A 144,179-nucleotide genomic window follows, 5' to 3' on the forward strand; every position below is an offset into this window, starting at 1 on the left:
TTTCTTGTATGCTATAGGCTTTTACACGCACGCTCCTAATTACACATTAAACACGTAGTCAGTCTAGCTCGTTAAAAATCTTGGAATTTTGCCGTAGGGGAAAAATAGACGGGCGTTCAAAGGTTTTGTTTAATTAAAGTAAATTCACATTCGATTAATATCGGGAACAAAATTACCCTCTGCCTTTATACTGAAAGCTCCAGCGCAAGCAGAAGGAGGGGGACTTGTACTTTTTTCCCCGCGTAAACAAAATATTTAATCATTGTGCTGTCTTTCTTGTCTCCCTTAGCTCTCCGGATAATTAGGATTCTTAAGCTGTATTCGTTTTACCAAGAAATTGGTTAAACTATAGTTTGAAGAGATATTATCATCATGATGTGGGTTTGTGTGTGTGTATACGGGCCTTTTCTTCTTCGTTTTTCTTCTTCCTTTTTTTTGTGTCGTGGGGGGGGGGGGGTCATTTATGTTACTGTTACTATTGTTGTTGTTGCTTGTGTTTCTTTTGTTTCTATCGTCAAACGGGGATTTAGAAAGGACTGGATATACATACACTGATTATCTCTCAATGTTCTAATCATTTCAGATGGAAGGATTTCTTGGACAGAGTCGTACCGGAACGTGCATTTTACACCAAGTAAGCTTTAATAGCACACACATTTTAACTTTTTGTAATATAATTAACTCGAATGTGCGTTACAGTACGTCGTGGCTAATTGTGGACGAGCAGTAATTATACAAAGCACCGTATTCACGCTCTGGTGTTTCTGATCGGCCGAGAGTGGGTTCGAGTCCCAGTCGTGTTTTTTAAGCAAGATACTTTAACATGTGATTGTTTGGTCCATCGGATGTGACATTGGCCCTTTGTGCCATGTTCAATGATTGGTAGTGCCACGTAAATGAGCACAGAACACTTTTGTCACATTAAATGTAAAGCAAAACAACTTATGTGTGTACTTGCGTTTCTCAAAATCTGACATGAAAAGGCCGAGCTGTGCAATTAGAACTGTTTGTAGTTTTCCACGGTGTTTAATTTTAAATGTTATGTTCGCGCTTGAGTCAGGTTTTGTTTTATGGTCGCCGACTTATTGGATTTTTAAAACCTCATACAATAACATATTTGGACACAGGCCTTAACATGTTTTTGTTCTTGCGTTTCAACCATCACAGATTACTCGCCATACAATGTGGAGACAGATGGTCTTACTGCCAGCTCGGTCTACACGCAGCTGGATCAACCAGCCGATCGCAGGTTCCCCAACGTGCGCACCAGTCGGGTCTCGTCTCAACTTGCCATGCGCACTAAGTCAGTTCATTGCGACTATGATGAGCCCCAACCGGTGGTTGTAAACCAAGTCAGGTCACGGCCTCACACGAACCGGCTTTCGGACTACGATGAACCCGACTTTAGTCTGGTTAACGGTGCCGCCTCGGGGGTCATGGTGAGCGGCACGTCTATTGGGGCGTTAGGAGTGACGCAACCAGACGAAGCTTACTACTCCTCTCTACAGGAAGTGGGCGGCCGCGTGTCCAATGAGGCGGCGGCGACCAGACAGAATGACGTATATTACAGCTCTATCAAATCAAATGAGAAAGTAGAGCAACCGACGACTGTTATAGGTGAAGAAGTGAAAGGCAGTGATGAGAGTACGACACGCGCTGTGGAGCAACGACCTTTTTACTTCACTTTAGAGCGGTCAGGAAAGAATCGTCCGATAAGATCGTCAGAAGATGGAGACGAAGAGGCAGTTGATGACCACGTGGGTTCAGATGACGATGAAGACACTGCGATCAAGTACGACTATTTGCAGCTGACAACCACCGAGGCAAACGCGTCGGATGCTCCGGTGTATTCGACGTGCCGCAACGCTCGGACATCAACCAAGGACTATCTAAAACTAGCCGATTCTCACAGCGGTTTACCAGATGCGACGACGACGACGACAGCGCCCACAACCGGCGATTCCGGGCCAGTTGAAGGATGCGCGGGAAAGGATGGCGGCAGTCAAGGCGAAATCGCTGATGCTGAAAACGTATACAATACGTTACAACGCCGTAAACGATCATCTACAGCCACAAACACTGAAGAGATATATAATGTGCTTATTCTGGAATAAGATTTCAGTATTCTGTTGGTAGAGTTTCAAACGTCAGGGCACAATACTTGTATAGCGATCTGGGTTTTAAAAACCTGTTTGATAGCTGCAAATATTCGAGATTGTGTGTGGTTCGTTTGAAAGGGTACGGACCAAACCAGTGCATGATTTTAAAAGTAACATTATACACATAATAAGTTATTTCAAAGGTTGAAATGATGTGAGTTCTTTATCTAAGAAAGATGAACAGTGGAGTGTTTGTTTATGAGACCAAGCAATTGTTGTCATTCCAGCCATCTTAAGTTTGATTTTAAAGTAAAATCACGTGATCAAATCTTGCGGCATCTATTAGATTGTAGCCAGACGTGTGACAAGAACAAGTGACTAAAAAATGCATCCTGTGGACAATTATTGAGTTCTTTCCTTTGACACTGCACTTAAAAGTTTCTCCACAGACTTGGTGTACAGAATTCACTGTGGAGCATTCGGGTCTTTTTGAATTAACGTGTGGAGACCTTTTATTTTCCGGTATTTGTTTTGTTCTTGGTCTCCATAATGTATCTAGTACATAGAGTTATATATAAGAACTAGAGGGCGCACGAGTGATGCTTCGTGCACAAACGCCACGGGACCGCAAGATGACAAGCGCCATTCAGTACGCACATAGAATATGAAATACACGTTTGAGGTTTTTTGTATTGAACGCTCACGCGATGCTGTTTGTACAACTTACAAAATGGCCGCACAAACACTAGAGAACTAGTGAGATAGCTGTTTTGTCAACTTAGAAAATGGCCGCCTGCTCGCATACCGGGGCGCGTATATAGGTCAGTGCGCGCTCTAGTTCTTATATATAACTCTATGATCTAGTATGAGTAGCCCTGGCGGCCTTACACTTTCGTATTATACTACTGTGTACAGAGGAAGAGTCCTATATATGGATACTAGTAAGAGCACAGTGTGAGCTGACTCGAGATAGACGGTACCCTCATTGGGAATAGTTCGTTTTAAAGCCATTGGATGCTTTCGGTAAACAGTATTGTCCAAAGGCCCACACTTCGTGGATCACAACTTATATATAAAATAACAACCTGTGCAAATTTAGGCTCAATCGGTTATCGGAGTTGGGAGAAAATAACGGGAAAACCCACCCTTGTTTCCGCACGTTTCGCCCTGTCATGACATGTGCTTAAATTAAATCCGTAACTCTCAATATCGAGAATTGATAATTATGTTTGAATGTTTTTTTTTTCAAAAAGTAAAGCATTTCATGAAATAATCTTTCAACAGAGGTCTTTCACCATTATACCTTCTGTAAACCCTGTAAGTTTATTTGTAAATCTGTGAACTTTTTGTTTTCTGTTCCGAAAGTGTCCAATGGCTTTAAAAGGCAGTGGACACTATTGGTAATTATTCAAAATAATTATTAGCATAAAACCTTACTTGGTAACAAGTAATGGGGAGAAGTGTTGATAGTATAACACATGGGAGAAACAGCTCCCTCTGAAGTAACGTAGTTTTCAAGAAAGAAGTAATTTATCACGAATTTGATTTCGAGACCTCCTGAATGTACACAACCGCGTGTGACGGGTGTTTTTTCTTTCATTGTTATCTCGCAACTTCGACGGCCAATTGAGCTCAAATTTTCACAGGATTGTTATTTTATGCATATGTTGAGAAACACCAAATGGTCTTTGACATATTCCAAAGGTGTCCAGTGTTTTTAAGTTACATTGGCAATGGTTAATTGATTGGTTCACACCCATGACGGCTTGGTATAACGTATAAACTGTAATTACTTGAATGGAAACTGTATAAACGAGTTAGTTATTGCAACATGGCTTTACATATCTGTTTGCTTTGAGAGCCAAATTACATCCCAACTCGGTGGGTGCAGTAGTTTGTCTGGTTAATTTTTACATACGAAGTGTGGAAAGTTGTTCTTGGATTTGTGCGCATGTTCAAAACCAGGCCTACGTAAATTAACGTATCTGCTGCCACCAAGCGTCACACCGTCACCACTAATAATAGTAGACTTAGCGAAGAGTGTGTTTTTTCAAGGATGGTGGCTTCGAAACACAAAAATTAAAACATCTGTTCATCAAAATGTTAATCGCCGAGCCTTTATTTAGATAGTGAAGTGGTGTAAATACAACAGTGCCCCATAACTTACAATTGGTGTATGGTTTTAAGTACAAACATAAATTAAACAGATGAAGAAAACTCTATAGAATTAAGTTTTTCAAAATGTTTACGCTTGGTGCCCAATTTACATGTTCTCTCACGGTCAGTTTATCTTGGAATGAGCTGTTTTTAACCTGAGAACAGTTTACATAACTGCCGTCGATTTCACCGTTCCTTACCACCAGCCAATCCGCTGCCAGCCGGGCCCCGTCGAGTTGTCCCCCTTTTGCCATCACTTTGCCGGCAACGTTTGGTGATTTTCACGTTCCCCACCTTCTGTTCGGTCTTTGCCGCTACTTTTAGGTGAGCCAGCTTTTAGGATTAATCTAACGACTTGTGACAAGTAACGTATCCATAGACGTTATGACGCACTGAACCCATCCTAAGTTAGGACGAGTTACTCGTCCTAACTCGATGTAGGATTAATCCTAGCGTTTCGTGAAATCGGCTGCTAAAAACTCAAAGAGTATAGACTAAAAGGTTCCACACACTCCCAACCTCGACTATCGATGGAGCTCTTTGCGAAATTCCCTTATTATACTATGTGCATTCACATTGTAAATGTGAGTCGGGACACCCTACCACCCCTGTCCCGACTGCAATTTCTTTTTTTGACATCAACATTGCCACTGTCGTAATGCTGTTCACTGTTTTTCCCCCAAAGTCGATTCAGTTAAGGAGAATGGAAAAGAAAGTGTAGATTCGTGGATAAAATGTACAGTTAAGTGTAGATTCGTAACGAAACCAGTGTTGATTCCTAAAACCTATATATACACTTTCAACAATAGAGTGGCGTCACGGAAATAGTTTTGAAAAAGGGATCCCCTTAAACAAGATCAGGACAATTTTTGAAGGTGGCAATTCCATACTAGAGCCCCGACGGTATTGCATGCAATTATGCCCTCTATGCAATACTATGTCCTCTATGCAGGACATTATTGCATATGCAATAATGTCCGCCGGACGGTTTTGCATATGCAGTTGTGTCCGCCCCGTGCAAAACCGCCCTTACAGTAAATTAAATGTTCGCCATTTTTTTTACAAGCTAACTACATGTCACGAATAACAAGGGAAATGTTCGGCCGTTGGGTATTCGCTGCAATCATAAAATACGTGAATATTCATGCTGCATATACGTAGGTTCAGTGCATGCACGCTCTCTTACGCGCGCACATACATGTACAGTCATGTACATGCCCACCGGACGGTTTTTGCATAGCCCCGGACACGATTGCATATGCAAAAGTGTCCGGAGCGGACAGTATTGCTTGGCGGACACAATTGCATCTGACACCGGTCATGTTCCACTGGAATTCATCCCCACATCTGCGGCAGGAAACTGGGTCAGGTGATCGAAGTGCAATGAAGACGGCACCCATGCTTTGGCAAATACACGGAGAGCCATTTAAAATTCATGTGTTCTGGGTTATTCCCTTGGGATGTGAACGGGGGGGGGGGTGCTGGGGGAGGGAGAACAATTTTGTGGTATTGATTGAACGGGGAGAGTGAAGAATGCATTATGCTCGGGCATCAGTTCAGGTTTTTTCATAATTCTCATCAGGAGTGCTTGTGTTTGTGTGTGTGAGAGTTCTTCCAAGGCATGATGGGGTCTTTGAAAAAAATGCCAATGAAACCGGATATAAACACCGGCCTGACGAGCCCCCTTGTCTCGGTAAGACTTTACTTCACTTCTCATCCTTGTATTGCCAAGGAAACTGGATATAATATTGTCTTGGGACAGACTTTACTCCTACTATTTGTTTTAAAAATCATCTTCCTCCCTCAACTCAAATTAAAGGCTTATCTGGAAGTCTTTGGACTTTACGCCTACCTGTTAAAAAGAAAGGAGCGTTTGGACTTCATTTCAGAAAAAACACACGATTAGTCTAATAATGGAGGAAGGGCAATTATATGTCTAAGCGCCTACAGTGTTTGGTCACCTGGAAAACATCAAAGGAACCAACAATCACAACGCACATATTAATGGTACCTCTTCCTCGTTTAATATAAATTACCCCGGTTAAGCTCAAATACAAGCCTTCTTTTTTTATCTTGTTTGATTAATTGCCAAGAGAATATCTGTCGTTCTATTTCATCCCGTCAACTGGGTCATTAGGTAACAAATTGATATTGCAAACAATTTGATCACTGAGTTGTCACTTTTCACACTGCAGCTGCCACAATTAGGCAGATGACACGGCGTAAAAAAAAATGAGCATGGACGGTTTGGTAATATATTAACAAGCTGATTTTTTTGGACAGTTTAATGAAGTCGGGTGTCACAATTGGGTCCAATAGGTCTATCAGAGATACAAGTGACGCGTCAGTTGTCAGGGGAAATAATTATTCCAAGCAAGTTGCGTTATTTTCTTCTTAACAATTAATAGGGTGATTTTTGACTGCGTATTTTTTTTTTAAATTGTTGGTTATTTTTTGAGATCGAACGTACATGTTAGAATTTTCATTTTAGTCCGTAAATTGATATCGACGTCGGATTCTATAGCAACACATTTGAGTCCTAAATCTTTTTCTCTTGCTCTAGATTAACTTAAAAAAAAAAAGGATAAGTTCAAATTATTTTGTTTAGCAATAGCGTTAACATTAATTTTGTCACGTTTAAGTTTTAAGGGTTAAAGCCATTGGACCCTTTCGGTACAGAAAAAAAAAAAAAAAAATCACAGATTTACAAATAATTTACAATATAAATTCTCGTTAACGAGAATTACGGATTTGTTATAAACACATGTCATGACACGGCGAAACGCGCGAAAACAGGAATGGGTTTTCCCGTTATTTTCTCCCGACTCCGATGTCCGATTGAGCCTAAATTTTCACAGGTTTGTTATTTTATATGTAAGTTGTGATACAAGAAGTGTGGGACTTGGACAATACTGTTTACCGAAAGTGTATAATGGCTTTAACACAACCTATATCTCCTCATCTTGCTTGGTTTAAGTTTCACATGATAACAACAAGCTTTAACCTCATCTTTTCGGCTGGGTAAATGTTTACCTTGTTATCCAAAACAATATTGTATGCATAAAACGGCACAGTTCTAACATTTCAGCGCCCAGTTTTAACATTTCAGCGCCCAGTTAGAAAAGAGGACAATTCTTTTCAGAACTGAGAAGTCTCCCAAATTTCCCCCAAATCTACTCAGCTGAAGTAGTAGGATAGATATTCAGCAAAACAAGTTCTCAAAGGAACATAATCTACCCAGAAAGTAGATTAATATTATACACACTGGTGTTACCGCAAACCAAACATACACTACCATTCGTCTTGTTTGCATTACATTTTAAGTCCTTTAATGTTTTTGAACATCCTGCTCTTCCTTTGGGCAAGGTTGGCATTTCTTTAGAGAAGCACTCAACAAATGTTGCCATGGAAACTGAATTCTCCTCGTAGATCACATTTCTTTGTCGTGCAATTGACAGTGATCGCTCGGCCTTCATTATTACCGAGGTTTTTGAAGAAAAACAAAACAAGATTGCCCATTATGGGGGAGGTTTATAAAGTCCTTACCGGCTGATCCCGCGGGCTTTTCTGATGAGTTGACAAATAAAACCCCTAAACAATAACCCCATTAAAATTTCCAAGTAAGGAGCTAGGTAAAGTTTCCGGTAAAAAAAAACCCGTAGAAGCATACATAGGTGAAACCATTACTTCTTCCCTGATTGAAACGGACATCTGTAGGAACGGGATCGGGTAATGTGAGATGGGTTCCGTCAACACGTATTTCTTCTAATAGCAGGTCCGGTTTGGGGGATGGCGAGTGGGTTGGTCCCGGCGGGAGCAGAGCTCGATTTCCACGGTAGGCTCTGAGCGTGTGGAGACCGCTGCTCTCAGTAAAACCCAGTGGTGGATATAACCCGAATACAAGCCTTCGCGAGTGTTCATGAGCGTCCCGAAAGAGATTGTATCTGATCTTACTTGGATGTTTTTGTTACTCTTTCAGAATCCTTTCATCACGTCGCAGGAACACACAAACATAAAACAGGAAGACAAAAAACTAAAACATAAGACAGACGAACAAATAATGTCAAATGCAACAAAAACCCGCCATTTTCTTGAGGGAATTTAAATCGCTCGACACGCAGGAGCGAAGTTAGCAACAATCGATTGCGCTAAAGTGATTATCAACCGCCCCATGTTCTGGAATTTTAGAAACAGTTGTTTTATTTCTATCGTAAGTCGATCGTAAAAAGAAGACAGAAGATCATAGAGGCCATTACCATCCTCGCGCCGTGTGGTGTACTGTGCGCAATTACACGATCGGAAAATACTGGTAACAGACTACTTTCAAAATGAGTCTTAACACAGGGCTTCAAGCGTACGGTCTCACTATTGTGGTTGTTGTTTGTTTGTTGTTCATAGAAACAGCTTATTTCCACTGTGGTTCTCTAAAAAAAAAAAAAAATTACATGGAATAATTAAAACAAATGTTGTGTTCATTAGAGGTACGACCCCACTAAATAGGAGAAAACAGAGCATGGACCTCATTGAAATGTGTAGGCTCTCAAACTATCCAATTCTAGACAGATTTGAGAGCCCATGAAAAAGGGAATTTTGCCACATTATAACATGGGAGTTGTTGAATTCTAGCTTGAGGTATTTTGGGTGATATAGGCATTGAACTAAATAGTCATACATGCTGAGAGGTGAGGGAACCCTTTTTTCAAGATTGAAGCTTGGACGTTTGGGACAATTACACTGCTGATAGGGCGAGTTTTCCCTTAAGGGAGAATGCCTCGCCGGGCACGGGGACTCCCCAATCAACTTGAGCAGAGGATCAAATTAAAAAGTCAATGAACAACTTCCCCTTTACTGTAAAACGATGTAAGACTAATTCATTTCGAATATTAAGCATTCTGCAATGTATGCTATGGGAGTTTGTTCTTTTTAGTTGTTTAACTTAATACACCGATGTGAGTTAGTACTGCAGTACAGTATACGCAGTACTTTCCCGATTCATTATGAACGGGTGGGATTCGAGCCCACAACATTTTCAATTCCAGAGCACTGTCTTTAACCAACTAGACCACCGAGATTATCGGTAGCTAGAGGCAGTTCACTTCCTACGTTCTTAAACACGGGAGTTAACACTTGGTGGGGTGCACCCTAAGAGAGAGGGTCACTCCTTTAACTCCATGTCAACCATGTTCGTGATCACGCTGGCGGCCTATACTGTGTCAGGTTCCCAACACTCGTAAAGTGTTCTACATTACTGTATTCGCTTATCCCCATAGGAGCCAGCCTATTCTCCTTACATGCTATGCCACTTTGTAAGGGAGCGGTGGTAGGTGTGTATTTGTTCCATCTACATGTGCACACATACTGGTGCATTACCATTCTTCGTCGAGTTCATGGCTATATGCAGCTACGGCTAAACTTTAGCAATGTCCACATTAAGTAGGATTTGAAACAATTTGCATAGTGGAAATACGATATGGAAATGTTTTGCGGTAACACCATGTAACGACTATTTCTAATGAGCTGGGGTGGTTCTGAAAAGAACCGTTGGTTTCAACTCGACATTTCGATCAGTATGTTCTGATCGCCTTTCAGAAGACGATCAGAGCATATCACTGATCAAAACGTCGAGTTGAAACCAACGGTTCTTTTCAGAAGATGATCAGAGCATACTGATCGAAACGTCGAGTTGAAACCAACGGTTCTTGTCAGAACCACCCAAACTCATTTGAGATAGTCATTACATGGAGTTACCGCAAAACCTTTTTCAATGATAACACGGTATCTCTTATCCCCGTGGAATACAGCCCCGGGGTTCCCCGGGGACTTTTTTTTACCCAACGGTGACCCTGACGCACACTTACACTGTGTCCTCTTACTCAAGAGCAGTGGTGGCTATTCTATTCCCCGGGCTTTGCCCATTTCCCCTGGAAAAACGGGGGAAGACCAGGGGTAAAGCGATCATCGTGTAGTGTGAAAAGACCGGCCGTTATACCCCGGGCAACTCCGGGTAATAGAGTAGTGTGGATCAATGGCTTAACCGCGTCTTTTTACAGTATAACCAATGATTCTTATAAAACACCCTGTTTGAAAGCACGGTTTTGGCCTCGGTTCTAACGTATAGGACCTGTTTCCCCGTTTGAAACGCCGTTTCTTACTAATTTATTTGTATATAAAGCCACGTCTGTACGGCATTACTTGAATACATTGCTCCCATTGGCTGGTGGCGTCTGTATTACAATATCATTTTAGCACCATTCATCACACATGATTTCTCGCAAGGCCAGTAAGGGGGAAAATTAAATAAGAAAAAGAAAATTGCAAAAATGGTACACAACATAAATTGTTTCCTTTTAAGGCACTGGGCAGTATATTGGTATTTACTCAAAATAAGAGTGTAAAACCTTACTTGATAACGAGCAATGGAGAGCTGGAGAATTACCGCTTTTTTAGAAAGCGGTAATTTCTCACACAAGTATTAAAAGACTTCAGGTCTGAAACCCTTTTCAGGCATCTGAAAGCACACAAATGTGTGCAACAATGGTGTTTTTCTTTCAGTATTTTCTTGCAACTTCAATTACCAATTTAGTCCAGATTTTTTACAGATTTTTTGTGTATGCATAAGTTTGGATACACAAAGTGAGAATACTAGTCTTTGACAATTACCAAAGGTGTCCAGTGCCTAGTCGGACCAACCAATAACACACAAACACAAACAACAATGCAATAATCACACACAGGTAAACCGTTTTAAATGCTGAGGTGAAAGCAAGTGACACGTTTAATATCTCAAAAAATAGTTGTGACACCACTTATTTAGGAGTCCGTTTTTTACATTCCATTTCAAATTAAGCCTAAACGTCCACACATTACAACACTTTTTAGAGATAGCGATGACAAATGACATCATTAATAATTATAATATTAGTACTCGATTAGGACTTGAGTTGAGCATGTATGCAAATTCGGCAACAATATGCTTTTTGGTGGTATAATTTTGAAGCGATCACTGCATAATTGTCATTATGATTCCGTTGTGTGCACCAGACTCAAAAATGAATCAAAAGTCAGAACAAAATGTTAACATAACATATTCCCGCCACAATTTATACCTTGTTTTAAGGAAATAACATATATTTTGACTCTATTATTAAGGTGCAAGCTATACTAATTAGAAATTGAAAAATACAACGAAGAAAATTCGACAATTATTATTTTGAGACAAAACAGTGTGTTTTTTTTTAAAGAAGAAAAATTACCTTCTTATCCCATAAATATTTAATCAAAGATACTTTTTAAAATAAAGTATGAGTTTCATCAATAACCGTGAGAACCCTTTGAATTTCTTGCAGCCATTCGTAGTGGGGTTTATTTTCCCCAGTATTTTCGCTAGTAAGGACAGCGTTTAAGAACCAAGTGAAGTTTAGAGTTCTGGCGGTTTGTTATAATCTTTACTTTGTTTTTCAAAAACGGTTTAATTAATTGTAACTTACAATGACATGTAGTAGTCCCGGCCAATTTTATATACCTTCCGTCCGGGTAGTAGTTAAAAAGCAGGACAGTTGTTTTCAGAACTGAGAAGTCTCCCGAACATCCGATAAATCTACTCCGCGGTAGTAGAATAAAGAAAGACAATTCTCTAAAAACAAACTCTACCTAGCAAGTAGATACACACATGGTGTTGCTGCAAAACAATATATTTTTTTTTTATATTGATACCGTACCATGCAATGCCCCAAGTCCTTAAAAACATTTTCAGTTTTGGATCGTCCATGTTGTTTATGTGTGACTCAGGGTGGAACCAACCTCAACTTCTGAACCCTCACATCTTCTTTTGATTTCTTTTGCGACCAGACGATACCTACAACATTCAAAGCTAATGATTTTGTAACCGTCGTTGTTGTTGTTTGTTATCAATGCAGATGCTATTATCGTTGCTTTTGTTTTTTGTTGTTGTTGTCGTCGCTGTTTAATTTGTGTTGTTGTGTTTGCTGTTGTTGTTGCAGTTGTTGTTGTTGTTACTGTCGCTGTTGTTGTTGTTGGTGTTGTTGTTATGTGGATTGATGCTGTTTTGGTGTTAATGTTGTTGTTGTCGCTTTTGTTGTTGCTGTTTTTTATTTCATTTTGTAAGTTATTGTTCCTGTTGTTGCTGCTGATGTCGATGGTGTTGTCGCTGTTGTCGTTGTTGTTTTGGTGTTGTTGGTGTTGGTGTTGTTGCTGTTGTTGGTGGTGTTGTTGTTGTTGTTCGTTTTGCTGTTGTCGTAATTGTTGTTGTTGTTGTTGTTGTTCATTTACTTATATCAGTTGGGTACTGAACTATTACCGAACTTGCAGATAGAAAAAGCAAAACATTCCCAACTACAAATTTGAAACTTGCGAATTTTGTCGGATCTTTTCTTTTTCGATGTGAGTTTGCACGCGGCCTTTACTGGGTGCTCACTAAATATTGAGGCAACATGGCCAGAGCTAAGATTTGGTTTTGGTCGCCTAAGTGTTTTTAAAATAATATGGTCTTAAATTTGTTTAAAGGTTTAGGTTGTCAAACGCCTTTTAAGTGCTTTTGAGGAAACTGACTTAACATAGGTTTTAAATTAACAACTAAGTAAATAATTTGAACAAACAGGGTGGTGTGGTTTTTTGGCACAGTGACAAAATGCAATTTCGGAGATAACAATAATAAGGTACACAATTTTTAAGCGATAATCTATACAGTGCGATTACATGTTAGGTTACATGGCATTTTATGCTAGTATTGAATGGCACCAAAAGCTTAGGCAATAATGCACATCTAAGCACATCTTATTATGCACGAGTGCGCTGGCTTCCTTTTAGTACACGTTAAATTTAAATATTAAATATAATTACATTTATAGCAACTTATTGGGATCATAAAGCGAAACATGGTTCCGCTTTTTTTCCGCGAACGCATTTTATTCCTCTTTTCACAAAATGAAATATTCTTGTATTAAGAATGTTTCGTTAGCAAAACAAAAACCACGACAATCAGTTTAATTACAACCATACGTAATATAACTATAACCTATTACGTGATCAGTGTCAAATAGTTTAACCACAAGTGCGGATAACAATCTCTAAGCGTGCACGTTTACATTAAGACCCTTTTTCAACAACTTGTATAATTTAGAGTAATGGTTAAAATTAATATATTATTATTTGTTTTAATATAGTGTCGTATTTTTAAGGCACAAGCTTTCTAGACGATGCAGCCTCCATTGCCTCTGTGAGGTCTCGGCCATGCTCGTCATACATACGCTTCATCGTCGTCAAGAGAGGACACAACACATAGGTTTGGGCGTTTTTGGGCGACATTAAGCGCTTGGTGGCGCTCAGGCACCCCCAAAAGAAAAGAAAGAAAAAAAAAAAATTAAGGACCGGAAAACTGCGTTAAAAATAGTTGACTGTTGTACAAACCCTGATTGACGAGAGGTTTTAAAAGCACCGGCCACCTTTATTTTCAAAGACCAGTTTTGTCGAATAATAAACATGTATAAATTTTGGACTCATTTGGTCATTGACTGTGCAAGAGAACAGTGAACGAGCGCAATACAAGGCTTCAGCTGAGGTCTTCAATTATTGAAGTGCGAAATTACCTCTTTCTCAAAAACTACGTTATTTTAAAGGGAGACGTTTCTCACAATGTTTTACAAAGTAAGTTTTTATGCTAATAATTATTTTTAGTAATTACCGATAGTGTTCAGTGCCTTTAAGTTTGCGTCAAGTTCAATTCATCAACATAAATTGTATAGACCATGATTGAATGTGTCCATTTCGTTTCATTTTAAAAAGAAATATCGCAAATTTAGCTAAACCAGTTGCTGTAATTTCTGAGCGCCCAGACGCCCAAAATCGCCCAATCGCACCCAATTATTTATAACTATAACACATTGACCAGTGTACTGTTTCATTAACCAGTTTAACTTGAACAATACCGCATTTTAAAGACAAATTTTCTGTTCTACATCTTATAATGACAATAAATACGGAATAGTTTGATTTGATCGAGATATTTTTTTTTACCAAAAGTCACACGATAAAAGAAAATATATGAATAATGGCTACAATGAAGTATTTGTTTTTGTTTTAATTTCATGTATCAATTGGCTCCTTATAGAGGCAAAGAGTTTGGGTAATTTTTTTTTAAACTCATTGCTGTGTGGTTTTTGCTTTTTCTATAAAACTTGATGACTTACGAAGCTCAAACTTCTACGGGTAATTACAAAACGAATTTCAAAACGGTCTTGATCTAAGGACGCAACATGCCGTGACTGGGAATCGAACATGGGTTTGATTTCACATAGAGTGAAAGGCCAAGTCACACTTCACGAGAACGCATTATATTGGTTGAATTGTTCCACGCAGAATACGCACACGCTCATTCAACCAATAGAATGCGTCCTCTTTGCGTCGTTATATCGTTATTGTTCTCGTTTTCTCTGCAGTGGGACCGGGCATTAAGACTAGTCTTATCTCGAGTAAAAACCTCTTTAATCCAAAGTTCGGACGAGTTACACATAAGGACAAGCCTTAAGCTGTTATACCCAAAACACGAGATTGGTATAGGCCCTTTTCCAAAGGCTTCGGCTTTGGATTCGGCTTGAGGCTCCGTCCTCTCGTCTGAAGCCCTAAGTGCGTATACACAAAGCACGCGTAAAATGTCAAATCAACCAGCGGGGCCAAGCTAGCCTGAGCCGAATCCAAACCCGAAGCCGTCGTTTCGAAGAGGGCCTATGTTAGGACTAACCCTTGAACTCACTTTTTCTTCCGTTATCCCCTGATAAGTTAATTATGCCTGACGCGTAAACGATACACGTGTTCATACATTTTCAGAACAACGGAGATGAATGTTCAAGGAGGGAAACTGTCATCTCACAGGTGATCTTGTTGGGTATCAGGTTACCCTCCAGGATCAGAAAATTAAAGTGTCTGGTGTCAAGTACGATATTATACCAATATTATTTAATATTTCAAGATCCATCAGGTCGACAATTCGTCAGGCATACACGATTGAAGTGGGCCTGCTTCACGGATGCGACATGATTTATTTATTATTTGCTCGTGGCGGAACTAAAACCCCGATGCGTTGGCGCTGGTTGGGTTGTTATAATTTCCCTTAAAAGCATTCTATGGTACACACTTAGAAAAAAAGAGAGGTAATTACGTGCGTGCATTATTAAAGGGTCTATGTAACTTGTAGGACAAAAAACACAATGTCCACAGATTTACACTAAACTTATACAGTTTGCAGATAATGATAGTAGAAAGCTTCCCTGAAAATATTACGTGCTGAGGTGCTGTAGTTTTTGGGAAATGAGTGTAACAATGTCATAAAAATAATTTTCGTCTCATGAGACGAACATTATTTTAATCATTAACAAACGTATTTTCATGACATTGTTTTACTCATTTCTCAAAAACTACAGCACCTCAGTAAGTAAGATTTGAAGGGAAGCTTTCCACTATCATTATCTTCAAACCCTGTAAGTTTAATGTAAATCTATGGACATTTTGAAAAAGTACCCAAATCCTTTAAGCGAAAGGGGATGTGGTAAAGTGCATGTATTTATCAGTTTGACCTAAGCACGATTATGTGGGGCTTTTTTGGTTTGTTTAAATATTCTCTATTGCGAAATATTGGTGTACATGGGGCAGGTGGAAAAAAAGTAAAACAGTTCAAGGAGATCTGGGTCATATGGAAATGTGTGTCCATACTTTCCCGTGAAAATGGTATCTTAAAATCTCGAATTAACATTTTTTGGCACCTCAATTTTATGTTTTGACACATCGAAATAACATTTTGTTACCTCAAAATACTATTTGAGACGGAACGAAATCAAGTTTTGAGGGAACGAAATCAAGTTTTGAGGGACCGAAATGAAATGGGAGACAATATTTTGTTTTTACCTTGTCCATTTTGTTTTTGTTGACCTGACCCTTTAAGGGCGAGTCCGTACAAAAAACTTTGTTATGAAATTTCAGCTCACTAATATACAGCACTTTTTTACTATATGTGCAATTGTTATAACTCACTACAAATGCATCAACGTATTGGCCGATAAATACTGCCACCTTTATAGCCGGTCGCGGTATCGACTTTTCCGGGACAAAGCCAGTGCAATTAAAATGGTGGGAAGGAATAAACGCGTTGAGCGAAGGGCGTATACCAGATTCGTATATTTTGATAACTTCTACCTATGTCTACCCTTCTAAACGACAATGGAAAGAAGTTAATATTGATATTCAAAATATTATTATCATTTGAAATTGGGGAAAAGTAGCCGATAATTAAAAAAAAAGCCAATGTGACGATTAGATTAACAAATTGTGTTCCTTTTCAGCACCAGTAACCCTAGCCGCCAATTCAGGCTCTTTGGAGGTGTGACGTCAGACATTCAGACTATTTGAATAAGGGCATGTCCCTGACTATGCATTCCATTAAGTGGCACTGTGGCGCCTTCCAATTTGAATTGTTTGGCAAACTTGTTCATACCTGTATTCGCATATTATTAATATACATATTATTATTTATAATTATATTGATTATCAATCAAACCTGATCGATAGGAGACAATATCCTATCAAAAGGAGGTCAGAAATAATTCACATTTGAAACAACTTACTTGCGTTTGATTTAGTAAAGAAGAAGTAAATTTACAGATTCTGACAGATATGCTATACTTTAAAATCGTTGTCATCACCCTTTTATTTGTCAGTGTCCACGTGTGGTGTTGTATAACAGTACACCGATATGGTAAAAATACATTATCCAGAGTTATACACAAAGTACACAGGTCTTGAAAAGAAAAGGGTTTCATTTAACTGAGATCACATTTGATGATAAAATCAAAGAATTAATAAGTTGATTAAAAAGCCAGATTGTAGTTCCGAGACAAACAACATTTAACTAGTTCTTAATTATAGAAATGATAAAAGATGTATTGAAATAATAAGCGGTTTTTACAATAAAAACCATCGCCACGTGTCGTCCCGGTTTGTTCGATTTGTTGCCTTCGTTTTTTGTATGGCGCTCCATACAAACAGAGCTCTCTTGGGAAAGGTCACGTGTTTACATGGTTGAATCTGCGACCGCCTCCTTCAGTAACTGTTGAGAGAAAAACAACACGAGAAATCGAAGAGATTGTTAGACTATTTGTTGATATTTAAAGGACAAGGCTATCAGATCTAGGCTATGACCTCATTTTTTTTCTTCTCGGTACACGAAGTGGGGACTTGAGGAGAGAAAAAAAGAGGTCCACAAGGTGTAGGGACTTAATGCACTATGTGGACCTACACGCTTATACACAATTCTCTGCTGCATGTAAATGAACATTCCTTTGTTTATGTTCTTTTTAAGACAATAACAAAAATATTACACAAAGATCAAGGCTAGATATATAGGCTTTGACCTCCTTTTCAAACTTTTGTTGTACGAAGTGTGGACCCGAGGAAAAAATGAGGTCCACATGTTGTCAGGACTTGAAATGTGGACTCACACACCTCAAAAATAACAATTAATAATGGATCTCTGTGTTGCAAACTGGTACACCCTGTGGACATTATTTTGTTCCGTCGACTTAAGAAAAGCAAAGTCTTCAGCATTGTTTTAGTATATTATTCTATGTATGTTTTAATACTGAAGCAGATGATATTTTAGCAGGTAGCCTAGTCTAGTGGCTACTTTTGCGCTTTTGTAAATTTATATTTTAGGCCTGATCTTATTACTGACATGGGTTCACTCTCGATCCTTCACGGGCTCGTCGGGTCATGCATAGAATCGAAGCTGTGAACGTGGAAGATAACACATGTACACGGCCAGACTTTGCCTGTACTATACCCTACTCCAAGACGTGGCATTGCCACTCAAAACAGTGATAAGTTGGGTATTCATCATGTTACGGCCATTTTATGGTCAGTTTCCCATTCCAATCAATACACCTTTAAACCAAGGCGGTAAGCAACAACAACAAAATGGCCCAGTTTTGTTCGTAAGCAACAACAAAAATGACCCAGTTTTTCGGTTTATTAGATCGCTTTACAAAGACGAGGGCAGGCCAATACTGTTCCTGTAGATTCATGTCCCCATAAATCATACTTTCGAGTTTGTGAAGTATCCGTAATAATATTGCTGTACCGCAAACCAAAACCCTGTATCGATCCATCATGCACGCACCTAATCAACCATTTTGATATAACTATATACGTGTCTACAGAGAGTACTGAACCTGGATCTTTTACAGCTTAGTCTTACACTCAGGACAGAATGACAAAATCTTGGGTTTTACAATTGACATCATGGGTGTTGTCATTATATAGATACCGATAGCAGAGAATCAAAACTAACATCATAGGGTGTTAACATAACATCAATGTATAATTTGTTTAATGAAATAAGTGTTTTAAGATTTTTAACAACCCATGGTGTACAATCCTCTTGATTCTTATGTTGTTATCTGCATGTGACAACACCCATGGTGTTAATTTAAAGGCAGTTGACACTATTGGTAATTACTCAAAATAATTATTAGCATCAAACCTTACTTGGTAACGAGTACTGGAGAGCTGTTGATAGTATACAACATTGTTAGAAACGGCTCCCTCTGAAGTGAAGAAGATTTCGAGAAAGAAGTAATTTTTCCACGAATTTGATCTCGAAACCTAAGAATTAGATTTTGAGGTCTCGAAATTAAACATCTGAAAGCACACAACTTCGTGTGACAATGGAGTTTTTTTTCTTATATAGTTATCTCGCAACTTCGAAAGTATTCACAGGTCTGTTATTTTATGCATTATGTTGAGATACGCCAAGTGAGAAGACTTGACTTTGACCATTACCAATAGTGTCCAGTGTCTTAACACCCCGGTTTTTGCATTGAAGGTGATGACAAACGCCTGTTAGTTGTGTAACTTCGGTTTGGCCAAAAGTAAAGTCTGAGAAAGCTTTGATTCAGATCAAACAGTGTCACATCCATACATAGATAGATCCGAACCCGAAGTTGTGGGTTCGAATCCTACCAAGCTAACCGCTGAATTCTTAGTGGCTATATTCAAAGAAACTATAGTCTTTGTGCTTTGAAAAAACACAAAAAAAAAAACAAAAAACCAAAACCCGGCAGTGTATTTTGTTTTATAGAGCCATCACTTCTTCAAGGAATTCATTCGTCATAAATGACCCGGATGTTATGTGTCAATAAACCTGACCCATTTGAAATTGCAACTCTTTGTATAGCACCTTTTACAAGGTGCTGCGGCCGAGACACATGGAGCGTAAAACACATCCACCGCCAAATCAAGACACTGTCCACTACTTGAGAATTATTTGAATCCTAATATTTCGAGGTAATCATCCAAAATGGAACACTGTGGCCGTTTCCTTTTAGCGTGGCTGGCCTACCCACGCATGCCCGACCGGCAAAACCCAGTCATGTGAACCAGTTCCTCGAAATTTAGATGTTTTTGGTCTGCGTGGTTGAGTCTGACTGCGCAGACGTCGTGAGAGTAACAAGTTGTAATCGGGTTTTTCGCCCAGACCTCGGCTACGACTCCGGGCTTAGGCTTAGGGCAACGGCTTTTGGCTTCGGAGACGTAAAGAGTAAACAAGCTGTCGGTTTTTTCCCAAGATTTCGGCTTAAGCTTCGGGTTTCTGGCTACGGCTACGAGCTATTGATCCAGTTCCGGGGCTCCGTTTGATGTTGGTAACTGTGTAAAATGTACACTGTTGCAAAATGGACAACGGAGTCCAAAAGACGCTCAAATGGAGCCCAAACGGAGCCTGAGCCCATGCCGGGGTTTAGACAAAATTGTAAATGAATACAATATAAAGATGGCTCATTATTATTAGATTGCCCCAATCGCTGTGTTGAATGACAATACACAATGTCGAGAATTGTATTGGAACAATTTTGGAACATGAGAATAACCTTGATAGAACGGGGTGTAATTCGAGCTTTCAGCGTTAAAAGCTCGAGGTATGAAACGGGATAATTGAGGTGGTTAATGGGCTTTAGAACAAAAACAACATTCACAAAATGAAAATGCTCTTTGCATGTTTTCTGCTTCGGGTATATGGACGCTACCAAACAAAATTTAAAAACTCTCATTTTATCACTATCTGATTGTTGTCTTGGACATGAAGTATATACAATTTATATTGCATAGGAATGGTTTAGTGACTTTTCTGGTCGCAACGCACCCATGGTACGTTGTACACGTTTTGTTTTTGATGATGAGTTGTTTTCCTTTTGTATTCACGCTAAATGGATGAATTGTTGTCTATCTAGTGTGTTGTTGCCTTGTTCATGTGTTGTCTGTATTTAATATAACCTAGTTTGTCCGCTGAACTAATAAATTTGGTTTCATCTACCATAGACAATTGAGATACTGATTTTGTACACAAAGGATTCTGAAATGTCAACAATATCAACATTTACGAGTCACGGGAGTTAACCCAAGACGAGAACTTCAAACACTCAAGGAAAATCAATTTGTGCAATAACCCCTCGGAAATATTATACTTGATTCCATTTAAGCCTCTGGAAACAGCGATAAATCTACCGGTGTCTGTTGACTCTGCTTGCGCGATTTATATTGACTCGTCAGCCATTTTGTAAAAACAAAACAGACGCAGCCGTTAATGTTTCATAGGAAATGAACTTCAGCTACGCCACGCATCTGGTACTCTCTACCACTTAATCTTAGATCTTGTCTGTGTCCACAAAATTCAAATCTCTCTCAAAACTTATCTCACAGATTTACAATGATTAGTTTTGCTGTGTATGTTTTTCTTTCGTTTTGTTTTGGGATTTTTATCGCTCCCTGAACACCCAGCAGGGTACAGGTATGTGCGCAATGCAAGTCTGTTTAATAAGTATTAGTTTGTGTTGTATGTGATGCAGTGTTGCTATGACTTCATTGTATACAAACGCTTTCAGTACAAGACCAAAGCTCTTAATTTGACAGATAGATACACAGATAGCTCTCATATTGTACGGATTGTGTGATATGACCCACGCGCAATCGTCCGAACCAGGAAGCTAATCAGCGACGTCACAGGAACTCGCGCGACATTGTTTTCGCTCCAATTAATTCGCGGCTATGGCGGGGGAGAAAAGCAAAACCTTGGGTTATAATTTCTTCCATATCTTCTCGCTGGATTAACATGAAATCTATGCCGGAGTTGACTGAACTTGGTGTCAAGGAACATGTCTATGTTTGTTTAGCTGAGGATATGACGACACCAACGTGTTGTGTGCTGTAAATTAATTTGTGGCAATGAGTTTTGATTATAATCTCTTGATCGTGTATCATTGCCAACAACCATATTTGTCAACATCGTTTCGTAAAATGTTCCGTGAATCAAGTCCTAACTGACCAAAAAGGGTTTATCTATGTCTCCTTTTATGTGTGTATTTCTGTTTACATTTTCGATCACTAAGGCGATTTTGGCTTAATTGGTCATCGAAGTTGCAGTAGAATAATGAAAAAAAAACAACCAACATTGTAAACACAAAGCTTAAGTATGCGTCATTACAAGATATAAAACAATACAGTTAAAACAGCTAAAAACTATCTGATGTATATTGCCTTTTTAGAGGAATCAAAGGGAAGGCCTTGTACGCGTAGTATAGACAAAGCAGACTAATAAAGATCGAGTGTGATCTAACACTACAGTAGTGACTTGAAATGCACTAGACACTTTTTGGTAGTATTGGTAACAGTTGGTTCTATAATTAGTTTTGCTTCCCACAATAATGTTTTTTATTTCTCGTTCGCCTTGAGCCCTGGCATAAGACGCTATAATACCCTTACTGTCATAGTATTATGGTGAAATAACATGGTGAGAATCGATTACCTCTAGAGTATCGTATTTCTGTTTTTAGAAAGAGGTAATTTCTCGCTGAAATTATTTGATTTTTAAAAAAGACTTCAGGCTTGAAGCCTTTTTCGGACATCTGAAAGCACGTTTGTGAAACAAAACTGTTTTTCTTTCATTATTCTCCTGCAACTTCGATGACCAAATTAAGCCCAAATGTTCACATAATCATTTGATATTTTATGCATTTATGTTGGGTTACACAAAGTGGGAATCCCAGTCGTTGAACATTACCGAAACGTGCCCAGTGCCTTTAAAATGTCACATGGGGAAAATAAACAGACGCTCCAACAGTCAATATTCTGACGCTCTCTTTGTACATAGCTCCCAATAAAGTCCCTTTGTGTCTTTTTTTGACGTTGAACCCCAGGGACTCTCCGATGGCACAATCCTGTCACGCTCGATTAAAAAATGCGTTATTCTTCAATCATCCATCGTGGCACTAATTAGGTTAATATCACATCCAATGGGCCGCAAATTCTCAGCCCTCTGCGAACCAAAAGAGAGAGACAGAAACCACATCTATTTTACATATCAATTGGTGCTAAATTGCACCTTGTGGCCCATTGAATCCCTTGACATTGATGGAGTGTTGTGTCTGTTATCCCTCTACATGAAGCTTCATCATTCAAAGACGAGTGTTTCGCTGAATTATTTTTTTCATTTTCTATACAACATGACTTAATAACGAAAAAGTGATGAATTTATTGCCTCTCGCACAAAAGGAGTAAACGCGTATAATGATGGGGAGCAATATACTTCTGACAATGTGTATAAAAGTTGTTCATCTATATGAATAAATAACACAAACGTGATGCATTTCATTGTCTTAAACAAAAAAGAGTAAACGAATATAATGAGGAGCAATTTACTTCTGAAAATGCATACGCTATTTGTTCATCTATACATGAATTAATAACAAAAAAGTGAAGCTTTTGTTGACTCGCCCAGCAATATACTTCAGTTAATGTGTACGAGAACAAAGGACGAGCATTTGAACTCCCGTCTTTTGAAAAAGAGCTTCTCAAATTTATTTTTAACTTTCATTTCAATCAACATTTATTTCCATTTTTGTGAAAGAAAAAAAGAAAGAAATGATAAACCAGTTAAGTTACAATTAGTTAGGCCTATAACACAGTCAAGGACAGGTACATGGACACATTAATGAAAAAGAAAGGATTAAATACAATGTAATGAACACGGAGCAACATTGGGCATTTTCAGAAGCCAGAAAATCTTGTTTTGAAATGCAAGGAACGGGTGACGGATATGCGCGCCATAATTATAAAGAAGCCACTTTCATTTTTTAAAACTATTTCTGTGACGTCACTGTTTTGTTGAAAGTGGATATTATTTTTACAAATCTACACTTTCGTTACAGATTCGTAATATTAGCTACAGTTTGGTGTAGATTCATTTTAAGTAAATAGCTAAACTTGAAAATTACTGTCTTTCCAAATTGAAAGATAGCATGAAGTGCAACATAACACAACTGGAAATATGTTGTTCCAGTTTACAATAACATTTCCCAGCTTAGAAAAATCACTTTATAGGAACACAATTTACTTTTAGCTGAGCAAACTGACGTTGTACTCGATAAAGTTGCAAGCACTAAGGTATGCCTACATATTTTGTTAAGTAATTATAAAATCATTGTGACCAACCGTCGTTTGGAAATACAAACGAAATAAGATTGAGACATCCAAATCATTTGTAACTGCTACATATAAACCATGGGGGAAATAATTTAAGTCAGAGAATAGACTCTAAAGTGTAGATTCGTGAATACAATGTACTCGCCTTCGGCTCGTATATTCTATTCACGAATCTACACTTTCTCGTCCATTCTCCTTAAAATAAAGTAATCTATTCATAACTAACCTTGATGATTCTTTCTTGCCAGACAGGCGTGAAGGTACGGTAGACGTCGTCAAATAAACACTGGGAATCTCCACTTTGTAACTCGGTTACGTCACTCCACGGCTGGTATAAATGAACAACAACAACAAGCAATATCTCAATTAAAAAACCTCAATTAAAATAACACAGCCCAAGGATTAACAAACTGTGAAAAATAGCGGTAGTTGGGCTTCTGTTCACTAATGGTTTTTCAAAAACCCGAGATTACGTTCATCAAAGTGCTTTAAATGGTGACTGTTATTTTGACACCCTGTGTTGTAAAATCCCCTGACGAGTCACGCTACGGTTAGAGTTTGGCTTAGGAATAGGGTCAGGAAACTGCACTATAGGGGTGTCGAAATATAGTGGGTGTAATCCTTTCATTTTGATGACCATGTGTGTTTTAATTTTTCCTTCAATCAAAATAACTTGTAAAAATCACCTCCTTAACTGAATAATCTGTTTCAAGAATCAAATTGGACAACTTGGATGACTTGTTACTTTCCATTTATAAGTTTAATACAACATTTTTGTTTAAGGATGTGCATGAGGATTTTTTTCTTTTTCATTTCTGGTAAATGGTTGGGTTTATTTGGGGGTTTCTTTGGCGCAGCCTTCCGTGCTTTTTGCCAACTGAAACGTTGCGAAAGCTTAACCATTAAGCAGGTTGTGCTGTTGCAAAGAAAAATTAAAAGTTTTGATTATTACTTTTTTTTTATTCAAGAACCGTTTAAACCTGCGTCAGTGGCAATCGGTTATTCTAGTTTCAACCAAACGTGTTGAGGTGTTCGCTTTGAAATCCTAGGTGGGTGAAAAATTGTTATGTTTATAAGTTTCCAAGAAAACAATTTCACACTAATTTTGTCGTATATGGGATGAGGTAACAATACTATATTATTTGGTTTGTGTTAACACCATGTGTGTATCTTTACTTGCTAGGTAAAATACAGGGCACTTTTCGAATCCACGGCTTCGGCTCCAGACTCGGCTCAGGCTAGCTAGCTTGGCCCCGCGGTTGTTTTAAACAATTTCGCGTTGGTTTGCGTATACGCGCTCAGGGCTTCAGACGAGAAGACGGAACCTGAAGCCGAATCAAAAGCCGAATCCGTGGTTTCGAAAGGGGCCTATGTTCTTTTGAGAACTTGTCTTTCGTGATATTCAACCAACCTTGTCTTCTTTTCTTGTGGACGATTGTTGCCAATTAGGTTGGTTTTCTGCTGGATCCGTGCGTTTACCTGCGAAGAGAATAAAACATAATGTTACTAACATAACATAACATTTAAAATGTATAAGGCACGTATTCCATCAAGATCATAGCGCACTAGAAAGAAGTACGGAAGTATACAGAAGCCAGTAAATTTGTAAGATCAAATGATTTTTTTAAAATCAAAATCACAAAACTTGCAGTGACAAAATGATGAAGACATAGATGCTTGAATTTTGTGACAACACCCATGGTTTTATATTTAACACCACAGTTTCGCAGCAAGGTGCTGTATAAATCGGGCCAGTAATACAAACAAACTTTAAAAACCTGTCTTTAAAAAAAATTGTTTTTTCTTCAGCGCCTTGAACCAATTAGTGGTGGATTTATGCGCTACAAGGCCCTTGTCACACGAGACAATCTTTTACAAGCAACCATGTCGCACAGGCAATACGCCATTTGCGTGTTAGATTTGAATAATGATGTGCTCGATCACAAGTTACCACTTCAATTTGAATTCCTCAGACTATCGATACAGTTGCTATGTCACATGACTAGGGGCAAGCTTTTGCTTAGTTACTGTCTCTATGGACGATGTGACCTATGGTTACATTCAAACCGCCCTCTGTTGACAAAATACTATATACGTCATGTTTCGCCGGGCACTGAGTTGCGTAGTCATAGTAAGGCCGGGTCCGAAACGGCGACTTCGGCTACAGCTACGGCTAGATCGCACGCGTCTGCCTATTCTTCAACACTGGTAGACGCGCTGAGCTAGACGTAGCTGTAGCCGAAGTCGTCGTTTCGGACACGGCCTGAGATTGCGTACACTTTCTAGCTGGCTGCCAAAACACAAAGGTTTAGCCCGGCGGTATGCGCGCGAATCATGTTATGGTTTTCGTGTGACGTCAGAGGTCACATCGTCTATAGTCTGTGGTACATAGATTTGAATAATGTCACAATGTACCACTTACATTCAAATGTAAGTGGTACATTGTGACATTATTCAAATCTTACCCGCAGATTGCCTTATTTACAGGCACTTTAGTTCTAGGCATCTCCACGAAGAAAAGGCATTCACATTTTGAATGTTCACATTTTATTTTTCTTTGGCATTTGTAAGACACTATTTAAGAAGTTACTCATGTGCCAAAGTGTTCTTGTAGCATAGGGTGCGTTCGTTTAGCTTCCCTGGGTCGACCCCGGTGTGTGGCGTTTTTTTTTCCCCAGGATGAGTGTGTGCAGATAATTACCCACGTTCGTCCTGGTAAAAAAAAAAAAACGCCACGCACCGGGGTCGACCCAGGGGAGCTAAACGAACGCACCCATACATTGCAGTTGGATGTCTAAAGAAACACAGTTGCTGGTAAAAGTAGCTTTTTGTGACAAAGGCTTAAGACTACAATGCTACAAATATTGTTTTTACTTCACTTACATCTTAGAAGGCATCTTTCTTGAGCTTGTTGTACCAATGGGCGTGTACATTGACCTAGGGTGATTGAGAAAGAATTCATTAGAAAAGCATAAGCTGGTATTATTTTCCTCTTTGAAGGATTTTGGTACTTTTTGTAACAAAAAGCACAAAATGTCCACAAATTTACATTAAACTTACACAGTTTAAAGATAATGATATATTAAACAAGGCTTTCCTTAAAATATTGCTGGCTGAGGGGCTGTAGTTTTTGAGAATTTAATTAGTAAAACAATGTTACGAAAATGCGTTTTACATGCTAAAATAATGTTCGTCTTTGGAGACGGAATTTTTTTCTGTGTGACCTTGTTTTACATATTTCTCAAAAACTGCAGCACCTCAATACGTATTATTTTAAGGTAAGCTTTCTACCACCATTGTAATCAAACCCTAATGTGAATCTGTGGACATTGTGTTTTGTGTCAAACAAAAAGTACCCCGCCCTTTAATGTTAAAAAACAATGAACATCAGGTTCATTTTAAAGGCAGTGGAAACTATTGGTAATTACTCAAAATATTTATTAGCATAAACCTTTCTTGGTGACGAATAATGGGGAGAGGTTGATGGTATAAAACATTGTGAGAAACGGCTCCCTCTGAAGTGCCATAGTGTTTTTCTACGAATTTGATTTCAAAACCTCAGATTTAGAACTTGAGGTCTCGAAATCAACCTTTTAAACGCACACAAATTCGTGTGACATGGGTGTTTTTTTCTTTCATTATTATCTCGCAAGTTCGTTGACCGATTGAGCTCAAATTTTCACAGGTTTGTTATTGTATGCATATGTTGAGATACACCAACTGTGAAGGCTAGTCTTTGACGATTACCAATAGTGTCCACTGCCTTTAAAAGGCACTGTGCACGTTTGGTAATTGTCAAAAAACAGTATTCTTGGCGTATCCAAACATATGCATAAAATACCAACCCTTGTGACTATTTGGGCTCATTTGGTCACCGAATTTGCAAGAGAACAGTAAAAGAAAAAACAAAAACAAAAACACCCTTGTTGTATTACCGTGTGTGCTTTCAGATGCATAATAAAGGACTTCAGTTCAAGTCTTCTTTTATTTTAGTGAGAATTTACCTCCTCCTCAAAAACTACGTTCTTCAGAGGGAGCCGTTCGTCACTATATTTTATCAACAGCTCTCCATTGCTCGTTACCAAATAAGTTTTTAATGATATTACAATTATGTTTGGTAGTTACCAATACTGTCTAGTGTCTTTAAGGAAAGGTTTGTTGCATTGAATGTGCAAATATCACTTATAGGAAATCATATTATTGTTTTTTCTTTTTTTGGGGGGGGGGGGTAAAAAACATTCTTTGTCCCCAATGCAAATATAACATCTATTGCAACAAATTAATGTTAATATAGGTATTATTATTTAGCATTTCTCTATATATAAAGGTACAAATAAGATAGCTCGTCCTCGCATTGGGCAAGGATGGGATGTGAACCACCTGTCGCGTAGAGTGCAATGGTTTAAGGATAATAAGCAAGGGATTACAAAGCTGTCTGGCTGGCGCTCTGCATTGTATGACCATAAATGTTGCATTCCATTTGCAAGCCTTTTGGGTTTTGTTTGTGTGTTTCTTTAAAGACATTCGTTTCGCTTCTTTTGTGGAGCACTAGAAAAAAAGTACATTCCGCACTTCTATTTACAATACCATTACTTGAATAGAGGTGAATGATTTGAAACCACAATTGGTAGGATGCAAGGGCAACCTAAGGGAAAGGCCCTGCTACAAAAAGGAATGTGCTTTCCATGTTGCATTGACGTGCAGTATTTACAACAAAATACATCAATTTATTGCTGCCATCTCCGTGTGAACAGCTCGAAAAATACAGTACACAAATAGGCGCCATAAACCATTCGGCTGCGAGGGATATAACTGCATGACGCTGTACGGTCGGCTTTTTTTTTTTTATTTTTTTTTTACAAACTTGCCCAAAAACTACTGAAGCTGCTATTTCATTTGGAGAAGTTATATGACTTGCAGCCAAGCCAGACAGCCCGACCGAGGCGCACCCCTCCTATGGAATATGGACTTGATATACAACTCTAGCCGACTGGAGTCACATTTGAAGAGATGGATTATCGAGGAGGGGTGAGTCGAATCTTAGTTCAAAAGCAATAATATAAACTTTTTGGTAATTGTTAAAGACCAGTATTCTCACATGGTGTATCGTAAACTATGTTCAAGACTTCAAATTGTTTAGCAAACATTTCTGATTAAGTAGCTCTATATGAAATTTTGCCCAGATTTTCCTGTACGCCCGTATAAATACTCCTAACGTTGTAAAGTGGTAAGAAAATAAATTCAACCTTCACTGACCAGATCCATTGACAGATCTCGGTCGATGCCGACTGTATAAGTTTTTTCCCTCACATCCCATGGTGCTAAAGAAAAGACAAACCACACTTCTAAAAATGTGATCTTGCTTTCTTGGACTTGTGTGCTTAGTTCTCGACAGTAGGTGGTGCGCAATATCGTTACCCTTTAATTATAGAACAGGGATAAACTGCCTTCAATTCGTACACCAGAGGGCCATAAGGCAAACTGTGGCAAGAAATAAGTGATTTCTACTTTCTTTCTGAAAGTGAATCAAGTATGTCGATATCATGTATTGTAATTGTGTTAACCATTCAACCACCGATGTGTACACACTTTATACTCGGTTGAGGTCCCAATTTCTTAAGTTGTGTGTAAATGAATCCACTCGGGTGGGATTCGAACACATGACTACATTGCATTGCTTCAGCAAACGTCTTACTTTATTTTAAAATCTTCGATTAAACCTGTCCTTCAATAAAACTCACTCAGACATAAATATAGTCAAAGGATTTGGCCGAATCGGGATAAATGGGGCATGCTCGACAACGAACAATTGTATGGGATCGATTTGGGATTATATACTAGACCAAACTCATATCGTTGGATTTTGAAGGATTTAGACTGTATCCTTCATTGGATAAGGTTTAATAACATCAAAATATGCAATTACATCCTCTTTGATTATCAATCTGTATATACATTCTTAGAATTATTTTTCTCTCCTGTGGTGGAGATTGGGTTGTCTCGCGTGATCTAGTCAATGGGCCGTATTCATAAAAAAAATAGCAATTGCTTTTTCTAGGCTTTTGCTTACATCTTTAAACATAATGTGTGTATAAAGATGGCCCATTGTGTGTCCGACGGTTGTACGGCACCATAATGTAGCCCGAGCCCTAAATGTAGCCTGACATGTTTGGGGCTACATTTAGGTCCGGCTACATTTAGGGCTCGGGCTACATTATGGTGCCGCACAGACGGTACTACTGCTACAGGTGGGCGGCGAGGGGGGGGGGGAAATTAAAACAATCATGAAGCTAATTTGAAGTTAAGCCCGCAGGTTATTCCCTTAATTAAAAAATACGCTTTAGAATAGTTAGAGAGCTCACCGTTACCCAATGAACACAAGTACTTTCTGACGCTTTTAGTTGAACAGTCACACCCTGTATTCAAGAAAGAAAGAAAGAAAGATAAATGTAAATTAATCAACTACTGAATCTTCATTACAATATTCAAATGTTGGATGCAAAATTATGAGTACAACATTATTGTGGAATATAATCACTCCTTAGAGACGAGCAAGCTGTGTTCTTCGTATACAAACATGTTCTTCGTTTACAAACATGCTCTTCGAAAAGAAGGTAGGCCTATATATAGTTGAAACACTTTTCAACCCAACATTTTCAAATATTGCATCACTTTATAGACATATCCCCCGGTGGTCTTTGGTACTTCCCCGGGGTCCTTTTGATTCCCCATTTTTTGTTGTGTCATCGGCCTCCAGAATGTAGAATAAGAGCATTTCCTCCCCCATTGTTTGATAATTGAATTTTTTTGTATTATTTTATGAATCGGAGAATAAGTCATCAAAATACTCCTCTAAGATGTTGTCTCATGTTTGACATTCTAAACAAAGAGTCCAGCATTTATTTGTATGATAGGTCTCTATAGATGAAGGACAGCCGTATTGATATCACGATACTATAGGTCGTGGTCTAACCTTCCGCTGTGCCTTTTATCCCCTGCTCTTTTCACTTTCCTTGAAATTACAAACCCACACTCAAAATACATCATTATTAAAGCATGATAAGTTTGTGTCCGTCGTCAATTGAGGTCGTGCCCTTCTGACAAAAAAAAAACCCACACAAACATAAATAATGCTAGCGGCTAAATCGTTATGTGTCCCAAATCCTAAACAGAAGAGACCTGCCCCAACATATTTTGCGCTGATATCTAATAACAAAGCTCCGCACCTCAGTGTCTCCGCACGCACACACGCACACTCTACTACAAAACACGGTGTCAAGAAACCATCCCATCGGAAGGCTATACGAACTCTGGCTCGGCTGTCAGACAAAATTATGACAGAGGAAGGAGTCAAAGATGTTTCATTGAAACAGATTAACTCTGGAGATAATACCGTTATTCCCTGGCCGCTTCCTCGCCCTTTTGTAACAGTCTTGAGGATTTGGCGGGGCCGCTTTATTAAGAAATCCCAACGCGCTTTAAAGGCGCTTTAAAGGCACTGAACACTATTGGAAATTACTGAAAATAATTGTTAGCATAAAAACTACTACTTGGTAAACGAGCAATGGAGAGCCATTGATTATAAAACATTGTGAGAAACAGTTCCATCTGAAGTAACGTATAGCTTTTGAGAAAGAGGTAAATTCCATCAGCTAAAAGACATCAGCTGAAGCCTTTTAATATATGCATCTGAAAGCACCCACAAAGTAATGCAACAGGGGTGTTTTTCATTATTCAAGTGCAACTTCGACGACCAATAATTGAGCCAAAATTTTCTACAGGTTCGTTATTTTATGCATTATTATGTTAGTGATAACACTGGTTTCTGACAATTATTACCAAAGGTGTCCAGTGCCTCTAAAATGAAGCTGTACATAATACGTCCTCGATTGCCCATCGTTATTTGTAGTACAACAAACAACAATAAGTAAGAAAAGCTTTATTATAAAAACGTGCTGCAAAGACGATACACAGGAAGATGTGGTCAGATTCTCAGGAGTCATGAAATATTATAGTATTATGATTTCCCCGCTGCAGCTCTTTATGTTTTTTTGTAGTCATGTTTCACGGCTGCGGGGGTACCGGTTTAAAGTGTAGTAATTTTTTTTAACTGAATATTTGAAGTCAACAAAATAACACGTCTGGTACTTTTGGTCCTGAGAGAGCTGGAAGAGAAATAGAGAGATTTGGGATTTTTTATCTTTTACATTTTCGCAATTCCTAGACCTGTATACCCGTAAGGTTTTACGTGAATTCAATGGAGAGAAAATAATAATAATAATATGTGAGATAAAGCCCAGTTTTAGACCAATGAAGAAAACATTCCGATCAAATACAAGCAAAATATCTCGGCAGACAAATAAGGTAAACAAAACAAAGTCTAACCCAAAACCTCGTTCAACAAAAACAAACTGAGGAAGTTTTAACAGCGGAATGTCACGTATAGACAGTTTTGGATGATCTTAAATATGGATTTCAAAGACGATAGATTCCCCAGATGGCCTCGGTGTTTGCTTGATCTAAATCAATTAATTATTGACCTAAGGTTCCTGTAATCATGGAGCTACAAAAAAGTTATGTTTTAATATAACCTGTACTTCAATACTGCATCAGCGATGCATCGTTCACCGCCATTACTTTCCGCCGGCAATGAGCGCACATGACCCTTTAAGTTTGCCGCAATTTAGTAGAGATTTCAAATTCGATTCTTGTAAAAACAGTTAGCCCGCAATCGTATACCCCCGGGCATTGCGTTTGTATCAAGTTAGCGATCGGGAAATGATGCAAAAACTTGAGTTAATTTGTGTGAATATTTTGGAATAACCTGTAATTTTTTTAGGGGGAATGTTTTTAAGCTATCTGGGTATTGATACGATTCACTCACTGTGAACGAAGATGTATTTTATTTTAATTCACCTGAGGAGTTTCGGCTTTATTATTCGTAAAGAACTTGTTTGATGAGGAACAGTGGTTTTTTCCGCAAATCTTTCTGAAAAGCACCTGAGAAGTATATTCAAAATGACCACTTGTTGCCATTTTCGTTCAAGTAGGTCATCAAGATCCTTTGAGATGTGGTATAATGATTGAACTTCCCAAATGATATCGAGTTGAAACGACCAGAGTTCGGTTACATAGCGGTTCAGTCGTTTCCTGCCTGACAACAAGAGAAATGTCACGACGAACCATTTGATTTGTATTGCTTAATTCCAAACAACAGCTGCATGGATGATACCCAAGCGTACACCAGTATTAGGACTGTAAAATGGGGGGGGGGGGGGGGGGGGGGTAACCCCTTTATATTTAAAAAAGCCCGAAATGTGATGTTTTAAAAATCTGCATTTCATAGAAGGCATCCATCAAAAGCCCTAAAAGGTCACTTCAAATTAGTTGGTGTGGGAGGGGGAAACAGTGATGCAAAACAACCACACTCAAGATAGAAAGAGGACCAATGATGTTCCGGTGTAAGTTAGAGCAGTTGCGGTTAAGCTGGCAACGTATTCTTTGAAGTATAGTAGTTTTAGTAGTGCGTAGGAAGGTATAATTCCTTATTTACGGTTGTATCCATATGGAGAAACAGGTATACACAGATTTTCAGTGAATTTTCCAACTAATTTATAGGTTATTGTAAAAAAAATTAATGGGTCAAAACTATGAGGGGATGGAAATCAGTCTTCAAGTTTCAGGTCAACGGACATGTTTTCCTCATCAACAGTTTCTGTGGTGCTGAGACTGAACAATATTTCCCAATGTGTTTCTTTAAAGGCACTGGGGTGGATTTCACAAAGGTAGTCCTAACTTAGGACTAGTCCTAGGCAATGCTAAGAGATAGGACTAGTCCTAAGTTAGGGCCAGTAACTCATCCTAACTTAGGACTGGTCCTATCTCTTAGCATTGCCTAGGACTAGTCCACAAAGGTAGTCCTAACTTAGGACTAGTCCTAAGAGATAGGACTAGTCCTAAGTTAGGACCAGTAACTCATCCTAACTTAGGACTGGTCCTATCTCTTAGCATTGCCTAGGACTAGTCCTAAGTTAGGACTACCTTTGTGAAATCCATCCCTGAACACCTTTGGTGATTGTCAAAGACCTGTGATAGTTTGGGCTCAAGCGGTTATGGAATTTGCAAGAGAATAAAACAAGAGTGCCCGTGTTACATTAATTCGTATGCTTTAAGATGCATAATAGTTAAAGGCAGTGGACACTATTGGTAATTACTCAAATGATTTTGTTAGCATAAAACCTTTCTTGGTGACGAGTAATGAGAAGAGGTTGATGGTATAACCCGTTGTGAGAAACGGCTCCCTCTGAAGTGCCATAATTTTCGAGAAATAAGTAAGTTCAGATTTAGAACTTGAGGTCTCGAAATCAACCATCTAAACGCACACAACTTCGTGTGACAAGGGTGTTTTTTTCTTTCATTATTATCTCGCAACTTCGATGACCGATTGAGCTCAAATTTTCATAGGTTTGCTATGTTATGCATATGATGAGATACACCAACTGTGAAGGCTAGTCTTTGACAATTACCATTAGTGTCCACTGCCTTTAAAGGCTTCAGCTGAAGTCTGAGTGAAAAATATACCCCTTTCTCAAACTGTTTCATACTATCAAGAGCTCTCCATTGCTCGTTACAAAGTAAGTTTCTATGATATCAATCGTTGGAAGTAATTACCAATAAGCGTCCGTTGCCTTAAAGACCGATTACCAAACGCATACCTTCCCTTAAAGACACCGTGGACACTATAAGCCTTTTTGAGGGTTGGCGAACGTGATAGGAGTCTACTGTTTCGTTTGGGTGCAGACAGATTTGCCCAAACCTTATAGTGTTGTAGTATTGTGTTTAAAAAAGGGCTGAATGGCAATTGTCAAAGTCTAGCCTTCACAGTTGGTGTATCTCAACATATGCATATCGAATAACAAATCTGTGAAAACTTGAGCTCAATCGGTCGTCGGAGTTGCGAGATAATAGTGAAAGAAAAAACACCCTTTTCACACTAAGTTTGGTGCTTTCAGACGCTTGATTTCGAGACCTCAAATTCTAAATCTGAGGTATCGAAACCAAATTCGTGGAAAATTACTTCTTTCTCGAAAACCACATTTCTTCAGAGGGAGCCGTTTCTCAAAATGTTTTATACCAACAACATCTTCCATTATTCGTTACCAAGAAAAGTTTTATGCTAATAATTATTTTGAGTAATTACCAATAGTGTCCACTGCCTTTAAGTCCAGCTATTATACACTTACGCTGTACAATCTCCCGTGTCAGAATTAACCCTTAAATGTTGGTTTCCGGGGGTCTGACCTTTTTTCCGGGTCAAGTGGCTTGACACAACGGTGTTTTTACTCAGATTTTCGTTGTTTTGACCTGTCCTACCTATGGGTCATTCTGATTAATGTTGGATTCTGATAGACGTTGGATATGTTTTCTGCATCGTGTCCCTTCATTGCAAAGGGTTTAAAACTTTTCAGAATACCCCCAAAAATATATAAAGGTTTTCGGCTTTTGAAAAACGCCAAACCCTGAGCGGACCCTGGCTTATTGTATTTGAAAACAAGGTTTTTTTTGTACTATACGTCATGTTTGATGTCAAAAAGTAAAACAACGTCAAAAAGTAAAACAACAAATCCACAAGCTACCTTTTGACGTGTCAGACAGACATATGGTGAAGGACCTGTTTGCCTGTGACGAATCATTGACGTGGAAATCCACACTTAAACACAGCCCAGTAAAACTCTCAAGGGGGTTGGGAGGAATTTCCAGATTCACACCTACTGCCATCTCAAGGAAGGTGTGAGCGTGTTCTATCGGGGGGGGGGGGTCCCCCATCTCTTTCTTAGACCAACCTAAAATCTGTTTAGATCATGATAAAGAATTGCGTCCACGCCTCCCCCAAGAGATAACAGCAAAAAGAACAAACAAAACAACAACAAAAACACGAACAACAACAACAGCACCAAGCAAACGTCCGGACGCGTCGCCCCCCCCCCCCAAAAAAAAAAAAAAAAAAAAAAAAAAAAAATCACCGTTCAGATTTTGACACATAGTGCTGTTTCTAAACAAACTTACAAAACCTTGCAAACACCACCCACAAACAATTCGCACCATGATGTCATGGACAATGAACAAAATACATGTAGCATGCACTGATGGGCATGCTGGCTGATAGGAGATAATATCTTGATCCAGACAATTTCTTAAATAATGTATCATCGGAAAACATTGTTCGTTATTATACCTTATATTGTTGGGTACTTTTTGTATAGACACAAAACACAATGCCCACAGATTTACATTAAACACACACGGTTTGAAAAAAAGAAGTATAGAAAAATCTCCGTTAAAATGTTGCCTGCTGAAGTGCTGTACTTTTTTAAGAAAAGAGTAAAACAATGCCACGAAAATGATTTTCGTCTCAGGAGACGAACAATATGTCGGCAAAACAGCGTATTTATCGGACTCCTCTGAAAACATTGCTTTGTGAGGCACTGTGTAGTCGACCATTGGGTGATTTTGCCTGGTACCCGGGATTTTTTTAATGCATCTATTAATGGTAGCCATGAAAAATTTACAAGTGATTGACAATTGTTCGCTGGCCGTGATTTGCCCGTGTTGATCACGGGGTAGTCAACCAAAGGTCTTTCATCATAAAACCTTTCTTGATTACGAGTATTAGGGAAATGTTGGTAGTATAAAACATTGTGAGAAACGGCTCCCTCTGAAGTGCCATAGTTTTCGAGAAAGAAGTACTTTTCCACGAATTTGATTTCGAGACCCCAGATTTAGAACTTGAGGTCTCGAAATCAACCATCTAAACGCACACAACTTCGTGTGACAAGAATGTTTTTTTTTCTTTCATTATTATCTCGCAAGTTTGGTTTGTTATTCTATGCATGTTGAGATACACCAACTGTGAAGGATAGTCTTTGACAATAACCAATCGTGTCCACTGCCTTCAAACAAAGTCAACCTTTTTTATAGCCTTGTTCAAGGCTCTTTACGCAACCACAGGCCCGCTCTGAATTCACGAACTGCATAGATATTATACTACACGGTACATGACAGTACTTGATTATGTGGGATCGAAGCATGCTTCTAGAGGTTTCAACCTCTTACATCGAGGCCGATTGCGGCTTCGGTTGTACGAGGTTCAAAACCTCGAAAAACAATGCTTCGACCCCACGGTATCAACTAAGTATGCGTGTACCGTGTCGTATAATATATATGCAGTTCGTGAATTCAGAGCCGTCATGTGCTTGCATAAAGAGCCCTGGACAAGGCTACCTTTTTTAAGCGCATTTGAACTTGCTCTCGAGCTCAAGCAGAGCCGTGGACAACCGCGGGGCCAACGGATTGCAGGATATTGACTCTGAGTTTGAACTAATGAGCAATAAAATAAAAACAAATCCTTTTGAGACCAAAGATAGCATCGCAAAATGCATTTTACATTGTAGATAAAATCCAAAACGAAGGAGACATTGAACATTACCAAGCCATCAGGTATGAGCAAAAGGATTAAAGGCAAAATATTAGCTACGGAATGTTAACCTTACCTCGACTTTTTGAACTGCAAAAGCTATTTTTTCTTTAAAAAAGAAAAAAGCTTACGTTGGTCATGGTATTTACTCTTTTAATGTGTATGACTGTTTTGTTTTTGTACAAATGCTACTCTTGTTTTTATTGTGGGAACAGTGAAAGTTAAATTCATTTGGCTGACCTAGAGAACGTAAACAGCCTCTTGAACAGTACCCTTTCAGCTTAAACTGTTTTTGTTTTTGTTTTTTGTTGCTGAGTTCTCGAGTTCATACAACTTGTGCGACAATCGTGTTTTTTTTCTCATCATTTTCTCGCAACTTCGACGACCATTTGGGTTCAAATTTTCACAGGTTTATGCATTTGTTGAGATACACCGGAAGTCGGAAGACTGTGGTCATTGACAATTATTATTGCCAAAGGTGTCCAGTGCCTTTAATCAGCTCTATTAAATTGGGCTTCAGACCCCCAAGGCCAACATGCGAGGATTGCATTTCAGTAGCAATCATCTTACCAGGGATTGCCGTTAGATTAACTGGTGTTTGCCCCTCGCATTTACAACAAAATATTATCATTTACTTGAATGTTTTCATCTGCCTCGTAGATCTATCCATGTTTTCGATGGTGATGCCTTTGAATTAAAGAAATTGCACTAGTAACATTTTATTCACAAAAAGGGAGCGGTGTGTCTTTTGAAACCGTTGGGTTGTTTTAATTATATCACAATAAGGGTGTTGCAACACAGTGGGCGGTATTTTTCCAACCTAAATTGTAACTTTTCTGTATACATTTATTTCTTTCATTTTTATTTTTTTTAAATTTTGCTTTCACATCCTCGTTCAATCATCTCGCCGAAATGTCAATTGTTTAGGTTGTTTTTCTTAGAATTCCTTAGCAATGCGTTGTAATTCAGCGGGGGCGTTATTAATACCCACGATGTAATTTGGCAGAATTTAATCACCCCAATAAACCCGATAACAATTTGAGGGCAATTACGGTTTATGTGGGTATGTGGGATGAGAGAAGGCTGCGAGGGGAGCGCCGATCCCAGTCCATAAGGCTAAGATGAGAAAAAAATCAATTTCGCCCCCGCGGTCTGCTATGGACTGAGACTAAGACATTACAAATTTCTATCTTACATATAAATAACTTAAAGGCACCGGACACCATTGGTAATTGTCAAAGACCAGTTTTTTCTCACTTGGTGTATCTCAACATATGCATGAAATAACACATCTGTGAAAATTTGGATTCAATTGGGAATTGAAATAATAGAATCTCTGCGAACTTATAAAAAAGTGGAAGCTTATATGTTTGTTAGAAGCTATTCTTCCAGCCAACATGTAGATTTATTCAACAAATCTACAATGACAAAGAACAAACTACCAGTAGCCGAGACACTTTGTGCTGTCACTGCGATCATGCCTCGTGTTAACGAAAGGTACTTTTTAGCTAAGTCATTTCGTCAAGCGAAGCCCTGCTGTGAAAATTTAGCAGCGAAGCTTCAGTGAAGTTAGCTCGCGTGTGAACAGTTCCTAAATTATATTAACTTTATTTTCAATAACGAAACAAGATACAATGCACATCAAGAACAAAAATCATATATAGAAACACTTATATTTCATTTATCTCACATAGGGGGATTTCTTTTCACTTCCCAAGTAGTAAATATAAATGAGTAGTTGATGATTTTAATCACCAGGTGTAATATATATACGCTTCAGATTAAAAGGTTGATATTGATTTATTTATTTCTCATTTATGAAAATCTCTTTATTTTGCTTTTGTTTTATTGTTCAATTCTAAGTTTCATTAATATCACTGAGAGTGGGGGAAAACGATATTTTGTTGTTGTTGAAGAAATTTGAGAAGAACTTATTCGTAAACAAAAATGAAATATTGATTTTCTTCAACAGGTGTGATTTATTTTACAATTCAGATATAAATTCATTCATTTATTCTGCCTAGTTTCTGTGTTTGAGTTTCTCGGTCCTTTTTTATACTACATTATGCGTATATCAACCGCACTGACTTAATATTTTTTTAGATAAACCTCGTATCTGGCATATGGGCATTGGATATTGCATCACTTGACGGGTATTTATGTATTTATTGACTAATTGGTTTATTGATTTATATACTAAGCCCCGTGTTTGGCGATGGTTGGCAAAGTCAACGGAGGGGCATAGGCCTAAAATGTTTCTAACATGTCCTTTTTATGTGTATAACAATTCTACTCACATGGTTCTTTGGAATAGAGATATACCCAACGGTCCGTTGTCTTATAGACATTCCCACATTGATTCGTACACAAACGCCCTAGTCTGTCAATAAGGTTGTTTGACACACCTGACCCCACTCGTGCAAACATCAATGGGTCACCTCTTGAAAGTTGACAAATAATATCGATACCATTTGAGGGAATGTGAGATTGCTATCAGTTAGGATTGGACGTAAAGCCGTTGGTCCCGTATGCTGTGTAACGCCTTAAAAGGGGTCCCCGATGTTCCCGGTTTGCTTGGCGGCAAAATTTTGCCTCGTATACCTTGCAGTTAAATACCATGTTAAAGCGCCTCGAGCGTCACTGGGTGACGCCTTGAGCGTCACTGAGTGACGGATTGCGCTACATATCAAAGTAGCCACTACTACTAAAAACTGAACTATTTGGGGTGATCGTTGTTCAATTTAATCATTCGAATCCCACAACTCAGACCAGCTCAACGATCGACGAGTTCAAATAACAACACAGTGCCACGAACCCAATGCACCAATCGACGTCACAAACACAAAACGGAGTTGATTGGCGTAAGTGCAATAATAGACCTTCAACTTTTCACCTACGCTTCCCCTTGTTATGACGTCACGATCCCCATTTCGCTTAACTGCTCTCACTTGCTAGAGGAGGGACAGCTTACTAAAATAAACAAACACAAATCGCGCCAAAATGTTCACGCCCAACCCGGCTGAAAAGGCGATACAAATCTAACGCAAAGGACACCCTGATAATATTGATGTGATATTGCGAATGAGGCCAGCCACGTCCACCTTGAGTCAAACACACACACACACACACAACACCCCAACCATCACCAGTAGGTCGTCATAACCCGTACTCTCCATTTCAAACCAAACCGGAGAAGGACTATTCGATTTTTCAATTATTTTTCATCATTACTTCCATATTTATGCAGAGGCGGTTCCTAATTCGTATAAATTGTCACGATGGCAACGGGTTTTACCGGTTCGCCGTTTATACTCATCTCTTCGTTCCCTGCCACCGCATACCCATTATCTGTTCATTAGCTTCGGACAGTTTCCTGCGTGTTATTAGCGCAAATATGTTTGTTTTTAACGAGCGGTGCTGTCCCTCTCGTTGAAGAGACAAAACAAATTCTGTTAATTTTGAAAGAGCAAATTTCACATGAAACTTGATACGTTGCTGCGTTGAGTAGTTAGAGGGAATGTACGCGTTTGGTAATTGTCAAAGACAAGTCTTCTCACTTGGTGCATCCCAACATAATGCATAAAATAACAAGCCTGTGAACATTGGAGCTAAATTGGTCATCGAAGTTGCGAGAAAATGATGAGAGAAAAGCACCCTTGTTGGACGAATGTGTGCGCTTTCAGATAGGAATAAAATACTTCTAGCTAGAAGTCTTTTATTATTTTAGTGGGAATTTACCCCTTTCTCAAAATCTAAGCGACTTCAGAGGGAGCCGTTTCTCACAATGTTTTATACTACCAACAGCTTTCCAATGCTACCAAGTCAGTTTTTAAGTTACTATTTGTTTGGAGTAATTTACCAAATGGTACCCTCCCTTTAAATATGCTTGTTCGATACCCATCATTGTCTCAACCTCGGGTTGTTCTCAAGATTTCTCCTCCTCGAAGAAACTTGAAGTTCTATTCAATTCCAAATTATTTTCAAATCATGTAAAGCTTAAAATCTTATCTTCTAGCTTGTTGAGGAATCGTTAATACTGCATTCTACTCCCACAGCGCGATGAACAAAATATGACAATTTATCTTGTGTTAATACATCCAAATACTGTTGTGATACTCAATGTGTGTATTAGTGATTACCAAACCCTCCAATGTCTCTCTGTAGCGTGTTGCGGCATATCATGCCATGTTTTCTCAGAAATGGAAGACAATTTCAAACCTCTTTTTGTCAAAGTATCGGTTCTTAGGCCCTTTACGAAACTGCGGCTTCGGCTCCAGATTCGGCTCAGGCTAGCTTGGCCCCGTGGTCGTCTTAACAATGAGCGCGCGCTTTGCGTACGCGTTCAGGGCTTCAGACAAGAGGACGGAGCCTGAAGCCGAATCAAAAGCCGAATCCTTTTTTTTTCTCAAGGGCCTTAAACTCATCCACGTTTTAAGTTACAGCGAATATTTGCAGCAGACTTTATCTTGAGTACCACTTGATCAACAGTCTTAGAATCGAATTTGTAAGCGATACCTCCATTTTTAAGGAACATCAGTTTTGTAGCAAAACCGTAGGAAAGACTAAATCTCATGTATTTCCGGGTACGGATTTTGTCCTAACCGTAAAAGCAGCTGATTTTGGTTGTGTATGTATAATAGTCGGCTGCCGACATTATTGTGTTTTTAATTAAGTTTGTTAGGGTGGAAGGTCTTTGGGCATGCCATAGAATCAATCCAAACCACATCAGAATAACATTTAGTGCTATAGCCAGGTATCTCCCGATGCTCAGTGGGCAGTCAAATTACAAATGTACGGGGTTAAACAAAAAGAGGAATACATGGTAATATGATCGTCGATGTGTGTTTCGTATGGACTCTCCTGTACTTATAGGGGATGTGGAAATAGCAATAATTAGACTGAATACCTTTCAGAACCTGGGAATGTTTCTACCTGCGTTGCTTGAACGAGCGAAGGTCAAGCCATGAACTTCAGGGGAGCCAAGAGTTCGAATACGAGCTAGACTTGCACTGGCTATTAAAAAACCGCTGATGGGTGGTAATTCGTATCTCTTTTGTACAGAAGATAGCAATAAGCTTGGGTTTTTCATGTATCAGTTGCTTGAACGAGCGAAGGAAAGATAGCTGTAAACCTCAGATGAGCCACAATTTCGAATATGCTGTTATGAGGCAGAACATACGGCAATTAAAAACACGATCTTTGATTAATTGCCTAAATGATTCCCAGATTAATTATTACGTTTTAATTGAGCTGTGCAGAGCTAGTGTGTGGGTGGAAGTCTGTGTAAATCATGTTTGTAAACTATACAATGAAGAGAAAAAGGCGAGGCTACAATCTTCGGTAGCAAATTTAGGTATGTGGAGTACAAATAAGAAGTATACCTTTCAATTGCAACGTCAATGTCAAAGTTTTACCAACCAATGTTGGAAATAATGGGAAGCCGAGATGCAAACCAAAAATAGTTAGCCACAAGTTTTTGTAACACAGATATATTACGTAAGACTGGGGTGCTCCGCAAGGACAGAGGTACAATGCTATCTTTTGTTTTAAAACAACATGTATACTCCGCCTTCGCCGTGCTGTGCTGCAAACGAACCTTGATACATTAAGGGACATGTCTTTGTTTTCTTCTTTTATATCAACACCCACTTAGCTACTCCATAAAACAATAATAATTTCACAAATTCATACATAATACCACAAGCTTGCGTCCGGAGTTAAACCTGAGAGATCGAAAACATTAGGGTTGGGTAATTTAGTTGGCAGAGCATTGAATGTCGTAGGTTCAAATCCCACCCTTATCATTATTACTCTTATAAATATATAAAGCTAAAAAAAACAAAAAACTTTCTACTATCATTCTCTTTAAACTGTGTCAGTTTAATGTAAATATGTTGACATAGTGTTTTTTGGTCTACAAAAAGTATATAGACCCTTTAAATATATGTAGTCAAACTGTTTGTACATTTCTGCAAGGCTTTTTGTTTTTGTGATTTTATTTTCACTTTGTTATAGAAAAACAAAGCTGCACAGGAAAGATATGGGGCAACTCGCGCCGATGGGCCATAATCGGCTGTATTTTCGACTAAAAACGAAGACCTATTAATAAAGTTGAATGTTGTGCTGTTGATTTAAATCACTTTTGCTGTTTGATATTTCAAGTATTCTTCTACAAAACGGGTTATTTTGAGAGTATTGTTAGATAACGTAAATTACTGAGGTTAGAGCGAGCTCACGCGCCGTGGATTTTGTGCTGTGCACGGCGTGAAGTTGGGCTGGACCAATGGCCGAGACCGCAATTTTTAAGGCGTCCGACTCTAGCTACCCCTTCCAATTTAAAATAACTTGAGGGTGAAAATAAATGAATTTGCAGCTTCTTCAGGAGATTTGTATTTACAATATTAGCAACAAAATCATTACAACGAGGGCAATGAAACCACACTTTCCGTGCAATAAACACATGACATTCTCGTGGAATTTCCTAGTTAGGCGACTGTTGGTTTTACCTGTTACTGGCATTGTTCAGCCATCCGTAAGGTCTCATATGACAAAATCCGGAATACTCTTCGAATTGAGTCTTTATTGAGCCAGAAATTGTAACAGTAATTGTGTCTTCTTGTAGCACGTTTATATGCAGTACGCCGTGTTTGTTTACATTTTACCCACTATGTCACGTGAGGCACGGAGCTCAATCGGTCAATTGATTATGACCATGAAAACACCAGTTTGGTGGCTAGGGTTCGAGGCGGGGGGGATGTGCTCTGGGTCGGATGCAAATCCTGAAGGGTTCTATATGGCAAAGGGGAGGGGCCAGTGTGTGCCATTAACTGAACCGGCGCCTGAATGCCTGACACTTCCGGAGCGTAACCTTTTATATTTTTCCACCAGATTAAATTTGCATTCTTCAATTTCTATATTGTTCATTTTGTCTTACCCGCTGCCAAAACATTAGGACTCAAACTTCCTCTAGTTATCGGGCAACCTCGGTAGCCTAGTTGACAATACACTGCTCTTGAACTTCAGGGGTCCCGGGTTCGAATCCCACCCGAGGAACATGATATTTTGTTTACGGGATATTTTTGTTCACGGGACTCGGGAAAGTAACCCGAGTTTACAGTGCTAACACACATCGGTGTATAGGTCAAAATACTCTATAATATGTATTTTTATAAAAAATTGTGTTATTATTGTTGTTATTATTTATCACGCATACTGGTATAACTGGTATGTATCTGGTAATTGTTTTAAACAGTGTTTACATAAATTAACTAGGTCAGACTTGTTCTCTCTAATACGAAGGCGGGTTCACTTTTGTTTGAAAAGGAGGGAGCTACTGCCTTAGTGAAAACACATTGTTTTCGTATCTAATCTTGTTGGAAACTCTTGGTTTTTTTTTTGTAAAGAATAGTATCCTGTTTAAAGGAACGTTACAGAATTGGTAAGAAACAAAATCGTGAAAATCACAGATTTACATAAAACTTACACGGTCTAATGATATTGATGGTTGAAAACATCCCTTGAACTATTTATGTCTGAAATCTCATATTTGATAAGAAATAAATAATTTAACTTTGCGTTTGGAGTTTATCGCTCAGTGAGCGTTTTGTTAACTTTTTTGTATGCATCATTGTCATGCAATATGTATATGGTGGATTACATAAAGTGCTTACACTGGGGGGTGCACGACCATCCTCATCCAGTACCACCCTTTGAAATCTTATCTTTTTAGATTAAACATTATTAGACTCCAATCTGAATGGGGACGGTTCTCCTATGAGGTCAATTGACACAATGTCCTAAGCAGCTTTTTAGCAAGTAAGCACATTTTTTTGAATGTGGTAATTCCAATGCTCTAAAAAGCTGTTTTTCCATTTAGATGCATACGGTATGTTTGTATTGACACTTGCGTCTGATATTATCGTATAATCGTAATATCATAATATATGTAGTTAATTTTTAAGAGCACAGAAGGTTGGCTTGAAACAGAAACTACAATTTTAAGTGGCCAGAAGTGCTCTACCCCCACCCCACCGAATAAAAACAAGTGCACAGCGTTGACCTTTCATAAATTCCGATGTTTTTATGTGGCATGATAGTATACATTTTTTTTGTAAATTTGCAGTTTGGATAATAACAACAGTTTGGAACAAGCTGCCCAATAACAGTCAGTTTGTTATGCCGGCCATCGTGCCCGGGGGGGGGGGGGGGGGGGGGGGAGGAGTGGGGCGGAGGATGGTTTGTTTATGACCACTTATGGATAGACAAACATCATTAGTTTTGTAGGGCATGCCTATTATGTTGGCCTATATCATTGAAAAGAGACATAATTGAATGGGTGTGTTTCTTTGCGTTTGACCTTTTTTCTTCTTCAAATAATGGGCTATTCACGCAGATAATTGCCATCTCGGTGGCACAAACGACCGGGAGTAGAACTGCAAGATAAACAATATTATAACAAAGGAACAAATAGGTTGTCTATTAGCTGAAAAATAATCTGCAAACAACTTTTTTTTCTGGCTTTGTTTCTAAACTGCTGGTTAATGGCGTCTGAGTGGAGCATATGTATAGCTCTATTGATGGGTTATTATGTGATGATATATCCAAAGGTGAAATGGATCAATGATACTTTGTTTAAAGGTACTGGTGTAGGTTGGTAATTGTCAAAGACTAGTGTTCTCACTTTGCTAATCCCAACATATTTAAAATAACAAGCCTTTAAAATTACTCAAACCAATTGTTAGGGAGTATAAAACACATCTTGGTAACGAGCAATGGGGAGCTGTTGATAAAACATTATAGGAAATGGCTTCCTCTGTAAACGTAGTTTTTGAGAAAGAGGAAAGTAACGTAAAGCATATTAAATATCTGAAATTTTTCTTGCATTTTTCTCCTGCAACTTTGGGATACACCAAGTGAGAATACTGGCCGTTGACAATTACCAAGTGTGGTCAGTACCTTGAAGGGGTTTTAAACGTTTTTAAAATGTTTCAAGGTTATTTTCATCCACCTCACTTGTCGTTCTCAGTATGCCGGTTTTGAAAAATGTACGCAGACAAAATACTTTTAAGAGACGAACCGAGAAAATTAAACTCAGGGATTTGTACATAAATAATGGTAAAAGGAGGTCAATTTCACAGTTCCCTGGTCAGCCAAGGATGGTTAATTGCTGCATAAAAAAATAAAACAAAACTATAGTCTCGTTTCATTTGCATATTATAAGTGCTCTTTACCATAGATAGGTTAAGAGCATTAAATTAAAGGTATACTCTGGCAATAACTCTTAAAAATTAATGGAAATACAAACTTACTTGGTTTTAAGCATTTTGAGAATAATTTGATATCGAATTATTTTGGCTATGGAAAAAATTACCATCTTTAACCCCCACAATTTGAATCTGGGAAACACTGCTGTCTGATACATTTCTCATAATTATGTTGTATTCAAATAACAGGTTTGTCTTCGAGTGCGTTGCGCTAGACCGCTCGGCGAAACCAAAATACCTTTATCATGTTGTCTCCATCTTGCTCATGTTCCTTGTATCGAATAAAAACAACTAATGCTGACAATCATTTTTAAAAAGGAACCAGACTATTATTTTGTTCTTCCAATCTCGGCTTGGTCATGATTGATATCAATGAAAATAATGAAAACAAAAAGAAACGATAAGACTGCACCATGACAAAGGTCTATAAAACACTTAAAATGTCTTATTCTGTGTAGGCCTATCTTTCTTTGCTTACGTCATTATTTCGTGTGATGAGTATCTGATCGAACTGCGATAGTATACCTGAAACACGTCACAATGAGGTAACCTTGACTCTTGCTTGTAAGGATTTCGTAGAAAAATAATCTTTCCTACTTCAATTATTGTCATTCAATCTTGCCTTTAAATTGAACTCGGGTCCCAAATAGAATTTCTCTAGACATTGTTTCCTCTGATTACATTGCGTTTGACCTCAATTAAACAATCCCAAAAGCTGGAGATTTGGAAATAAAGAGAAGAAGATAAGATCTATGCGCCTTTCATTCCTTCAAACTGAACGTAACGAATGGCAGTCCCCACGCTACTGGTCATTCTTCACTCTATAAAAAACTCTCGGTTCAAAACTGACCTGAAATCCGTGTTCCGGGTCCCAATAGGCCATACTGTGTTAATGAAAAGATGCTTAGAAACCTGAGTTTCGTTCCAACCTAAGGGACTAAGAGAACTCTCCAATTTATAGCAGAATAATTACCGGTGATTACGATTCCGATAGCTCTCCATAAAGAAATGCCACGTAAATTTTAAGTAATTAGCGATTAAAAAATGCACTGTTTGGCACATGGCCATTTTGAATTTGCGCGGTGTGCCATGTTTTCGTCTATAGCAAACTTCGTTTCAGGTTGACCAATTAATGCTGGTTAATTTTGTAAAGTTTCGAGTCGAGTCATACGGACATAGAAATGGGCAAAGATATTTCCGACATTGTAGTTTTTTGGAGTGTTAACACCAATGATAGCTTTAAGGGCACTGGAGTGACTATTGGTAATTACTCAAATTAATTGCTATAGCATAAACAATACTTGATAACGAGTAATGGGTATAAAACATTGTGAGAAGCGGCTTCCTCTGAAGTAACATAGTTTTCGAGAAAGAAGTAATTTTTTCCACTTAAAAAGGGACCCTGGAGTTAAGTTTTGAGGTCCCGTAATCAAGCATCTGAAAGCACATTTCTTCCATTATCATCTCACAACTTCGACGACCAAGTTCAAATTTTCACAGGTTAGTTACGTTGTGCATAATGTTAAGTTACACCAAGTGAGACTGGTCTTTGACAATACCATAGGTGTCCAGTGTCTTTCAAAGAAAATGAGTTATACTGCAGTATTTGCTTGAAGAGGAGACTAAAGCTAAATGAACAGGGCTAAAAAACGTAACCTAAGAACTTCAAAATCCATTCGGATACAAACATGAGAGCTTTCAGACATAATATTGAGTAAACCATTTTTTCTAAGATTCTTTGGACACCTGCGTTTACCTGATCCCTTATTTGCACGTAAATGCACTTTTTGTGTAAAGCGATGTAGAGATCGCCAAACGTATATATTAGCCATTTCAAAACCAACATAGTTCCCAATGGCGGGCTCGCAGACATTGACAAATGAAACAGTTTCGTTTTAAAGACACTGGACACTATTGGTAATTGTCAAAGACCAGTCTTCTCACTTAATGAATCTCGACATATGCATTAAATAACAAACCTGTGAAAATTTGAGCTCAATCGGTCATCGAAGTTGCGAGATAATAATGAAAGAAAAAACACCCTTGTCACACGAAATTGTGTGCTCTCAGATGCTTGATTTCGAGACCTCAAATTCTAAATCTGAGGTATCGAAATCAAATTCGTGGAAAATTACTTCTTTCTCGAAAACTACTCCACTTCAGAGGGAGCCGTATCTCACAATGTTTTATACTACCAGCCTCTCCCGATTACTTGTTACCAATAAAGGTTTTATGGTAATAAATATTTTGAGTAATTGCCAATAGTGTCCACTGCCTTTAAACGCCGAAGTCTGTCAGACCTATCGCACAGAAATATAATAATTATAGGCTCGAGACCAGTCGCATGCAATCCTCTGCAAATCACTCTACAGCATATTATCTTGTGTTGATTAAAATGCTTTCTATAAATATTTCCCTGATGATTTTGAAGTCAATAACTGAAAATTCAGGGACACACAGATTGCACAAAAATAAACCCAAATAGGATTAAATTTATGCGTTGTGTGTCCCAAGTAAAAAGATTTCAACCTCCCTAGTAGCAAATAATATTCTAGTTGAATTGTACTTAAAGTATTTTTTATATAATTATATTCACTTGTTTACACGTTTTCCTCCATTCAAACATTCACGAATAGTATATTCTTTGAAAAACAAATCCCATGATGACCAAGAGTCGATTTACAGGAAAATATCAAAACACAATTTAAAAAAAAATGTGGAAAAATACACATTCAGAGGAAACTATCAGTTATTTTGTCAGTATAACATAAAGCTTTTCTAACATAATGTGAAATTAAGGTCGTTCTATAACTAAAGCTTGTTTACTCCCTTACAGCATCGTGTACAAAAACACCATTGAAGATGCTTTTGAAGGCCATTCGGAATAATATTCTCGCACCGTCGTCGTATTTTGTTGCAAGATGTCAGCACGGAAGGCCACGTCACTTTGATACATGGACGCAGGAATATCAAATTTTGGATGCAGGTAAACATTTTGTGTTTTCTCTTGCCAAGTTACTCCAATGGTTACGGACCAGTTTGCATTTTTTTCTTTCTTTTTCTTGCGGGTCATTTCCCAGTCGTTGAACCTGTTTTGTTGTCATTTTCTTCCTTCCTTAACATGTACCATGCATTCAGAACAGTCAATGTTTAAAACATTCGAAGTTGATTTGACCCACACACCCACCCCGATATGTTTATATATATTGAATGGCTTCATAGTAATAAACACTAAAGAACAAATGCCTCAAGTGACTTAAATATTTTAGATCATAGGTCCCCAACATCAGTAGTTTCCAATCATTTTTCCTTCGCTTAAACAAACAAATGTTAACTTGTAGTTTAAACAGGAATTAAATTGATAATATTGGATAGTTGTTGTCTTCGTTTTGGTTTGTTAATACATACATGCTTGCACAATGGTGCTGGTTTCCCCCTTTTTGAGGTTTCCTCCCACATTTAGTTTCGATTTTTAGCTACTTATTTTAACCCACCCACCCAAAATTTTGATTAAAAACTCTGAACAGTCCTCAGAGAGTTTCAAAAATGTTCGAAAAGGCTTAACACTAATCTGATTCACTAAAATGCTTGTGCCCTATATATACCACCACCCTATAAAAAACATATCTTCCTTTCCTTTAAAATCAATTTTACATATGTAGGTTCCCTAGTGACCCCTGCAGTGAATCTTCAGGTCGAAGTACGCTACATTATTATTTCGATTTCAGTTTATTTTGATAGTGGGTAAACAAAATAGGCTTAAGATTAAAAATCGTGTTTGGGAAAGACGGGTTAGAAAATATGACTGACCGCTTTCGCCCCGGGCGGGCCGCAGAAATTTAATAAAGACCCCGGCTATTTTAATCTCTTCATTTTTAGTTCACCGGTCACTGGTGCGTTCCCATTCCCTTGACCGATATATTTTGTGGTGTCACTAAAGAGTTTTCTTCGCGAAACATTTGTTAATGCAGTTTTTTAACCGTACAACTATACTGTATTTTTAAAAACATGCAAATTTGATATTAATTGTTGCTGTACCCGCTGCTAAAACATAGGATTCGAAGTGCCTCTATAGCTATACCGGGAAAAGTCAAACAAAGGAAGCCCGCAACGTAAAACAAGTATGTGCGCGTTTCGTTCAGCTTTTTAAAGGGTATATGTACTTTTTCCTAACAAAAAACACAATGTCCACAGATTTACATTAAACTTACACAGTTTGAAGATTATATTAGTAGAAAGCTTCCCTTGAAATGTTACTTACTGAGGTGCTGTGCATGTAAAAACGTATTAACCAGTTATGCTATGGTTTTGTTATAATATCACAACTGGTTGAGGGGATTTTACATGCTAAAATAATTTTGGTCTCATGAGACCAAAACTATTTTGTGACGTGTTTTACTCATTTCTCAAAAACTACACATAACCTTAGTTAGCAATATTTGAAGGGAAGCTTTCCACTATCATTATCTTCAAACTCTGTTAGTTTAATGTAAATCTGTGGACATTTTGGAAAAGTACCTGAATCCTTTAATCAATCAATTACAACCCCGTTTTCACGGCGTTAAAGGGCGCATAAAATAATATGAGGCAGTTCATCTGTTGCTTTTAGTTTCTTAATAAATAAAATGAAATTCATCATCACGGAGGTTATGTAAGAACCTTCATATAAAACACAAGAAGCTCAATCTCACAACATGCAAAACATAATCAGCAACGTATAACAAGTACGCGCTAGAAAGCCTGTTTTAGAGATGCTTTTTAATCAATTAAATAAAACCCAGTTGTCACGGCCGCGGCGTTGAACAGCGCATAAAATAATGTGTCAGGCATCATTTGTTGCTTTTTGTTTTTAAATAAATAAAATAAAATACATCATTAAATTTGGGGTATATCCAAGAACCTAAACATAAAGTCAAACATAGGAAGCCCAATCTCTATAATACACGCAAAACACAACAAACGACGTCAAACAAATAGCCTACGCGCTGGAAAGCCTGTTTCAGAGATGCTTTTTAATCAATCAATTAAAAAAGAAGGTTGTCACGGGCGTTAACGGCGCATAAAATAATATGATGGAGATCATCTGTTGCTTTTAGTTCCTGAGCCCCTCAGGGGGAAGAAGACGGAGGTGTGTCAGATATTATTTGCACAAGCGACGGAGACTTAGTCGGGCGTTAAGGCGAACAAGACCCGGAGGAGTTTGACTGATGCATGTAGATTACCGGACATTCTTACGGTTCATGAGGTTTCATGAGGTTTCATGAGACTCTTTATTGAAACCCTTGAAACCTTGTCTTGTTAAAACAAAGACGGGGATAAATAATTCACTTTTGATTTACGGAGAGAGTGTGATCGATCGTTGTAGATTTCAGATTTGTAGATGATCAGATATTGAACTGAATTTCCATTTTGAATTTTATTAGGCTGGTTTTAGCCTTCGAGGAAGACTCTGCTGGAGTCAAAACGTCACCCCACCGGAGTGAAGTTAGTGACAATCAACGAATAGCTAAAGTTATAAGTCCTGGCCGATTTTACATACCTTCCGCCCAGGCCGTTAAAATGTAGGACAGTTTTTTTCAGAACTGAAAAATCTCCCGAATTCCGAAAGTCTACCCCGCGGTAATATAACATAAAGCAAGACAAGTTTTCAAAAGGAACATATTCCAAGTACACACACATGGTGTTACCGCCAAAAAAAAAAAAAAAAAAAAAAAATCTTAACACCGATTCTATGTCACAGTCTGCATACATTGCGACATCAAACTCACAGGCTAATGTAAACAAGAAACAAACTCCTGCCAAAACGGTCGTTATTAGTGTGTCAGTGGATTAGCTCAGATCAACATTATTATTGATGCTCTCGCTAATTGAGGAAGCTCTACTCTTGATGTGTCAACAATGACGTTCCAATGTTGTCAAGGCAACCGACTAAAACAGACAGAAACCGACAACCGTCTAAAGGGAACTGTCAGAGGGAGCCGTTTCCCACAACGTTTTATCAGCAGCTCTCCATTGCTCATTTACCAAGTAAGCTTGTATTAAATGCTAACAACTAATTTGAGTAATTATCAATAGTGTCCAGTGCAAATGGTGTTTGAAACTTTGCATGGTGTGAATAATAAGAAGAAGTAGTAAACTCGCTATGTTGCAACCATGTATAGTGTCTCTTTTGAGAGAGTGGAGGCTCTGAAAAGAGCCGTTTTTGTGTCGACGTTTCGAACAGTATACTCTTCTCGTATACTCTTTACTATTGTCGTCTTCAGTGTCCAGTGCCTTTAATTTAGACAATAAGAGGTTGCAATGTCTCAGTCACAAGACACAGCACGAGAGAGCCTTGTTGGTATACATTGGCAATAAATTGGGTTGTCTGTTTGAGACGTGGTGCATTCTGTGAAGTGGTTTAACAACTATCTAAAGTGTCTGGATACTTTATCCATCACCCTCCACGCTCTAGTCTGAAGATTTGGGTTTCTCGGTAGAATTTGGAAGATGGACAAAATATTTCTGGGAGAGACGTTTTACCGCCATAATCCCTCAAACTCACACTCGCTTGAAGAGGCACATTCACAGGCAGGTGTTCTAGAGTGATGCCTTATTTATTGCTTGTGTTCATTTATTGAGGCGAAACTGACATATACTTGTACAATGTTACAAAAGCCAATTATATCCCCGTGTATGGGGGAACATACCTTTCATGAAAGAGTCTTTAAAGACGAAAAAACACAAACAACTTCTTCCTATCTTTTCTTTTTTAACGTAAATTTGTTACAACTACTTTGAGACAAGTAGCCAACACAATGAACATTTGTGTATGTCACGTGATGATTAGAATTGGTGTGACTTTTTTTTTTTTTTTTTTTTTTTGGGGGGGGGGGGGCTTGCGCCCATTAAACCCGTTCAATAAAACTGAGTACATACTCATCACAAGGAGCGTACCATTGGGAATGCATGCAAGCAAGTAGACACTTTTGGTAGTTGTTAAAGACTAGTATTTTCACTTGGTGTATCCAAACTTATGCATAAAATAACTGTGAACATTTTTATTTACCAGGTCATCGAAGTTGTAAATAATGAAACAAAAACATCGAGAAACTTCCTTTTTCCAAATCCTACATTACTTCACATGAAGCCGTTTCTCACAATGTTTTATTTTACAACCCTCCGTTGCTCGTTATCATTTATTTTGAGTAATTACCAAAAGTGTCCAGTACCTTTAACAGTGTAGATTTGTGAAAAATGGAGCGAGAGAAAATTTGCACCGTTCTGAAACTGCCCCGTCGGTATATCCATACACCTTTTCATGTGGTGTTTAGGCTAATCGTCCAATACAAACAGTCCATTGATAAATGCCTGCGCGGTAAACGGTTTTAAAATCAATTGAGGGGAAAATATTTGACTTATCAAGTTATCACGGTGGAATGATTCATTTAAATCCTGGGTATTTGATACGTGGTGTGATACCTCTTCTGTCTCGACCGTAAATATATCCAGCCAGCTAGTTTTTTTGTGTATAACGTTAATTTAAAATTACCGCTCGGTAATCATACACTACATTAGGGGTCTAATATACGTTACGTTGTTCATTAACTTGTTTTGTTTTTCCCCTTTTTTTTTTTTAAAGCAGTGTCGTATACGTGATCATACAGAGTTTAATTACAATTTGATGACTTTTTTTAACGACCTCTATTTGACCAGTCACTGTCAGGCATATTATGTCAAAAACATGTATACAATTTGTAACTTTGTAAGACCAGTATCCGCACTATATGTAACTTAACATTTACACGAAATGAATTAGGCTCAACCGATCATGATGAAATTAGCGAAAACCCCCGTTAAATGTTTGCACCCTTTTCAAATGCTTTTTGGCCGGACGCGCGCGATATAGAACATTTGTTTTACTCGTTTCCTCAAAACCCTAGCTTTTTAAGCAAATTTTTTTCAAGGAACGTTTCCTACCATGACAATCTTTTTACCATACAAAGGACAAATTGCCCCTTGTATTTCAAAATATATGTTTGTGTATTTAACATTTTCAAAAAGAGTTTCAAGGGTGTAAACTCGGCTTAAAAAAAAATGTTAAATCACGTTGGGATAATTATCTTAATAATGTGGCCGTATTTTTACAAAATTGGAATGTGGTATAAAGTGCACAATTTTCAAGTAAAAGCTAACAGTTTTACTCATCAATATTGCCGGTTCGTTTATCTTTTATGCATCACCCACCAACAAAGATTACACAACAAAACATCAGAGTTCATAAAAAAGTACACTTGTCCGACCACACGAATTTTTTCAATTATTTTTTACCTTTTTGACTGATTCGTTTTTTCCCCTGTCAGTTCCATGATTCAGGGAATTCCATTACCAAGCCCCAACAGTGTCCCTACAGTCATCTTTAGAAGAAAACCGCCCTACCCCATCCATCAACTCTCGATGATCCTTATTTTACTGACACGTTCATCGAGTAAGTAGGCCACGCTGGCCAACACCCTCGCTCTACAAACCAACGGGTGCCCGAGCTGGGCTCACAGCAGTGCAGTGGCCGCGCAAAAACACTGACACAATTTCCATTTGCACTTTTTCGTCAGCCTTTTACCTGAATGGAATTTTCCCTGATTTTCCCTGAATGCTAAAAGCTTTTTTAAAAATTGCTGATTTATATTCAGCAATGTGGGTTATAAGAGTAGAGCGGTTTTTTAGCCTGGTTTTATTGTTTGACAATTTAACGAATACAATTAAAAGTTTTATTGCCCTATTTGCCAAGAGATCGAATTGTTATTACATCCATTAAATTGTTGCAGTATCCATAGCTTAAATATAGGAGTTGAACTGCCTCTAGCTACCGGGCAATCTTGGTGGTCTAACATTGGTAAGACATTGCCCTAGAACTGCCCAGGTCGTGAGTTCGAATCCCACCCATGTATCCTGCGTGTGATTTTTTTTTTTACAGAGCTCAGTAAATACTGAGTTAACAGTGCCAACGCACACAGGTGTTAATGAGTAAAACCGAAATTAATATTCTTGTCAATCCATCTGTCACACTTGTGTTATCGCAGTTCCGGTTTATTCTTATTGATGACCGGCAACCGGAATTATCTTTTCAAAATCTTGGACATGAATAATTGTCCCCCAGAAGGAGAATACACCATTGAGTGACAGGGACAGCAACACCTTTTGCCTTCACTCCTGTCCCTTCCAGGTTTACGCAGTTGTACAATCCCGTGGTGGGTTTCACCGAGGTGTGATTTGAAGTGGTGCAGCTTTGGAAGTTGCCGAGAAGCCACGGGTTACGATTTCCTTGACAGAAAAGCCTTTTGTTTTTGTCTCTCCAAAACTGATTCACATTCATCTTCTTTCTTGCGTATCTCATTCCACTTGCCTCTCTTTACCAACTCTCCATGTTGCTCCATTTCATTTCATTTTAATGGTATCACATTTCGTGGTCTACAGGCCAAATTTGACACGATTTACGGTAATTAAATCGTAAAAACATTAAGAAAATTTAAGGCAAAACAAAATATCAAAAACCCATGTAGGCTACATGACTGGGGGAATACAAACAAATTGCAACATTAAAATAGCACTATAGTAAAAACACAAAGCAAATAGCAGGTAAGATTAAAACACATAATCTGAGCTACATGTTGCCAAGCAATGCCCAATAGTTCTAATTTTACCATCGTGTATATCAAGAAAACTTTCTGAAACTTTCTCGTTCTGCTTCTGACCCAGTTGTCGGTGCACATAATTCATCATCTACCATTGACAACTGACGTACTGTTGTTGTTCAATAAGGATGACGGCAAAGTTTTGTCCTGCCCCTCCCCAACCAAATCACAATAATGACAGAAAAACACCCCATGATGCCCAAATTTTAGTGCTTTCATATAACTAAAAGAAGCTTCCGGCCCGAAGTCTTCCAATATTTGAGTGAGCATTTACCTCTTTAGAAAAAACTACGTTACTTTACAGGGAGCCTTTATATCATAATGTACAACTGGGGCCAATTTCATAGAGCTGCTTAAGCAACAAATGTGCTTAAGCACGAAAATAGCTCGCTTATTTTACACGTTACTGGCCAAAATTTCAAGCCATATACATTGCTTATGACTAGTATTTAGCTGTTGTTTACTTAGCATAACAATTGAGTGGAGTCTTGGCCGGTAATATGATTTTACTAAGCAATGAATTTTTTGCTTAAGCAAAATTTTTTGCTTAAGCAGCTCTATGAAATTGGGCCCAGCTCTCTCCATTGCTCGTTACCAAAGTTGTTTTTGCTGACAATTATTTTGAGTAATTACCAATAGTATCCAGTGCCTTTAACGGGTAAAGATTTTATCCTCTTGCACAGCTATTCGGTTCGCTTATATCAGCTTTGCCTGTCGACATCCTTCTAAGATTATAATAAATATGGCATTGACCTTGTGCGTCTATAATACAAGGTGTTAAATGCGTTCACGACCGCAAGTTCAGCCGACTCGTTGAAGGCTACGCTATAGGAATTCAATGAACATTTAATACGCTTTTAATTTGTACGAAGGAAAACATGAAACATTTATGAGACGATCATAGGCATGTGTGCACAGCACACATCAGTTGTGCACGATTAACATAATAGCATTGTAATGACATTACTTTGCTTAACATGTGTGCACCGTTTAAAAAGTAACTGAAGTTAAAGACAAAAATACATCAAATTACGTTTTATGAAATTATTCACTATTTGATTATAGTCTGGGGCTGTTTCAGTACGATCGAAGTGCAAGACATGAGGTGAATATTGTGTTGACATGAAACAGTGTCACACCGTGGCCCAGTGGTAGGACTGCAGAACTTGCAATTACAAGGTTAAACTAGAATAAGTAGTGGCGGCTAATTACTGAGTCACAGATTTCTTGATTTGTCCAATTTATTATCACAGTTCATATAGTTTGTATTGTGAGAGATTCGCTGGTTGGGCGATACGGTCCCTTTGTGGGAGTTTTCTGAGTTCCCTTGATGGGAAGATCACATTTTCCCACATTGTTGGTGCGCTCCGTGCATCACACGGAACGGAAACATCGAGTCAGTTCGTTAAACCTAACAGCACTAGTCACTTTGATGTTCAGGCTATATGCTGCATGATTATCGTGATTAAAAAGTTATAAAGCTCTTGAAAGCTTGTGAAGACCGTGAAATATTGTTGTGATATGGAAACAAATTCGTCATCGTATAGAAGAAAAGCGTGTTTTTGAAAAGCGTGTCAGTTCGTAATTTCACGAACTGGTTTCCCCTTTGTTTCTCCTCCCATCTTTTCCAAGTGGCTGAAACGCCGAACCACATTGTGACAAATTATCACCAAGCCGATATCACTTTTGGCGCCAAATACTGCTCCTTTATAATGAATAAACATTATGGAGACTATCCTGCAGCGATATAACAATAACTCCCCGCATCTTAAAGATCCGACTGCACTGGGGAGTAATCACTTCCTGACGGTTCGACTTATACCAATTCCTCCTCCCGGGTAAGGATTTGTTTTCTTCCTAAAACCCCAGGTCTGCTTGAAATTCTACATAAACTAATAAAATCAACGTTCTTTTGTCCAATCCAAGACAAGCCATCCCTTGATATTATGTGACAATGGGGGAGACTTAACTCAACCGCCCTTGTCATTCAGCTATTACGGAGCCAAATAGAGAAACAGAGTTCGTTGTTGTATTTCAGGTACTATTGAATTGAGACATATCATGTTGTGACGTCAGTTAGTGCAGATTAATTTGTATGATTGGTATTCCGTTCACCCTGTGGGGAGTTGGTTTTTTTTTTTTTTGAAATTCAAATGATACACGTGCATCGGAAACATTACGGCTTCTGGGCACAGCTAGAAAATTAAAACGACTGGTCGGTCAACCAAATCAATTCCGTATTAATAATTGTCCATGGGCTATGAGCACATTCCATAAATAAGGGATACATCTGACTTAATGGCTTCGGCAGTGAGTGGCTATGGCTGAGAAGTTCTATTTTTGTGTTATTGTTGCAGACATAGTCGTGGTCAAAGCTGCTTGTATGCATATTGTATGCTTGAAATAACTTTAATGGCAGTGGACAATATTGGTAATTAGTCACAATAATTATTGGCATAACAACTTACTTGGTAACCAGAACATGGGAGAGGTTGAGCGTATAAAATAGTGTGAGAATTGGCTCCCTCTGAAATGAAATAGTTTTCGAGAAAGAAGTTACTTTCCACGACTTTGATTTCGAGACCTCAAATTTAGAATTTGAGGTCACGAAATCAAGCAAGTGAATGTACACGACTTTGTGTGACAAGGGTATTTTTGTTTCATTACTTCGGCGACCAAGTGAGCTCAAATTTTCACAGGTTTATTATTTTATGCATGTTGAGATACGCCAACTGAGGGGACTGGTCTTTGACAATTACCAAGTGTCCAGTGTATTTAAGAGAAACAAAATTAACACTAGAAATTGAGAGTTTGTGTACAAACTCAGGGTGTTCGGGTGAATGGTCAAATGAGGTCACGTTGTGTACAACATTTGTAGAACATTACAAGAGGTTTCATGTAGTGAAAGAATCTTGTACGTAGCGTTTGTGGTTCTCAAGATATGAATTTTTCAATTATTTACCGTTTATTTAACTTAATGACGTCATCAATGATGTCATCATTCCAAAAAAAGTTTTGGTTTCGTCTGCACACTAAGGTTTATGTTCATGGTAAGTTTCAAGTTCATACAAGCGTTAGTTTTGTTCAACAAGTTCATAGTAGTTTAACATTTTGTTCAAAATCGCACGAAGAAAGATGAGGCGAATCCCAGCGTAGTGGAATTTGAATTACGCGCGCCTTCAACGGAGTCTGCATGTGTATACACAACCCGTAATGCCCACAGCCACGCAGTGCTGTTTTGTCGTAGAGCATGGATACAATGTAGGCCTACATGAACTACACGCACACACACCCACACACCCACAATACAATAGTAGCATTCACATACATGAATGGCGATACTATCTGGTTTCTACGCGTAATGAATGGAGGTCAACACAAACGCGCGCTTTTACGACCAGAAGGCAAAATTCAACTGGCATTATGTTTGTGCAAAAGTTTGAGCAGGATAACTGATCTTCAAACTGATATTCAAATTTTGCGAATATGATATATAGTTCTTGAGATATGAACTTTTGAAATTTTGAACTTCCTGTTTCAACCGGAAGTAAAAGTCACATGAGGTCACGTTGTGCACGACTTTTGTAGCTAATTACAAGACCTTTTATATGCACCAAATATCTTGTGTGTGGCATTTGTAGTTCTCAAGATATGAACTCTCCAATTTTTAGCGTTTTTTTGAACGTAATGACGTCATCAATGACGTCATCATTCCAAAAATGTTGCTGTTTCGTCTACTCATTAAGATCAATATATATGGTAAGTTTCAGGTTCATACAAGCTTTAGTTTTTGCGAAAATCGCGCGAGAACGTTCGAGGAGAAGAACACGCAGAAAAAAAAAAAAAAAAAAAAAAAAAAAAAAAAAAAACTAGAAATTGAGAGTTTGTGTACAAACTCAGGGTGTTCGGGTGAATGGTCAAATGAGGTCACGTTGTGTACAACATTTGTAGAACATTACAAGAGGTTTCATGTAGTGAAAGAATCTTGTACGTAGCGTTTGTGGTTCTCAAGATATGAATTTTTCAATTATTTACCGTTTATTTAACGTAATGACGTCATCAATGACGTCATCATTCCAAAAAAGTTGCGGGTTCATCTACTCATGAAGGTTGATGTTTATGATAAGTTTCAAGTTCATAGTAGTTTAACATTTTGTTCAAAATCGCACGAAGAAAGATGAGGCGAATCCCAGCGTAGTGGAATTTGAATTACGCGCGCCTTCAACGGAGTCTGCATGTGTATACACAACCCGTAATGCCCACAGCCACGCAGTGCTGTATTGTCGTAGAGCATGGATACAATGTAGGCCTACATGAACTACACGCACACACACCCACACACCCACAATACAATAGTAGCATTCACATACATGAATGGCGATACTATCTGGTTTCTACGCGTAATGAATGGAGGTCAACACAAACGCGCGCTTTTACGACCAGAAGGCAAAAATCAACTGGCATTATGTTTGTGCAAAAGTTTGAGCAGGATAACTGATCTTCAAACTGATATTCAAATTTTGCGAATATGATATATAGTTCTTGAGATATGAACTTTTGAAATTTTGTACTTCCGGTTTCAACCGGAAGTAAAAGTCACATGAGGTCACGTTGTGCACGACTTTTGTAGCTAATTACAAGACCTTTTATATGCACCAAATATCTTGTGTGTGGCATTTGTAGTTCTCAAGATATGAACTCTCCAATTTTTAGCGGTTTTTTGAACGTAATGACGTCATCAATGACGTCATCATTCCAAAAATGTTGCTGTTTCGTCTACTCATTAAGATCAATATATATGGTAAGTTTCAGGTTCATACAAGCTTTAGTTTTTGCGAAAATCGCGCGAGAACGTTCGAGGAGAAGAACACGAAGAAAAACTAGAAATTGAGAGTTTGTGTACAAACTCAGGGTGTTCGGGTGAATGGTCAAATGAGGTCACGTTGTGTACAACATTTGTAGAACATTACAAGAGGTTTCATGAAGTGAAAGAATCTTGTACGTAGCGTTTGTGGTTCTCAAGATATGAATTTTTCAATTATTTACCGTTTATTTAACGTAATGACGTCATCAATGACGTCATCATTCCAAAAAAGTTGCGGGTTCATCTACTCATGAAGGTTCATGTTTATGATAAGTTTCAAGTTCATAGTAGTTTAACATTTTGTTCAAAATCGCATGAAGAAAGATGAGGCGAATCCCAGCGTAGTGGAATTTGAATTACGCGCGCCTTCAACGGAGTCTGCATGTGTATACACAACCCGTAATGCCCACAGCCACGCAGTGCTGTTTTGTCGTAGAGCATGGATACAATGTAGGCCTACATAAACTACACGCACACACACCCACACACCCACAATACAATAGTAGCATTCACATACATGAATGGCGATACTATCTGGTTTCTACGCGTAATGAATAGAGGTCAACACAAACGCGCGCTTTTACGACCAGAAGGCAAAATTCAACTGGCATTATGTTTGTGCAAAAGTTTGAGCAGGATAACTGATCTTCAAACTGATATTCAAATTTTGCGAATATGATATATAGATCTTGAGATATGAACTTTTGAAATTTTGAACTTCCGGTTTCAACCGGAAGTAAAAGTCACATGAGGTCACGTTGTGCACGACTTTTGTAGCTAATTACAAGACCTTTTATATGCACCAAATATCTTGTGTGTGGCATTTGTAGTTCTCAAGATATGAACTCTTCAATTTTTAGCGTTTTTTTGAACGTAATGACGTCATCAATGACGTCATCATTCCAAAAATGTTGCTGTTTCGTCTACTCATTAAGATCAATATATACGGTAAGTTTCAGGTTCATACAAGCTTTAGTTTTTGCGAAAATCGCGCGAGAACGTTCGAGGAGAAGAACACGAAGAAAAAAAAAAAAAAAAAAAACAGAACAATAACAATAGTTGTTCGGCTTGTGGCCGAACACCTAAAAAAAAACAGAACAATAACAATAGTTGTTCGGCTGGTGGCCGAACACCTAAAAAACAGAACAATAACAATAGTTGTTCGGCTGGTGGCCGAACACCTAAATAGTAGCATTCACATACATGAATGGCGATACTATCTGGTTTCTACGCGTAATGAATGGAGGTCAACACAAACGCGCGCTTTTACGACCAGAAGGCAAAATTCAACTGGCATTATGTTTGTGCAAAAGTTTGAGCAGGATAACTGATCTTCAAACTGATATTCAAATTTTGCGAATATGATATATAGTTCTTGAGATATGAACTTTTGAAATTTTGAACTTCCGGTTTCAACCGGAAGTAAAAGTCACATGAGGTCACGTTGTGCACGACTTTTGTAGCTAATTACAAGACCTTTTATATGCACCAAATATCTTGTGTGTGGCATTTGTAGTTCTCAAGATATGAACTCTCCAATTTTTAGCGTTTTTTTGAACGTAATGACGTCATCAATGACGTCATCATTCCAAAAATGTTGCTGTTTCGTCTACTCATTAAGATCAATATATATGGTAAGTTTCAGGTTCATACAAGCTTTAGTTTTTGCGAAAATCGCGCGAGAACGTTCGAGGAGAAGAACACGCAGAAAAAAAAAAAAAAAAAAAAAAAAAAAAAAACTAGAAATTGAGAGTTTGTGTACAAACTCAGGGTGTTCGGGTGAATGGTCAAACTAGGTCACGTTGTGTACAACATTTGTAGAACATTACAAGAGGTTTCAGGTAGTGAAAGAATCTTGTACGTAGCGTTTGTGGTTCTCAAGATATGAATTTTTCAATTATTTACCGTTTATTTAACGTAATGACGTCATCAATGACGTCATAATTCCAAAAAAGTTGCGGGTTCATCTACTCATGAAGGTTCATGTTTATGATAAGTTTCAAGTTCATAGTAGTTTAACATTTTGTTCAAAATCGCACGAAGAAAGATGAGGCGAATCCCAGCGTAGTGGAATTTGAATTACGCGCGCCTTCAACGGAGTCTGCATGTGTATCCACAACCCGTAATGCCCACAGCCACGCAGTGCTGTTTTGTCGTAGAGCATGGATACAATGTAGGCCTACATGAACTACACGCACACACACCCACACACCCACAATACAATAGTAGCATTCACATACATGAATGGCGATACTATCTGGTTTCTACGCGTAATGAATGGAGGTCAACACAAACGCGCGCTTTTACGACCAGAAGGCAAAATTCAACTGGCATTATGTTTGTGCAAAAGTTTGAGCAGGATAACTGATCTTCAAACTGATATTCAAATTTTGCGAATATGATATATAGTTCTTGAGATATGAACTTTTGAAATTTTGTACTTCCGGTTTCAACCGGAAGTAAAAGTCACATGAGGTCACGTTGTGCACGACTTTTGTAGCTAATTACAAGACCTTTTATATGCACCAAATATCTTGTGTGTGGCATTTATAGTTCTCAAGATATGAACTCTCCAATTTTTAGCGTTTTTTTGAACGTAATGACGTCATCAATGACGTCATCATTCCAAAAATGTTGCTGTTTCGTCTACTCATTAAGATCAATATATATGGTAAGTTTCAGGTTCATACAAGCTTTAGTTTTTGCGAAAATCGCGCGAGAACGTTCGAGGAGAAGAACACGCAGAAAAAAAAAAACTAGAAATTGAGAGTTTGTGTACAAACTCAGGGTGTTCGGGTGAATGGTCAAATGAGGTCACGTTGTGTACAACATTTGTAGAACATTACAAGAGGTTTCATGTAGTGAAAGAATCTTGTACGTAGCGTTTGTGGTTCTCAAGATATGAATTTTTCAATTTTTTACCGTTTATTTAACGTAATGACGTCATCAATGACGTCATCATTCCAAAAAAGTTGCGGGTTCATCTACTCATCAAGGTTCATGTTTATGATAAGTTTCAAGTTCTTAGTAGTTTAACATTTTGTTCAAAATCGCACGAAGAAAGATGAGGCGAATCCCAGCGTAGTGGAATTTGAATTACGCGCGCCTTCAACGGAGTCTGCATGTGTATACACAACCCGTAATGCCCACAGCCACGCAGTGCTGTATTGTCGTAGAGCATGGATACAATGTAGGCCTACATGAACTACACGCACACACACCCACACACCCACAATACAATAGTAGCATTCACATACATGAATGGCGATACTATCTGGTTTCTACGCGTAATGAATGGAGGTCAACACAAACGCGCGCTTTTACGACCAGAAGGCAAAATTCAACTGGCATTATGTTTGTGCAAAAGTTTGAGCAGGATAACTGATCTTCAAACTGATATTCAAATTTTGCGAATATGATATATAGTTCTTGAGATATGAACTTTTGAAATTTTGTACTTCCGGTTTCAACCGGAAGTAAAAGTCACATGATGTCACGTTGTGCACGACTTTTGTAGCTAATTACAAGACCTTTTATTTGCACCAAATATCTTGTGTGTGGCATTTGTAGTTCTCAAGATATGAACTCTCCAATTTTTAGCGTTTTTTTGAACGTAATGACGTCATCAATGACGTCATCATTCCAAAAATGTTGCTGTTTCGTCTACTCATTAAGATCAATATATATGGTAAGTTTCAGGTTCATACAAGCTTTAGTTTTTGCGAAAATCGCGCGAGAACGTTCGAGGAGAAGAACACGCAGAAAAAAAAAAAAACTAGAAATTGAGAGTTTGTGTACAAACTCAGGGTGTTCGGGTGAATGGTCAAATGAGGTCACGTTGTGTACAACATTTGTAGAACATTACAAGAGGTTTCATGTAGTGAAAGAATCTTGTACGTAGCGTTTGTGGTTCTCAAGATATGAATTTTTCAATTATTTACCGTTTATTTAACTTAATGACGTCATCGATGATGTCATCATTCCAAAAAAAGTTTTGGTTTCGTCTGCACACTAAGGTTTATGTTCATGGTAAGTTTCAAGTTCATACAAGCGTTAGTTTTGTTCAACAAGTTCATAGTAGTTTAACATTTTGTTCAAAATCGCACGAAGAAAGATGAGGCGAATCCCAGCGTAGTGGAATTTGAATTACGCGCGCCTTCAACGGAGTCTGCATGTGTATACACAACCCGTAATGCCCACAGCCACGCAGTGCTGTTTTGTCGTAGAGCATGGATACAATGTAGGCCTACATGAACTACACGCACACACACCCACACACCCACAATACAATAGTAGCATTCACATACATGAATGGCGATACTATCTGGTTTCTACGCGTAATGAATGGAGGTCAACACAAACGCGCGCTTTTACGACCAGAAGGCAAAATTCAACTGGCATTATGTTTGTGCAAAAGTTTGAGCAGGATAACTGATCTTCAAACTGATATTCAAATTTTGCGAATATGATATATAGTTCTTGAGATATGAACTTTTGAAATTTTGAACTTCCGATTTCAACCGGAAGTAAAAGTCACATGAGGTCACGTTGTGCACGACTTTTGTAGCTAATTACAAGACCTTTTATATGCACCAAATATCTTGTGTGTGGCATTTGTAGTTCTCAAGATATGAACTCTCCAATTTTTAGCGTTTTTTTGAACGTAATGACGTCATCAATGACGTCATCATTCCAAAAATGTTGCTGTTTCGTCTACTCATTAAGATCAATATATGTGGTAAGTCTCAGGTTCATACAAGCTTTAGTTTTTGCGAAAATCGCGCGAGAACGTTCGAGGAGAAGAACACGCAGAAAAAAAAAAAAAAAAAAAAAAAAAAAAAAAAAAAAAAAAAAAAACAGAACAATAACAATAGTTGTTCGGCTGGTGGCCGAACACCTAAAAAACAGAACAATAACAATAGTTGTTCGGCTTGTGGCCGAACACCTAAAAACTAGAAATTGAGAGTTTGTGTACAAACTCAGGGTGTTCGGGTGAATGGTCAAATGAGGTCACGTTGTGTACAACATTTGTAGAACATTACAAGAGGTTTCATGTAGTGAAAGAATCTTGTACGTAGCGTTTGTGGTTCTCAAGATATGAATTTTTCAATTATTTACCGTTTATTTAACTTAATGACGTCATCGATGATGTCATCATTCCAAAAAAGTTTTGGTTTCGTCTGCACACTAAGGTTTATGTTCATGGTAAGTTTCAAGTTCATACAAGCGTTAGTTTTGTTTAACAAGTTCATAGTAGTTTAACATTTTGTTCAAAATCGCACGAAGAAAGATGAGGCGAATCCCAGCGTAGTGGAATTTGAATTACGCGCGCCTTCAACGGAGTCTGCATGTGTATACACAACCCGTAATGCCCACAGCCACGCAGTGCTGTTTTGTCGTAGAGCATGGATACAATGTAGGATACATGAACTACACGCACACACACCCACACACCCACAATACAATAGTAGCATTCACATACATGAATGGCGATACTATCTGGTTTCTACGCGTAATGAATGGAGGTCAACACAAACGCGCGCTTTTACGACCAGAAGGCAAAATTCAACTGGCATTATGTTTGTGCAAAAGTTTGAGCAGGATAACTGATCTTCAAACTGATATTCAAATTTTGCGAATATGATATATAGTTCTTGAGATATGAACTTTTGAAATTTTGAACTTCCTGTTTCAACCGGAAGTAAAAGTCACATGAGGTCACGTTGTGCACGACTTTTGTAGCTAATTACAAGACCTTTTATATGCACCAAATATCTTGTGTGTGGCATTTGTAGTTCTCAAGATATGAACTCTCCAATTTTTAGCGTTTTTTTGAACGTAATGACGTCATCAATGACGTCATCATTCCAAAAATGTTGCTGTTTCGTCTACTCATTAAGATCAATATATATGGTAAGTTTCAGGTTCATACAAGCTTTAGTTTTTGCGAAAATCGCGCGAGAACGTTCGAGGAGAAGAACACGCAGAAAAAAAAAAAAAACTAGAAATTGAGAGTTTGTGTACAAACTCAGGGTGTTCGGGTGAATGGTCAAATGAGGTCACGTTGTGTACAACATTTGTAGAACATTACAAGAGGTTTCATGTAGTGAAAGAATCTTGTACGTAGCGTTTGTGGTTCTCAAGATATGAATTTTTCAATTATTTACCGTTTATTTAACGTAATGACGTCATCAATGACGTCATCATTCCAAAAAAGTTGCGGGTTCATCTACTCATGAAGGTTCATGTTTATGATAATTTTCAAGTTCATAGTAGTTTAACATTTTGTTCAAAATCGCACGAAGAAAGATGAGGCGAATCCCAGCGTAGTGGAATTTGAATTACGCGCGCCTTCAACGGAGTCTGCATGTGTATACACAACCCGTAATGCCCACAGCCACGCAGTGCTGTTTTGTCGTAGAGCATGGATACAATGTAGGCCTACATGAACTACACGCACACACACCCACACACCCACAATACAATAGTAGCATTCACATACATGAATGGCGATACTATCTGGTTTCTACGCGTAATGAATGGAGGTCAACACAAACGCGCGCTTTTACGACCAGAAGGCAAAATTCAACTGGCATTATGTTTGTGCAAAAGTTTGAGCAGGATAACTGATCTTCAAACTGATATTCAAATTTTGCGAATATGATATATAGTTCTTGAGATATGAACTTTTGAAATTTTGAACTTCCTGTTTCAACCGGAAGTAAAAGTCACATGAGGTCACGTTGTGCACGACTTTTGTAGCTAATTACAAGACCTTTTATATGCACCAAATATCTTGTGTGTGGCATTTGTAGTTCTCAAGATATGAACTCTCCAATTTTTAGCGTTTTTTTGAACGTAATGACGTCATCAATGACGTCATCATTCCAAAAATGTTGCTGTTTCGTCTACTCATTAAGATCAATATATATGGTAAGTTTCAGGTTCATACAAGCTTTAGTTTTTGCGAAAATCGCGCGAGAACGTTCGAGGAGAAGAACACGCAGAAAAAAAAAAAAAAAAAAAAAAAAAAAAAAAAAAAAAAAAAACAGAACAATAACAATAGTTGTTCGGCTGGTGGCCGAACACCTAAAAAAAAAAACTAGAAATTGAGAGTTTGTGTACAAACTCAGGGTGTTCGGGTGAATGGTCAAATGAGGTCACGTTGTGTACAACATTTGTAGAACATTACAAGAGGTTTCATGTAGTGAAAGAATCTTGTACGTAGCGTTTGTGGTTCTCAAGATATGAATTTTTCAATTGTTTACCGTTTATTTAACGTAATGACGTCATCGATGACGTCATCATTCCACAAAAGTTGCGGGTTCATCTACTCATGAAGGTTCATGTTTATGATAAGTTTCAAGTTCATAGTAGTTTAACATTTTGTTCAAAATCGCACGAAGAAAGATGACGCGAATCCCAGCGTAGTGGAATTTGAATTACGCGCGCCTTCAACGGAGTCTGCATGTGTATACACAACCCGTAATGCCCACAGCCACGCAGTGCTGTTTTGTCATAGAGCATGGATACAATGTAGGCCTACATGAACTACACGCACACACACCCACACACCCACAATACAATAGTAGCATTCACATACATGAATGGCGATACTATCTGGTTTCTACGCGTAATGAATGGAGGTCAACACAAACGCGCGCTTTTACGACCAGAAGGCAAAATTCAACTGGCATTATGTTTGTGCAAAAGTTTGAGCAGGATAACTGATCTTCAAACTGATATTCAAATTTTGCGAATATGATATATAGTTCTTGAGATATGAACTTTTGAAATTTTGAACTTCCGATTTCAACCGGAAGTAAAAGTCACATGAGGTCACGTTGTGCACGACTTTTGTAGCTAATTACAAGACCTTTTATATGCACCTAATATCTTGTGTGTGGCATTTGTAGTTCTCAAGATATGAACTCTCCAATTTTTAGCGTTTTTTTGAACGTAATGACGTCATCAATGACGTCATCATTCCAAAAATGTTGCTGTTTCGTCTACTCATTAAGATCAATATATATGGTAAGTTTCAGGTTCATACAAGCTTTAGTTTTTGCGAAAATCGCGCGAGAACGTTCGAGGAGAAGAACACGCAGAAAAAACTAGAAATTGAGAGTTTGTGTACAAACTCAGGGTGTTCGGGTGAATGGTCAAATGAGGTCACGTTGTGTACAACATTTGTAGAACATTACAAGAGGTTTCATGTAGTGAAAGAATCTTGTACGTAGCGTTTGTGGTTCTCAAGATATGAATTTTTCAATTGTTTACCGTTTATTTAACTTAATGACGTCATCGATGATGTCATCATTCCAAAAAAAGTTTTGGTTTCGTCTGCACACTAAGGTTTATGTTCATGGTAAGTTTCAAGTTCATACAAGCGTTAGTTTTGTTCAACAAGTTCATAGTAGTTTAACATTTTGTTCAAAATCGCACGAAGAAAGATGAGGCGAATCCCAGCGTAGTGGAATTTGAATTACGCGCGCCTTCAACGGAGTCTGCATGTGTATACACAACCCGTAATGCCCACAGCCACGCAGTGCTGTTTTGTCGTAGAGCATGGATACAATGTAGGCCTACATGAACTACACGCACACACACCCACACACCCACAATACAATAGTAGCATTCACATACATGAATGGCGATACTATCTGGTTTCTACGCGTAATGAATGGAGGTCAACAAAAACGCGCGCTTTTACGACCAGAAGGCAAAATTCAACTGGCATTATGTTTGTGCAAAAGTTTGAGCAGGATAACTGATCTTCAAACTGATATTCAAATTTTGCGAATATGATATATAGTTCTTGAGATATGAACTTTTGAAATTTTGAACTTCCTGTTTCAACCGGAAGTAAAAGTCACATGAGGTCACGTTGTGCACGACTTTTGTAGCTAATTACAAGACCTTTTATATGCACCAAATATCTTATGTGTGGCATTTGTAGTTCTCAAGATATGAACTCTCCAATTTTTAGCGTTTTTTTGAACGTAATGACGTCATCAATGACGTCATCATTCCAAAAATGTTGCTGTTTCGTCTACTCATTAAGATCAATATATATGGTAAGTTTCAGGTTCATACAAGCTTTAGTTTTTGCGAAAATCGCGCGAGAACGTTCGAGGAGAAGAACACGCAGAAAAAAAAAAAAAAACTAGAAATTGAGAGTTTGTGTACAAACTCAGGGTGTTCGGGTGAATGGTCAAATGAGGTCACGTTGTGTACAACATTTGTAGAACATTACAAGAGGTTTCATGTAGTGAAAGAATCTTGTACGTAGCGTTTGTGGTTCTCAAGATATGAATTTTTCAATTATTTACCGTTTATTTAACGTAATGACGTCATCAATGACGTCATCATTCTAAAAAAGTTGCGGGTTCATCTACTCATGAAGGTTCATGTTTATGATAAGTTTCAAGTTCATAGTAGTTTAACATTTTGTTCAAAATCGCACGAAGAAAGATGAGGCGAATCCCAGCGTAGTGGAATTTGAATTACGCGCGCCTTCAACGGAGTCTGCATGTGTATACACAACCCGTAATGCCCACAGCCACGCAGTGCTGTTTTGTCGTAGAGCATGGATACAATGTAGGCCTACATGAACTACACGCACACACACCCACACACCCACAATACAATAGTAGCATTCACATACATGAATGGCGATACTATCTGGTTTCTACGCGTAATGAATGGAGGTCAACACAAACGCGCGCTTTTACGACCAGAAGGCAAAATTCAACTGGCATTATGTTTGTGCAAAAGTTTGAGCAGGATAACTGATCTTCAAACTGATATTCAAATTTTGCGAATATGATATATAGTTCTTGAGATATGAACTTTTGAAATTTTGAACTTCCGGTTTCAACCGGAAGTAAAAGTCACATGAGGTCACGTTGTGCACGACTTTTGTAGCTAATTACAAGACCTTTTATATGCACCAAATATCTTGTGTGTGGCATTTGTAGTTCTCAAGATATGAACTCTCCAATTTTTAGCGTTTTTTTGAACGTAATGACGTCATCAATGACGTCATCATTCCAAAAATGTTGCTGTTTCGTCTACTCATTAAGATCAATATATATGGTAAGTTTCAGGTTCATACAAGCTTTAGTTTTTGCGAAAATCGCGCGAGAACGTTCGAGGAGAAGAACACGCAGAAAAAAAAAAAAAAAAAAAAAAAACAGAACAATAACAATAGTTGTTCGGCTTGTGGCCGAACACCTAAAAAAAAAAAAAACAGAACAATAACAATAGTTGTTCGGCTGGTGGCCGAACACCTAAAAAAAAACAGAACAATAACAATAGTTGTTCGGCTTGTGGCCGAACACCTAAAAAAACAGAACAATAACAATAGTTGTTCGGCTGGTGGCCGAACACCTAATGAGAGAATCTTAGCAGAAAAAAGTGAAGCAAGAACAACGAAAGCCGTTTCATCAGAATGGAGGGCAGTCTTCCCCACACTGCGCCAATCTAAACCTATTCTTGATTTGACTTTAAGCCCTTTCACATTTCCCAACTCAGATGATAACCACAGGTTAATGGCACTGTGTCAAGTTCATTCTGCTGACAAAACTCCTCTTCCTATACTGATGTAATCAAAACAAATCCTTAAGCTGCTTTATTTATGGAGCAACATTGTGTTTTGTTAGGATGATGAGCTTAGCATAGCATTTGCATGTCAAGGCTGTGTTGTTGTATTGGGGGAACCCAAAACGTGTTTTTCGTTTTTCATTTCGTTTCCCGTTTTTTATTTCGTTTTTTTCTGGAAGAACTGCGAGTAATGGGGTGGGGTTGTTGTCCTGTTTCGGGATCCAGATAAATACAATGGGCCCAGATACGGATTGCAACCAAGGTCTGTCCACCGACTCCCTCCCTCCCGCATTGTTGTTGTACACCGCAGAGAGGGATTGTGTGATGCAACACTGCTAATTCCTGTCTTGAAATGAGACTACGTGTACGCCGTTTAGTACACCTGCCCCATTACAGGATTATGAGCATTTAAATTTAGTCCCGTCTCAAGACATGAATTGGTTATGGTGATGTTCAGCAACAATGGCTCGTTCTCATGTTCTTGGCTGTGAGTGGGAAGCTTATTCTTGTTTACACCGCAGCGAGGGATTTGTACTTGCCAGTTCCTGTCTTGAGATGAGACTACGTTATTTAGTAACGCCGTTTTGCACACCTCTCCATTACAGGATTATCTCAAAGTAGCTTCAAAATGTAGTCTCATCTCAATACAGGAATTGGCATCGGTGCAAAGAAAAAAACGCTTACCGCTCAAAGCGACGAAAGGATGATCCACTGTTGTTGAACAACCAAAGACCCCGTGCGGCTTGATCTGTACAGAGTGCATTAGACAATCTTACTCCCGTCGGATCGGGTGACATTAGAAAAAAAAAATATCATCAAGTTGTTGACTCTGTGTGTCGTTAGAAAATTTGCGGGCTCTTTTTGAGTGAAACCCGAGACAACCAAAACGAAGTTGGAAATCCCTTTTGACGTAAAGTGGACAGCGTAAGAATACCTTGTAGAGTTAGGCAGGCATTCGTTTTCCATGTTCACTGAAGACTGAAAGCTCCTTCTGGCCCCATTGGCCATGAATTGGCTTCAACTTGATCACGATATCCTAAGCGATAGATCTAATGAGATAAAGTCATGTCGTCATAAGGCCGCGGCGATCCCCGCATTCCGAAGCAAGCAGATATTTTTAAAGGACCGTTGGTCTGCAATATTATGCAGTGTATGATTAAGAAGGTATTTATTGTCATGTTTGGGATTTCAAGAGGGAAGTCTTTTATCACCTCTTGAGCTGTAACCCAAGGTGGTGTAAATTAGAACATACGTGTTCAACCATTCTCGTTTATCGACTCTAGCTCTGTTCTTAGGCAGTGGATAATTGATTATAGGTTTTAACATTAAACAATATATTTTCCTTCATTAACTAAAATTTAACGAAAAGCAAAATGCACATTTATTTATAATTTACAAAGTGCCAAAAATTTTCATGTTGAAACTATTACCATTACAGTTTCATGTCGACAATGCCCCCAATGTTTACAAAATAAAAATACAAATCGTGTTGAAGTTGCAAGGATTGAATACGTTGCACTATCCGAACTGATCATCTATTGAAAAGAAATGCATAGTGAAATGAGATGTTATTGTCAAAATGCGCTATTTAGAACTGGTTATTAAAATAATAAAATATTAATTTAGCTATTGTTGCTGTTGACAAAAACAATTACGTGCAAAGCAAATTCAAGAGAAATAGTCTACATGACTCCTCCATAAAAGTGCTCTTTCGACACAAACATCATGGCACCTCATCCATGCTTAAACAAAAATGCACCCAAGCCGAATTAACTGCAAATTACGAGAGTGCGAGAGGCAGTTGAAAAAATATTGTGGGTGAGTTGTATTTTTTCTCAGCTGTGGGCTTTGACTACGTCACGCCCCTGACCTTCGGGGTGAACTATATTATATATTTTGGGTTTAAATTCTGATTAGTATTTAGCTTCACGATATCTGAATAAATAATTTAAGTTTCGAGACCGGAATATTAAATTCAACTAAAGATTGTATATTATGCCCAAGGGTTTGTTTGTTACATGTGGGTAGTAATTATTTTTGCATTTTGCAGATACGACGACTGTTGAATGATTCTACTTTCTTATGGAACGTTTTATATTCGCGTATTATTGAGCTAGAAACCTGGTGGCTTGGTATCCGTTGTATTTTTTTTTAGAAACACAACAAACAAAGCTGTTTTATATTATTTATTTCTGGCAATGAAACAAAGGCAATGAAACAAAGGATGCAAAGAAACAAAGGATGCCATCAATCATAGTAAAGGTGTCCTACGGCTTAATGAAGGACGAGGCAATCGTGTTAAAGACACTGAACACTATTGGTTATTGTCAAAGACCAATCTCCTCACTTGGTGTATCTATACATATGTATAAAATAACAAACCTGTGCGAAGGTGGGCCCAGTTAGTCGTCGAAGTTGTGAGATAATACTGGAAGAAAAACGCACATGTCACACAAAGTTGTGTGCTTTCAGATGCTTGATTTCGAGACCTTGAAAATGAATTTCTAAGGGATCGAAATCACTTTTTTTAGTGAGCAATTACGTCTTTCTAAAAAAAAAAAATACGTTATTTCAGAGGGATACGTTTCTCATAATATGTTCAACAGTTCTCCAATGATCGTTAACAAGTAAGTTTCTATGCTAACATTTTGAGTGATTTACCGATAGTGTCCAGTGCCTTTACATCATCTTGCAAAAGGACACCCAATATTGTTTTATGCCTGCAATTATGGACCTCCCAATGTCACTCTTATGTTGATAGCTCCCATTGGTTTTGTACACGTATTCCGATTGTGGACCTTTCCCGAACCGTGGACTCTTTTGTTATATGTCCCTGGTTTGAGTGCCACGACCTGAACCTGAACCTACACTCTCCATAAACAGTAATTGTGTGTAAAGATCTGCTATTTAGGAGACCATGATGTCTTTCGTTTTAACGATCTTTATGTTGTAAAATGTAATAATTTGTCAATACTCGTACCAAAAAGTGTGTACTTTCATCACACTGGGCGCTGATCGGAGTTTGCCCTCATTAAAGACAGTGTACACTATTGGTAATTGTCAAAGAGCAGTCTTCTCACTTGGTGTATCTCAACATATGCATACAATAACAAAATTATGAACATTTGAGCTCGATCGGTCATCGGAGTTGCATGATAACTATGAAAGAAAAAAAAACCCTTGTCACACGAAGTCGTGTGCTTTCAGATGCTTGATTTCGAGACCTCAAGTTCTAAACTTGAGGTCTCGAAATCAAATTACTCCTTTCTCCAAAACTAGGTCACTTCAGAGGGAGCTGTTTCTCACAATGTTTTGTACCATCAATCTCTCCCCATCACTCGTTTCCAAGTAAGGTTTTATGCCAATAACTATTTTGAGTAATTCCAAAAGTGTCCACCGCCTTTAAAGGTGACGTAAAAAATATAAAATAAATGAACAAGTACCAGTGCCAAAAACTGTCTTAATTGCTACACAGATAGAAAATAAAAGATTTGAATCAAAATTACCATCACAACTCCATGTCCTATAAATAGCTCACGAAGTGAGGAAACTAACACAATTATTTCATTGTATTTACAGCGGAGGAATTGAAGCAACTGATTCCCCTGTTAGCGTTACCCAAGCTGCCCAAACAAAACACGGCCAGAACTCGGGGGAGTAATTGCCATATTTCTCGGTAATGCCACAGAAAATGTGACTTTTTAGTAGTCTGTGAATATGGAACTTAGAGGGTGATTTATGCTTGATGAAGATTTAAAGGCAGTGGACACTATTGGTAATTACTCAAAACATACTCATGAGCATAAAACCTTTCTTGGTAACGAGTAATGGGGAGAGGTTGGTAGTATAAAACATTGTGAGAAACAGCTCCCTCTGAAGTAATATAGTCTTCGAGAAAGAATTTTCCATGAATTTGATTTCGAGACCTCAGATTTAGGTTTGAGGTCTCGAAATCGAGCATCTGAAAGCACACAACTTTTCACATTATTATCTCGCAACTTCGACGACCAAATTGAGCTCAGATTTTCTCGGGCTGGTTATTTTATGCATATGTTGAGATACACCAAGTGAGAAGACTGGTCTTTGGTAACTACCAATAGTGTCCTGTCTTTAATGACATGTGGGCTTTTGAAGTATAAGGAATCAACATGAATTAACACCACTCTGTGTTAAAGGCAAACTATACCTTATTTTGTTATTATTTTGTTTAAATAATGACGATTTTTACAATAAAAATATGGTAAAACTAATTTTAGAATAATGTTCATGAATAAATAATAATTCATCTAAGTGATGCACAATCTAAAAAAGCGTTACTGCTATAACGCTTGTCAGATTCAACTGTATTGACCAAAACAATATTTGTACACAGTCACATTACTGCGAGGTGAAATGTTTTTCAAAATAAATGTTTTTCAAAATAAACGCTTTAATATCAAAAGCTGCTGCAGTGTAACAAACAGACTCACAGATAACTACTAGCAAATATTTGGTGGCACAGATATTCACGAACATTTGCTACACTGAACGAATATTCTACAATGTACCTTCGGGGCATCCGTAGTTCGTGCATGTGTTGAGCTGTAGATAACCAACGCACTGCACAAAGTTTAATGCTGGTCTTACTTGCTCGCTCCTTGTTTGTATCTTTTAACTTTGTACATTGAAGCGATTTTAGCCTTTGGGCCACATACTTAATGTAATGTGCTGATAAAAAAAAAAAAAAAATAGCAGAAATAAGAAAATTTATTAGGGAGACGGTTTTTTTTATTATTAATAAGAAAACAATGATACAATTTGAGACGCCAAAAGGATCACTGCATGCTATTAGTATTTTCCATATTATAAATTATATATTTTGAACCGATTTCGCCACCTGTGTATACTAAAAGGCAAAGCGTACCTTTTGTTTTTGAATTCTTCGATTGTTTTAATCCTTGTTTTTATACACAGTAATAAAACAGTCCTGTGAAAATGTCATCTCAATAGGTGGTCGCGATGTTGAGATATCACCGAAAGTCTAGAGTGCCAGTATGCCCAAGCAGGAAGTGAAATCGATTTGTAGATATACACAAACTGAGAAAAAGGTGGTCGCGTGTTTCAGATATCGCCAAAATACTGGAACGATTATGTCGAAGCAGAAAGAATATTCCCTTACATGTATATACAATCTGAGAAATGTTGGTCACGTTTTAGGAAAAACCAACCGTATACATTCCCTTTAACAAAACCTTCGCTTTCCAAGTTGGCAACATCAGTTTGTAACATTAAATGGAACCTTGCTTTGTAACCAGCCTTTGTGTTTTACAATTTGTTAGAAACTGCTCACAATGAAAATGCCCCCCATAGCGAAGACAGTGTTACGAAAACCACACCGTAACACAACATGTAACAATTGTACAAAGTTTCATGCTTTTACCACAAAGTGCATAATGCTTCCATATACACCGACTCTATGCTTACACTAGTTGCTCACTCTCATACAGCCCATGTGCTATCAATACCACCCCCATAGTTAACACCAAAGTCACGATTCTTGTACACTTTTGTACACAGGTGGTATCACAAAGGTACCACATTACACTAAACACACGTTTAAAATATGTAAACCAAGATTTCTTGTGGAAACATTTCGAGAAAAAAGGTGACATTGCTGATATTGGATCTGGCAAGCTCTCTCGAATGTCCCTGTCCCTAGAAGTCCCAAATGTGCATTGGTAAACGATATAGCCTACGTCTTGTATTCTGAGCTGTAGATCCTCTTCCCCCAAATAACAAGAAAACATTTTTTTACATTAAACCCTTCAGCGAGGTTGTCAGCACATGCTGGCAAGCAGTTTTATATTTGGGGAGTTTTTTTTTCTAACGTGTGTTAGCAATGCAATTTCCTCTTTTAAAGATCAACAAAGTTTTCTTGTGTTTTATGTCTTATGTCTTTTAACAATTCCATTTCTGAAAAAAAAAAAATATCTTGAAAATGGCGGGAATACAAATACGAATATTTGAATCGGTGATGCTGGTTGAACCCAATTGCATAAAGATGCTGCTATGCAAAACCAGAATGAGGTTACCAAATATCACCATGTTACATGCGACGACTTTAAGGTACATTCTGTGATGAGGAGATAGAAAGGGGTGCACCATTATGGTCAATTCGATGAGGCTCAATGCACTATACAAGGTAGAGGAGGCACCAAGTTTGTTTAGGGGGCACTTCTGCCTAATTTCTAACTGTAGTTTGTCTTCACAAATTAGTCTCGTCAAGATTAGAACAACAAAAGAAAACAAAACGATTTTAAACATTGTTATAACTATGTAACACGTTGTCCTGGTATTATAAAATAAATAATGTATTTATAGGCCTAAACAAACGAATGCTCTAAAACGTGTAACATAACTTTTCTGGTAAAAAAAAGTCTTTCACTAACGAAATTCACGTTCTTTGGAAACAATATCTCAAGTCAAAGTGTAATAGACACTCTATTTTAATCATTTAGGAAGCACTTAAAGACCAAGTATTTTCAACTAATAATGTGTAGTAATCTTGGTTTTCTATGAAATGGAGCCACAGTCATAACAGACGTTGTTTGATCTTAGGCTGCCGTCGGTTCCCCTCCTCCCCACATTGCCCTACTTTACTTTTTAATACACGATCATTTGGAGGAAGCATGAGTGTACGCGCTCAAAATACACATCTTTATGGATGTAATGTTCGTCTGGCCTTATTGGCTACACGAACCTTCTACCTGCCCCGCCTAAAGGGATGTCTGGGCAGGGAGAGAAAATGCATTCTGCGGCACGTTGAATTCCAAGGGTGCTTTATTTTCCAATTGTAACGACCAAACGAACTTGGTGTTTTTTTTTTTAGTTTTTTTTTTTACCGTGTGTAATAGTTGTGGTCTGGTTTTATAACCTCCCTTGCACCCACAGCGCCTCTGGTAATGCACACAGCGTGGCCGAACGTGCGTCGACGAGAAACCCACGTATAATTTTTTTGTGGCGGGAAACAAAAAAATATATCCATGGAAGAGAAGAAGCAGCTGCTTTGCGGATGCCATTACAGTTGACCTGTTAGTGAATGCATTATATATTTTATTTGTTCTCTCTGTCGGCTCTTACAGAGGAATTACCTGAACTTCAACGTTTAGGTAATGCTTTCCTTTTGGGTTCTTCGGTGTAGCAATATGAAAAAGATGTATTTCAAACGTTCTCAAACAGTCGTTTGAAATGATTGTACTGTTGGAATGGCTCGCTTTGATCCTTTCACGTTGATATAAACGCACAGTCTCGTTACTGGGCTTAAAACGCAATACAAGTTCTGTTCGTTGCTTCTGAGTTTAGCACTGTACTTTATGTTTATAGCTAATAATAACAATAATGATAATAAACGAGACTTATAAAGCGCATTTTACAAAATTCAATGCGCTGGGAGAGTGCTTCGGAAAAAACGTTTATGAGCGAAAAGAGAATAGATGTGTTTTTAATTTACTCTTGAATGTCTGGAGTGTGTTGGTGTTTCTAATATGACTTGGTAGGGCGTTCTTGAGAGATAGTTAGTTCTTTCTACACAAAGCATGCTCACCGTATTCCCTGCTTCTTTTAAAACAACTAATAATAACACAATCTTTTTAAAGACACTGGACACTAATGGTTATTGTCAAAGACCAGTCTTCTCACTTTGGTCGTCGGAGTTGCGAGAGATGAAAGAAAACACACCCTTGTCACACGAAGTTGTGTGCTTTCAGATGCTTGATTTCGAGACCTCAAAATCTAATTCTGAGGTCTTGAAATCAAATTCGTGGAAATTTACTTCTTTCTCGAAAGATACGCTACTTCAGAGGGAGCCGTTTTTATGCCAATAATTATTTGGAGTAATTATCAATAGTGTTCACTGCCTCTAAAATAAGGGATTATTGTCCAAACCACAGCATAAACGACACACACACAAAATTCTCAACAAATCAAAGTAATCCCAATTCAATTTTCCCCAAGCCTCGACCATAAAAACATTGATTCAACCAAACATGAACAACAAAATGAAATGGTCCTCATTTTTGAACCCGAGATATTTGACACTCCGGGCAGATGCTCAACCAACTGAGGAAGTTTTTTGGAGTATGTTAATAAGTTATTAGATCCATAAATAGAGCACCTTATTAGGGTTTACAAGGTGCTGCAGAGCATTTAGCATCCACTGCCAGAAACACATGGGCGAACCATATTTACGATAAATGTAACTGCTTCAAAATCTCCTACGTCTCCCAAAAAACATTGCCGCAATTAAACACAGTGAAAATCATGGTTCGCCTTTACAACAACTGTTCGCTGTGAATTTTGTTTGAGTATTATTTTCCCCAGTGCAGATTTCCTTAGAAATGAAGGTCTGAAATTCTGTCATTGTGCGAATCTCCCGAGTTGTCTTAATATTACAATATACAGGGAGTGCACTTATTATTTAGGTACGTTTTACGACACAGTTTGCACTGTTGTCCGGCCCCCTTTCTAAAGAATCCATCAGGGGTACATTCTAAAAGAAATTAACAATACCAAAAATTAATAAATACAAATTCTAGGGAGAGAACGATTTCAAAGCACCCACAACAAAAGTACGTGTGGGTGTGCTGGCCCGTAAAGAATATAGGCTTTCACAAATACACTGCGCCAAAGCATTACATACCAATTAGCCTTATTAGAAGCAATTACGAAAAATCCATTATCAACCCTAAACGATATGAGTAGAGAAAGAGAGAGAGGGTTGAAAAAAAAAAAAAAAAAAAACATTGATGGATTGGTTGGTTTCCCGTTAGCGAGTATTCTGGGATGATGTCCCCCCAATCCCCTTGGTGTCAACTTGTGTGCTTAGGGGAAATTAAGTGAGCGATCTGTGGAATGATGGAGTATTGCATTCACCTGAAACCAACTGGGGACAATAATGAATGGAGACAGCAGACAGCGGAAGGGTAGGACAACAATACCGGGAAAGAAATATCACTAGCGCCTTGAGACGAAGTCTAGCGTTTTAATAACCACTTTCACTTTTATTCTTTTGTACTATTTTTTCTTTATTATGGGCACTCATGGACACCTTTGGTAATTTTCCAAGACCAGTATTCTCACTTGGTGTATCTCAGTATATGTGTGAAATAGCAAACCTGTGAAAATTTTGGTTCAGTTGGTCGTCAAAGTTGCAAGAGAATAATGAAAGAAAAACACCCTCATTTCATAACCTTTTGTGCTTTTGAATATCTAATAAAAGGCTTCGGCTAAAGTATTTTATTCCATGAGTGTGAAATTAGCTCTTTCTCAAATGTAACTTATGAGAGAGCCGTTTTTTTTCTCTTCTAAATGGTGTCCACTGCCTTTATAGTAACGGATATTTGAAGACGAATATTTTTGGGTCACTTGAAAGCTAGCATGAGAATTAAATCATCTGTGGTAGACGAGCGAGGCTAAACCCTTTTGGCCTGGACTTTCTTTGTCTTTCTTCTTTTTCTTCTTTTTCTGAATGTTCTTCTTTTCAGATGGAGGGGGCCAGGCGTTGTTTATGTCTCTTCTGGAGAAGGATATGCCTACCCCAATTATTTTTACCCCATTTTGTATTATGCCTCAATTCCTGCTCCAAAATTTTTGTAAATTTGTATAGAATTTCAGGTGACTTCACTTGTTTTGAAATAAGGATATCTGACCAAATCTCTGCCCCATGTTGATTGACACCCCCCCCCCCGCAACATTTTGATTGACACCCCATATAGGACGTGTAACATGGTCCAGCTCAGGACACCAGTTCACATGGACTGCCAGTTTCTACAGTTCGGTTAAGAACATTGATATATTAAAACATGTCAGCGTGTCCAGAGAACGTTTTGAGGGTTTCAATTAAAGGTGCCGCAGTATACAACATTGGTAAGAAAACAACTCGTCTATTGATCACAGATTTAAATAAAACTTACACGGTGTAACGTTCCTTTAACACGTTAATCACGTTTTACAGAGGCATTGACCAACCTGACATGATGGAAATGCTCCTCGCTCCCCTATAGAACGGTTCGTGGGAATAGAGAATTAGGTACATCGATACCTTGCCTAATGGGTTCTGACAATTGGAGAAAGACATTTTGTCAAGATCGGTCGGCACATACAAAATCATTGTGGAGGCACTGAGACACCTTTGCTAATTACTCAAAATAATTGTTTGCATAAAACTTACAATTATTTTTTAACAAGTAGCATTTTAAACTTTATGTGTTATCAAATTTGAGTATTAATTATATTATGAGGTTTTTTTTCTAGGGTGTCATTAGTTCTTAACATCAAATAAAGAGAATGATCATTTTTGGTAATTACTCAAAATAATTGTTAGCATACAAACTGACAATTCTTTTTTATCAAGAAGCATTTTAAACAGTATATGTTATCAAATTTGAGCAATGTATTCTGAGGTTTTTGTTTTTGGGGTGTCAGTAGTTCTTAACATCAAACGAGGAAAATAACAAAAATTAGCTAATCAATCATTGTTTTGCAAAGTTGTTGCTTCATTTTGCAGTAAATATAAGTAATTGCTCAACCAGCAAAGCCACTGTTCAGGATAAACGCGTATACTGATGGTGTAACCAATTACTCAGACACCCACCCGTGACGACGTCAGAATTGTGGAACCGTTCCGCGTCATTGCCTACCACGCGATCGAAACCATTATTGTTATTTTTAGTTAAGTGGGCTGTTCTTGTTTGTTCCATTCGTTCCGCTTCTCAATTTTCTGTGTTCGAAATATTTTGACACTTTAGAAATGGTTAGCCGAAATAGATGACCCAATCAGTCTGGCTTTCACTACAAACACCATTTGTCATTCTTGATGTAATGATGACATTTTAATGCCACTCTTTTTCAACACCTAATCCGGGATTGACGCGGCTAAATACTGCTCTTTTGTGAAAGCTTATTTAATTAGAGCAATATGTTAATGTCAATGATTGTCTATTGTTTAGTGAATTTCCACAAGAATTATGAACTGCGATGTTGCGCAATTTGTCTGATGAGCTGAATTGTTTACAACCGAATTTGGAAATGTAAATTTTTCCAGACTTTGTGTCTGGTTGGCAGTGTGGGGAATAAACAATGTTCATTGTCATGGTGTTGATTCACGACCGAGAGCCGCATTGTTGTCAAAGATATGAATTAATTTCATCTTTATAAAGTAGATTTCCCTATACAACGTTCACACTATGATCTTTCTTTGTCCAAACTCGAGTGGCAAACAGTCTGTAAATTCTATTTTACTTTTATCTGAACAAGAGTAATAACATGGAAAGGTTTGCGGTAACACCGTGTAACGACTATCTCTAATGAATTTGGGTGGTTCTGAAAAGAACCGTTGGTTTCAAATCCTACTTAAGAATAATAATAAAACTGTTTTTGTTTTACACAGTGTTTTGTTATCATTTCTATCAAAAAAGAAAAAAAAAAAGATTCCACGAGATTCGGGAGGAGCCTTACCTTCCCAATCACGAGGGAAATAATGCCCGTTCGTTTCATGCTCACAGCCCTGACAGGCATCGAAGCAATCTCGACTATTAACAACACACTACATCGGCAAGCACTCACCTGGAAAACCGTTCGAACGGAATAATGAATGCACAAATTAAAGACAAATGAAAGCGACACCCAACGTGTTTCAGATGCTGTGGTTGGTGGCTACAATTTCTATTTTCCCTTTTCTTTTCTCGTCGTCTCTTCTTTTTCTTCTCGGTTTATTTTTTTAGAACGATTCAGTCTCGAAGGAGATGCTGATTGTGTTTGGCAACCTATAGTGGTTCATTCCAAATTGGAACTGCTCTGGAAGTGAGCTTGGGATCTTGTTAAAGGTTGTTTGTGGCTTGTGTGTATACACAAGGATTCAGTAAGGTAAATTTGTAGCATTTGGCTACAACAGTTTACCTTTTAGCAAGGTATTGCATCATGCTATAGGGAATGTGTACTAAGCAACCGTACGGTTCAAACAACCAAAGGTATACCTTTGGCCAAGTTCGATTGATGTATTTCTACATAACTGTAGATAACAATGAGGGAATAAATAATGATGTGCTTGGCCGATTTTAAGTCACCTGTTTTCTTCAAACATTCGAGTATATGTTTCTGAACAATAACATATTTTTTTGAGTAATTGTTTTTAACGATTTATGTCCAAAAAATTAATAAAGTTGTGTGGGGGTGACTCCGCCTTCCCCTTTTGTGACGTCAATCGAGGCAGACTCAAACACACCTACGTGCAACTACATTCATGTCCTATTCGTGAGTTTGTACGTTTCGAAAATGTTTTTTTTCTTGCATTTTCCGGCAATGTCGACCAGGTGTATTGCTGATGGATGCAGCAAAACAACGAAAGATTGGGCCAGTTTGCAAGTCTTTTTAAGCGCTGTGCAGCAAACACTTCGAGCCGTCGTGCTTCAAAAATCCGGAATACACTACACATTTTTACATGAAGAGAACAGTTCTTTTCTAAAACATGACGCCATCCCAACATTTTTTCCAGCTAGTGGGGAAGTCGAAGAAGGTACCTGAAAGACGTAACGAACCTAAAAGAGCATCTGCCCAACGTGAAAAAAAAATAAATAAAAAAAAATCAGGTATTGATTCAACTGTGAGGGCATGTTTCTTGCGCCAAGCGTCACTATCTTGTGTTGGCACTGCGTGCGATTCCCCGCGCATCGATTGACGTCACGAACAGCGCCCTCTCGGGTCGGGCTTTATTTCAAATTTGTAAATAACATGGAAACTTGTTTTTTTAAACGTTAGTTAATTGTTTATTCATATTCCACTCATCAAAACTCGATCGATCGAAGGCAACGTGTTCCTTTAATATTGTGCTTCTTATCTACATTCATAAGTTATTGAGTATTGTTATATATGACATTGACACTCATACATTAAGGAGTGGGTCCATTGCCGAGTCACGCGTTAAAAAGTTCAGTAAAATATAAAACAGCTTTACTCGCTTCCCACAGGATCATGGACAGAAAAAGCTGATACAAAAACCAAAGGTTCCATCGATAACGCTTTTAATGTTTATATTTAATGACCTTTCTAATTAAGTCCGCTCTTTGTGATGGCGTTGCTACGCAACAGATTAGCGTAAATAATAAGCAGTCTAAACACCCGACCCGAAAATACCTTAATTATCAAATGCATTATTTCTTCACGTCATCTCATAAATTTTAAGATTTTCTTAAACGATGAGACTAGCTTAAAAGGCACTGGACACCTTTGGGTAATTGTCAAAGACAAGTCTTTTCACTTGGTGTATACCAACAAATGCTTAAACCAATAAAACTTTGGAAAATTGAACTCAATTGGTCGTCGAAGTTGCGAGAGAACAAAAGTTGTGTGTTTTCAGATGACTTGAAATCGAGACCTCAGCTGAGGTCTCTTGTTCAATTCAAATATTTGAGTGAGAAATTCTTTCTCAAAAACTATGATACTTCAGAGGGAACCGTTTCTCACAATGTTTTATACTATCAACATCCCTCCATTGATTGCTAACAAGTAAGTTTTTATGCTAACAATTATTGTAAACACTTACCAATAGTAGGCCTATCCAGTGAATAAACTGTTTTTTTGGTTACCAGAAAGATGCAGCAATATTCATGATACCTACGTAATGTCGTTGTATGTATTCGGCATCTTTTTGTTGGCAGTGACTATAAATAAGTAGACCTTGTAACTCTATAACAGCAGTTGCATAAAAAAGGTCTACTGCGATATTACAACTCGAGATAAAACTATAGTAAAGGCAGTGGACACTATTGGTAATAACTCAAAATAATTATTAGCCTAAAATCTTTCTTGGTAATGAGTAATGGGGGGCTGTTTATAGTATAACACATTGTGAGAAACGGCTCCCTCTGAAGTAATGTAGTTTTTGAGAAATAAGTAATTTTCCACGAATTCGATTTCGAGACCTGCAGATTTTGAATTTGAGGTCTCGAAATCAAGCATAATGAAAGTACACAACTTCGTGGGACAGTGTTTTTTCTTTCGTTTTTTATCTAGCAACCTCGACGACCGATTGAGCTCAAATTTTCACAGGTTTGTTTTTTTATGCATAGTTGAGATACATCAAGTCAAGTGAGAAGACTGGTCTTTGACAAATACCAATAGTGTCCAGTGTCTTAACTCTTTGTGAAATCCACCCCAGGTCACAGTTCGCGATGACTGTCAGATTCAAGTTGAATATTGTGTACACCATAGCCATGTGTATCCTACCCCAGTTTTGGGTCGTGTGAATAATTATGTAAATAGGAGTTTGAATATTCATTAGTTTGGGGTCATACGAATACATTAACCTGACCAGTAAGAATGTCTTGAAAAGGCTGTGGCAAAAAAAGGCTTTCTACTCTAGAATTATTACTAGACCGGCGTTGGTTCTGACATTTCATGGGCCGTATTCATAAAAAATAGCAATTGCTTTTGCTAGGCTTCTGCTTACATCTTTTTAAGCCTAGAAAAAGCAAATGCTATTTGTTATGAATACGGCCCTATGACTTCAGTACACACGGGTCATGCGAGTCACGAAATACATGAAAACCCTTGAGAGTGGGAGTTGAATTTGGGGGATTTATTGGCGTAAACTCGTGTTGGGCCACGTGGTCATTGCGTTAGTCGCTACTGAGGGCGAGTTCAAATGTGCACCATAGTTAACCAAAGGTTTAATAAATAATAATAATAATAATAACAAACATTTATATAGCGCCAAATCCATTAAAAATGCTCCCAGGCTCTAAACAACAAGACAATTTTAACCACAAAAACAAAATAATTAAAAGGTCCAAAATTAAGATCCATAAAATACGATCATAAAACAATAAAGATACATGTACAAGTAAAAAGATGAAAATAATAATCAATCAAACACATTTAGTAAAAGCCACCGAAAATTTGTTGATCCAGTAAAAAACACAACAATAATTATTATAAACTATCGTTGAATCGAACCCTGGCTAGTCGACCACAGCTTGACTCTTGTGGTTGACCATTTGGAACCAGCCTCATGACCAAGGTTTCTTCACTGGTCCCAATATGAAAACATGTGTTAAGCGCAGAGGGGAACCAGGGAAAACGCGGAAGGTTTTGAGTGTTGGATACCGTTGTTCCATTGGTTGACTATAGGCTTCCAAACAAGTCGCACAGGTGAGTGCGTCACTGCGCATGTACGTTGCTGGTCAGTAGTCGACTAAAATAATGTGCGCACTCGAACTTGCTCTGAGTTGGACTAGGGAAAGAAACTACTCTAGGCCCCACCATGATCCCCTGGCAATACTTGAGCCATTTGCATTTTTTTTTGAAGACTCCTTAAGCTTATAAAAACTCACTTTACAGCTTAATAATTTGGGCAGCACAATCTTGAAACAATATTGTTCTTTCTGTAATGTCAATGTTCCTATTATTGACAGTAGCCTCTCCTTGTTTAACTCCAGGCTCGGAATGTGATTGTTGTTGTTACCGTATGGCAGACACCTTTGGGATTTTCCCTCTGGACGATTTATTTTGCAATTGTGTCCAAATATTTGCTCAGACTCGACAGCTTCCAAGTTCCAAGTTGAGACTTTACCCCCCCCCCTGCCAATCCCATGACACTACATTCAACTGCAATTATAGAACCATTTCATATTTTTTGTGGCAAACTAAATTCAAAAATTTGGTTTGTTTAAATTTGCGATATGTTGGAGCAGTTTCTTGTTATAGTTTGATAGTGATAATTTATGGACTTATAACGCGCACGGTTCAACTTATCCACAAAGTCTTCATTTGGTGAACAATATCTTGTATTTTTGTTTAGATGTGTGGGATTAGATGAATCCGGGCCAACTGGTTGTCAATCAAATCATAGACTAAGGCTAGTTTATACAAACATCTTCTTTCTGAAGACGAGCAGAGTATGCTGTTAAAAATGTCAAGACCGAAACAGTTCTTCTCAGAACCAACAAGAAACATACGTATTTGTACCCGCAAGTTGACTGCTACAGTGTCGTGTTTCGTGATCATGTTTTTGCATTGCACCCCCCACCCCTCCCGCTTCACTCGAGTCAGAGTAGCCCCAATTGAAGTCAGACTTGTAGTGTGTGAAGTTACGCTTTGTATCTGCGAAATGTTGACGCTTAAATACACTGAACACTATTGGTAATTGTCAAAGATCAGTCTTCTAACTTGATATATCTCAACATCTGTATAAAATAACAAACCTGTGAAAATTGGAGCTCAATCGGTCGTCGAAGTTGCGAGATAATACTGAGAGAAAAAAACCCTTGTCTCACGAAGTTGTGTGCTTTCAGATGCTTGATTTCGAGACCTCAAATTCTAAATCTGAGGTCTCGAAATCAAATTCGTGGAAAATTACTTCTTGCTCGAAAACTACGCTACTTCAGAGGGCGCCGTTTCTCACAATGTTTTATACCATCAACAGCTCCCCGTTACTCGTTAATACCAAGTAAGGTTTTATGCTAATAATTATTTTGAGTAATTACCAATAGTGTACACTACCTTTAAGAACAATGTCACACGTGGCAATTTACAGGCAACCAGTTCCAGGCTAAAAACTGAGAAGAGAATCCATTCATATTTTAAATTTCATATTGTTATTCTTTTTGATCTTAAAGGCAGTGTCACACGGGGCAGTTTTTACAGGCAACTTGGAAGCAACCAAATGCAACTGCATGCAAAGGGAACACTTCAGTTGCACAAGGGACGTTATGTCAACCGCAATTCAATATTCCAATGTAAAATATAGAAAACTAAAAGTGAATGAATTTCCTTGTTGGTGATTGCCTGGAACTGGTTGCCTGTAAATAACACAGAGTGGGTTTGCTATGAGATTTAAAGAGACCTATGTCACATAATGAGAGAGAGAAGATATCTTTTGTAATCTCAACTCAACCATAATCAACCTCTGCTGTATATCCAGTGATGTGTAAATTAACTTATCTCTCACACAGTGCATCTCTTAGAGCAACTTGCTCTATAGTGACGTCAGAGAGCAATAAGTGCCGACGGCCAGTTGCCGGACTGTCGTGTAACCTAAAGTGGGCAAGCATTGCTTGAGAGGCAAAAATTACCATAGCTGTTGAAGACACACCGACACTTGTACCTCCGTCCAAGAGTAATGAAATGCAAACAAGGTATGGGAAATAAGACTCTATTGCTAAACAAAATGTAAATCTCTTTTTTTTCCCCTTTTTTTCTTTGTTCTTTGTTTTTAGGGATTGTGGGCAGAGTTGTTCAGCAACACTTACAATCACTATAAAGTTTCAAAATTAGTTTTTATTTGCGGCTGGGTTTACGCAAATGTAACAACAATGGACATGCAGGGTAACTTTTGTGGACTGAAGTCCACATAAAGGTTTTTCTTTTGATGTTTTAACTTGTTTCGTAAATTCCTGCTTGCTGTGTGTGGAATTATTGCGGGACTCTTAAACATGTATTCATAAATACCCCAGACAGTTTCTCTACTCCGATTGGTGGGGAGCGCGTCACGTGGGGGTATTCAAACGGTTGATAATGACCAGTGTTTATAACCGACTGGCTTCCGCGTGTCAGGCGCGCAAGATTATCACGTGGAACGCAATTCATAGCTATTAGTACATTCATTAGCGCGTACACACAACCCACGCGCAACAGACTCTTCACACAGTTTTTGAACAAAAGTTTTTAAACCTCGATTTTTTAACTGTCAAAGTGTCTGTAATTGTTTTTCTTTTTTACTTTTTTTTTTAAACAAAAGGGCATTTATTAAATGGGAGTAAAAGAGTAGTGACTCGTTCTTAAACGTCCGTTTAAAAACCTTGCAGGGTCGTTGCCGTGCGCAACTATCACACGGCAATTCGACCATGTCGGCTTTAAACTGTAGTGTAAGAACTCGTCGCTACCCTTTTATTTCCTTATTGTGGCTGTAATGTGATATTTCTTCAAACCGTGTAAGTTTAATCTAAATATGCGGACGCTTGTGTTTTGTCTGTCGTACAAAAACATGACCGAACCATTGTTCAAGAGTTAAGGGGCCATGTTGATCTTTACTATCTTAATAGGGTTCAGACTTGGGATGGAGGTTGACTTGAATAAAACAAATCGTGAAAATAAAATCAAACGATAATCGAATTTTATTTTAAAATACCGCGCAAAATCCTCATGTTATGATAAAATGGTGCTCAGACTTAGGAATGAAAATGACTTTAAAATTTTTGTTTCTGACAATATGGTTTAAAAGATACCCGGATAATTAACCATTAAGGATAAAATTATATACGTAAGAATCGGACTTTTACTATACCACCAGCACCCCCCCCACCTCCCCAGGTTATTACTCTATCTTTCCTTGCAAATTATTTTTGGGGTAATCTCTTTGGAATAAATATATAGGCTATATCTGCAGAAAAAAATGAAATGTAAAGTTTGATGTGTTTTGCGCAATAGAAAACGCCCTGCCCCTAAGCAATTGATAAAAGACATTTTGTGTATTCCATCATATATCATTTCGAGCTCCTTGAAAGGAATGGAAAGTTGTATACTCCGGAAATTCAAGAAATAATTGTGGAGGATACAGGATTGAGGACACAATACTGACCAAAGAAAAGGAAATTCGACGAAATACATTAAAGGAAAAATCAAGGAAACATTCAAATAAACTTAATAATAAATTCAAAAGGTCTGATGAGTAACAAAGGAAAGTGGAATGGAGCTCATGGTTGTTGAGAGAAAGTGGAGCTTCAAATGAGGCTAAATATTAATATTCAACTAGCAAAGTATGACCTCCATTAACAGAATCTTATTTTAAATTAAAGATAACTCTTGTGTAGAGTCAGAAGAACATAGCAAATGAATTCAATAAGCACATAGATTAATCATAATGGACTTAAATGGTAAACGACAGGAAAAGAAAAGGGTGGGGAATTTAATTTAATTTAATTTTAACCAAACAATACAAAACTATTTTACACAAGTGCGTGATCAGAAGTCTGCTGCTGCCTTTTGACAAGGCAAAGCAAAAATAATTGTTGTCAGTACAAATATTAAGAAACTTTAATAAACTTACATATAAAACTAATAGGGGAGATGGCCTTAGCTTTCGATCAAAACCGCATCTTTGCCAGAGGCATGCAAACTAAATGTACAATATATATTATGACAAATGAAAACGTTCTTAAGCCGGGTCGAAATTGTTATGATTATTTCTCCCTATTTACATATCTGGGCACCTCGTACCCAGTGGTTGAGTGGATAAGAAAACATGAACCGCAGTAAAAGATCACGGGTTCGAGTGCCACCTTTGCCGACGGTAAAGTTTACCCGCGGAAGAAAAAAAAAAACTTGAGTGCGCAGTGAGTAAACACAAAATGAAAAGCTCGGTAATGATAGTTTGGAAGGAAGAATAAGGTAATCGAATTTGACAATGAACAATTCCTATAAATTCCTATAGGTTCAAACGGGTGACGAAAACAGCTGCTAGATTGATTGGCGTGGGTGGATGTTAAAGACATTTGTGATTTTTTTAGGCAGTGGCACTGAAGAAGAATCAGTTTATATTGCAGGACCCAAACCGTCCTAACCATCCACCTGGTTCGTGCGCGATAGTCCGGCAGATTTAGGCCTTCACGCTTCTTGCCAAATGATCTATTTAATTCTCGCCTCAAACGCTAAATTTCATATAGCGATGCAGCGAAGTGATTTATATTTATTGACTTATTGTTTTTCGTGTTTTTATGTGATGAACTTTTTAGACTTATTCTTGTTTATATACTTCAGGTTTTTGTATTACAATGATTTCGTGCTTTTTTTTAAACCTGGGATAAGGAAATTCACCTTTTTTATATCACGATGAAGAATAATAAATGAACAACACAAAAGGTTTTAGTGGTTCTGCCGAATTTGATGTCCTATACGTTTCTAAGCAATTTAATGCAAAGCATGCAAGACCACTTTGGCAGCTTATGTGGTATTTATTCAGAACAATTCTTCCAATTACCAAGAAAAATATCAGAACATTCTAATTACCTTAAAACTGAGTTCTTCAGGAAGGTAAAAGTCAAGTTTTAGAGAAACCCCAAAATAAATTAGCTTTGAAAAATGCTTCGTCTGCAATTCTCAGACATCTGAAAGCTCACAAACACTATTTTTGTTTTTAAGGGTGTTTTTTTTTCTTTCTGTTTTAATCTGGCCACAAGCATAAAGCCTTACTTAGACACATAAAAGCACACAATTCTGTTTCCGACAAATTTCACTTGAATAATAAAAGTAATACAAGCTAATTATTTTATCTGACCTCACATTTAATACATGATTTAATTCGCCCTCAGAAAGCTCGATCCTGTCTCGCTTGTTTCAAAACTCCATTCACATTTCTATACGTCACGACTACTTTGTATCCAATTTAATAATATGCTAACACAAACAGTAAGCCAACAAAAAGCTTAAAGGAACATCACATACTTGTTTTTGTTTTTGTTAACAAAACAGTTGCTGGCAGTGTATAAGCACATTGTGTAGTCCATCATATACATATACTGAAAAACCTGTAGAAGTTTTAGATCGATCGGCCAATATGGGTGACGAGAAAATAGTGGGAAAAAACGGTTTTGCAAAACATCGATTCAGAAAGAAAAAAAAAAAAAACCTCACTGAGCGATAAACTCCCAGCGGGAATTTTTATTTATTTATTTATTAGAAAAAATTCAGACAAAATTACTTCACGGGATTTTTTCTACAATCATCATCATAAGATCGTGTAAGTTATATGTACATGTAAATCTGTGATCTTAGACGAGTTGTTTGTCTTCTTACAATGCTATAGGCCCTAATGTTCCTTTAAAGGAACACGTTGCCTTGGATCGGACGAGTTGGTCTTTGAAAAGCGTTTGTAACTGTTTTTTTTTATAAAATGCATAATGGGTAGAAAGATGTTGTAAAAGTAGAATACAATGATCCACACAAACATGCCTCAAAATTGCACGGTTTTCTTTTTACCTCGTCGACTAACTCGGTCGGCCATTTATTGGGAGTCACATTTTTGACTCCCATAAATGGCCGACCGTGTAAGTTCGTACAGTAAAAGGAAAACCACGCAATTTCGAGGCAAACTTGTGTGGATAATTGTATTCTACTTTTAAAACATCTTTCCAACCATATGCATTTTATAAAAAACGGTTACAAACGCTCAGTTATAGACCAACTCGTCCGATCCAAGGCAACGTGTTCCTTTAAAGATAATCTAAAGTTAGAAATTGCTTTCCATTTTCTATTTACTCAACACAAACAAACGTCTTACATAGTGGAACATCTCCAGAAAGTCTGGCTCTAAAGCAATAACCGATTAGTACTGAAGTACGAAAATGATAATTCAATAAGGTTTTAATGGAACCATTCTTGGCATTACAAATCCACGCAATTAGTAGCACACTGAACGGGTGCTTGTTTGAACTTTTACATCCTCTGCTGATGTGACGGTTTATCTTTGATTTTCTGGATATCATCTCACAAAAAGCACCAACCCGTCCCCCCATGTGTGACGTATACGTACTGTTCCCAAACGTATTATATGAATTAAACATAGGCACCCTCGTGGAAAAAAGAACCAGACCATTAGTGCACCACAGTGGACATGTGTCTCGGTTATGTGGTCATTGAACCATAGAGGAAGGGTCTATGGTCCTTTCTCTACGATTGAACCATAGTTTTGCATGGTTTCGCTTCGCTGTATCTTGAAGATGGTTGACACTTGCTCTGTGGTTGTTTTAAGTCAACTTCATGGGTAAATCGTCTTCGGGGACACGTCAGCGGACATGTCTTGGCGATATATAAAACAAACATTGTTTTCGTAGCACAATTATATTGGGTTTGAGACATTGCACTGTGAGGTATCAATATGAATTTGGTTTGCGGTTACATCATGGTTTGCATGTACTTGCCAGGTAGATTATGTGCTTTTTAAAACTTGTCTTGTTTAAAATTCTACTACCGCGAAGAAGATTTTCGGAAATCAGGAGATTTCGGGAGACGTCTCAGTTCTCAATGTTGTTAACCATAGTCCTACGGCAACTGTTCTCCTATTTCTTATACGTTATTGTATAAGAATATAATCACATCTGTTTGTTCAAAGAGTCACTTAATCTTTTCGTTGTTATTGTGGTAATGATCAATGCACATAATTTAACCTTTATATACACAAAACTTCGATTTTTAGTTCATTTTTGTCTTAAATATAACTCAGTGTCAATTGTTGAAAGCCGAATTCTAGTCTACAGAATGGTGAGGCAATAAATGCGCGGGATTTTGTATGAGAAGGTCTAGAAAAAAAAACACCATAATATTGACATGATTAAGTGGCACCGATTTCTCCCGTACCCGAGTAACCCGCAACGTAAATGCTCTAGGAGATTTTAAAGGGACACTTTGCCTAGGATCGGGCGAGTTTGTTTATCAAAAGCGTTTGAAACCGTTTGTTAAGAAATGCATGTGGTTAATGATCCACACAAATATGCCTCAAAATTGCACGATTTTCTTGAAACGCCGTTAACTAACAGGGCACGCTATTTAGTGAAGTCACATTTATGACTTTTTATAGACCAACTCACCCAATCCACGGCAACGTGTCCCTTTAAATAGACGCGCGAAAAAATGTCCGTCAATCTTTTTAAACCCTTTTAAGTCGCCACACGGGTTTCCTACACAGTGTTTAACCCAATCAGCGTACGATATAAGCCGATCAGTTTATCAAGCGATCACCAACCGACTTACCCATGGGGCATTATTGTATCAAGCTGGTTTACTGGAGAGAGAAAAATACTGTTACGCAAATTTCTTTGCTTAGTGTAACATTTGCGAGGAACCGTTAGATTTGGCTTTATGCTCTTGCCGCGTGTCTGCTGAGAGAGATATGATTAATGTGTGCTATCCTGCGTCCGATTTTGTTCTAACTGTGCGATTTCATTTCATATTGCTGCTATAACCGTAAGCACACGAAAAGGCGTGCTAACCTTCCGGTGCTTACTACTGCTTAAAAAAACCCGACACAATGCAAATCCATTGTGAACGCGTAAGATGGCCGCCTAAATTTCTAGCTGACCTGTGAAATAGGCTTTTATACACCTTAACAATTCGTTGCACTACAGTAAGCACGAAAATGTGCTTACCGTCAAGCAGCGCTTTGAAATTGGCCCATGATGACATTAGACACCTATTGGCGTCAGATGAGGATACCATCTGTGTCATCATGCTTTCAGAAGTAGAAGAAAATCTGAAAAGCTGAGGATTAAACGATCCCAATATAGACCTTTCTTTTGTAACGTCACAGTCCAATACTTTGCCAACCGAGGTTGGAAAACTATGGAAAGCCATAATGCAAAGCAAAAAACAAATAGCGAAAGTTTGTAGAAATATTTCACTAATATTATTCAAAGTGTGTTGAATTTTTTTGAAACAAATCAACAATTCATAATAGATATTTCAGCTCATGATTGTCTTTTCTGAAAATGTTGAATTTTGTCTTAGTTTTGATATCAAGATTGTTTTAGGTTGGTCGCAAGTAGGGCTGGATAACTCAATTGGTAGAGCCACGGTTCGTTAACCCGGGGCCCATTGGTTCAAATCCCGCTCCAGTCATTTTGTTCTTAACGAATTAAGTTCTTTATTTACGTTTGTAGATGCAGAGCTTGAATATAATCCACAATACCACGATTTCCGTGGTATCTTGTTAACCACTTATTGAAAAAAAAAAACACCATAAAATCTTCGATGAATTCGTTTTAATTAGCAAAGTTCATTAGAAGAAAGAAAAGGATATCCTTTTTTAATAGCTTTCATTTGACTCTTACTGCCTCGGTTATAAATAGGACGTATTGAACAGTCAACAAATAACAATCTGATTAAGAAAGGCAAGTGGAAGGCCATTAGTTTATGACGGTAAGAATCTACCTCAATCTATCCCCAAGTCCCCGGTCAAGACAGCGTGATGTGGTACTTTTGACCTGAACTATAATTAAATTTGACTGACGAATGAAAGTACATTCATTCACAGCTCAATTATTGAATCGTATATTTAAAGGGAAGTTGATTTCATATAGGCACGCTGTACACATTGTTTGCTGTAAATATTGACTTTATTTGAAAATTTAGATCAGACGCATGTACGACTCCTGAAAATGATAGCAGCTTTTAGTTTTATTTCGTTAACGTAAACGAGTTCCTGACTGTCTCTCAGACAAAACGAAATAGTTATGCACAATGCGAGGTTTTGGGTATGTTAGCAGTATTTTTAAACAAAGGAAGTAATGGTTGAAAAAAGTGAGATGTTATTCGATAAAATATGGCATTGATTTCAAAAAGGCAATTTCATAAATTGCTTTGTGTTTATGTATTAATGCTTTGTATTGATTTATTGTACAATATTGTACCCGATTCAATCTTCTGACTATGGTGTCTTTTTATACTGTTAAGTGATGAATTAACTATTTTATCTAAGTGCAGTGTCATTGAAATTGACTATAATCATTGTTGGACTTGAGTTTTTCAGCATATTTCTGACTTATTGTGCCCACAGACGAAGCAGGGTAGGTCGTTCACCTTATAAATAAACTTGTATCCACACTTTGCAACCCGGGCTAGTCGACCATTGGGTGACTTCTGTTGTCGACCATTTGGAACCAGCCTCATGACCATGGTTTCTTCTCTTGTCCCAGTAGCTTGTTTCATGCTAACATGTGTAAAGCGCAGTGGGGAACCAGTGTGACACTATGGCGAAAACGCGTGAGCCAGTTGGGTGTTTAATACCATGCTACCGATGGTTTCCAAACGAGTCGTTTGAGTGAGTATGGTTGATTAGGCTTCCAAACGAGTCGTTCGAGTGAGTACGTCACTACGCATGTACGTTGGTAGTCAGGAGTCGACTACAAATTAACTGTGCGCACTCGAACTTGGCCTTTGTGCGTGTCGTGGCGTGTCATGGCCGACCGGGCTTGTGCGCGGACCCAACCTATGGTGCTGTCAGCGGCAGAGGGAGGGTTCGAACCCTTGTCATTCGGGATTATTTCAGATTAGACAAATACAAAATGATATCAATTATATTTTGACACAGCGTGTAAAGTTCCTGGGCGATGATTCTAAGGCCCCTCAATGGTTTAAAGACACCGGACACTATTGGTAATTGTCAAAGACCAGTCTTCGCACTTGATGTATCTCAACATATGCATACAATAACAAACCTTTGACAATTTGAGCTCAATCGGTCATCGGAGTTGCGAGATAATATTGAAAGAAAAAAACACCCTTGTCACACAAAATTGTGTGCTTTCTGCTTGACTTCGAAACCGCAATTTCTAAACCAGGGGTTTCGAAATCAATTCGTGGAAAATTACTTTTTTTTCTCGCAAACTACGTTACTTCAGTGGGAGCCGTTTCTCACAATGTTTTGAACTATCAATCTCTCCATTACTCGTTGTCAAGTATGGTTTTATGGCAGTAATAGTGTCCACTGCCTTTAAAGGAACCACAGCATAAACGAAAAAAAAATAAAAATAAAAAAAAAACAATGAAAGTAACCCTTCAACTTTAAACGTCACTTTGACTTAAAACACAATTGCTGAGCTTGCTGTGTTTTTACACATGAATTAACATATTTTTGAATATCCAACAAAATAAGGTCTAAGACGTCCGTTGGGCTAACTAAGTTTAAGAGCAGGACATGTCTAAACTCCAACGCCTTGTTTTCTTTTCCTTTTCCGAAAGTCCATTTTCCTTAAAGCTGACTGCAGCAGTATGGCATTATGGCGCGGAGTCAATTCCAGACACAGACTGTGGAGTGCAATTCAATTCGATATGTTCGCATAAACTCCGTCAACATCCATGCAGGCATAACAACTCGACAACCCGCAAAATCGATTGGCTTTGGTCACTGGGGCGCAGTGGAAACATCCTGTTCATCTGGCAAAAGCCAAACCAAGCCAACCCTGTGCTCGACTTTGTTATCTGTATTACGAGATTGCCAATATCATAGTGATTTTCAAGTTTTTTTTTTTTTTTTTTTTTTTTGATTTTTATTAAAAAATCGTTTCAAAAAGGGAATCTTTAAAAGTACATGAATACAGAATTAGTAAGAAAACAAAAACTCGTCTAAGATCACAGATTTACATAAAACTTACAACTTCTAATGATGATACTAGTAAAAAACATCCCTTGAAATATCTCTGAAAAGTCGTATTTTGATTAAAATTAAATAAAACTAATTTCCCGTTTGGAGCTATTTGCTCAGTGATTATTGTATTAGTCTTTGTTTTAATCTATGTCATGCAATAATGTGTAGTGGCTTTCTCACTGTTTTTCTCGTGACACAGATGGCTGATCAGTCTCAAACTTCTACAGATTAAAAAAAGATGTACATGGTGGATTAAATAAAGTCCTTTCACTGCCAGCAACTGTGTTGTTAGCAAAAACCAATTCTGTAATGTTCCCTTAAAGCCCAAATCTCGGAACAAAATCGAGGATATTCAGGACAAAAAAAAATTGCCACCCAGAAAAACACATGACTTCTAAATCGATTCAAACAAAACGAATCTTTAAAAAAAAAGGAATTTTTTTCAGAATGGCAATTATAAAGTGCAGAAACACAAAAAAATGCCACCGGCAAATGCAGACGTCTGTCCCCTCTCCACGAGGTTTAGTGAGCTCATTCGGAGCAAACCGGAGCATGTCTTCCGGAGACGTTTTGTCCGACCACTGGGATCGACAGTGACTTCCTTTTGATGGGTTTTGTCTGTTATGATTTAAGTGTTTATTTTCAACAATCCGCCTCCAAAAGACATGTGGAGATTTTGAACTCGTCCGTAAAGAGCATCGAGCGAGTGTAATATTCAATGAATGAAAGTTTGACAAAAATGGTTTTAGGCATATACAGAAATGGTCATTAGTCCAGACAGACAGACAGACAGACAGACAGACAGACAGACAGACAGACAGACAGACAGACAGACAGACAGACAGACAGACAGACAGACAGACAGACAGACAGACAGACAGACAGACAGACAGACAGACAGACAGACAGACAGACAGACAGACAGACAGACAGACAGACAGACAGACAGACAGACAGACAGACAGACAGACAGACAGACAGACAGACAGACAGACAATATGGTAAAGTATTATTTAACCTTTCTGGGGGGCAGTGTGAACAAGGGACAGCTGTCTTGGTTTGGACTTGAACCAACGACGTCCGGATTAACGTGCCATCCAGAGCTCTATACCAACTGAGCTATCTAGCTATATGTTGGCGGTCTCCATATTTGACAATCTTTGTTCGAGTGCTAGTCACAATGTTGATATAAAAAGTTACGTGTAATTTCCATATATAAGAGTTTGAATAATGGATGTACACGCACATAACACCAAATACAGAAATGATCATTTAAATAGGGTAAACCATTTTATTGTTTTGTGTTTTTATTTGGGTTAATTTTTTTTGTTTACTAAAGAGCGACTAAACGGAAATACCAAATGGAATTTTTTTATTTATTTGGGTTTTAGATTTGTTTTTACTTAGAGCGGTATATTTACATCCGAACTTATTAACGTGCCGGTGAGCGACCAACTATCTCTCAGTCACATGTTGGCGATCTCCCTATTTTGTCAATCTCTTTGTTTAGGGGTGCCAGTCGGAACTTTTATTTAGTGTGCAATATCCGTGTAAGTGTTTGAAAAAATGGCTGTGCACACTTAACAACAATACAGAAATTACCATAACTCAAGACAGTAGTGTAAATTATAAGTTATTGTTTTTTATTAATTTAGATTCGGGGTTTGGACAAAGAATATTGACTTGAACCAGCGACCTGTGTATTACCGTACCAGGGTTGATTTCACCAAACCCTTCTGAGTATAGGATTAATCTTAGGACTTTAGGACGAGTTAAATCCGTATCCAAACATGTAGGACGCATCGTCCTAACTTGAGTTAGGATTAATTCTAGCGTTTCGTGAAATCGGCTACAGGTCGCTACCTTGTGAGCTAACTAGCCCCATGTCGGCGGTCTCCCAATAATAGTCAATATCTATAAAAAAAAAAAAAAAAAAAAAAAAAAAAAAAAAAAATACCAAAAGTATTAACTATACTTCAAACGGACTCCAATGACCCCTACTACCAAATGTTTTATCGATGTCTTTATTCGGGTTGCCAGTCAGACTTTTTATATCAGTTTCGAATCGAGTTTCACCCAAAAGCTTGACAAAATTAAAACTCTCCATCTGTTCTGAAAACATGTACCATCCTCGAAAAATGTGTTTGTTCTGCTTTCCTAATAAGGTGTTTTTAGGCCATCCTCGTGGGTTATTACCGTTAGTACGAAGTTTGCACCGAACTTCCGTAGAATATAAGAACATAGGGACATCGTTATGAAACATTGACAGAACATGCGGTAATACAACCCGTTTGTAAATTTGTTTCTTGAACAAACAGGCTTGCTTGTTTGTTACTTTATTTGTTTGTTGTTGCTTGTGACGGGTGTTTGTTTTTGTATTTGGTTCCCCTCCGAAGGGGACGCAGCACACAGCTGTATTCCAACTAATTTGTATCTTTAATATATTATACCATCGTGTTGTTACATATCTTCTGGGATCATGTACCTTTTTTCACCTGAAACTAGAAAAATAGGTTTTATGTTGGGGATGATAGGGTTAAGAGTGTTGGTTTATTTGTTTGTTTATCTTTCCGTTTTGGGTTCTCATTCCAAAGTGAAACCACGAAACATAGATATTATGTGAATAATTGTAGGTCCACTTGCTTTTGCTCTCTCCTGCGCCAGGAGTGTCTTTAAGACTGACATGGCGCATTTTAAATGGCCACTATTTATTTATATCATATTATTTTATACACCGTGTTTATTTTCTACCACCACCACTTGCGTCGATCAATTGAGTACGCAATGAAAAAGCTTTGACAGATACCCTAGCCGCCACAAATTGACTCTATCTCTCTCTTTCTCTCTAAATGTATAGTTTCGTAACATGCTATAGCAATTATGATTTATGCATCATGCACCGCACTGGTATAATATGAACGTCAAACCATGACCAATATATTTATGGGAAGGTGGGTGGATTTATTCTCAGGGGGTGATGCCACTGGGTTTGTGCAGTCTTTGCAGTGTATCTATATGATATGATCACCAAAGCACCTGTCTTTGTTCTATCATAATTACTTGGTAGAGAGCAATATTGGGCAGTCAATCGTAATACACATCACCTGCTCCGTTATTAGTGTCATCATTGGGTTTGAAATGAAGGTACATATCTCATATCTCCTATAGTGCCACAATAATAATGTCCTTCTCAAGGCAAACATTATGGCCTGTCTTTCTTCTTGCATTCTGTTTTTTTGTTAAATATTATGTTTGAAATGAAGGTATGTCTCCCAGTGCCATAATAACGGTTTATTCTCAAGGCAAATATTATAGAGGGGTCTTTCTTGTTGCATGTTTTCGAGCCTGCATCATTATGATGGGTCTTTTTTTAAGGCGCAAGACAGTAGACACCTTTGTTAGTTGTCAAAGACCAGTATTCTTATACTTATCGTGTATCCCAACATTAGGTTTGAAATGAAGGTATATCTCCCAGTTCTTTATAATTACGGTTCCTTCTCAACTTCCTTTTCTTGTTGCATTTTTTAGTCTGCATCATGATAGGTTTTTTAGGTGTACAAAATCACTTGTGTCATAGATCCGCACCTGAACTTGATGCTTATAACTTAAAAGGTTCTACTGCTGCTCACATTTTAAAGGCTGTTGTTCTGTTCCATTTTGTATGCCTCTTATTGGCCTACAAGATTGCCCCACAGAGCATCTAGCATGCAAAATTTCCCCGGGTCCTTAAGCGGGCCCGGACCCATGGCGTAAAGGCTTCACACTCATATGCTCACTGTTTGACAGATTTGCCCCCTAAAACTTGTGTCATAGATCCACACCTGAATATGCTAATAACTCAAAAGGTTCTACTGCTGCTCACATTTTAAAGGCTTTATGTTCTGTTCCATTCTTGTTTGCCTCTTACCGGTCTAAGATTGCACCACAGAGCATCTAGAATGGAAATTTTCAAAAATACATCAAGAATTCTGGAGTGAAACAAACCCAGTAGAATAAGTTATATTGAAAAATCACAGAACAATCATGAGGAACATTTTTAAATTGAACACAAGAGAACCATCCTGAACGTGGCACAACAAGGCCTTGTTTTTTTTTTTTTTTTTTTTTTTTGCTTTAAGCATGAAAATTATTTTGCCTTTTTTAAAACTCAATCAGAATGTCTGTTTTTTGGTTTGACTGTTAATTTCCTTCCATTATGAAGTCATCCTTAAAGTGATCAACATGTGAACAAACGTTAGAGTATATAGATCGATTGCCCAACATCATAAAACGTAAACGACAACTATTAAATAAGCCACATATCTATCTGCGGTCTCTTTGACTAAAGCATTTACATTAGTTCGTTCTCTTTTTACGGCTTCAGTTAATTTCACGGGTTGCTATTTTAATGTTGTGCGTGAGTTGTAAAAACAAGCTGACTGCCTCTATACAAAGAGGCATTAATGGCGTCTTATGGTTTGATCAGCAGTTAATTGAAAATACAGACAATACATAGAGCATTTTTTAATTGTGTTTTCGATTTGGCGGCATGAACAGGACATTATTAACAATTGCGTATAGCATTTTTTTGTTTTGTTTTTGTTTTAGATGATCTTCCCGATAAGGGAAGGGAACTCGGCAAACTCCCACGAGAGATATAAACACCAAGCTGGCAAAAGCCAGTCTCTCTCATACAAACATTTGTTGATATGATTATGAAACGCACAAATCAACACTGGACGACAATGCTTGTTCTAGTTGTTGTGAAAACAGCAGGTGGCTTGGTAGGATTCGACACCACAACCTTGTGATTTGCAAGTCGAGTCTAACCACTGGGCCACAGTGATCTTCTATCTATTGTTTATTTTGCTCATGACCTCTCTGAATAAATAGTGGCAGTGAGAATAATGGCTGAAATGCCGCCTCTGATTGGCTCACACTCTAGCCCGGGAGTTACTGGTTCTACTCCTGCTTTTGGAAACTTTAAGGACACATTTTCATAGAGCTGCTTAAAGGGTCTATGTACTGGACACATTTTCATAGAGCTGCATAAAGGGTCTATGTACTTTTTGTAGGACAAAAAAAAAAATGTCCACAGATTTGGATTGAACTTACACAGTTTGAAGATAATGATAGTAAAAAGCTTCCCTGAAAATACTTCTTGCTAAGGTGCTGTAGTTTTTGAGAAATGAGTAAAACAATATCAGGAAACTAATTTTCGTCTCAGTGATCATGAGACGAAAATTATTTTAGCATGTAAAACATGTATTCTCATGTTATAGTTTTTTACTAATTTCTCAAAAACTACAGCACCTCAGCAACTAATATTTTAAGGTACTCTTCAAACGGTGTAAGTTTAATAAAAATCTGTGGACGTTTTGTATTAAAAAAAGTACCCACATCCTTTAAGCAGAAAATATTGCTTAAACAATTTATGCTTAGCAGGAATGAGCACTCAAAAGTTTTTACATGTGACATGGTATTTGGACTGGAAACCTTGTTGTGGTACGCATAAATTGGTTGAGTTTTGGGTATTTCCTTGTTATTCGTAGCTCTATAAAAGCTGGGCCCTGGTTCGCCATTTGTGATGTTTCCCAACAAAATTTACTTAAATGGTTTTTATATTTTAAGTGTCCTTTTGTTGAATAAGAAACATTTTTGAAGAGGTAAACAATAACAATAATTCTAACTCAATTGCTCCCATTTCCCTCCATTTGTTCAACAATATTTTTTATGAAAGACCTTTTCATCCCTCTTTCCCGTCCGGCAGACTTCCTCGGCAATAAAAAGTCCTCTTTTAACGAGCACGCTCATACACACAACCGATTAAGGAATACTAGGTTGACTTCTCAGAAATATGCACTCAATTTTTTTTTTCTCCCAATGCTTTGCGTAAGAATCAGCAGAAATGGCCACTGTTTACAAAAGTACTGTTGAAGTACCACTCAGTATGAAGCGCTAATACTACAGTGGAATTTATTGATCTAAGCACAACCACTAAAAAAATACATAAACGGTCTGGTGACGGAAGGCAAATAGCTGCAAACTTAGGTTTGTTTTTATTCCCGAAATCAGGTATTTGATTCCAGACAGAACTAATGGGGGAAATACTTCATATCCACCAAAATATTTCAGCATGTTCAAATTCTCACTTAGCGCCAATTTGTTTTATTTCACATTATTTTAGCCCTTGGGCGAACCTTCCGATAGGCCTACTCAATACCGATAAGAATTTGGTAATCATTGGGTTACACATAAAGCCTATGTTCATATATTAGTCTTCTCTTTTGAATTTTATTTCGACGAGTTGTTCAAATTTGATTTGTTTAGATATAAATACACGTTCCTCAAGATTTTGTAAAGACACTAGCAGTAACGCTTTGCAGATAAAATGTTTTTGGCTTGACAACTTAACCACATTACTTGCAAAGTGCAATGTTCTAGAAATGCCTTTATACTGTCGAAAACTGATGTAGGCTTCTGTCAAAAAGCTTGTATTTGAGAGTGATTACCAAACGTCCATACTCACTTTAGTAACAGAGATGACTCGCAGAATTGATATGTTTCTAAAACCATGTTGAATTTATACACACTAGAACAAAGATGACTAAGAGGTGACCTGATTAAAACCTTTAAGCTGGTCAAGTACTTGAACAAAATGTTGATTGTAAGCAATTCTTCAAAACAGGCCATGAATACCAGTACGAGGGGCCACTCCTTTGAGCTACACAAGCTGTGCTAATCAAAAACAAAACAAAAAACATTGTGTATAGACGGGACTTCTTCTCACAGATAATCATTAATGATTTGAACAGTCTCCCATACCAAATAGTAGGCCAAGAAAGTGTCAACGTTTAATAAAGAGCTTGATGCCTACTGGAATAAAAAAATATGATAGGATAATGGGGTCTCAAAGGCGGAAGCCTAAATAAATAACCTATACAGATTAACTGAAAGGGATTCTACAACACATAAATCCCATCAGACACACTGTCTAGTCTTGAAAATAGACCAACGTAATATTATCATAAGTAAAGGGTTGACAATTGACGGGATTCCATTAAGCTGCCAATGCAATACAAACAGTTATTTTGTATTGCAAACATTCAACAACAATTATTTCTATAGGAAATGACCGTGGTGAATAGTTTGGAGCTAGCAATACTGATGGAAATTTTAAGCAAGAAAAATGCATTGACCATTTAAAAACTAACAAACTATTTCCGAAAGCTTGAAACCTGAAGAAAATTAGTGTCTTTTTTTTCTCTTCTGTCAATTTTTGTTTGGGTTTTAATGAGAAAACATGATTAGCGGTTGCTAACAACTCACCAACCAAGAGGGCTGAGGGTATAACGCAACAAAAATAGGTAATGGCCTAGCTGACGTTTCGAGCGTAGCAGAGTCTTTCTCGAAAGCTAAAAACGTTGGTTCTGGTGCAGTAAAGATGCAATTAAAAATATTTCCATGACGTTAGCGATCTATAATTTTGTTCATATCCATTGTGTAAGGTATCGCACTACTAATTTATTGGAAAACAACTGTTATGAGCTTTCTAATGTGGTACCAATTATCTATCGATTTATTTTCTTAATGGGTAAATATGTATAGCGTTGTACACTGCAAACATCGTGGGAGTTACAATTGACACCATGGGTGTTGTCACATGCTATGTTGCAAAGAGAGAGTCTAAATTAACACAATAGGGTGTTAAAATAACACCCATATAATAAGTGCATTGGTAGGAATTCGTGTGTTTTCATAATACCCGTTGTGTACGGCACTGGACATAATTATTGGTTATTGCTAGAAAAATATCAGCATCAAAACTTGCTTGGTAACGGGCAGCAGGGAGCTGCATTGTGAAAGAAACGACTCCCTCTTTGTTTTTTGCGAAAGAGGTAAATTTCACTTAAAATATTTGATTTTGAAAAAGACTTCAGGCCTAGAACACTATAAAGTTGATAGATTAACACTTAACTTACACGATTTAAAGAAAATGACGATAGAAGCTTCCCTTAAAATATTACTTGATGAGGTGCTGTAGTTTTTGAGAAATGAGTAAAGCAATTTCATGGAAATATTTGTTGTCTCAGTGAGACGAAAATTAGTTTAGCGTGTACGGATTTACACAACTCTCCAGAGAACATTGCTCTGTGATTGTTACTCTTTTTTTCTCAAAACAATTGACGACTAATGAAGCTGAAACTTCTACTGATAAATTATATAAAAACATACATCTTCATTCACAGTGAGTAAGAACTCATGACATGGCCAAAACTTGACCTTTAAAAAGGGTTTCGTAACCCTTTAAGCCAGCAGAACGTTCCTCGCAGTGTAGCCCTATATAATATTGCACGCTTGTTTCACAAAGCCTTAGACACCACTTGATTCTCGGTGAATGTATCTTGAAACTAATCGATCCCTATCATAATATCGTCGATATCTCAAGTGATTTTAAGGACAGGCTATGACGCACATAATGACCCTTTTAATTCCATAATATGTGCTAGGAATCGATACCGATTTTTACCCCGCGTTTATTGTTTAGCGAGGTATAACGGAGACGGCTTGGAAGGACAACAAGCTAAAAATAGAATAGGTTTAAACCTAAAAGCCAATTACGCTACACAAATAGGGTATAAACATATATATATATATACATATCTGTTACCATAGAGAAACATGACACAACATTTTAAATATCAAGAAGACGTGTGTAATATTTGTTTTATCTTTTTCAATTTATTACCTTCAAGATTCGATGAGAATGCATAGTGCGAATATATTTGAAAAGTAGAGAAAGATGTTAAAAAGTAGTAAATATGCAGAATGTTTCATATGTTGTGGGTTCGTTTGTCTGCTTGATTTTGTTGCTTTGTATTGGTTTCGGATTTGTCCCCAATTTAAGACTTGACGTTTCGATGAGTGGATGCGTAATGTCTTCATGCGAATGAACAATTATATTTAAGATAATACATTATTTGACAACCCAAGTTAGTCATATTCAAAAGTTTTAGTATAAAGAAGAAAATATTTGACTTTGGGGTGACTTTAATATTAGCGTCGGTGACGGAAATAACAACCATTATATAGATCAGATGCCAAGGGGTTAATATTCAGCATATTGTAATACTTTGTGGGTTTCGTTTGTTTGATTGTTTTGGTTGTTTTGCATTTATTTTTCTCAGTTTATTTTAAACTTGACGTTCCGATGAGTAGACCTGGTGCCAAATGTCTTCAAGTGAATGAACAAAATAAACCATACTTAAACAAGTTGAACATTTATATTGGTATTTTGACAGAATTGCAGTAATAAGGAAGAAAGATAATTATTTGACTTTGAGATTGTGACTTACCATTGGCGTCTATGACGGACATAACAGCGATTAAGACCGCACATAACAAATAGAACCACCTTGCCATCTTCTGATCTTCCCGACCGTCAACCACCCGAGCTCTGGCCCGGTATAGAAACACCCGTCCCTTGGTCCTCCTCGTACCGGGGAAATTCAACAAGTCACACTCCGGTCTCGCAAGTTCCTTTTTTTTTTTACCACACTCTCTCAGTAAACAGATGAATGATTCTCGGATAGACAAGGTCACGGGTGAGTACGTGTGAGCCGACGATCGCGTCTCCTCTTGGCGCTCCAACCAACACGAAGAGGCGGCAGCAAAGCGGGCCGTTGAATCGCTGATGGAGATAAGCTGATTCCACCTCACAGCCAAGTTCGTTCCTGATTTTTTTTTGTCTTCCTTACTCCCTCTCGCGCGCACTCTCTGTTCTCTAGTTTGTTTTACCCTGGTGCTGTTTTAGTGATGATGCAACGGTGGCCGGTAGAGTTGAAGCCACGGGGAAGCGAAGAGCAGAGAGATGATTGAAGATTAAATGAGCCGTAATGTGGTGAGTGGCCGCTCCTTCTAGGGTCGTCAACGCAACGTCAAATCAACCACGCTGCTGTGGGCTCTCTCTTTATATAAACCAACTAACAACCAACAGGGAGAAGAGCAAAATGAGATGTACACAGATAAAACAAAACTGATGGGGATTATTCAGTGGTACCACCCGCGGCTTGACTGCCTTTGTTTCATCAGCTTAGTGGTCGTGTCTCCTCTATTGTCAGGCATAACGGAGGCTATCAATTAAAACGCTCATTTGTCCGTGGATATCGCCCCCAAAAGTGACGGGTTTACGACTGGCAACATTGGAGGGGAAAAACTGCAGTTTACGCTATTGGTACGGTAAAATGGAGCAGCGCATGCGCGGAGTAGTGTTCTGTTGGTGGACGGCCTGCCCCCTCGAGCCACGCCCCACGTGGGTGTTGGAGAGACAATGGTGTTGGGGATATTGAACGCGTCACTTGGTGAGATGAGTAATCGGTATTTTTTTTTTTTGAAAATGATGGAGGGAAGACTGAGATAAAGGGGCAGAAAAACACCCGCAAAACACGCAAGACAAATAGGTTGTGTTTTAACTTTGAATACGGTCTTGCAATTACGTCACAACTTTCAAACGCAAACTGTTTTCATTATTTGTGTGTATGTTTTTCGTAAGAATGTTATACTGTAAAGCGCAACACGCCTGTATTGGAATATCGCTGTATAGGCACTGTACATTATCATCATTATCAAGCCTCGGTAAATAGTACAATTTGCTCTCATGTCAACTATTTATACAAATACAAATGTGTTTGTTTGTTGGTCCGCTTATTTATTTTGTGTCTTCTTGGGTGGGGGGGGGGTGAACAGATTTACATTATTTTGTTGATCACTACCAATATCCCCCAGAAAATAAGTACATAACAACAATAATTTCGACTATCATATATTTTTGGCAATCTGCGAAGTAGAGTGATACTATAACATAAAAAAATGTCCTTCCGTCTGTCCGTCCGTCCATCGATGCGTCTGTCTTCCGCATTCAGTGTGGATTTTAAATGTTTTGGTATGAAGCTTCAACTATTGGGTGTTGAGTTGTTTTATTAAATCGAATATTCCTAGAAGCAAGCCAGTAGACGGTATAGTCATTGTCTATGATTCTAAACCACATTTTTATTAAGGAATCGTTTGTGTTTGGGGATAACAAAATATTGGGCTAAATATTGCCAAAGTAAGAGTAAATTTTGACGTTTTAAAACTGGCTTAAAACTTTAACTTACAACCAGGCAACATGACGATAGACATGCGCATAAAGTAAAGTCACGCACAAAATGAAACTCGTGATTGTTTCAACAGTTCCAGATGAGTGAGTTAAAACAATTGTATAGTCTTGATTGTCCATATATCTCCTTATTGCAACTTGACGTATTGATTTGAAACGTATTTCAAAGTCTGCCACTGACACGTAGATTATTCTCAAAGACTATAACTCAAAACAATTTCCGGTAGGATGGGCTTAAACACTAAGAAACCTTTGAATTCTCATAACTCCTTATTGCAATTTTACTGTCATGAAACTGTGTTAAATTTATCTCTGACGTGTAGACTCTTATAAGAATAAATTTGTGTATCTATGTGAAATGTCGGGATAATTATGGTTGGTGTTTCTGTTAGACACCATGGCAGGCAGCGTCGCTGTTCTAGATTGTATTTGTTTTTATTATTTGTATAATGTATTTATTTAGCCTCTCAGAAATAGGGTCAAAATGAGGGGCCATTAACTATTGAAACGTAAATTTAATTAATCATTGTATATTTATTTATTTATTAAGATATTTTCTTTTTATACATTTATGTATTCTTTTTTTTCTTTTTTCTTTTTTGTTTCTTTTTCTTATATATATTTTTTTTATTGTAAAAATTATAAATTAATATTCATGTATTTAAACATGTATACACTTAGTTACTTATTCATTTTTTTTTCTTTGTTTTTTCTGTCATTCCTCGGTCATTGATCCTGCAGTTCACCTAAGGTCAACATTTAGCTTCCTCGCTTGAATCAAATTAATTTAATATTAAAAAACAAATGCGACGCCCAACAACAAGAGAGAGAGAGAGAGAGAGAGACGCTAAAAAGGGACGATTATTTGAACATAATTAAACACTATTCCATTATGATCGCCTGGGGTTGTTTTTACCCTCAACAGACTCAAAGGATACAGCATAATTTCAAATTCAATATCAAATCCACTGAAAGCAAAGAAACCCGGCCTGTAGCCTGGCGTTATGCGGTTACATTTGGACTTCAGGCAGATAGAGGGCGGTATTGTACTGCTAAAATAGCCATTCTCTCTCGTTTCAATAAGAGTGAATTAAGATGCTCGCGTTTTTACCTGAATATCAAGAAAGGGTTGGCTATTAGAAGATACACAATATTTTATTTTTAGGCCGGCTGATACTTTGGTCTGCGAGAAATGTGTGCTCTGACACGAACAGCTTAAAGAGAAAAACAATGGTTTCGAATACTACGTGCTTTGAGCTATAAAAAGCGTATATTAAATACAATCTGGTTTCATTAAAAGAAGGACCACAGTATAATGATTCACAAACAATTGAAAGTGCTGTTTTGTGTAGTTTTACGACAGAACACTTTCCGCTATTTTCTACGACAACATCTTTTAATTTGTTGTATTTGCTGCTGCTGTTGCTTGAACAGTTGTTGTTGTTTGTTTGTTTTTACGGACTTAACGGGATTGTTCTCTTGTCTTTGGTAACATTAATGTGTAATTGACTCAGTTACAGGGTGATATCAAAAACTCACTTGAACCGCACTTGCTATAAGTGCTATTTATAATAAAACTCACATTACACGTGTCCTTGACTTATTCCACTGGAGTTACTTCTGTCCCTCTATTCATTTCAAATAAATTCAGACTAAAATAGTTTGAAATCCAAAACTCACCTTTTTGCATGGGAAGTATTACCTTGCTCTTCGTGCTTACTGAAGATATTACGACATTTCTAATAATTGTCTTGTCTTTTCTCATACAATAATTTCATTATGAAGAAGTTATAATGCGAGAATGCAAGTTGTTAGCATGCAAAAATGTAGCATACTATTTTGGAGAAGTGGATCCCCAAAACTCGTTGATGCAAACGGTGTGCCCGTGCTCAGCAAGTCCTTGGGTTTTTTGTTTTCGCTGCTGAATAAAACTGAGTCGGGACGTTGATATTGTTTGCCACTACAAACTAAATGCATCCACTGTATGGATGAAAACAAAAAACGAAAAACACTTTCTTCAAAATGATTTTCCGACCTCAATTTTCAAATTACCCTCCATGGCGCTCCCTTGATCTGAATACATCTATTTAAAACACAACCTGAAAAGTTGAATCAATTTAGAATTGTCATTACCGAATTTAAATTCTTGCTTCGCCCTAGAAATTGCATAAACTTGTCAAGTTCTAGAATTTCAAACGCCACCTGTTTAATATTCATAATGATGTGATTTCGCTCTGCCTTTACATTGTGGAATCCGGGGCATGGTTCAGTCTCAACTATACGAAACTGGATAAACAAATTCATGAACAAATCTCTTTCGAAACGTCCACCCTACAACGAAGGGAAAAGCCGAGCCTGACAAAAGCAGTTGCACGGTGAGAAACGAAAAATAGTTTGTGTAATTCCCTTAGTTTGCGCAAGTCTTTTACTAAGAATAATTTTGGTTACTTCGCCTTCTCGATATATTTACGTCTTTTGTTTCTATTGTTTTTATTTATAATATTATGCGATAACGCCAAGTAGCGAGGCATATCTAGTTTGATGTTGTGGTTGGGTTTTATAATAATGTATTTTTTTTTCTACATGTCTATATGGGGAGGTTTTTGTATTTCTGTCAGGTTTTGTTGTTGATAGTTTTGGTTGTGGTTTTGGTTTATGTTGGGGTATGGGTGTTTGGCGTGTTGATTTTTTCGTGTTTTTTTCTTGCATTTTTAACTCTAGTCCCGTGGCCCGTGGGAATTGTTGAATTTGGCTCTAAAAAGAGCTGTTCCGCTTATTGTTGTCCTGTGCGATGAGACTATGTTGCATTATTTACTGTTAGCAATCTGAGAAATGACAATTCTTTTAATTTATTTTAAATTGGTATATTCTTCGGGGGGGGGGGGCTGTTTGTTTTCCCTTTATTGTACGTCAAATAATTGGATCAATTTTAAATGAGATATTTTCAGCAGTATAAATCATGCCAAGCACACTCACATAAAACTTCCTTAAAGTCATTTTCCACATACAATTGATTGCATGACAGAGTGATTTTTTTTAAATCTTGTTACAATTAGAATTTGTGCCAATTGTCCGTGTTATTAGAGGGATGGTAACAAACTAACTTCAAAAATTGTAAAGAAATAATATTCTTTTCTTCTTTGACAAGAAGCAATTTGCCTTGAAACATTATTCAAGTCTTCAAGGAAACAGTACGATATGTATATATAGATTTACAATTTAATTAACAAAGAACCTTGTAAAATGAAGGGTGTTTTTAAATAGAACATGTGCTGAACTCCATTTTTGATTATATCTTCTAGGTTGTGTTTACGATATGTTCACTACATTCTTTAAACTCTCATGTCATGATTTTGACTTGGGCCCGATTTTATAGAGCTGCTTACGCAAAACAATTAAATAAGCACGCAAATATAGTTGCTCACACGATTAAGGTTACCAGCCAAAATACCATGTCACACATACCATCTGTGACTGGTATCCTGCTTGTTTTTACCAAGCATAATGTTTTAAGGGTCGTGTGTTAAAAATGATCAAACATTTGGTAAAACGGAAGCAGAATCCAAGTAAAACAATATTTCTTCACCATAGCCCATTTTCATAGAGCTGCTTAAGCACAAAAAGAGCTAAGCACAAACAAATTATGCTTACACGGAAAAGGTTACCTACCAGCCAAACTACCATGTCACATGTACAATTTAGGACTGATATCCTGCTCCATTCTACTAAGCAAAACATTGCTGGTAGTAAAGTGTGCTTAATAGCCCCCGAGTACCGGAATCCGTGAATTTTTTTAAGAGAATGTCTACAAACAAAAACAACCCACAACTGAGAAAAAAACTGAGAAATGTAATAAAGTGCTATCAGGGTTCAGGTTCCTCGGTAGTTTCTTTCCGTGTTTTTCACCTCTGTGAACCCCAGTTCGAATCCCACCTCAGATTATATGGATTGGATTTTCAGTCCCTGCCTGACTGTGGGGTTTCCTCTCCAGTGGCGTAACTAGACATTTTCATTTGGTGGGGCAAGTGGGGGCAAAGATTAAATTTGGGGGGGCCAAAGAAGTGCAAGATTATTATTAAATGTGTTAACTGATATATAGTTGATACACACCAATGCAGTTCTAAAACAGTCTACATAGTCAGCAGGTAACAAAAGATTGCGAAAACAACATCTTAGAGAACTTGTCATTTTGTATAAGATAAAACTTTTTGACTGTATAAAAGGATTAAATTACCAACTGTGGTCACCAAGTACCAACTTAGAGTTGTACACGGCATTCTCAAATAGGCTTTGTGGGTGTGTAAATACCCAAAACATAACAATATTAGGCCAAGTAAAAATAGAAAAATAGAAATGTTTAGCGTCCCCGCCCGCTTCCTTTTTACAGGACACCTCTTTTTTTTTTTTCTTTCGAAAAAGGGTTATTTTAAATGATCTCAGCAAAAAAAAAAATCTGAATGTCTTGTCTGAATGCCTTGACCAAACTGTTTCATTAATGTTTTGTGTATTTCAGCAGCAGAAAAAACAGTTGATATTTGACATTCATGGCGGCCATCTTGAAATAAAAAATAAAAAGCCCCTCCTCCTTCCTTTTTTTTTGAGAAACCCAGACACTAAACATGTTTCTTTTTTTTACTCGGCCTTATTGTAACAAGTGTAAGCCATCAAAAAAAAAAAATACAGGATCGAAATTGTGGGTGTTTAATAATCACATTTTAGTTATGAAACGGATATTTAAAATAGGCCTACCTCTCAATTGCACCGCTTGCTTCAAAGGAGAAGAAATGGTCTAAGCAACCTTTTTCGCTGGCCATTGTTTGCTGTTGTAAATTTCTCTGTAGTGCATCTGACCATGGAGGTAGAAATTTCTTCCTCCATGATCTGACTTTGTGTTTACGGAGCTATTAGTATTGGTCACCACCACGTATTTAACAGAACTTTGTCACATCCTGCACTCTCTGTAACCGCAAAACCACAACAAACATTTACCGCCAATACGATCGCGCGCGCGTTTCCACGCATTTTTCATGTTATAGTCCACATAGGGCCTACTGGTATGAATAAAAGTTTTCCTTTTTACGACAGCATTTTATGCAGCCTTAAACGATTTATATATAAGCCCTATGTATAAGAATATACTTATCTCTGATTTCATATGGGGGGGGGGGGGGGCAAGAGGGGGGGCAAGGGTTCTGAGCGGGGGGGCGCCGGCCCCCCCTGCCCCCCCTCTGGTTACGCCACTGTTCCTCTCACTGGGGTTTTTCTCACACATCTTAAACTGATAATTTGTTCTCGTTTTATATATATCCTCCTATTACTGGCGTTAGTTGTGATATTGGATACAAAATATATTTAAAATGAAATATAAAAAAAACAAATTCAACGTGAACAAATTTGCTGTTACACGTAAGTATTGGTGGGAAGGATTACGAAGTTCAATGTAAGATACCATAGGGCCTATCTGAGTGCAGCTGCCTTCATGCTAATGATACCCCAGATAAAACAAAATCTTTTTGAAACAGTGTTTGTTTTGATTGTCACAATCGGAATAAAAATATGCCCAGCATGAAAGAGCACATAATACAAAACCCCAAAATGTACCTCTAACTTGTTATTTACTCCGAGCGAGACAACACAAATTTGATATAATTTTTACCTGCAGTTCGATTTGAAGAAAAACAAATCTCGTCCAGAAATAATTACACGTAAATACAATACATTTATACTCATTTCACAATTGTGAAGGTGATTTGTAATGCATTGACACCTGCAGTAACATGTAAGATAATGGTTTTGAATAGTAATTGCATTCCATTCCACTTTTGAATTAGGTTTCCTTAAATTACATATGTATACACATTACAACACTTGAAGAGAAAACCTTGAATTTTGACTGTGTTTGTCTTGGGCACCCAACACATTGCAGTTGTGATGTCTCTTCTGTTTTATAAACGAAAAAAAAAAGACACTAAACAGAAGTGGGTTAACCCTTGCATGATTCGAAATCATGAGTACACACAGCTCTGTGCCGTAGTCACTCCGTAGACATGATTATGTTCTGTATAACATAAAATAAATGTTAATCAACGCTGCAAAAACACGCTTATATGGATAGTATGCATAGCATACGAAGTTTGGACATACAAACAAGAGGTCAATGCTGCAGAGCTAAGTCTGCTGCCACATAGCCTGGTTAGACTGGTTCCCTGTCCTTAACATCAATAATCAAGACAGGTACTTGCTTTACAGAACCAGTGATTTTGTTAAACACAACTATTTCATTGGATGGACGGGCAGTGACATAAGCTTTCCACATCCTAGTGTGATTGGTCAGAGGTGACCGTGTGGCTGCACTCAGCTGAAAGGGGATTATGGACGGGGATTTACCTAGGATAGAGACCACCCTATGGCTTAATTCACGAGCCTCGAAGTGTGACGTCAAATGTTCAGGCTTTTTCTCAATCAACTAATAAAGGGTCCATTGTGTTTTTCTTTCAGGCCTTTGTTTTACTCGATTGGTTTTTAAAAACGATCACAACAAAAAGAGACGTCCACACCCACGCATCCACCGTCATCAAAGTGGGGAACCTACGTGGGACATACCCTTCCAAGAAGTAACTTTTAATTTCTTGATTGGGTAACAGATTGTAATTTTAATGAAAGTTGATTATTTATTGCTAAATCTACAGGCAACTACGCCTACCTTAGTTTGTGTTTTGATAATAATGGAACTGAACAGAGCTTACAATGAAGTGCAAGATGGGAATATGGGGGAGGACGGGCAGACCGCCCCCGTTGATTCACGCTTGCTGACGGCACAAAATGAAATTCGGGACACGGTCAGTGACGATGAACAATGGTTTGCTTCTGGAGTATGAACAAAAAATACATTTTAAATGTCTAAACCCTCTTGTTTGCGCTCAGGATGTTGTACTTCAAACCATAAATTAAAAATATGGGGTTTTCTTTCTTAAAAATCGCGTATTCCCGGTGGTATAACTCCGTGGTTAGACGCATTTACAAATGGCGAAGGAAGATGTGTTTTTTTTCTCTTTAGCCACGTGTCTCCGTTTCGTGCATATTCTCTTAAACAAAGTAACCCTTGCTTTGTTTTTTGATGAAGTGATGTTAAATTGACTTCAAATATTATTCAATTTCTAGGGGATTTAACAGCCCTTGACTCCTCTTAAAAAAATCGGAATGTGCATTCAGCCCCTTAGATACCTGAGCGGGGGCCGGGTGGGGTGTATGTTGGATAAGTATTCACTACAGGGGGACACACATGAAGAAATTAATGTATTCAATAAACGTTAACAAAAACAATCAAAGTTCACCCGAAGCATAAAAGATGGTGAGAGGGAGGTCTATAGAAATCCACCTTAAATAAAGGCACTGAACACGTTTGGTAATTGTCAAAGACCAGTATTCTCATTGGGTGTATCCCATCATATGCATAAAATAACAAACGTGTAAAAAAATGGACTCAATTTGTCATTGATTGCAAGAAAATACTGAAAGAAAAAACACCCTTGTTGTACAGGTTGGTGTGCTTCCGGATAGTAATAAAAAGCTTCTAGCCAGAAGTCTCCTGGCCAGAAGTATTTTATTATTTTAGTGAGAAATTACCTCTTTCTCAAAAACCGTGTTACTTCAGAGGGACCAATATGGCTTAAAACTGCCCCCCCCCCCCTTTCCGCATTGCAGGCGATGGGCGGCAGGAGTTTTTCAAGAACTCCCTGGAAAATCCCTGGAGTTTTTAACCCCAACGCCACCACAGCAACCGTTCCCACTATCCCAATAAAAAAGGTAACTCCCGGGAGTAGTATTTCCCAGGAATATGCAAAGTCGTTTCACACTTACGATCAGCCCACATATAACTTGAAAAGGGCTTTATAGTAGTTTGAAAAGATCGACGAAAGGTTCCCGGGAATCTCCCGGGAATAACTATTATAGTGTGGAAAGGGCTTTAAATTCATGAGATTACACACTGCACTCAATTCAATTTGGCGGGTTGAACCAACGACATGCTGTCTAACATGCCGGGCTTCTAAGCTGTATGCCCTAACCCGCGCCATCTTGGATTGAAATTAGAAGGTCCATGTAGTATGGCATCCTGGTAGAATTCAACACGAGTATGTCGTTTCAGACGTCAATTTGCCAGACTTCAAAAAGCCTCTTCCGAACTTACTCTTACGACTCGTCTGGTTTGCTGGCTGAAACCATTGAGACGAGCCTTCTGGTTTGATCAGAGGCCGAGCGATATCTCCTAACATTCTGGTCATTGTATTGTGAGTGGTGTAGTTGTCTGGTTTTGTCCTGTTGCTTGGTCGAAGGAGGTCGCCGTAGGCTGCACACAGAGCCATCACTTCAGGTTGGAAGTGGGTGGCGACCTCGGACTTCCAATTATTCTCCATCCTGACTACTGCATTTCAGAGTGACCTATTTTGATGTTTCACAGGGGTGCATTAGCAAAGCATCAAATAAAAAATCCAAACAAATCACATTACTTTGTAAATTTTTAAAACATTTTCACAATCTTAAAGGCAGTGGACACTATTGGTAATTGTCAAAGACTAGCCTTCACAGTTGGGGTATCTTAACGTATGCATAAAATAACAAACCTGTGAAAATTTGAGCTCAATCGGTCTTCGAACTTGCGAGATAATAATGAAAAAAAAAAAAACACCTTTGTCACACGAAGTTGTGTGCGTTTAGATGGTTGATTTCGAGACCTCAAGTTCTAAATCTGAGGTCTCGAAATCAAATTCAGGGAAAATTACTTCTTTCTCGAAAACTACGTCACTTCAGAGGGAGCCGTTTCTCACAATGTTTTATACCATCAACCTCTCCCCATTACTCGTCACCAAGAAAGGTTTTATGCTAAAAATTATTTTGAGTAATTACCAATAGTGTCCATTGCCTTGAAGCCATCTTGTGGCACAGTTTTGACACCCTGCCATGAAATTTGCATATTATGACCAACATTGGTTCAATGCCGGCCCAATGGTGCGCCGGTACAAAACCAGTAATGGCCAATACAAGCTTTTCTGTATACCATTTTGCCATAATGGTGTGCCGCTACAAAACCAGTTTTGGCACATAAAATGGCGTGGCGCCCCCTAAAAACAGTAGACAGATGTCAGACGAAAATTCAATCAGCATTTTAACTCGCCAGTTTCGATTAATACAATAAAAAATCAAAAAACATATTATTATAACACATTTAAATGAAACTACTTTGCAATAAAAAAGTAAATTACAATAAAGTTTAGTTGTCCATACAAACAAGAAATATATTAATAATACAGAGTAATGACTACATAAATTGAAAAAAAGTTTTAAGTTATGGAGGTCGAAAAGTTGACATCTGTTTTTCTGCTCTCAAAATAACAGAAACGCATCTTGAACGTCTTGTGTAAACTGTATTTTCTACTTTTCTGCTTTTCTGCTATCAGAAAAGCAGATTGAACGTATAATGCACAAGCATTTTTCTACTTTTCTCCTCTTCTGCTAGCTGACAAGTAAATTTGTAGTTTTCTCATTCAATGTCGATCGAAAAGTGGGCATCTGCTTTTCTGGTTTCATACCACAAGAAAAGCAGATTAAACGTTTGGGGGATAATCAATTATACACTTTCGGTACAGAAAAAAAAAGTTCACAGATTTACAAATAATTTACAGGGTTTTCAGAAAGTAATGGTGAAAGACTTCTCTTGAAATATTGTTCAATGAAATGCTTTACTTTTTGAGAAAACATTTCAACAATATCAATTCTCGATAGCGAGAATTACGGATTTATTTTAAACACATGTCATGACACAGCGAAACGCGCGGAAACAAGAGTGGGTTTTCCCGTTATTTTCTCCCGACTCTGATGACCGATTGAGCCTAAATTTTCACATGTTTGTTATTTTATATATAGTTTGTGATACACGAAGTGTGGGACTTGGACAATACTGTTTACCGAAAGTGTATAATGGCTTTAACAGAGTCCCTATAGCAATTTTTTGTCTACAGAGGTGCAACAACTTGGAACTCCAATCACGAAAGTATTAAAAATGTTCCCAGTGCGCAAAGTTTTATAAAGAAAATAATCTGTATGCATCTAATTATTCACATATTGACGATTGTTTTACTCACTGCCCCTGCTTATACTAATTAATGTTCGGCTTTTTAATATTACTAAGTACGATCTCTGTGCTAAAGCAACTCTATGAACTTGGGCCCGATGCCCGTTATAACTCCACCCCCTTTCCATAACTGTCTAGGTTGTGAGAACACTATGCCAACTGCTGCTGGACCCACGCTTGTTTCCCCCGGTACTATACTTATTGGGGAAAGTCGAATTTTTTTTTTTTTTTTTTTTGGGCGGGGGGGGGGGTTGTCTTTCTTTAGACTGAACAAGGGGTTGTGGAGCGGTAAAGGGTTACGGGAAACCGGAAAAGCAAATGTCCACTTTTCGACCGCCATTGAATGAGAAAACGTAAAATTAACTTTTCAGATAGCAGAAAAGGAGAAAAGGGAAAGTAGAAAAGTGCTTTTGCCTTACACGTTCAATCTGCTTTTCTGATAGCAGAAAAGCAGAAAAGTAGAAAATACACTTTACACAAGACGGTCAATCTGTTTTTCTGCTTTTTTGAGAGCAAGAAAGCAGATGTCCACTTTTCGACCTCCATATTAAATCCAAAACGGATAAAAAAAATGCACAAAATTAAAATAAATCAATAGTTTTCTTTTCTCAAAACGCCGTTTTTTGTACAGCATTTCTCCATGGTGTGCCGCCACACAACCAGTATTGGCCCAGAAAAAGTTTTCTACAGCATTTTGCCAAAATGGTGTGGCGCCATTTTAAATTTAAACGAAATTAATTTGCAATAAAACAATTTTTACGATGTAGTGTAGTTGTCCATAAAAACAAGAAATAAATTAAGAATAAAGCAGTTATGAAAACATAAATAAAACAAAAATAAAATCAAAAATTAATAATTTTCTTTTCTCAAAATGCCGGTACCATCAGGTTCAATAACTTGCATATAATTTCTTTATCAAGTCGGTTTAGTAATTAATTTCCTTTGTTTCTCCTTACTTATTTATTTAACTTTCAGGCATTTATTTTAAAGGGAAGGTACACGTTTGGTATTTACTCAAAACAAATAATTATTAACTTAAAAACTGACTTGGTAACGAGCATTTGAGAGCTGTTGATAGTATAAAACATTGTGAGAAACGGCTCCCTCTGAAGTAGCATACATTTTGAAATAGAGGTGATTTCTCACTAAAATAATAAAAGACTTCTAGCTAGAAGTATTTTATTCCTATCTGAACGCACACAAACTCGTCCAACAAGGGTGTTTTATACTTTCAACACTTTCTCCCAACTCCGATGACCAACAAAACCTGTGAACATTTGAGCTCAATTATTGAGCTCAAATTTTCACAGGTTTGTTATTTTATGCATATGTTGTGATACACCAAGTGAGAACACTGGTCTTTGACAATTACCAATAGTGTACCCTCCCTTTAATATAATTATATTTTGCCAAAACCAGCATGATTTTTAACTCCCATAAATGGCCGACCGTGTTAATTCGCACAGTAAAAGGAAAACCACGGAATTTCGAGGCAAATTTGTGTGGATCATTGTATTCTACTTTTAAAACATCTTTCCAACCAAATGCATTTTATAAAAAAACCGGTTACAAACGCTTTTTATAGACCAACTCGACTGATCCAAAGAAAACGTGTTCCTTTAAGGCCCTGTTCAGAACGCTGCTGCATGCACGATTACCCAGGCACCAAACAATAATAATATCGTCCATAATAACACGTATATAAATGTGTGCATGTAAAACATTAATAAATGTATGTAATGTGCCAATATTAACAAGACGCTCATATCACATCAGAATTTTACAGTTATAAGAAGCACAAGGAGTAACAAAGTATAATTATATGAAATCTTTTTTAGAAGGCCGCCGTCTGAGAAAGATTGTATCCCACTTAAGAAATAATCCAACAATACAAGCTTCCCTTTATGCACGGAGTATAATGACATGAACTTGACCTGTTTTCTTATTAAACCACAATATAAATCAGCGTCTTATTGAGACAGAGGTTTTATCCTCTCAAACAATTTCCTGTTTCCGAAGGCCAATCAAAGAAGCCCTTGATATAAGCTCGTTCAAAATAGTACCTTAAAGGGGTGCGCGGATATGTCTCTTAAATTGAAACTATAACTGTACGTTTTTTGACCGTGTGAGGGCGCGTGTGAACTAAATTAACGTCATACAAGCAAGACATATTAATCTTTAAAAAAAAAAACAGTTATTATTTATTTTTCATTGATGAATTAAAACAATTCTAAGGCAGTGAAAAGAAGATAAAGTGTAACTTTTGATGCAATGTATTGATGCGGTCAAAGTACACAGTTTATTAAGCTTTACATTTAATGTATAGATTTCCAAATCAACGTAACACTCCGGGTCGGAATTGACCTTGTGTCTGGTCCTAGAGGGCCTGCCTGACCCATTTCAATGTGACCCTGAATGTTTGTCAACTTGACCCAAAAATTTCCATACTCGTCTTTCCATTCCAAAGAGTAGCAGGCGGATAGGCGATGGATCGTTCAGTGTTTTCGGGCCAACTCTCTGGAACACATTACCACTTACTCTAAGGTCCTCTCCAACAGTTTCTGCTTTCAAACGCAACCTCAAAACTTATTTATTCTAGTGTATTATAATTATTTGCTTTTTGATTGTGTGTAAAGCGCAATGATCATTTTTTGGGGGATTTGCGCCATATAAGAGCTGGTTTTATTATTATTTATTATCAAACTGACGTATAATTCAATATAAAGTTCCATGTTAAGCCAGTAGACTAGGCCTGACCCAGAAGTGGGTCTGGTCTCTTGGACCCGGAAAGCGGGTCAATACTACCCAGACAACTTTAAACGGACAGCTTCATTGTTTGACAATCATTCAAATTCGGGTTTTAATAGTAAGTTTAAAAATGTACATGGATTTACACATTAAACTTGCATGCTACAAACTTGCTGGAAATGGCGGGCAAACCTCTCTATAAACATTTTTGCCTGAATAGTTAGTCCTATCGTTTTTAAAGACAGTGGACACTGTTGGTAATTGTAAAAGACCAGTCTTCTCACTTGGTGTATCTCAACATATGCATAAAATAACAAACCTGTGAAAATTTGAGTTCAATCGGTTGTCGAAGTTGCAAGATATTTATGTTAGCAAAAACACCCTGGTCACACAAAGTTGTGTGCTTTCAGATGCTTGATTTCGAGACCTCAAATTCTAAACTTGAAGTCTCGAAATCAAATTCGTGGAAAATTACTTCTTTCTTGAAAACTAGAGAGGGAGCTGTTTCTCACAATGTTTTATAATATCAACCTTTCCCTATTACTCTTAACCAAGAAAGGTTTTATGATAATAATAACTTTGAGTAATTACCATTAGTGTCCACTGCCTTTAAAGTGGAATGTCGTTTGGTGTGGAATGGTCTAAGCTTTCGTCGCTAACGAAGGTGGAAGAACGATCTAAATTGCAAGTTGAAAGCCCTTTACCCTGCTGGAATGCTTTTAAAGTGTTTCTTTATTTAAAGGGATTGGTGACTTAACAGCTAGTGAAGTTTGCCGGAAGCCTTTCGTAAATTTCGAATCGGTCGACAGTTTAGTTTTTTAATGTATACTTCAATGGAAAGTTACCTTTGGTTTTTCGACCGTTTGATTGTTTAAATCCTTTAAATTATAAATATAGGCCTACAGTTAAAACTGATATGTGAACATTTTTCTGCAAAAAGTGTTTTTTTTTATTTATTTATTTATTATTATTTTTTTTTATATTGCCCAAAATCTGGAGCGGTTATGCACACGTTGGAAGAATAATCCGTAATTGGATTACAGTGTGAGAGACGTTACTGTCAGTTATGCCTTGTTAAATTTATATTATTTTTGGGGAAACTTATTAATTTTTCCATAACCACAGGACTTCAAATTGAAAAGATTCAAACTATTGAAAGCTCCCGAGCTTCTGAACCAAAATAATTGATAATACCAAACGTATCGTATACCAAGATACACGTCAAATCTTAACAACATAAATAATACACGGGTAAAATAGTAACAGCTGCACTTCTCATACTTGAGGTTCACATATCGCTTGCATTTATTCATGTAAAATGTGTTCTTACTTCTGATGATTATGTAGATTTTATTTCCCAGTTTCCTTTGTCCGGTGGAATTTACAAGTAAAATTCCTCTGCATCAGATTTCCAAAGAAATTAAAGCAAGACGCGGCTGGAAAACAATTGTGGAAAGATACAGTTACGCGGGTAGTATAATGTAACTGTGTGTGTTATCATAAAGATAATTATAATGACATCATAAAGCGCATATCCGTCAAACAACGCTCAAGGTGCATGAACAACCTGCAACGTGGGACTACGTTTGAATTACGAGACCTACATACTAGCTACTTTTACGTATCACCATATAATGGTTGACAAGGTCCTGTAATGTCATATGCTGCCAATTAAACAACAAGTGCGTTGGGTTATTTTACATGCGTTACACAACACACGGGACCCAACAATATACGTCCCATCCGAAGGACGAAGCATCTTGTTTATAGTGCCTTGTTTAAGGATACGGCTGTCACTACTGGAACTCGAGCCCACACTTTGCTGATCAGTAACTCCAGTGTTTGGGCCCAATGCACTGAACCGCTAGGCCATAGTGTATATAGTTTTTCACTCCTTTTAAAAGATGATTCTTTGATTGTTTCAGACGTCATAATGAAGAGAGGGATAAATCTAGGTATTGCAAGACAATTTAAAGGCAGTGGAAACTATTGATAAGTACTAAACATAATTATTAGCATGAAACCTTACTTGGTAACGAGTAATGGGGAGAGGTTGATATACATTGTGAGAAACGGCTCCCTCTGAAGTGACGTAGTTTTCGAGAAATAAATAATTTTCCTCGAATTTGATTTCTGGGCCTCAGAATTGGGTTTTGATGTCTTGAAATCAAGCATCTGAAAGCACACATTTTTGTGTGACAAGGGTGGTCTTTTCTTTCACAGTTATTTCGCAACTCCGACGGCCAATCGAGCTCAAATTTCCACAGGTTTGTTATTTTATGCATAACTTGAGATACACCAAGTGAAAAGACTGGTCTTTGAAAAATACCAATAGTGTCAAATGTCTTTAAGATGATCTTTGTGTGTATCAAAATTAAATCATGTGGATATTATTGCCGTTTACTGGCCCGACTGATAACGTTGGATTCGATTGAACTGTATATGCATCGCTTCGCGAAAATTATCAGAATATCCGATTTTCGTTTAGATTCTGCAAAGTTTAAATACATTAATCATGCATTTTGTGACATTAAATGATAAAAAGGGGAAAATACCTTTGTTTTTTAATCGTTCGATTGTTTTTATCTTTGTTCACATTTATAGGCCTACGATAAAACTAACACGCTTCTCAGAAACCAATTTTGATGCGGAAAAACTGATATATTTTTTTACATAACCTCGGTAGCCTAAGCTTTAAAGTGAAATGTTTCTCAAAATGCTGTAAACTATTGAGAGATGCTGTAGGCTTTCATTTCAAACACAAGTTTGCATTGTCTTTACTGTGATTGCAAAGTGTACTTTCCCTATAAACAAAATCAAATTATCTTTTACGCACTGCGTAAGTTATTAAGAATCATACCATTCGTACATAAGCACGATAAGTAAAGTCATTCACAATGTACATTAAAACTGAGACATCTGAGACATTAAACAACAAATATTTTTGGAAATTATAAAAACTTCACGCTTCGGCAAGTGAATTGTGTTGATAATTGTTTTTTTGTCAGGTTTTTTTTTTTAGTTTTAGGTGTTTACTTGCTCATGTTCTTTAAGAAGATAAAGTGGATTCTTCAAGAACAAACATTTTTATCAACGGGAGATATACATCTGTCAATCTCCTTTAACAATGTTGTACTAAGAACGTTTCTAAGTAAATTTGGGCTGTATTATCAGGGCGAAAGTTTAGCTCTGATTAACTACATAAAGTTTTTAATTAGTTGATCAAATGTATTACATCCGACAACGTAGGTAACAGGGAGGCTTAAAACAAATTATTTACATTATTTTAGACTAATGGCCCCTACCTGCGTATTTTCTTTTCTATTGAATACAGGGCAATTTGTTTCTAATTTGTAATTGTACACTTTGCGGAGGTTGAGTGTGATTTGTTTCTAATTGTAAGTGTGTAGTGACGCAAGTAGTTTGCGTCACGTCTGAATCGTATGCAAATAGGTCTATTCGGTCAAAGGTCATACAGCTATAAGGAAGTCACCATGAACGGATAGACTTGACCAGGGCTGTGATTAGCTCTCGAATTGATCATGCTCCGGTACATGGCTCGATATAGACAATCTCCCGATGTCATATGATTTCTGGTTAGTCTTAGGTCTAGTCAAGTCTAACTGTTACCCGAACTCGCTTTGTGACCTTTTTCGAAACCCCCGCTTCGGCTTTAGATTTGGCTTCAGGTTCCCTTCCCTGGGGGCGTACGTCAAGCACATTCAATTGTTAAAACATCAGTGGGGCCAAGGACGCTATAGGGCCAAGCTAGCTTGAACCGAATCTGGATCTGAAGCCGTGGTTTCGAAAAGGGCCTATGATAGCCATTCGGGGAAAGGTCATACAGAGTTCATTCTGTTAAAGTTCGTATCGCGTAAACCTCTGAGAGGAAGTCAACTGTGAAACTTTAATAAAAAAACAAATTCAACCAAACTGAACTGCCCTTGTCAACACTCATGGTCTTTAGGTAAACGAACTAAAACCCCGTATGGGCCTTTACCGTCATCACTTAAAAAACAAATCAATATGTTATCCTTTCATTTTCTAGTATGAAACGGGCTATAATTACAGCCGTCAAACCAATGTTAGTATGAGGGAGATTGGCTGTAGTGCCAGCTTTGTGTTTATATCTCCATATGGGAGTTTGCCGAGTTCCCTTAAAGGAAAGATCATCTAAACACTACTAATACACAACATTTATTTGGCACTATACTGTTGTTTCTAAGCGCACATTCAGTCTTTTCCTGCAAGGTATTTGGGAAAACGTTTGAATTGTGAGACCTCCTTTTACAAAGCACCATCATGGTTCACTGGTGGAACGAACCCCCTTTGTTGTTTAAATGCACGGGGTTCTATTACGGCATGCGCGACACAACGTACAGGACCAACGGTTTAAAGTCCCATTCGAAGGCCGAAGCGTCAAAGTGGCTTGCTTAATGACACAGGTGTCATTACTTGGGCTCGAGCACACACTCTACTGATCAAAAACTCAAGCCAGAGCTTGAGTCCGTTGATCTTAACCGCTAGGCCACGACACGCCGCAAACACAAGAACAAACACAAAGTCGTATTGTTGTCCTTTATTGAAGGGACGCCAGACAGCAACTATTGAAAGAGATGGTACCGCCACTAGTGATATAAATCATGTTACACCGATGAAAAACTTGTGGGAAGGATGAACAAAATTAATTTGATCAGTCAAGAGATTGCTTGTGTCATTAATTAAGATGTCAATATAAACCACAAGGGAAACTGACTAGGTAATAAATATGTCATTAAAATGTCACTGAGCCTCTGAATCAACAAAATTTTATTCGTGAAAGGCGTAAATGCGTCGCCACATCAAGAACCAATTAATTAATCAAATATTTCAGTAGCGAAAATGATTTACAAAAGGCAGGGAAATAGTAAAACAGCTTTTCACCACACATTGATTCCCTTAAAACTGATTGAAACTGATTCGATTATTCGGCTTAACCGTAACATGGTTCCTCTAATTTCAAAACATTTAATAAATAAAACCAATCTAATAAATTAATCAACTCAAAAAGGGTTGAGGCCTCCGACATAAATCCCACAATTGTATTCAAAATTAAAAAGCAGGTTCATATTAATTTTTCTGAAAGAATGTTTTGAAGAAAACATCCCGTCAAATATTGTCAGTGTGATATTTCATAACATAAATAAGTTAGCTAATTTCCCGTATTTCACTAATTTTTAACATTGCCGATTACAACTAATTCACTTGGCACAAGTTGACTTTAGAACGAATTTTACTTGGGTACGAGTTCACTTAAATATGATTGCACCTGGGTACGAGGCCACAGTCAACTCGTACCCATGTCATAGCAGACCGGTATCAGATGCATTTGTGTCCACCATGCAATACTCACCGCTCCGGACATTTTTTGCATATGTAATCGTGTCCGGGGATATGCAAAAACCTTCCAGCAGACATGTACATGACTTAACATGTAATACTAAAATGTGCGCGCGTAAACGAGCGTGTATGCACTGAACCTACTTTTATGCAACATGAATATTCACGGATTTTATGATTGCAGCGAATATCCAACGTCCGAACATTTCCCATGTCATTCATGACATGCACTTTAGCTTGTAAAAAAAGGCGAACGTTTTCCGTCGACCAAGAGCGTTAAACTTACTGCAAGGACGGTTTTGCACGGGGGCGGACAGAACTGCATATGCAAATGTGTCCGGGCGGACACAATTGCATTATGCAGCAGCATCCGGGCGGACACGATTGCATATGCAATCATGTGATACGGATAGTATTGCATAGTAAATATATTTGCACCGTTGTGTTCGTACTGAGCTCCGGTCTCTATATGGATTGAGGACTGGGTAGAAAAGGTTCTAAACGTAGAAACCATCCGGGAGACGAACTAGGGGTAGGGTAGGTTGGTTTAAAAAAGGACCCCCAAAAACCCAAAACCCAAAATACAAAAAAGGGCGGCCCGCTATTGACGCCCTCAGTTTAGCCCAGCAAGAATCGCGACTGACAAAGAGTCAGTCGCCCTCAACGCCCACAGCGGTACAAATAGTGGTACGGGTGCGGATAACTTGTGTGCACAGTAGTCGCACGATGTGACAGTGTTATGGTTTTCGTGTGACGTCAGAGGTCACATCGTCTATACGGGTGTCATGCGGTGTGATTATACGCACCACACACAGGGTATACGGGTGGGTTAACAGCGGCGTCTTTTTGGAGCGAATAATGGGACTGCCTTGAGCAAGGCTACTTTCATGCATTTTTATCTTTTCTGTTGAAAACCTCTTTATATTTTACTCTTAGGCATGTGGATCAATAACATTATACTCAATTAAACTGTTTAGAGCAGTGGACACTATTGGTAATTACTCAAAATATTTATGGCATGCGGAAGTTCCATTCAGAAGGGTATAGCCGAAAAAAAAAAAAAAAAAAAAAAAAAAAAAAAAAAAACAGCTGCGGATTTGAATGGTGTTCGGGCCGGTTGTTATAAGAGGCACTGAACACTAAAACAAACTTAAACATAACACTTACTTTGGTAAAGAGCTGTCGATAAAATTAATGCATTATAATGGGATACACCAAATGAAACTACTCTTTTTGAAAAACTGCCAAAAGGAGTGCTATCATGCTGAGTTACAATCGTTTTCAAAGTCATGACGCACATACTTAGTGTTGAGGAGCTCCAAATTTAAGCACAAAATAAAATGACGCGATGTTAAAGTTAGCCGCTTATTTTGGTAATGATCGTGAAAATGTTGACATGCAATGTTCTTTTTGCACGAGTGTTTTAGGCCGGCATAACACCTCGATCTGTAACATCTTTTTAAAAACTTATATTAAATAGGTGACACGTCTAAGTATTCCATGTTGTTGTTATTGACAGGGGACCTCAAAATGTAATTCCGAGGTCTCGAAATCATATTCGTGGAAAATTACCTATTTCTCGAAAACTACGTTACTTCACGAGGGAGCAGTTTATAACGGTGTAATATACTATCTACAGCTCTACATTGCCTGTTACAAGGGGCCATAACGCATCTCCACACAAGACCCTTTTACCGCCATTTTTCTCTTGGCTCATACGCCAGTTTGAGTGGTCTGCCAAGGCGTGACAAACTCTGAAAGTATACTGTTCAGCTTCATCAAAGGTCTTCGCATCCGTCACTAGAAGGTAGCAATGATAACCAAAACTTGTCTATGGACTGATGCAGAACATGCATAGATATACGATCAGGAAATGCGTCTGAAGGAGAGCTGAAACAGTGAAGTTTGCCGCCATTTTGAGCGCCGAGTGATAGCGTCTGAACACGGCAGGACGTGTCTTACTCAGCAAGTGGTAAGCTGTTGTAAACCGTACCCCCGCCTGTCTATATACTCCAAGTTAATTGTTATTAAATTATTTTATTTTATTTACCGTAGGGTAACATTGTAATAATAAATAAAAATTAGTGAAGAAGTTATAAGGAAAGGAGTGTGAAAGGAACATGTTGCCTTGGATCGGTCGAGTTGGTCTTTGAAAAGCGTGTGTAACAGTTTGTTATAAAATGCAAATGGTTTAGAAAGATGTTTTAAAAGTAGAATACAATGATCCACACACATTTGCGTGGTTTTTCTATTACTTGACGAACTAACACGGTCGGCCATTTATGGAAGCAAAATATTTTGACTCCCAAAAATGGCCGACCGTGTTTGTCGACAAGTTATAAAAGGAAAACCACGCAATGAGTGGTTACTTAGAGTGAAACTTGTGTGGATCATTATGTTCTACTTTTAAAATATATTTCTAATCATATATATTTTATAAAAAAACGCTTACAAACGATTTTCAAAGACCAACTCGACTGATCCAAGGGATAACTTTCCGTATGGCGCCACCACCTTTTCACTCAATTTTACAAAAAGGGATATCTCATTGAGGTAAATTAGATACTATATTATTTCTTATCGAATGAAAAAGTGGTGGCGCCATGCGGAAACTTTCTTTGGATAACTTTCCATATGGCGCCACCACTTTTTCACTCATTTTTACAAAAAGAGATCTCATTGAGGTAAATTATATACTATATCATTTCATTTCGAATTAATAAGTGGTGGCGCCATACAGAGACTTTCCCAATTCTTTGGCTTGACTCTAACCCAATAAACCTCCCTATAGTTCAATAAGTAGCTTGTGTGAAGAGCATCTGAAGTGGGCCAAAGAATGGCGATATTATAATTAACACAACGTAAATATAACTCAAACGCAAACTGGGTTTGAAGATACGGTATGTCCTGAGCTTAGTCTTTTGGCCAGAATTAGTTCTATAGCCATTATGCAATATATTGTACCAGTTAGAGTTAAACACTTAACGTTTCACATTCCTTTGGCTATATAGATGGCACAGTACCTTTTAAGAATGATAAATACCGATGTTTTGTGGCCAAGCCCTTGTGTCTGATCACAGAGAATGTACAGCATTGTTATCACTCCATTTCAACCAGTAACTTAGCATATGTACAAAGGAAAACGTCAAAACTCGTCCCGGAATAAATCGGGTATACGTATGGCCAACCGATGACGCGGTAAACTTGTAGAGATTGGGCATTAGTCTTGAGTCGAAATGACCTTAATAAATCTGTGATCTTTTATTGAACAGCTCTGTGCACAAAAATCCCCTTTGGAAGGCTGATGAGCACAGTTCTGATTTCCACTTACTTGTTTTTTTCCACTATCAAGAACTATTGTCCAAGCCGCCCTAAAACTTTTACAATTCGGATGCAGGGATATGCCAGGTAGAGTCGGGTACAATGACTCCGTGTCTCTAGCATGTTTATTTTCAGAGTAATTGAAGAGTTCGGCTCAGATTTATTTTAAAACCATTCAACAAAACAATTCGTCGGTTTTTTGTGTTTAGCCCATTCATACAACTTTGGGGTGGTATAGGTCTACTTCCTGGCTGCTGGCCCCGCTTAGAAAAATTTCATATCATTAAAATTAGTACAAGAAGAAATACCTTGAAAATGGCTATATCCGATGAGTAATTACCAAAGAAAGTGTCCACTGCCTTTAAATGGGCGTGACACGCGAGCTGGCACCTGTGCTTATTCAGGTTTTGCACGTGACACAACCTGAATGAGACATAGACATTAAATTAAATGTAAAATTAACTACGAGTTCATTTCGGAGCACAGCCGCCTACTTGTAATTTTCGGTATCAAGAAGTCTGGAAGCCGCTCTGAAATTTGAATTTAGGGACATGCCAGGTTGACGCAGGTACAAACTGCGTCTCTCTAGCGTTTTTAGTTCCAGAATGATTCAAAAGGATAGCTGAAAGTGTTTATAAGTCCGGGCTTTTTTTTCAACGCATATTATTCGTTTTCTCCAATAATCACCACGTGCCGTGTATATCATGCATTAAATGTCCCAAATTTATGGGGTGTGTCGGGTCTACTCCCTGGCCTCTAGCGTCGCTTTATAAAAATCCCCATAGCACTAATTTTGTACGAGGTACGAGAGGAAAGCCCTTGAAATTGTCCATCCAATACTCCATCAAAATGATGAGAATTGCATGCTAAAATCAATGCTTTTGTCAAAAATAAATTTTCTGAAATGTAAGTCACTGTAATCTTTATTATGTTATCGTGACCTTTGAACCAGTTTTAAAATTATGTATCATTCCAAAAATCAATGAAATAAAAATCACTTAATAGAGCATGTCTTCCTCTATCAGAATCCACTAAGAAACAGTTGGGCTCTTCAAAATTTACAACTTTATGACTATTTTTGTACAAGTCACCATGATCTTTAATATGTTGTCGTGACCTTTGACCAAATTTTTGAAACAAAGGACCATTCCAAAAATCAACAAAATAAAAGTCACTTGATAGAGCATGTCTTCCTCTATCAGAGTCAACCAAGAAACAACTGGGCTTTTCAAAATTTACAATTTTATGACTATTTTTGTACAGTTGTTAGGTTACAAATTAGTCAATTTATATACTTGCATAATAAATCCACCAACAAAACTCACCCTCTGTTTTTAAAGTTACTTAAAGTCTTCATGGTTTGCGTTTTTTGTCTTGTTGATGGCTGATGTGGTTTAACCAGAATCAGAATTTAAATTATCAGCAGTGACGCACCCAGGATTTTTTTTTTTTGGGGGGGTGGACCATATTTTCCCCAAATGTTTATTTCGAAGTTTGTAAAACAAAAAATAAAAACAAATCAAACAAACAAATTGAATACCTTGGAGGGCTGGGATCAATCCCCTAGACCCATCGCCCCCCAACAGCCTTTCGGGTGCACCACTGTGATTATTAGTGATCCCAGTTTAGAGATTACATCAAAGTTGAGATGGAGAAGCTGTCTGCCTTTCTTCAGTAGATCACAAACGTATGCAGTCTTGCTTTAACCCCTGTGATGAATCTTGAACAACAAATTAATGCATAATAACTTTCTGAGAAATCCTCAAGAACAATTTGTTTACCATGCTGCATCTCTGACTTCAGGGCCCGTTTTGGTAGAGCTGTTCAGCAGCAGATTTTTTGCTAATTGTGCGATTTCCATTTCATAGCGGCGCTAATCGTATAGCACACGAAAAGGCATGCTAACCTTCCGATGAAGTCAGAGTTGCAGCATGGTGACATTTTTTTACCATCTTGGAAAGAGTTTTGTTTGGGAAATCGCCCCCCCCCCTCAACCTACAACCCAAACTAAATCCTGGGTGCGTCACTGCTGGTATCTTAAGTATGATTCTGGTTAGACCACATCAGCCCTCAACATAAGAAAATCCCAAACATTTACAGTTTTAGTACTTTGGAAAGTTTTTTATTATTTTTTATTTATAAAGTAAAGTTTATAAATTGACTAATTTGTAACCTAACAACTATACAAAAATAGTCTTAAAGTTGTAAATTTTGAAGAGCCCAGTTGTTTCTTAGTGGATTCTGATAGAGGAAGACATGCTCTATTAAGTGATTTTCATTTCGTTGATTTTTGGAATGATGCGTTATTTCAAAAATTGGGTCAAAGGTCACGATAACATATTAAAGATCACAGTGACTTGTACAAAAATAGTCATAAAGTTGTAAATTTTGAAGAGCCCAACTGTTTCTTAGTGGATTCTGATAGAGGAAGACATGCTCTATCAAGTGATTTTTATTTCGTTGATTTTTGGAATGATACATTATTTCAAAAACTGGGTCAAATGTCACGATAACATATTAAAGATAACAGTAACCTACATTTCTTATAATTTATTTTTAACAAAAGAATTGATTTTAGCATGCAATTATCATCATTTTGATACCAAATTTGCATATATGTGATAAAAATTGACATGGTTATGACATATTTTTACCAAAAAGGTGGTAATTTACCCTAAAAATGTCAGATTTTAGTGGTTTCTGCCCTGACCACATGATAAGTCGGATCGGGCTAAAAATTGGTGTGCATTCATTGCTCATAATGACCTACAAGCACAGCAATTTTAATCAAAATCGGAAGACATGAGGTAAAAAAGTGTGTTGGTCTGACATGGAATGACCCATGTACAGAATTACCCAATCCCCTTCTAAAATCCCCGAAAGAATTAATTTCTAAGTTCCACAGAACACAGCGAAGACAAAATATGGGGGGGGGGGACACACACACACATTTCGATCAACGAATGGCTCTGCATTGAAGGGGTGGGGGTAATTGCTATTGCTTTAACAATGAGTCGACCATAACTGTTTCATGATTTGGTGGTGGCGTTTGACACGAAATTCCGCCACTTTGCACGGGCCGAAATTTGGCAGGAGGTGTGCCCATAATGATCTCATAAGTTAACATACTATCTACTCTTGTACAGATCTATTCACAACCTGTAAACTCTTGGAAGTAATTAATTATCGACATACACAGAACATAATGAAAACACAATAAGAAGAAAGAGGGGCTTGCGATTGCTTTCACAAGGAGTCCACCATTCATGACATTTTTGTGTTGGTGTATGCCATTGAATTGCCACCACAAATGCTGAACACTGCTGGTATGTGACAGATGGTGACCCTTTGGCTCTAATTCACACTATTTCCCATATGTACACAAAATACCGAACCCTCTAAAAAATCCTCGAAGGAGTTCATTCATGAGATCCCAGAACACAATGGAGACACATGAGGAGGGTGTGGGGGGGTATACATACATCTCAAACACCAAATGGCTGTGCAGTATGCCAACCTTAACAAAAGAACATTCTTGGTTCGTCATACAAAGAATGGCGAAGATAATTTACTACAATACTTGGTCATCTTAAACCGTACTTCAGGTGGGTGGATGCTCTCGAAGTCACTGTATGTATTACGGTCAGCTTCCCCGTTCTTTAAGACAAATCCTTCAGTGCCGACACTAGTTTGTTTGCAGTCTCCCTGGACCAGCCCGTGGGTTGACTTTTGATGGTATTCTTCGTAAAACCTGTACATTTGAGTTACGAGGAAACAAAGACAACATCATGGTCAGAAAAGCAACCCAAGTGGACAGGATTGTGATGGCCGAATGATGTGAAGTCCTTATTTCAATATTCAACTGGATCATTTTTTTTGTCTTGGGTAAGTTTCCTCTGTTCGTTTGGACACAACGCAAGCCCTTGCTTTGGCACACCAGGAACACAGTTTGCTGTGTTGAAGCTTCCTGGTCTCACCCATAGTTGCTGGGACGGGCGCAGATGCTGGGTAGGGGCGCACAGATGCTGAAGGGTGCAAGTGCAATACGGCATTATGTTTTTACGGCATTATGTTTTTGTACGTGAGGGCATGGCAATTGTCGCATTTTAAACTTGTTGTGCGAGTTAAAATGTCTTCATCAATGATTACTCATAGCACACAATTATGTGAGATTCTGTAAAATTGTCGAGGTGGTTCGCTGCGTCTGAAAACAATTCGTCCCTGCAATTGCGCCAGAGAGCCAAGTTTGCTTTGTTTAGCTGTAAAACCAACATTATCAAAATAGCCAATTGCCCAACCTCACCAAGCTCCTGAACACCTAAATTTTCTGGTTTTGAAGGGTTTAGCGCCCACAGATTTACATTAAACTTTCACCGTTAGAAGATAATGGTAATAGTTGCTGAGATGCTGTAGTTTTTGAGTGAGTAAAACAATGTCATGGAAATACGTTTTTACATGCTAAAAGAATTTTCGTCTCATGATCACTGAAAATTATTTTCATGACATTGTTTTACTCATTTGTCAAAAACTACAACACTTCAGGAGGTAATAACTTCAGGGAAGCTTTCTACTATCATTCTCTTTAAACTGTGTCAGTTTAATGTAAATATGTGGACATTGTGTTTTTTGGGTCTACAAAAAGTATATAGACCCTTTAAATATATGTAGTCAAACTGTTTGTACATTTCTGCCAGGCTTTTTGTTTTTGTGATTTTTTTATCATATTATTTTTACTATAATCGGCTGTATTTTCGACTAAAAACGAAGCCCTATTATTAAGTTGAATGTTGTGCTGTTGATTTAAATCACTTTTGCTGTTTGATATTTCAAGTATTCTTCTACAAAACGGGTTCTTTTGAGAGTATTGTTAGATTACGTAAATCACTGAGGTTAGAGCGAGCTCACGCGCCGTGGATTTTGTGCTGTGCACGGCGTGAAGTCGGGCTGGACCAATGGCCGAGACCGCAATTTTTAAAGCGTCCGACTCTAGCTACCCCTTCCAACTTAAAATAACTTGAGGGTGAAAATAAATGAATTTGCAGCTTCTTCAGGAGATTTGTATTTACAATATTAGCAACAAAATCATTACAACGAGGGCAATGAAACCACACTTTCCGTGCATAAACACATGACATCGTGTGAACATTCTCGTGGAATTTCCTAGTTGGGCGACTGTTGGTTTTACCTGTTACTGGCATTGTTCAGCCATCCGTAAGGTCTCATATGACAAAATCCGGAATTTCTTCAAATTGAGTCTTTATTGAGCCAGAAATTGCAACAGTAATTCTGTCTTCTTGTAGCACGTTTATATGCAGTACGCCGTGTTTGTTTACAATTTACCTAATAAGTCACGTGAGGCACGGAGCTCAATCGGTCAATTGATTATGACCATGAAAACACCAGTTTTTAAGCACCAACACAATAGCGCAGTGCGTAAGGTGCTTGGACTGTCTCAGCAACTCGGATCATCCGGTCCGGGTTCGAGTACCGTCTGTCTCTTATATAGATTCAAGGCTTTTTGCTGCCCCTGATGGGACAGTGTGATTGGGATCTGCCTTGTTTTCTCCCCTAAAGGGACAGGGCCCGCGTGGTGGCTAGGGTTCGAGGCAGGGGGGATGTGCTCTGGGTCGGATGCAAATCCTGAAGGGTTCTATATGGCAAAGGGGAGGGGCCAGTGTGTGCCATTAACTGAACCGGCGCCTGAATGCCTGACACTTCCGGAGCGTAACCTTTTATATTTTTCTACCAGATTAAATTTGCATTCTTCAATTTCTATATTGTTCATTTTGTCTTACCCGCTGCCAAAACATTAGGACTCGAACTTCTTCTAGTTATCGGGCAACGTCGGTAGCCTAGTTGACAATACACTGCTCTTTAACTTCAGGGGTCCCGGGATCGAATCCCACCCGAGGAACATGATATTTTGTTCACGGAATATTTTTGTTCACGGGACTCGGGAAAGTATCCTGAGTTTACAGTGCTAACACACATCGGTGTATGGGTCAAAAACAAAATTAATTTTCTGTATAATATTTATTTTTATATGTTATTATTGTTGTTATTATTTATCACGCATACTGGTATAACTGGTATGTATCTGGTAATTGTTTTAAACAGTGTTTACATAAATTAACTAGGTCAGACTTTTTCTCTCTAATACGAAGGCGGGTTCACTTTTGTTTGAAAAGGAGGGAGCTACTGCCTTAGTGAAAACACATTGTTTTCGTATCTAAGCTTGTTGGAAACTCTTGTTTTTTTTGTGTATAGAATAGTATCCTGTTTAAAGGAACGTTACAGAATTGGTAAGAAACAAAATCGTGAAAATCACAGATTTACATAAAACTTACACGGTCTAATGATAATGATGGTTGAAAACATCCCTTGAACTTTTTATGTCTGAAATCTCATATTTGATAAGAAATAAATAATTTAACTTTGCGATTGGAGTTTATCGCTCAGTGAGCGTTTTGTTAATTTTTTTGTTTGCATCAATGTCATGCAAAATGTGTAATAGTTTTTTTTTACTATTTCTCGTGACCCAGATGGCCGATCAATTTGAAACTTTAACGGATTGTGCAGACTGCCAGCAACTATTTTGATTTTAAGATCAAAAGGGGGCCCTTGATATTAAAAGGAACAATTTTGTTTTAATTTGTTTTAAGGATCCGTGTTGAGAATATTGAAAGAAATACAGGATTATTGTTTGTGTGCGGAAAAAATATACTAGTTTCTGTCAAAAAACAAGGTTTGATGATGACGAAACACAGTTCATGCGTCATTAATTTATCTTTGATACGAGAAGAAAGCCCTTGAAAATGGCGATTCGATTGTGGTAAAAATTTTTAAGATTGAGCATGAAACTGGGATCTAATTAACCCGTTGAAACTGTTTTTTTTTTTTGTCAAACAGCTCTGTGCACAAAACTCCCATAGGGGAGGATGTTGAAATCGTGTCTGAGCAACCCCGCTTACTGGAGCTTTTTGTTATCATGTACTTTTGAAAATCGGATGCAGGGACATGCCATGATGACTCAGGTACAAACTTCATCTCTTTAGCATTTTTAGTTACATAATTATTTCAAACAGCTGGGTCGTCATTTTTAACCAAGATTCCTAGTTTTGTTTCTTACCAAATTAATTTGACTGAAAATTTGCCCACATTTTCCTCCCCCCTATTTTTATGCAAAATGGCGGCCATATTGAATTTTGAAATATTTTAAGTGTAAAAAAGTACCAACCTAATTTTATTAGCAAAATTTTGGCAGAGTCGGCTTGTTCTTTGTAGTTATGTCAATGATAGATTTGTGTACGGTTTCGGGGGAAAACGGCGGCCATTTTGTTTTTGACGTAAAAATGCACTTTCGCCGGGTAAAACTTGTATACACTATCTTGTCTGTTGTTCAAAGTGTATAACTGCACATTTTCATGTTAAAATTATGACAAACTGAATAAAACACACCGAAAAGAAGGGTGCCACCCACCAAAAAATCTCCCATAGCACATAGTGCAAATTGCTAAATATTAAAAAAATACACAAAAAATACTTAAAAGTCTTACAGCCTTGAAAGGGAAAATTATTGATAGATTCGTGAAATCTTTATTCTCTGCTCAATTTTATATGGGGAGTCCCTGGGCCCGTCGAGTTATTCTCCCTCCAAGTAAAAACACCCCTTCACAGGTCTAATTTTAAAAACGTCCGAGCATCAACCTTGAAAAATGTCCCTACACCTCTCAGCCAAGAGGACCATTTAGTTCAGGGCCTAAGTCATCCAATTTACCTCAAGCTGGAGGTCAACAATCCCCAGGTCACAATTGGGGAACATTTTTGTACATTTAAACACCTTCTGGGGCTCTCAAATCTGTCTTATATAGAATATTAGGTTGTTGAAATCGTTTCTGAGAAACTCCGCATACTTGAGCTTTTTGCTATAAAGAAGCGTGCAAGTGGCCCTAAACCTTTAAACAAAATAATGCAGGGACATGCTAGGATGACTAAGGTAAAAACTGCAGCTCTCTAGCATTTTTAGTTTCAGAGTTATTCCAGAGCATTGCTGAAATTTTTTAATTGACCAGGCCTATTTTTGAATGACTATTATTTTTGGTTGGATTCCAGACTGCGTCGTGTGTTTGTAAACTATGTAGACACGCACAGTGTACGTCAATTTGTAATGGGTGCCTGCTCACGCCGTCGCATCTAGCCTGCCTTAAAAATCGTCAGAGCACTAAGTTTTGTACGAGAGGAAAGCCGTTGGACATGGCAATCCGGTGGTGGTAACATTTTGAAGATTGAGCATGATACTGAGATCAAAATAACCCGTTGTGAACTTTGCTTTTCTCTCCGACAGCTCTGTGCACAAAACTCCCTCGGGGTGAGGGGTAGCTCTTCCGCCACCCTTGTCGCGCAGACTTGTGCCAAATACAGAAAACAAACATGAAATTGTAGCCTTCTAGTTGGGCTCTCCGTTGGTGTGTAGTATGTCTGGATCGGACGAATTATTAAGGGTCATAGAGCCTTTGTAATTTGAATTTCTATCAAGAATGGCTAATGTTGACGTCCGGGTAGCAATCTCCGACCCCGTCATTTTGAGTAGGCTTGCTCGGACGTCTTTTTGAGCACCACGGACTTGTCGCGGGCTCCCCGGAAGTTAATCATCGGACTCGGCAATATCCAAGCCAAACACAGGTACCCAATTTTCTTTCTAGCATGCCAAGTTCAGGAGTTATGGTCAAGCGCACAGCGAACTTGTTATGCCGACCATTTTCGCCACATTTTTCCTTGCCATGCATGAGCCAAAAAATGGGCCAAAATTGACCAAAAATAGCTCCCACTTTTGTCAAATGATGGGCTAGGTTTACTAAGCCACAAAAATCAAACAAAAACATGAAATTGTAGCCCTTGATTAGGGCTCTCCGCTGGTGTATAGTATGTGCCAATCTACAATTTTCTTGGGTATGAAAGGGTATCCATGTATTTCCATATATTTCCAGAGAAACTTACGTTTGGGCATTTTTGTCCCTTTAGGTGAGGGGTAGCTATTTCGCCGCCATTGTCGCGCAGACTTGTCCACATACATAAAACAAAAAACAATTTGTAGCCCTTGACTGGGTAGCAATTTTCGACCCCGTCATTTTGAGTAGGCTTGCTGGGACGTCTTCTTGAGCGCCACGGAGCTGTGGCGGGCTCCCCGGAACTTAATCATCGGACTCGGTAATATCCAAGCCACACACAGGTACCAAATTTTTGTTCTAGCATGCCAAGTTCAGGAGTTGTGGTCAAGTGCACAGCGAACTTGTTATGCCGACCATCTTCGCCACATTTTTCCCTGCCATGAGCTGACAAACTTGCTCCTAATTGACCGAAAATAGCCCCATGTATTGTCGGCTTACATCGGCCAAGTCTAGACCACAAAATCAAAAGAATAAACAAAATGTAGCCCTTGGTTAGGGCCCTCCGGTGGTGTATAATATGTGCTAATCTAAAATTGTCTTGGGTATAAAAAGGTTCTTCGTGTGTTGTCATTATTTCCAGAGAAACTTACACTTTGGGATTTTTGTCCCTTTGGTAAGGGGTAACTCTTTCGCCACCATTGTCGCGCGAACTTGCCCACATACATTAAACAAACATAAATTTGTAGCCATTGACTGGGGCTCTCCTGTGGTGTATAGTACGTTTAGATCGGGTAATTTCTTGTGGGTGACAAGAGCCTTTGTACTTTTAAATTTCTATCCAGAATGGCTAGTGTTGACGTCCGGGTAGCAATCTTCGACCCCGTCATTTTGAGTAGGCTCGCTGGGACGTCTTATTGAGCGCCACGGAGCTGTGGCGGGCTCCCCGGAACTTAATCATCGGACTCGGTAATATCCAAGCCACACACAGGTACCAAATTTTTGTTCTAGCATGCCAAGTTCAGGAGTTGTGGTCAAGTGCACAGCGAACTTGTTATGCCGACCATCTTCGCCACATTTTTCCCTGCCATGAGCTGACAAACTTGCTCCTAATTGACCGAAAATAGCCCCCTGTATTGTCGGCTTACATCGGCCAAGTCTAGACCACAAAATCAAAAGAATAAACAAAATGTAGCCCTTGATTAGGGCCCTCCGGTGGTGTATAATATGTGTTAATTTAAGGTTGCCTTGGTATAAAAAAGTTCTTCGTGTGTTGTCATTATTTCCAGAGAAACTGGAAGGGGTGACTCTTTCGGTAGCAATCTTCGACCCCGTTATTTTGAGTAGGCTTGCTCAGACGTCTTTTTGAGCACCACGGAGTTGTGGCGGCCTTCCCGGAAGTAAATCATCGGACTCGGCAAAATTCAAGCCACATACGGGTAACCAAATTTTCTCTCTTGCATGCCAAGTTCATAAGTTATATTCAAGTACACAGCGAACTTGTTATGCCGACCATTTTCGCTGACATGAGCTGACAAGCTTTCCCAATATTGACCGAAAATGGCTCCCTCTATTGTCGGCTTGTATTGGCTAGGTCTAAGCCACAAAAAGCAACCAAAGACATACAAGGGTAGCCCTTGATTAGGGCTCTCCGGTGGTGTTCAGTATGTGCAAATGTCAAATTGTCTTGGGTATAAAAACGGCCTTCTTGCGTTGTCATTATTTCCAGAGAAACTTACACTTTGGGCATTGTTATCTTTTGCTGTGAGGGTTTGCTCTTTCTCCAACCTTGTCGCGAAGACTTGTTCCACATACACAAAACAAACATGAACTTACAGCCCTCGAGTGGGGCTCTCCTTGATGTATAGTGTTCGTGAATCGGCTGATTTCTTGAGGTTGATAAGAGCCTTTGTACTTTTGAATTTCAATGGTCAAGTGCACAGCGAACTTGTGATGCCGACCATTTTCGCCACATTTTTCCCCGCCATGAGCTACAAACCTTGCCCTAAATTGACCGAAATCAGCTCCAACTTTTGTCGGCTTGCATAGCTAGGTATGGGCCACAAAAAAAAAGAAGAAGAAAAAAAAAAGAAAAAAAGATCAATTTATTGATTAGGGCTCCCCCGTGGTGTATAGTATGTGCCAATCTAAACTTGTCTTGGGTATGAACAGGGCATCTGTGCTGTGTCATTATTTCCAGAGAAACTTACACTCTGTGCATTTTTGTCTTTTGGGGTGAGGGGTTGCTCTTTCGCCGCCAAGGTCGCACAGACTTGTGCCACATATACAAAACAATAATAAAATTGTAGCACTTGAATGTATAGTATGTGCGGATCGGGTGATTTCTTGAGGGTGATAAGAGCCTTAGTACTTTTGAATTTCTCTCCAGAATGGCTAATGTTGACGTCCGGGTTGCAATAGTTGACCCCTGGCCTCTAGCGTCGCTTTGAAAATCCCAACAGCACTAATTTTGTACGAGAAAAAAGCCCTTGAAATGATCCATCCAATGGTGCCAAACTTGTTTAGATTGAGCAATGATTTCAGGTCAAATTGACCCGTTGCACTTTTGATTTGCTCTGTGCACAAAAATCCCGTAGGGAGGCTTGTTGAGTTCGTTTCGGAGCACAGCCGCCTACTTTTAACTTCCGGTATCAAGACGTCTGGATGCCGCTCTAAAACTTTACAATTTGAATTTAGGGCCATGCCAGGATGACGTAGGTACAAACTGCGTCTCTCTAGTGTTTTTAGTTTCAGAATGATTCAAAAGCATAGCTGAAAGGTTGTATAAGTCTGTTTTTTTTTAACGCATATATTTGTTTTCTCCAGTAATTACCATATGCCGTGTGTTTCATGCATTAAATGTCCCAAATGTATGGGGTGTGTCGGGTCTACTCCCTGGCCTCTAGCGTCGCTTTAAAAATCCACGTTTTACTTATTTTTGTAAGAGAGGAATGTCCTTGAAATTGTCCATCCAAAGGTGCTCAACTTGTTTAGATTGGGAAATGATTTTGGGTAAAATTGACCCGTTGTACTTTTAGTTCCAGATTGATTCAAGAGCATAGCTGACAGTTTTTAAAAGTCCGGGCTATTTTTCAATGAATATATTTTTTCCCATTTATCACCACGCGCCGTGTAAATCATGCATTAAATTCCCCGAATTTGGGGTGTGTGTCGGGTCCACTCCCTGACCTCTAGCCTCGCTTTGAAAATCCCAACAACACTAAGTTTGGTACGAGAGGAAAGCCCTTCATCATATCTATCTAAATGATGCTAAACTTGTTTAGATTGATCAAGTATTTGGGGTCGAATTGGCCAGTTGTAACTTGTGATTATTTCTGTGCACAAAAATCCCACAAGTAGGCTTGTTGAGTTATCTTCGGAGCACAGCCGTGTACTTGTCAATTTCGCTATCAAGAAAGATGGAAGCCGCCCTAAAACTTTGAAATTTGGATGCAGGGACATGCAAGAGTGACTCAAGTACAAACCGCGTCTCTCTAGCATTTTTAGCTCCAGAATTATTCAAGAGCATAGCTGACAGTTTTTAAAAGCCCGGGCTTTCTTTTCAATGAATATATTTTTTCCCATTTATCACCACGCGCCGTGTAAATCATGCATTAAATTCCCCGAATTTGGGGTGTGTGTCGGGTCCACTCCCTGACCTCTAGCCTCGCTTTGAAAATCCCAACAACACTAAGTTTGGTACGAGAGGAAAGCCCTTCATCATATCTATCAAATGATACTAAACTTGTTTAGATTGATCAAGTATTTGGGGTCGAATTGGCCAGTTGTAACTTGTGATTATTTCTGTGCACAAAAATCCCACAAGTAGGCTTGTTGAGTTATCTTCGGAGCACAGCCGTGTACTTGTCATTTTCGCTATCAAGAAAGATGGAAGCCGCCCTAAAACTTTGAAATTTGGATGCAGGGACATGCAAGAGTGACTCAGGTACAAACCGCGTCTCTCTAGCATTTTTAGCTCCAGAATTATTCAAGAGCATAGCTGACAGTTTTTAAAAGCCCGGGCTTTCTTTTCAATGAATATATTTTTTTTCCATTTATCACCACGCGCAGTGTAAACCTTGCATTAAATTCCCCGAATTTAGGGGTGTGTGTCGGGTCCACTCGCTGACCTCTAGCCTCGCTTTGAAAATCACCACTGCATTAAGTTTGATACGAGAGGAAAGCCCTTGGTCATATCTATCGAATGGTGCTAAACTTATTTAGATTAATGAAGTATTTGGGGTCGAATTGGCCAGTTGTAACTTGTGATTTTTTTTGTGCACAAAAATCCCCTAGGGAGGCTTGTTGAGTTAGCTTCGGAGCCCAGACGTCTACATGCCATTTTCGCCATCAAGAAGTGTACTAGCCGCACTAAAACTTTAAAATTCGGATGCAGGGACATGCAAGGATGACTAAGGTACAAACCGCGTCTTCTCTAGCAGTTTTAGTTCCAGAATTATTCAAGAGCATAGCTGAGAGTTTTTAAAAGTCCGGGCTTTCTTTTCAATGAATATATTTTTTTCCATTTATCACCACGCGCCGTGTAAATCATGCATTACGTTCCCCGAATTCAGGGGTGTGTGTCGGGTCCACTCGCTGACCTCTAGCCTCGCTTTGAAAATCACCACAGCATTAAGTTTGATACGAGAGGAAAGCCCTTGGTCATATCTATCGAATGGTGCTAAACTTATTTAGATTGATTAAGTATTTGGGGTCGAATTGGCCAGTTGTACTTGTGATTTTT

The 144,179-nt window shown here is 38.1% G+C and overlaps 2 protein-coding genes across 2 annotated transcripts in view; one reads left to right on the forward strand and one right to left on the reverse strand.

Annotated features, from left to right (window-relative positions):
• The window catches only part of LOC139937521 (uncharacterized), a 24,571-nt gene extending 20,328 nt beyond the window's left edge, over positions 1-4,243 (forward strand). Inside the window, exons 5-6 of the mRNA XM_071932695.1 lie at positions 584-634; positions 1,168-4,243. Of these exons, the coding sequence (XP_071788796.1) occupies positions 584-634; positions 1,168-2,114 (998 nt within the window). The 3' untranslated portion in view covers positions 2,115-4,243. The remainder of the gene's footprint in view (positions 1-583; positions 635-1,167) is intronic.
• An 8,917-nt stretch (positions 4,244-13,160) lies between these two features.
• On the reverse strand, positions 13,161-107,370 carry LOC139937638 (uncharacterized). The gene is made up of 6 exons (XM_071932878.1): positions 107,172-107,370; positions 30,155-30,208; positions 26,676-26,729; positions 25,204-25,271; positions 24,019-24,120; positions 13,161-17,370 (listed from the first exon to the last, which is right to left on the reverse strand). The coding sequence occupies exons 1-6, from the start codon at positions 107,236-107,238 to the stop codon at positions 17,335-17,337; spliced, it is 381 nt and encodes a 126-aa protein (XP_071788979.1). The 5' UTR covers positions 107,239-107,370; the 3' UTR covers positions 13,161-17,334.
• Positions 107,371-144,179: the final 36,809 nt, after the last annotated feature.

The sequence above is a fragment of the Asterias amurensis genome, chromosome 5 (genome assembly GCF_032118995.1).
Source record: "Asterias amurensis chromosome 5, ASM3211899v1".
NCBI lineage: Eukaryota > Metazoa > Echinodermata > Asteroidea > Forcipulatida > Asteriidae > Asterias > Asterias amurensis.

Coding starts and splice junctions, on each gene's coding strand:
- LOC139937638 (XM_071932878.1), bottom strand. CDS start 107,238: ATGGCAAGGTGGTTCTATTTGTTATGTGCGGTCTTAATCGCTGTTATG. Junction 26,730..30,154: donor CTTGTGTTCATTGGGTAACG/GTGAGCTCTCTA, acceptor CAATCACCCTAG/GTCAATGTACACGCCCATTG. Junction 17,371..24,018: donor GGCAAGAAAGAATCATCAAG/GTTAGTTATGAA, acceptor TTCTCTCAACAG/TTACTGAAGGAGGCGGTCGC.